Genomic DNA, 144,179 nt, shown 5'->3' with positions numbered 1-144,179 from the left:
ACCTGGGAGGTAGCTATTTAGATGTTCAGTTTACTGTCAAAACAAACAGTTCATCATCCCAAAGGCAATACAGTCCCCTGAAGAAAATTAGAACACATAGCTCCACAAAGACAAATGAAACTAAAGAAAGGACCGGGGATGAGGTTTGGTGGTGGAGTGAGGGAGCCCGTGCCTAGCATGCAGAGGCCCTGGTTTCAGTTCCCAGCACACATATGTGCACACATATGCACACACAGAAAAAAGAAAAAGAAAAGAGAAACTAAATATTATTGTGTCTTGGAGAGAGGGGGAGAGCCTTGCTTTTCAGAACCTCACCTGTGTAGAGTGAGTAGTCAGGAATGTTGAAAATATTAAAATAGACAAGAAGGCTGAAAAGTCTAAAACGTTAAATCTCTATCAAGAAATATTATTATGCCTGTAATTCCAGTGTCTTGGGCGACTGAGGTAGGAAGATTGCGAGTTCAAAGCCAGCCTCAGCAACTTAGCAAGGCCCTAATCAACTCAGAGACACCCTACCTCTAAAAAGAATATCAAAAAAGGGCTGGGGATGTGGCTCAGTGGTTAAGTGCCCCTGGGTTCAACCCCTTGTCCCTGCCCCACCACCAAAATATTTTTTTGAAGTAGATTTCAAATGCAATGGGAATCTAGATCCTGAGAGATCAGATACTTTAAAGACTGCTTTATAATACTTAATCATTTCCATAAGAAAAATACTTTTATTTTGGTAGTTCATGGGTTATTTTTGTGAATAATTTGTTTTTAGAAAAGCAGTATTTGGGAAATGCATGGAAATGTGAGAATATAAAAATCACTCCAACTCCCACAATTGAATCACTTTAGTACATTTGCTATTGAGTGTGTGTGTGTGTGTGTGTGTGTGTATGTATGTTTTAAAACAAATGTTGATCTTGTGGCTTTGGAAAAATAGAGGACCTGAATAAAATTGGCATCTCAATCACCAAGGGAGTCCTTCCATCTTTAATCATCTCACTTTTTTTTTTTTTTTTTTTTTGGTATGAGGGATTGAACCCAGGGGCATTTAACCACTGAGCCACATCCCCAGCCCTTTTAAAATACTTTATTTAGAGATGGGGTCTTGCTTAGTTGCTTAGGGCCTCACTAAATTGCTAAGAGTAGCTTTGAACTCACAGTCCTCCTGCCTCAGCCTCCAGAGCTGCTGGATTATAGGCGTGCACCACTGTGGCCAATCCTTCTTGCTTTTTTATAAGCTTCTATCTAACCTGAGCAAGGCAGCTGTAGCTGCACATTTCAGATGAGGAGCAGAGAAGCAGAAAAGCTGGGAAATCAAACAGGGTCGCCCTCACCCTGTCAACTAAGGCAGCCAGAGCCACATAATGCAGGTCTGCAGTGCACATATAATTAAGGGGTACATACGGTGGTCAATGTATCATGAGCAAAGAAAAGTAACAGGATCTAAGGAGCCAAGCATGAGGGATGGATTCAGAGCAGGTTGCTTAGGAGGCAGGTCTAAAGCATGTTAGAATCACTAGGAGAAAATCAGATTGCTGACAAGCCAAGGGCTATATTTGCATGTATACATACATTAAAAACCCCTTGGTTTGGACATCTGATTTGCATTACCCTCTTGTAGTTTCAGAATTTCCGTCTGGAATGTTCCCTCACCAAATCAAATGACCCTAAGTCCAGTTAATTTGAAGACTAATTTTTTTTTCCATTACCAGAAGGCAATTGTGGACTGAAACCTTTAAAAATATTATAGTCGGAGATCCAACATGGCGGCGGGCGCGGAGAGATCAAGTCTCTGACCTCTTTACCTGTGCAGGCATAGGGAGTCGTAAACAGTCTAAATTCTGTTTGCTCAGAATCACTAGGCAATGCTGAGCTGACGTGGATCTGGGGCGAACAGTCTGGGCCTCTCAGAACACACACTGAGCCCAGATAGGCTGAATTCAAGCTCCCGTTCGCCTGCTTCCCGCAGACAAACAGCTGTGACTCAGCACTAATCCATCCGGCTGAAACAACTGGTCAGCCCTTCTGATCCTACGGAGGTAAATGCCAACCGAGCCTTCATAGGTAGTGGCCACAGGTTTGAAACGGGGCTTGGGAGAGACAGTAAGGACCCACCCGTTGCATTGGTCACCCGGCAAAGGGAAACAAACTGTCGCCATTTGCAAGAGATACCACCATGGCAGAGAACTGACGTCACCAGACTGCGGCGGAGGAGATAACTTCATTGAAACCTGCGGCTACAGGTGTGTAATTCCCTAACCTTCCCTCTCCACACATCGGGGAAACCTTAAGGGCCCCTCCCAGCTCTCCCGTAAGGGCCCCTCCCAGCTCTCCGTGAGCGCGATAGCCAGACCGAGGGAATCAGACGTGGCGCGGGACCCGCAGCCCGGAACTCCGGGCTACCGCTCCCACCAGTGCTGACAACTGAGGTCTCTTGCACCAGCTACTGGGGGCGTGGCTACCGGAGGGCAAGTAAAATTTGCTGAGGATTCTCAGCCCCAAGCTCTACAAACTTAGGGTTTGAGGGAATGGCAAACAGGGAGAGTGTTCCCAGTCGTTCATGAAAACAGGGCTCCCGGGAGCAGCAGACCTGGCGTGTAGCCAGTATTGTGGTGAGCTGCACCCATGAGAGGGGCCTGGCTAGAGGAAAAGTGGGGAAGTGACTAGACACAAGAGGAGGCCCTAGGCACTCAGGATTGGAGACTCGCCCAGTCTGGGAGGAGGAACTGCTGGACAGTGATTGGTTCCCACCTATTGACAGGAGAAGCTTGGCCTGGTGGGCACAGCTCCACCTACTGGAAGAGAAGTTAATCAAACTCTAAGACTGCATTTATTCGTTTTTTTTTTCTTTATTTTTTGATTTGAGTTTTTTTTTAAATTTTCATTTTTCTTTCTTGTTGTTTTTTAAATTTTTAAAAATTTTTAAAAATATTTTTCTTCTAATTTTAATTTATTTTTATTTTTATTATTTTTAAATTTTTTTTCTTTTTTTCTTTCCTATTTTTTTCTTCTTTTGTCTTTTCATTTCTTTTCAATTTTCTTATTTCACCTTCCTTGAATTCTACCTGCTTACTCTCATTTTCTTTAGTGACTTCTTCCCTTCCCTTCTAATACCTTTCCTCCCAAGTATCAAATAAATTTATAGGAGTAAACAGTAACTCAGCAGTCAAACAGAACAAGAAGTAACATGAGCAGCTTCAAGAAGCAAGGAAGAAAAGGAGTACAAACAATGCAGGACAGCCTAAATATTCAGGAGGACCTAGAGTCATCAGAAAAATGGTCATATAAAGAACTCAAGGAACACCTTAGACAGATGGAATGGAACCTTAAAGAGGATATGAGACAGCAAATTCAAGCAGCGAAAGAACACATTGAAAATGAATTACATAAACAGATAAAAGAAGAAGTTAAGCATCTTTATCAGGAGATAGAGATTATAAAAAAATCAAACAATAATTCTAGAAATGAAGGAAACGATAAATCAAATTAAAAACTCAAGTGAGAGTATCACTAACAGAGTGGAGCAAGTAGAAGCCAGAACGTCAGATAATGAAGACAAAATATATCATCTTGAAAAGAGTCTAGCCAACTCAGAAAGGCTGGTAAAAAATCATGAGAAAAACATCCAAGAGTTATGGGATAACATAAAAAAACCAAACTTACGAGTCATCGGGATAGAAGAAGGTACAGAGATTCAAACCAAGGGAATGAGTAACCTGCTGAAAGAAATAATTACAGAAAACTTTCGAGAAATAAAAAAGGAAACAGATATACAAATTGTAGATGCATACAGGACACCGAGAACACAAAATCACAGTAGACCAATGCCAAGACACATTGTTATGAAGATATCCAATATACAGAACAAAGAGAAAATATTAAAAGCTACAAGAGAATGGAGGCAGATTACATTCAGGGGTAAACCAATAAGGTTAACACGGATTTTTCATCACAGACGCTGAAAGCAAGAAGGTCATGGAACAATGTATTTCAAACACTGAAAGACAATGGATGCCAACCAAGAATTCTGTATCCAGCAAAATTAAGCTTCAGGTATGACAACGAAATAAAAATCTCTCATGATAAACAAAAGTTAAAAGAATTTGCAGCCAGAAAACCAGCATTGCAAAGCATCTTGAGCAAAACACTACACGAGGAAGAAATGAAAAACAATAACCAAAACCATCAGTGGGAAGTGCCTCGGTAAAGACAGAGGGCGGGGGGAAAGATAATCATGGAGAAACAAACTAAATTTAAAAAAAAAGGATAAATAATCAAACATGGCTGGAAGTACAAACCATATATCAATAGTAACTCTAAATGTTAATGGCTTAAACTCTCCAATAAAGCGACATAGGCTGGTATCATGGATTAAAAAAACAAATCCAACAATATGCTGCCTCCAGAAGACACATCTGATTGGAAAAGACATACACAGGCTGAAGGTGAAAGGATGGGAAAAAATATACCATGCACACGGTCCTCGTAAGCAAGCAGGGGTGGCCATCCTCATATCGAATAAAATCGACTTCAAGACTAAGTTAATCAAAAGGGATAAGGAAGGACATTATATACTGTTAAAAGGAACCATTCACCAACAAGACATAAAAATTATCAATATGTATGCACCAAATAATGGTGCTGCAACATTCATAAAACAAATTCTCCTCAAGTTCAAGAATCAAATAGACCACAACACAATAATTATGGGTGACTTCAACACACCTCTCTCACCATTGGACAGATCCTCCAAACAAAAGTTGAATAAAGAAACTATAGAACTCAATACCACAATCAATAACCTAGACTTAACTGACATATATAGAATATATCAACCATCATCAAATGGATATACTTTTTTCTCAGCAGCACATGGATCCTTCTCAAAAATAGACCATATATTATGCCATAGGGCAACCCTCAGTAAATATAAAGGGGTGGAGATAATACCATGCATTTTATCTGATCATAATGGAATGAAACTGGAAATCAATGATAAAAGAAGGAAGGAAAAATCCTACATCACATGGAAAATGAACAATATGTTACTGAATGATCAATGGGTTACAGAAGACATAAAGGAGGAAATCAAAAAATTCTTAGAGATAAATGAAAATACAGACACAACATATCGGAATCTATGGGACTCAATGAAAGCAGTTTTAAGAGGGAAATTCATCACCTGGTGGTCATTCCTCAAAAAAGAAAAAACCAACAAATAAATGAGCTCACACTTCATCTCAAAGCCCTAGAAAAGGAAGAGCAAAACAACAGCAAATGTAGCAGAAGGCAAGAAATAATTAAAATCAGAGCAGAAATCAATGAAATTGAAACAAAAGAAACTATTGAAAAAATTAACAAAACTAAAAGTTGGTTCTTCGAAAAAATAAATAAGATCCACAGACCTTTAGCCATGCTAACGAAGAGAAGAAGAGAGAGAACTCAAATTACTAACATACGGGATGAAAAAGGCAATATCACAACAGATGCTACAGAAATACAGAAGACAATTAGAAATTATTTTGAAAACCTATATTCCAATAAAATAGAAGACAGTGAAGACATCGATAAATTTCTTAAGTCATATGATTTGCCCAGACTGAGTCAGGAGGATACACACAATTTGAACCGTCCAATATCAATGGATGAAATAGAAGAAGCAATCAAAAGACTACCAACCAAGAAAAGCCCAGGACTGGATGGGTATACAGCGGAGTTTTACAAAACCTTTAAAGAAGAATTAATACCAATACTTTTCAAGTTATTTCAGGAAATAGAAAAAGAGGGAGCTCTTTCAAATTCATTCTATGAGGCCAACATCACACTGATTCCGAAACCAAACAAAGACACCTCAAAGAAAGAAAACTATAGACCAATATCTCTAATGAACCTAGATGCAAAAATCCTCAATAAAATTCTGGCGAATCGAATACAAAAACACATCAAAAAAATTGTGCACCATGATCAAGTAGGATTCATCCCTGGGAAGCAAGGATGGTTCAATATATGGAAATCAATAAATTTATTCACCACATCAATAGACTTAAAGATAAGAACCATATGATCATCTCAATAGACGCAGAAAAAGCATTCGACAAAGTACAGCATCGCTTTATGTTCAAAACATTAGAAAAACTAGGGATAACAGGAACTTACCTTGACATTGTAAAAGCTATCTATGCTAAGCCTCAGGCTAGCATCATTCTGAATGGACAAAAGTTAAAGGCATTCCCTCTAAAATCTGGAACAAGACAGGGATGCCCTCTATCACCACTTCTATTCAATATAGTTCTTGAAACACTGGCCAGAGCAATTAGACAGACGAAAGAAATTAAAGGCATAAAAATAGGAAAAGAAGAACTTAAATTATCACTATTTGCAGATGACATGATTCTATACCTAGAAGACCCAAAAGGGTCTACAAAGAAACTACTAGAACTAATAAATGAATTCAGCAAAGTGGCAGGATATAAAATCAACATGCATAAATCAAAGGCATTTCTGTATATCAGCGACAAAACTTCTGAAACGGAAATGACGAAAAACACTCCATTCACAATATCCTCAAAAAAAATAAAATACTTGGGAATCAACCTAACAAAAGAGGTGAAAGATTTATACAATGAAAACTACAGAACCCTAAAGAGAGAAGTAGAAGAAGATCTTAGAAGATGGAAAAAATACCCTGTTCATGGATAGGCAGAACTAACATTATCAAAATGGCGATATTACCAAAAGTTCTCTATAGGTTTAATGCGATACCAATCAAAATCCCAACGGCATTTCTTGTAGAAATAGATAAAGCAATCATGAAATTCATATGGAAAAAATAAAAGACCCAGAATAGCAAAAGCAATTCTAAGCAGGAAGTGTGAATCAGGTGGTATAGCGATACCAGATTTCAAACTATATTACAGAGCAATAGTGACAAAAACAGCATGGTACTGGTACCAAAACAGGCGGGTGGACCAATGGTATAGAATAGAGGACACAGAGACTAATCCACAAAGTTACAACTATCTTATATTTGATAAAGGGGCTAAAAGCTTGCAATGGAGGAAGGATAGCATCTTCAACAAATGGTGTTGGGAAAACTGGAAATCCATATGCAACAAAATGAAACTGAATCCCTTTCTCTCGCCATGCACAAAAGTTAACTCAAAATGGATCAAGGAGCTTGATATCAAATCAGAGACTCTGCGTCTGATAGAAGAAAAAGTTGGCTCCGATCTACATATTGTTGGGTCGGGCTACAAATTCCTTAATAGGACACCCATAGAACAAGAGTTAATAACAAGAATCAACAAATGGGACTTACTTAAACTAAAAAGTTTTTTCTCAGCAAGAGAAACAATAAGAGAGGTAAATAGGGAGCCTACATCCTGGGAACAAATTTTTACTCCTCACACTTCAGATAGAGCCCTAATATCCAGAGTATACAAAGAACTCAAAAAATTAGACAATAAGATAACAAATAACCCAATCAACAAATGGGCCAAGGACCTGAACAGACACTTCTCAGAGGAGGATATACAATCAATCAACAAGTACATGAAAAAATGCTCTCCATCTCTAGCAGTCAGAGAAATGCAAATCAAAACCACCCTAAGATATCATCTCACTCCAGTAAGATTGGCAGCCACTATGAAGTCAAACAACAACAAGTGCTGGCGAGGATGTGGAGAAAAGGGTACACTTGTACATTGCTGGTGGGACTGCAAATTGCTGTGGCCAATTTGGAAAGCAGTATGGAGATTCCTGGGAAATCTGGGAATAGAACCACCATTTGACCCAGCTATTGCCCTTCTCGGACTATTCCCTGAAGACGTTAAAAGAGCATACTACAGGGATACTGCCACATCGATGTTCATAGCAGCACAATTCACAATAGCTAGACTGTGGAACCAACCTAGATGCCTTTCAATAGATGAATGGATAAGAAAAATGTGGCATCTATACACAATGGAGTACTATGCAGCAATAAAAAATGACAAAATCATAGAATTTGCAGGGAAATGGATGGCACTAGAGCAGATTATGCTTAGTGAAGCTAGCCAATCCCTAAAAAACAAATACCAAATGTCTTCTTTGATATAATGAGAGTAACTATGAACAGAGCAGGGAGGAAGAGCAGGAAGAAAAGATTAACATTAAACATTGACATGAGATGGGAGGGAAAGGGAGAGAAAAGGGAAATTGCATGGAAATGAAGGGAGACCCTCATTGCTATATAAAATTACATATAAGGGGTTGTGAGAGGAATGGGAAAATAAACAAGGAGAGAAATGAATTACAGTAGATGGGGTAGAGAGAGAAGATGGGAGGGAAGGGGAGGGGGGATAGTAGGGGATAGGAAAGGTAGCAGAATACAAGAGTTACTAATAGGGCATTATGTAAAATTGTGGATGTGTAACCGACGTGATTCTGCAATCTGCATTTGGGGTAAAAATTGGGAATTCATAACCCACTTCAATCTAATGTATGAAATATGATATGTCAAGAGCTTTGTAATGTTGTGAACAACCAATAAAGAACAGACTAAAAAAAAAGCAGGAACAGTAAAAAAAATAAATAAATAAAAATAAAAATATTATAGTCTGCAGACATACTTATCTCATTCCATCAAAACAACATACTAGAGTTTATGACAAATTCTTTCAAATTTTTGAAAAACATTTTGAAAAAAATTTCAAAATCCTTAAGATTTTGAAATTCAAAATTCTATCATTCTGTTTAGGTATTCCATGGACAATATCCTAGGCTAAGTTACATAGGAGATGGAATTTTTCTCCAGGTCTATGAAACTGTGGTTGTGTTCATGATTTATCAAAACAGAGAAATGAAAAGTAAAAATTAAATTAAACCTGAGTGTTTTACCATCATGAGAGAGATACATAAAAATAGTAACTTCGTGCTCACTTTGGCAGCACATAGACTAAAATTGGAAATGATCCAGAGAAGATTAGCATGGATCCTGTGCCAGGATGACATGCAAATTTATAAGTGTTCCATATTTTTGTGGTGGAATGAGATGGACATCATTATCCTAAGTACATGTATGAAGACACAAATGATGTGAATATATTTTGTATACAACCAGAGATATGAAAAATTGTGCTCTATGTGTGTAATATGAAGTGTAATGCATTTTACTCTCATATATAACAAATTAGAATAAGAAAAAAAGAAAACTCAGAAGAAGAATAGAGTAGGACACATAGGCTTCTCTGTCTAGGTACAACTTCACAAGACACATTTGTTAACAGCTTTTCTCAGGCATAAAATTCTGTCTGAAATGTGACAATAATCTATCAAGTAAAGATATCATACTATTTTGCTAGTTAGCTATTTCACTTATTGTCTAGCTTCCCCTTCTCTGTACATTCTATGAAGGTAGAGACATTTTCTTTTTTGTTCAAAGCTATATCCTCATGCACCTAGATTGGTACCCGGCATATACCAGACATTCAATGAGTATGTATTGAATGATGAATGAACCAATAAAGAATAGAGTCATATTTTGTGTTTAGTAAATCTTATTCATTAAAATAAAAAGATGTTTCCTTACAACCTCATAAATTCATTTTATTTTCATTAAAGTGTTGAAAATATGATATTAAAAATGTTTGAAAGTAAAAAAAAATAGTAACTTCAATGTCTCCATAAAAAATAATCCAAAGATATAAACAAAAGATGCAGATGAAGACTGTAACTTGGATTGTCACCTCTCACTCACTTGCTTGGGTGTTGTATAGGACAGTGGGTACCCTGAATTAAAGCAGAAATTGGAGGCAGAAAAACAGCAAGGAATCCTCCAAGCAGGTCTATGACAAATTCTCTCCTATTTATTCACTTATGGCTCTGAGGATGAAACTCGGGACCTTGCACATGCTAGGCCACAGCAGAGAATCCTCAAGAGAGTCCCTGGAGCTTGTGTTCAAAATGCTTGTTGAGGGCTGGGGTTGTAGCTCAGTGGCAGAGCACTTGCCTAGCATGTGTGAGGCACTGGGTTCCATCCTCAGCAACACATAAAAATGAAATAAAGATATTGTGTCCACCTAAAATTAAAACTAAAAATAAAAAAGTTTGTTGACTGACTGAATGAATGAGTGTGAGCATGTGGACTTACAGCTTGTACTTTGTAGATTGTGTGTTGCCAACCTTTTGTGCTGAGTCAATGATTTTATGACTATTGGCGCTTGTGGAAAAAAAGAGATATTTTGCAATAAAAATCAAAATAAAACAGTAAATGAACAATTTGACTCATGACTCTCTCATAGTTATCATGAACACACAGATGGGTAAAGGCTCATCTGCAGGATATGTTGGGATGAGATTAATAAGCAAACATTAAAGCATTTGTGAATATCAAGAGCTGCGGAAACCCAATAGCTCTTCACTGAGAGTTGACCTACCGTACTGCACACCAAAATTAACAACAGCTTCAAATTGCTATTATTTTGACATGGTCTTTTCTGTGTCTTTTCCCCAATGCCACCAAAGTCAAACATTTCTGCCTGATGAGAATACACTGGGCTCAGGCTGACCTGAACCTCTGGATGAGATGTGACCCAGAACTGGAGACATGATATCTACCCTCATCACGTGGGTTAGACAAACTGGAGTAGGTTATGCGTGTGTGTCCCCAGTTCCTTATGGGGACCCACAGGCATAGCCTGCATGGCTAAGTCTCACTTGTAGTGGGCTTCTGTGAAAAGCTCTCATTCTAGGCCAACAGGACTTTGAAGTTATCAATGAACTTGATAATTAGAACTAAAGCCAGAAGGATCTTTATGATTAGGTGATACTGGTGGCTGTCTGGATCCAAATGTCTCTCTACATCCTCATACATCCATGGCCAAACCATAAAATCACCAAGAAGTTCCAATAAAATGACCCATGCCTTCAGGATAACTAGTGGACAGAGAATACCACTGATCTTAAATCACCTATAAATAGAGAAATAAATGCCAAATGCCAGGAGATCCCCCAACCACTGCAAGTCTGTGGATACTGATCATTGGAGAGAGATAAGCTTAAAATACCTATGAAATTAAAAAGAGGAGTGGAGGATACAAAGGCCACATAGGCAACTCACCCCAGCAAAAGCCCAACGAGAAGTGTCAGAATGCTGGGTGCACGTCTAGGCCCTAGCAGTTCAGAGCACCAGCTGCAGCAGAAGGACTTAAGACAAGCATCAGCCTTGAAGAAGCATGCTCTGGGGAGTGGTCAGGTCAGAGAAGTGGTTGTGTCCTTGAAGATGTCACCATGAGTGACAAGAAGAAAATGAGTTGGTTAGTGGAAGGTCAAGCAAAAAGACAAGAGCAGAGACTTGTGGAACACAAAATGACCTGTGGGAGCTGAGCACTAGCATCTTTCCCCAACTCTGGGTTCAGGGATATCTTTTCACAACTTAAAATAAGCGATGGTGGAAGAATAAATCCTATAGAAATCAACAAATTTTACAAATCAGGCTGCTTTTCCCCCTGGAGATCAGCATGTCATTGCATGATTCAATTTCCCTTCTCCGCCATTACCACCCAAACTGCCAGTGCTTGCACTTCAATAAACATGGCACTTTAGTTAGGAATCTTACCAAGAAAATACTGAAATAGGGAAAAATTTAAACTGACTGTAAAGAAATTATATGAAGAAATGAGAATGTTATCATAATGTTTGATTAATGAAAATTCTTCCCAAAAATAAAACAGAAGAAAGCACAGCACCTCAGACTATATTAAGTGTCCTAAAACAAATATGTGGCATAGATTTTTCAAATCCTAGAATCAATTTTTAAGAAATTAACAATAGAAATGGACATGAAACTGAGGCAAATGTAATGTGCGTTGATTAAACTCAAGGAAGACAATGAAGAAAAAGAATACATTATAGCCCCAATGGAGGATAGAGTTTAATGAAAATTTAATGAGAGACACTAATAAGGCAAAACAACCAAAAGAATTAAACTAAATACTATATAATTCAAGGTAGATTAAAGAGAGGACTTTGGATTTTCTTATCATAAAGACATCATAAATGTTTGAGAAGATGGATAACTAATATTCTGAGTTGATCGATACAAACTGTATAAACATATTGAAATGTCACACGGTAACTCGTAACAATCACTATTTGTCAATAAAAAGGGAGTTAGGAAGAAGAGCTGAGAACGACCCCAGAACAACCAAAGCTGCTCACCACCCATCCCCATCAGTCCTGCCGAGGGTTCCACCCTGCCCAGGAGAAAGGTTGAAGAGGCTGCTGAGGGAGGTAAAGCTAAGGTGAAGGACAAGGCACAGAGAACACCTGCAAGGTCATATGCTAACCCTGCTCTGCACAGTCAGAGCCCAGGCTTAAAAAGGCCCTGAAAAGAAGAGAGTGAGGTACCAATGGAAAAAGGGGGATGCTGACTCTGGCAAGGGTGGGAATAACATGGCAGAAAGTGGAGATGCCAAAACAGAGCAGGTGCAGAAAGCTAATGGTGTTGTAGACACAAAGACATTGGCCCCTCTATTGTTGGTAACTGTGTATCTTGAGTTGAGTTTGAAATACTATTTTTATCAAGTTTGATTAAAAAATAAAAGGGAATTAAAATGAAAAAGAAGTTACAAAGGTTAAAGAGACAGTGGCCAAAATGAAAGACAAACAGAGAAGGTTCAACATATGAAAAATTGGGTTCCCTAAAGAAGCAAACAAAATATTGGAATGGAACTAATATTTAAATTTATATTCCAGAATTTCTGGAAATAAAAATAAATGTTAATCCACATATAGAACAGGTCTAGTGTACAACTGGGAAAATCAAAAGAGACACTATCTCCAAGGCACATTCTAGTAAAACTAACTACTAGACTTTAAAGGCAAAGGAAAGAAATCCTCAGAGCCTCCAGGCAAAAAGATCCAGCTATTTATAGATAGTAAAACCAGACCTGGCCTCAGGTTTCTCATGCGCTGCATGAAAAGTAAGCCACACAAAAAGTTGGGCAAGAGTGAAACTACAAGAAAGAAAGCTCTGGTCAAGGATTTTATACCCACCTAAACTATCCAGACCTTGGCAGACTGTACTAATGCCCTTCCTGGGGGATTTGCTAGAGAATGAAGTTCCCCCAACAAAGTGATAAAAGAGCAAACTTCAACCAACTAACCAATTTATATTGTGTGTTCTGACAAAGTAGAAAGACGACAACTAGAAATGACAGGAGACAAAAGAAAGGGGAAAGCAGAGTAAGATGGCTGCCTATGGTGGGAGTCAGAAGTTACCCCCGAAGGAATACATAGTAAATGATGAAGCACAAAAAATAATTGTGGGTGGGGGTATAAAACACATAAATTCAGAGGTAAGAGCTAGAACAGAAACGTTTTTAGATACCAAAGAAACACGAGAAATTAATAGATGGTGTACTAGTAAGAAGCACAGTAAATGCAATAGAAGATACAGTGTAATTGTAAAATGATATAAGAGCCCAGACCAAGCATACACTACATTATTAAATGTGAATAGGCTTAACTCATTTATGAGAAGATTTTCAAATTGACTCACATAACAAAACCCATCTATAATGTGATCAAAAGATACATCTAAACACAGTGATTCAAATGAATAAAAAGAAGATGGATGAAAATAGATCAGACAAATGGAAAGAAGAATTTAGGGACTGTTATCATGATATAGGGCAGAGTAGGATTTCAACCAAAAAGGAAGACACTTAGTAAGCTAAAACCATAATTCACAAGGGACTGGAAGCTGTATTGGAGAGGAAAATGCTATAAGAAAAATTATTGCTACAGTTTTCCAAACTGAGATAACACTGGAGTTTAAATAAAAGTGTTATATCAAATCAAATTCCCTGAATAAGAGATTAGCCTTTTTCTTGGGAAATACAAACAGAACAACTCACAAAGAAAAATACAGGATATATGCAACTTAAAACTGGTAGAAAAGAAATGAATTTGGGTTAAAGGCAAATGAGGGATCTTTGTATTATTCTTGAAACTTTTTGTAAGTTTGAAATCATTTCAAAATAAAAATAAAAAAAATCAAATTGTCTGGGTTTTTAAAAAGTCATCAAAGGTTTACTTAAGATTGGAGTATTTCACTGTATTATAATTTTATTTTATTTTGTTTTTTGAAACAGGGTCTTGCTGTTGCTCCTGCTGGCCTCAAACTTGGGCTCCTCCTGCCCCGACCTCCTGTGTAGCTGGGATTACAGATGGACACCACTCAACCCGGCTTCATTACGTGAAAATTTTGCCTTCAAAAATCCATACGCCATAAACAAATATTACACTATAGTAAATGCATGGGTGCTGAAGTGTTTAAGAATGAAAAACACTTGTGCCAGCAACTTAAAAATGCTTCCAAAGTAAAATGACTTGATGGACAGGTATGAGGGATGGCTAGGTGACTGCATTGGCAATTTGAGCAATTATAGCAAAGTGTTCATTACAGAATCTAGGCAGTGGGTATGGGGTGTTAATTGCATGATTCTCTCAACTTTTTCTGCACGTTTGAAAGTTTTCATTGTACTATGTTGGGGAAGGAAAAAGTCAGTGAGTGATTCCATGCTGTGTAGGCTTCAGAAATAACCACATAGTTGATGAGAATTTCTACCTTCCAGTGCCTTCTCTCTGCACTTTTGGTTAGACTTGAACAACCAGTACTGGTGCATCAGGTCGGGAGGACCCCCTCCTGGATCTCACCCTGCTCCCCAGACTCTGTAGATGAGCACATTTGTTAATAGAGACTATGGGTCCCCAGAACCTAGCCACATTGTCCTCTCTCTCTGTCAGAAGAAATCAGACCACGGCTGTTCAGACTTTGAATGTGCTTCCTCTTACAGGCATGTGCTTGGTGAATGCACACACATGCGCGCGCACACACACACACACAGACACCCACCTGTGTCCCTTGGGAGAGCAGAGCCAGCTCATTGTCATGGAGGTCTGCTATTGGTTTATTTTTTTGAGTATGAAAAGGGCCATTAAAATTCTCTCTGCTGGTTGAGTCAGGACTTGGGGAGGGAGGGAGGGGAGGGATGGAGAGCAGGGAAGAGGTTTCCTGGTAAGGAAAGCCCCACTTAAAAATTTTCCCTTTCTTTCTTTTTGTTTCTCCTTTTTCCTCCCTTGAAGCGGCTCTCCCCAGAGTCAAAGCATTTTACAAAAACAAACCACTCCAAAGCTTTCAAGTCGAGGGAAAGCTGAAGCAAAGTTAATTAACATGAAGGTTCTCACAAAAGTTAATTAACATGAAGGACTCACAAAAGCTGTCTGTTGGCATCTGCTCGCCTGCCATGTGCAGCCGGCCCTTTGTATGGGGGCGACGCCAGCCCGGCCCTGCCTCGCCGAGGCATCTCGTGGGGCTGCTGGAGACTCGGTTTCTCACGGGGGCGAGCTCAAGGGCTGGGCAGGTTGCAGGAGGTCCCCGGCTGGCAGGGCACCTTGCCTCTGCCAGGATTCCAGGCTGAGGGCAGGCGTCCTAAAGAAAGGCTGCTTGAGGTGCCGTACCACTAGAAAAAGAGGCAAGGACAGAGGGACTGGTGGGGACAGGGGGCAGGAGGACTGCAGATCATCTTGTGAGCCAAGACTGTTTGAGGCAGAGGGACTCAAAAACACTCCTGGGCACAAAATATAAACCACTCCAAACACTAACAAAATATAATAACATAACGAATAATTTACCACATTTAATAATAGATAATAGTTATTCGGCATTAAATGAATAATCATTCATACATTATTTATTAACTTAAATAATATTAAATATTATTATTTCACAAATAAATATTAATGTTAAATGCAGCTGTGTGCATAACATAATGTAATGAAAATGTACACCTTTCTGACTCTTGCCTTTGCTTTTTTATTACTCTCTCTATATATGTTTTTAGAAACAAGATTACAATGTACTGTACCCACTTTTTTTGTTTGGCAATTTGCTTTTCAGTGGCTCCATAAAACATTTTTGGATGCCAGTAAACATACAGTCTGTGCCAGCCTAAGTGGATTTTTCTGATCTTCCAGATAATCAAATTGCTCCAAATAAATGTGTTGCTAGGTTTTGCTCTGCTGTCCTTAGACATATGCAGCTAGATGCACACGTGCTCTTAAACAAAAGTTTCCTGGGTGCTTCTTCCCTAGAAAGAAGCCGTACAGTTGTGTCAGAAAAACCCATTTGCTTGGCATGATAAATATTGGAATTCCATGTCATTTACCTAGAACTTTGATGTTGGGGACATTTGCTAGGAAATGCTTGGGTGGCTCCCTGTAGAGACTTTAAAGTGTTTACTTCCAGGTTCCCAGTGGTGATGACTCCAGGTTGACTCGTCTCTCCCTGTGAGCTGCCCACTCAGTGACCACAGTGGTTCCCCAGAGAGCCCTGCCACTGTACCCAGTGCGTCGGTGCACAACCGTGCCGTCTGCTCTCTGGGATTTATTTAGGAACTTTGGGGTGTGGGGCTGATGTTAACTAGGACACAAGGAAAAGACTGGAGGCAGACTGGATTCTCACTGCAAATAATTCCAGGGATTATTGCCAGAAGTTTGTTTTTCAAATGCTTCTTACATTTCCAAGCATCCCTTAGACAACTGGGTTTAAGTGCCCAGAAACTGCTTTGCTAATGCCTACAGACAGAAGCGTTTTGACACGATTGGCTCAGGAAAGAAGGTGCAGCCTTCCCAAAGTCTGTGGAGATGGAGATCCGCAGGCTGGAAACCCAGTTGACTGTGTCTGGTTCCTCATGTACAGACTGTATCAGAACAATGGACCATTGGGGACAAGAAAGGAAACCGTGGATAAAACATTGTCCCCTGGTGAGAGCTGGAGATGAGGCTCCGTGGTAGAGTTCTTACCTAGCATGCCTAAGGTCCTGGGTTCAATCCCCACCACTGTAAAAGGGGAAAAAAATTGTTCCTCGGTTTCCTTGGGCAATGGGTTTCAAGGGTCCCTGCAGATGCCTATATCTGAGGATGCATAGGTTTCTTACACAACATGGCATTGTATTTTCGTATAACCTATGTGATCTTCCCATGTAAACGGTCTCTAGATCACCAGTATGCTATAGTCTGTGTTTTAGGTGCCCCTCCTGAAGGCCTGTGTGTTAGAGGCTTGTCCCCAACTTGGTGCTACTGGGAGGTTGGGGGACTTTCAGAGGCAGAGCATAGTGAGAAGTCTGGGTCACCGGCAGTGTGCCCGTGAAGGGGATAGTGGAGACTCCCCCTTTCTCTCCTTTACTCTCCAGTCATGAGGGGAGTGGCTTTGTCCCCCCCCCCCCAGTATCACCAGATGCTTAGGCCATGATGTGTTGTCTCACCATAGGCCCAAGGCAATGTGGCCAGTTACTCATGGACTGGGACCCAGAACTGAGAGCCAAAACAGACCTTTTCTCTTCATAAGTTGATTTATTTCAGGTATCTGTTATACTGACAGAAAGCTGACTATATAACCTGATATAATGTAAATGCTACATAGAGTTGCTATACTGCATTGTTTAGGAAATCATGATAAAAAAAGGTCTGTACATGTTCAGATGCAGCTATCATAGGTCTAACGATGTAGTACGTGTCAGTGGCAATCTGACATTTTTTTTTCCCAAATATTTTTGATCCAATGTTGGTTGAATGGACAGATACGGAGCCCACATTATAGAGGGCTAATTATGATAGGTAAATGTGAACTTTGATAGTAGAGACCAGTAATATTTCTTTTTAAGTTGTGAACAGGGAATGATGTGAATGTGTGTGTCTCTCCTGCCCCACACCAAATTCATACCAGTGAGATGGTAGGCAGAGGCCTGACCTTTGAGTGGTACTTAGATTATGAGGACGGAGTCCCTATGAATTGGAGTCCTTTATAAAAGAGGCCTCAGAAAACTTCCTTGCCTTTTCCACCATGTGAGACCACAGCACCTACGAACCAGGAAGACAGAGGGTCCTCACCACACAACATGCTGGCACCTTGACCGTGGACCTCCAGCCTCCAGAACCTTGAAGAATATATGTGTGTTGTTCACAAGCTTAAGGTATTTGTTATAGCAACTATATATACCCAGCTTAAGGTATTTGTTATAGCAACTATATATACCCAGCTTAAGGTATTTGTTATAGCAACTATATATACCCAGCTTAAGGTATTTGTTATAGCATCCCAAACAAACTAAGGCAAGCCCCAAACCTGGAGAGGTAAGGAAGACCCTTCCGAATCACAGGAGGCAGTTACTGTGAGATCAAGAGTAGGACCCGAGTTTGGCTCTTGACTCTCTTCTTTCCGACTGAAGGACCTTGAGCATCTTCCTGTGTTGGATTGGTGCCCAGTGTCCATTTGTCTTGCACCTCAGAGATGAGGAGCAAAAACCATTTCCCAGACTCCCTTGCAGCTGGGTCTCTGCACCCTACTTATTGGTGCAGAGAAAGCGGAACGTGGAGATGAGTACTGGGCTGGTTTTGGTGTTGTTTCTGGTCTCTCTAGGGATCATTTTAATGGCCTGGCTCAGGAACTGTTGGGAACGTTCCAGCTTGACTGGTGGTGTTTCCAAGAGGCAGAAACCCTCCTGGAGTCTGCTTTTGTGGCCTCGCTTTGCTCCTGAACGCTGAGCCTGCAGTGTTTCCTCCAGCCTGCTTGATAATCCTGCAACCCACTCATTACCTTCTAAAGTATCTTTTTGCTTAAACCAGCTAGAGTGGGTTCTGTTCTTGGAATGGCACCCTGGCCAGCCAGAGGGTGACTTTACTTCCCTGTGACAGCCTGGGATGTTTTGCCTTGGCTGGGGCCAGCGGCAGACTCAGCTTTCTCTTTCCCGTGTGCTACTGGTTAGGGTGGGCTGGGAGGAATATTTACGTTCAAGAACTGGAGGGAAGAAGGGAAGCAGTGGCCATTCCATCAGGACATAGAGAAATCAGAGCCTTCATACAATATGAATGGAGCCGCCACTCTGGAAAACAGTTTGGTGGTTGCTTAAAAAGTTAACCTCAGATTACCAGGTGACTCAACAATTCTACTCCTGGGAATACATATCCAAGAAAATGGTAAACAAGTGTTCAAACAAAAACTTGTGCACCAACTTTCATGGTACAATTATTCAGAATAGTTGAAAGGCAGAAGCAATCTCCCTGTCCATCAACAGATGAGTGACAAATAAAATGTGGAAGAGCTATGCAAAGGAATATTATTTGGCCATAAAAAGGAATGAAATGCCGATTTGTGTTACACCATGGATGAACCTTAAAATGCAGGCTAAGTAAAAGAAACCAGACACCAAAGACCACATGCTCTGTGTGCCGATTACTATGAAATATCTAGAACGGGCCAGAAAGTAGACAGGTGGGAGAGTATGGGAGTGAGCGAGAAAAGGTGTGGGCTTCTCTTTGAAGTGAAGGAGTTGTCCTAACATTGGCTGTGATGATGGTCACACCACTCTGTGTGGGCAGGGAAAACCTTTGAGGTTTTCTTTCTAGATCAGGATGGCTGACTAGCGGAGCCTGGGGAGCAGTCTTCCCTGACTGACAGCCAGAATGAGGGAAGCAGCAAAGGTCTGAACCGCTTAGGGCGGAGCTTTGGGAGGCTGTGGGGATGAGGTAGTGTTGTGGCAGAACGTGGAGATACGATGGCCGTGTAGAGGAGAGACTCAACACACAGCACGAAGTGATCCATTTTCTGAGTCCACCCTGAGCCAAGAGGGGTTCTTCTCAGGAGGGAAGAGGTGGGCAGGAGGCCCAGCTATCCCCACGTACACCACAGAGACCTGGGTACCTGCTGCTGGAGAACATGGCTGATCTCAAAGGACAGTGATCTCACAAGGCCGGGCCCAGTGTTGGTATCTGCCAAGTGACTGCCTGGTTATGGTGCCAGGAAAGAGCTCCACCCGGGCTCTTGATGTACAGAGTCATTTTGAGACCACACTCACCCAGCAGCAGCCCACCCTGAGCATCCCCAGAAAGTAGCCAGGTGACCCTGCCCACCCTCCTGCTGCCCAGAAGAAGGGTGGCAGCCCTGGAAGCATCCAGGACACTTCCCTAGTGATTGGGCCCACAGAGGCCAACGAAGCAGACAAACACCGCCCCCCCCACCCCGCCCCCAAACACACACTCATCCATGACCTTGGTAAGCATTGGAGTAGCCTTTCCTGATTGGCTCATCTGCCAAGGCCGCCAGGAAGCAATTAGGTGGCCCTCTCCATCCTCCTGTGGCTCCCAGAAGCAGTTGAGCAGTCTGTTCTCAGAAGTGAGGCCCATGGAGGCCATGAGAAGCAGATTCTCAGACTTACCCACCCAATTTAGCACCAGGAAGCAGCTGGGCAGATTTCTTTGAGCAGGTTGGCACCCTGCTCAGAAGCATTGCAAAGTCACCTACGCAGTCCTCAGACACTGAGAGGTGCCTCTTCTGGACCCACCTGTGTGGCCCAGCCTCCATGCAGACCTGAAGCCTCCATGTAGACACTGAAGGCACCCCACCCTGTTACTGGGCACACTGGGTGGCCTTACCCTCACACAACTGGAGAAACTGACGGTGTCCTATGCCCACAGCCAGCTGCAGCATTCCCAAAGCTGCCAGCACACCTGTATCTCAAGGGAGATGTGTCCTGGTCACCAAGCAATGGCATAGCCCTTGCATCCCAGACCTCCACATCTGCCACCGACATCACAGTAAGTACAGCTGAAGAAGCTTCGCAGATGTCACGCTAAAGAGCCCACCTGGAGCCAAGGCCAACATGGCATAGCCCACTAACTACCCAGGAGCATGAGCAGAAAATCCTCAACTGAAAAAGCCACTGTATAAAATTTGTAGGGGCAACAGTTCCATCAGACCCACAAATAACAATATAGGAATAAGAAGCACGAGAAAATAAAGTACCATGATTCCTCCAAAGGAGCACAATAACAGGCCTCTGGCAACAGACCCCCGAGAAAAGTAAACTGGTAAATTGCCTGACAAAGAATTTAAAAGAAAGATTTTTAAGGACTCTTAATGAGTTACGAAAGAATACAGACAGATGACTTAGTGAAATTAAGAACAAGAAATTCATAGAGATAGGGATCATAGAAAAGAACCAATCAGAATTCCTGACGCTAAAGAACTCAATAAATTAAATTAAAAACAATGTGATTGAGAACCTCAACAGATGAGTTGATGAGGAAAAGGAATTCCTGAGCTTGAAAACAGATCTTTTGAAATAATACAGTGAGATTTAAAAAAAGAAAAGAAACTATAAAAAAAAAAGGAGGGGCTGGGGCTCAGTGGTAGAGAACTTGCCTAGCATGAGTGAGGCACTGGGTTTGATCCTCAGCCCGACATAAAAGTAAACAAATAAAATAAAAGCATTCTGTCCATCTACAACTACAAAAATATTTTAAAGAAAGAAAAAGAAAAAGAAAGGCTTGGAGACTTATGGAATATCACTAAGTGGGCAAATATTCACATTATGGATGTTCCTGAAAGAACCAACAAGGCTTGTTGTTGGAGCAAATGCTCGTTTATTGAGGAACAGCTCTGCATATTTATAGAGCCTGGGGTGGTTTGACAGTTGGCATGGGGTGCTTTTTTATTGGTGGGTAAGGATCAGGTGAGCAGCAGGGCTAGTCTGATTGGTGGGTATTGGTGGGTAAGCCCTGCTGGCTTACCACTGGATGGCTCTTCTTGGGGGATGGGGAAGTTAGTCTTTGGAGCTGGGCCAACTCCCAACAGTTCCAGAAAGAAAAGAAAAGGGAATAGGTGTAGAAAAACCTATTCAATGAATAAAATGCTGAACACTTCAGATCATGGGAAAGATACAGACATTCCAGTCCAGGAAGTGCAAGGACTCCAAATAGATTCACTCAAAAAGGTTATCATCTAAGATTACTATAATCAAATAGTCAAAAGTACAAGAGAAAATTCTACAAAAAAAAAGAAAGCATCAAAACAACTATCACAGAGTCTCCATTAGACTAACAACAGACTTCTTAATAGGAACTTATAGGTGAGGAGAGATGGAATGATGTATTCAAAATCCTAAATGAAAAAAATTACCAATAAAGAATAGTGTACCCAGCAAAGTTGTCCTTCAGGAATTAGAGAAAAACTTTCTGAGTAAAAATTGGGAGAATTGGGGCTGGGGGTTGTGGCTCAGTGGTAGAGTGCTTGCCTTGCATGTGTGTGAGGCCCTGGGATCGATCCTCAGAACCACATAAAAATAAATAAATAAAAATATTTTTTAAAAATTGGGAGAATTCATCACCATACTGGCCTGAAAATAAGTGCTTATGGGAGTTCTAAACTAAAAATGGAAGGATGCTAACTACCACCATGAAAAGGGGCTGGGGTTGTGGCTCAGGGGTTGTAGCACTTGCCTGGCATGCATGAGGCACTGGGTTCAATCCTATGTACCACATAAAAATAAGTAAATAAAATAAAGGTATGGTGTTGTCCATCTAAAAATATTTTTTTAAAGAAGAAAACACATGAAACTGAAATATCACATGGTGCCTCATAAATATGTAAAAATTTTATGCTTTTATATAAATATAAAAATAGGTTTAAATTTTAAAAACACATGAAGTACAAAGCACAACCGTAGAGCAGATATGCAAAAGAGAATCAAGCCATATCAATACAGAAAACCATCAAACCACAAAGAAAAATAAGAAAGGAAGAAAGGAACAAAGGATATCCAAACAACCAGGGGAAAAAAGTAGCAGAATGTACAGGAGTAGTCTCTACTTTTCAACAGTAACCTTGAATGTAAGTGGATGAAATTCCCCAATTAAAAGAGAGACTGGCGAGTGGATAAGAAACCAAAACAATGATACGCATCCTTTAAGAAATTCATCCTATCAGGAAAGACACACAGACTGAAAGTGACGAGGCAGAAAAATATAACATAAACAGAAACCAAAGCTAGGGGGAGGAGCTCCACTCACATCTGATAAAATAGACTTTAAATAAAAAATTGTAAGAAGAAACAAGAAAGTATCTCAATATAATGATAAAGGGATCAATCCAACAAGAGTAAATAAGGATTCTAAATATATGTGCACCCAAGGCAGAAAACTTATATAAAGCAAACATTATAGCTAAAAAGAGAGAGACATTAATACAAAATTAATTGGGGACTTCAGTACTCCACTTTCATCAATAGAAGGATCATCTAGGTAAAAATTCAACCAAGAAACATCAGAGTTTAACTTTAACACAGACCAAATGGACCCCACAGACATTTACAGGACATTCATCCAATAGCTACAGGAAACACTTTCTTTGTATCAGTCACTGGGACATTATACAGGTCAGAACATATGTTAGGTCAAAAACAAATCTCAAAAAACTAAAAAAACTGAAATCAGAGCACCTAGTTTCTTTGATCACAATGGAATAAGACTAAAAATCAACAAGAGGAATTTTAGAAATTATACAATTACATGGAAATTAATGGTATTCTTCTGAATGACTCTGGATCAGTGAATAAATCAAAAGGGAATTTAAAAAATTCTTGAAACAAATGAAAATGAAAACATAATATACCCATATCTATGGGAGACAGCAAAAAGAGTATTGGGGAGGAAGTTTTCGTAAAAAGTGCCTACATCAAAAAATAGAGCTGGGTGCAGTGGTGCACGCCTGTAATCCCAGTGGCTCAGGAGGCTGAGACAGGAGGATTGTGATTTCAAAGCCATCCTCAGCAACAGCAAGGTGCTAAGCAACTCAGTGAGATCCTGTGTTAAATAAAATACAAAATAGGTCTGGGGATGTGGCTCAGTGGTTGAGTGCCCCTGAGTTCAATCCCTGCTAGAAAAAAAAAAAAAAAAAAAAAAATATATATATATATATATATATATATATATATATTTTTTTTTTTTTCCAAATAAATGACCCAATGATGCAACTTAAGGGATAAACCAAAGTGAGAACAAACCAAACACAAAATTAGAAGGAAAGAAAGAACAATGATCAGAATAGAAATACATGAAATAGAGGCAAAAAAGAAAGAAAGAAAGAAAGGTAAATCAACAAAACATAACAAAGAGTTGTTTTTTTGAAAAGACAGTCCAACTTGACAAACCTTGATCTAAACTAACCAAAAGAAAAAGAGGACTCAAGTAAATAAAATCAAAGATAAAACAGGAGACATTACAACTTATAGCACAGAAATACAAAAAAAAAATATTTGGGAATATTATGAACAACTATGTGCCAACAATCCAAAAACACTAGAAGGAATAGATAAATTTCTTTACACAAAAACCCACCAAAATTCAACCACAAGGATGCAGAGGACCTGAATAGACCAATAACAAGTCGTGAGATTAAATTAGTGATAAGAAAATCCACCCCCCCCCGAAATAGAAAGAACAAGGCTGATGGCTGTGCTGCTGATTTTTATGAAACTTCTGAAGAACCAACGTTGATTCTTCTCAAATGATTCCAGAGTTGAAAGGAAGGAATTCTTCCTATTTCATTCTATGTGGCCAGCTTTGTCTAACACCGAAACAAGACAGGGATACAACCATTTAAAAAATGAAAATTGGGAACCAATATTCTGGATTCACATAGATGCAAAAAATACTGGTGCACTCAAGTACTGGTGAACTCAATGCAACAGCAAATCTAAAAGAGTGTGATGAAGTGGGATTAATCATGATCAAGTGGGATTTATCCCAGGAAACAAGGATGATTCAACATACACAAACTGATAATACAATTGAGTCAACACATTGAAGTCAACACATTGAAGGTTGAAAAATATGATCATCTCAATAGAGGCATAAAAAGCATTTGATAAAATTGAACACCCTTTCATCACGAAAACACTCAAAAAATTAGATGTAGAAGGAATATACCTAAAACAATAAAGATTATATATGACAAATGTACAGCCTTCATCATGCTGAATGGGGAAAGCTGAAATAATTTCCTCTAAGTTCAGAAATAGTATAAGAATGTCTATTTCACCACTCTTATTCAACAGAGTATTAGAAATCTTAACAAGAGCAATAAGACAAGAAAGAGAAATAAAGAACATCCAAATAGGAAAGGAGGGCATCAAATTATCCCTGTTTGTCCGGGCACAGGGACACATGCCTCTAAACCCAGAGGCTTGGGAGGCTGAGGCAGAAGGGTCGCACATTCAAAGCCAGCCTCAGCAACAGTGAGGTGCTAAGTAACTCTGTGAGACCCTGTCTCTAAATAAAATTTTAAAAAATTATCCCTGTTTGCAGATGACATGATTTTATATATAGAAAACCCTAAAATAGCATTAGCACTGATAAATGAATTCAGTAAGTTTGCAAGATTAAAAGAAAACAAACAAAAAAATCAGTAACTTTTCTATGTACCAATAACAAAATTGCTGAGAGAGAAATCAAGAAAATAATCTCATTCTCAATTGCTGCAAAACCAAAATGAGACAAAACACTTAGGAATAAATTTAACTAAGGAAGAATGATTCCTCAATTAAAATTAAAACAATACAAAACAAAATAGTGATTAAAGAAATTGAAGAGGACACCCCCCCCCCCGCCACACACACACAATGGAAAGACATTCCATGTTCATGGATTAGAAGAAATAATATTGTTAGAATGTCCAGACTACCCAACAATGTACAGATTCAATGCAATTCCTATCAAAATATCAATGACATTCTTTATAGAAATAGAAAAAAACACTCCTAAAATTTGTATAGGAGCATAAAAGATCCTGAATAGCTAAAGCAATCATGATCTAAAAGAACAAAGCTGGAGGTGTTGAAGACACAGGAAAAATGCTTCAGGACATTGGCCTGGGCAAAGATATTTTGCACATGACCCCCTCCCCCACAAACAGTGTGAAAATTCCTGAAAAAAAGTAGAAATAGAGCTACACATATCCAGCAATCCCATTCCTGGATTTTTATTCAAAAGCACAGGCAACAAAAGCAAAACAAATAAAATTACATCAAACTAAAAAGCTTCGATATGGCAAAGGAAACAATCCAACAGGATGAAGAGACAACCTTCAGAATTGAAGGAAATTATTGCAAACTTTTCATCTTCCAACGGATGAATTTCTAGAAAATATAAAGAAGTCCAACAACTTAACACTAAAAAAAAAAAAAGAAAGAAAAGAAAGAATCTAATTTTAAAAGGGCAGATGAACCAAATGGAAGACAACACTTGAAAGAGTATATACAAATTTTGGTGAACAAGTGTATGAAAAAATATTCAGTATCACTAATCAGAGAAAGGCAAATCAAAACCATAATAAGATATTTCACCTCAGCTAGACTGGCTGTTATCAAAAAGACAAAAAAAATATCTAATGCTGGTGAGGATCATGTTTTTTCATAGTTTCAGTTCTTACACATAAATCTTTGATCCATTCTGAATTGATTGTGGGAAATGGTGAGAGAGGGGTCTAGTTTCTTTTTTCACATATAGATTTCCAGTTTACCCAATGCCATTTGTTGAAGTCTTGCTTTTCTCCAACATATGTTCTTGCTGGAGGTCATATCATACATTATAGGAATGTGGATTTGGAAAGTAATTATGGAAAACAGGATGGAGATTCCTCAAAAAAGTAGAAATGGAGCCACACATGACCCAGAATTGCACTACTGGGTATTTATCCAAAGGAAAATAAATTGATATGTCAAGGAAACGTCTGTGCTCATGTTCATTGCAACATCATCCACAATAGGCAAGATAGAGAATCAACTGATAGGTCCCCTGATGGATGAATGGATAAAGAAAATGTGGTCTATATGTGCACAACAAAATACTCTTCAATCATTGAAAGAATGAAATTCTGCTATTTGTAGCAACATGGATGGAAATGGAGGACGTTATGTTACGTGAAATAAATCAGGCACAGAAAGACAAATACACATGTTCTCACTTAAATGTGGAAGTTAAAAAGCTGATCTCAAAGATGTACACAACAGAATAGTTGGCACTTAGTGATTATCAGAGTAGGGCTTGGGGGAGGAGAAATAGACCTAGGATGGTTAATGAGTATGGGGGTGTGGGTGAATAAGAGGAAGAACTTCTAATGTTTGATAGCATGGCACCATAACTCTGGGTGCAACAATTAGTTGAACATTTCAAAATAGCTGGTTGAGTGGATTTTGCATGTTCCCAACACAGACATGTTGCACATCTGACGTGATAGATACGCTAATCAAGTCAGGATTTTATCATCACCGTGTGGACAAGTATCTAAATGTCACACTGTGCCATAAATATGTGTAAGTACTATGATGTGATCAAAAATTAAAATATGCGGAAAAATTTAGAAAACTCACCAAATTTTATACCTTCAATGGGCGAATGGTACGGTATGTGAATTATACTCCAATAAAGCTATTAAAAGAATAGAAACAGAGTGGGGTTACACACTGATTGATGACTTACATTTTAGTCACCAAATCCATGTTCTTCAAACGGATCTGTCTTATGCCCAGGTTCTAGACTCTTCCCCTAATTGAACCGCCCATCAACTGATTACCCCCACCAGACCCCCTGACTGTCACTTGAAGGCCCCTCTCCAGAAATAATTTTATTTCAGTTAAGAACACAGAACAGCGTTCACCTTCAGCAGTCGGGTCAGTCTTGCTATTCAAATTGTCATCTTTTGCAACCCTGCCTAGTCCTGCGGCCCTCAGCTGTGTCCATGGCTGCTCCCTGTCCCATGCTCCTCGTCACCCTCTGGCAGGAGCTCATCAGCTGCGGCCTCTGTTTGGGTGGTTTCCAGATCCACGTCTTTCTGGAACTCTCTAAGTATTTTCTCAAGTGTTTCAATGCCAAGGTTCAAGACCAAATGCGTCCTCTCCCTGATTCTGTCTCCTTCTCCCCACTCCCTCCTTTCCACTGCAGGCCTGGGTCCTCCCAGCTGCTCAGCAGGCTGGGACCCCAGCTGCAGGGAGTGCTGTGCTGCTCTAGCCACACCCTAATTCAGGGCCCTTCTCCCCAGCTGCGGGGGGGGGGGTGGGGGGGGTGGGGGGTGGGGGGTAGGGGGGTGGGGGTGGGGGTTGGTGGCTGTGGCTTATTTGAGCCATCTTTGGAACTGTACTTAATGGAAGAGAGACACCTGGTCCAGTATCTTGTCTCCTGGAGGCCACCTGCATCCAGGGACAGTCCATGTGAGAGAGAAGCTCTGCTGTCCCTGTCCTGATGGAGCCGACTCTGCAAGGCGTCTTTACCCTCCCGCATGGGATCCGTTGCCTCTCAGTTCAATGCCCTGGCAGTGCCCTTGTTTTCTCCTGGGTATTGACCCTGGCAACTGTCCCCAGTAAACTTCTGCACCTGAGTTTCTTTCCCAGAATCTGTTTCTCATGGGAGAAGCCAAAAGTCCAACACCTTTGACTTCCCCAATCTCCTCTCTTCTCAGGGACAGTCCAAAGCCTGCCAATGGTCCTGATTCTGTGACTCTCCTCATCAGGTCCCGTGCTGTGGCTGAGCTTAGGCCAATTAAGAGAAAAGGAAAAGGAAACAAAAAACTGAACGAATTTTCAAAAGGCCTGACCACAAAGGCCTCTGAGGACTGACACTTTCAGGAATAGATTGAGCATTAGGTCCAGCTTGGTCCAGCACTCAAATGATGTACACAGGCTTGATTTCTCCCTCTTCTTCCTTCTTTCTTTTTTCTACTGTGTTAGCTCCTAGTTTTCTACCCTAGATGTACAAGATGATGGCAAATTGCACCTCTGCTAAGTTTCAGACAAAGGCTTACGGGTTCTGATTGGCTCCTGCCCCACCCTTGAACCAATCACTGTGGTTGGAAGAATTCGATGCTCTTATTGGACAATCCAAGGAACATGAGCCACCCTGGAGTCAGCCCTGGGATGAAGGTAGCTCTACCCCAAACAAATATCCTGAGGATGCGGAAAGGGATGGTTTTTCTAGAAGAAAATTAGGTTTGGGGACCTGAACAGTGATGCATGTTGGGAAACATGTTGATGGAAAGAAGAGTTCGCCTCTGGCTCCATTTTGCAACTCCTGAAGAGCTTTCTGTGACCCTCCTGTGTTCCGGTTCTTCCTGCACCTTTTATCCCTCCTTCAGAGCTCGGGAACACAGGACAACAGGGGTCTATGTGTTCAACAGTCCCCCGAGGCTTCGCTGTTCTGCAGACAGATAAAGGGCACTGACTTTCACCTGACATTCGAGGTGCCCATGCATCCCACATCCCACATGACCCTCTCAGAGGGCTGTTACAGCACGGGTTCCTGGCCTGCAAACCAGGAGATCCCAGCTCTATGGGGATGGGCTGGGGCCTGCAAGTTTGCATTTCTGGCAATTTCTCAGTTGACCCTAAAGCTGCCAGCCCCAGATCCCACTCTGAGAACCACAGCCCCTGGGTGGCATCTGCTCCCGCAAAGCAGCCCCTCACGGCTCACCCTGGGACTTAACTCAGGCTCCTCCTTCAACTCCCAGTGTCCTTCCTACAATCGCATCTTCTGGGATCCCGCCCTTCAAGACCAAATCCAAATGCCATCTCCTTCCTTTGTCTGATGTATTCATTCCTTTGAGTCCTGTTTTGCTTCACTCTCCCCCCTTTTTGAAATGATACATTGTATTCTATAATAGTTAATTGAACCTTTACCTTAATATACCTAATCCATTCTTTAAGATCTCTATAAAATGATTTTATTATTTTTTGCTTCAAAATGAAGCAAAATATGTTCATGACAGAACTATTTGCTTTGAAAAATAGAATAAAATAAAAGCAAACATGCAAAGACATCTTTGGGACCGCTGAGGGGGACCTGAGTATGAATTAGATACCGTGTGATAGGAAGGAATTGATGTTTTGTTGGATGGACTATTAACAGGGTGCCTAGGTGTTTAAGAAACCCCTCTCAGACGTACGGACGGTAGCCCCCTTACCTACAGTCTCATTTTCTGCTACTGCTGTTACTCCTGGTGAACCATGAGCAGAAAGTAGTACATGGAAAAGTCCAGAAATCAACATCACACAAGTTTTAAAATCACTTTTTTTGGTAGTCTATTTATATACTTGTCCCATTTTATTACGGAACGTGTCCACCTATGACATGGGAGGCCCCACAGCACCAGAGTGTGGGCAGGTGACGTGACATGACACCTGGGATGGACATTAAAATATTCCAGCAAACAACCAGAAATTAAAGGAGGACCAACGAAATGAAATTAGGAAAACGTGAATGGTCACAACTTGGAGGAGGACTTGAGTGGTCATTATTCTACTCTAGGTTTGTGCGCTTAAAGTTTTTTCATAATGAAGAGGAAAAAACTAACACAAATGCACACATTCTTATTTTTTATCATTTATATATAACATAGGTACAGACAGAGAGAGGTTGGCTTTACAGTTCTTCCTGCTGGGGACATTATAGCTCTTTTCATCTGACATGGGACTAGTACGCTGCCTGGATCTCAAGGGGCACTCAGCTGCATGGGCAGCTGCTGCATGAGTGACCACAGAAGCCATCAGTAATAATGGAGGCTTCCTGTTACTGGGTGGATGTGAAGTGCCCGCCCCCCGTGCCCCGCTCTCAGAGCGCCTGTGTTGATGCAGAAATATGCAGAGGTGATATGACTGGATTGTGAGAGCTGAGACCCACTCAGTGCATCCTAGTTTGAATGGACTGACTGGTGCTAACTAAAGGCAGGTGGGGTGAGGCTGGAGGAGGTGGGTCACTGGGGGAGCACTGGAGGGGTGCATCTCCCCTGCAGCCCTTTCCCCTCTCTCTCTGCTTCCTGGCTTTCATGAATGGATCTGTGCCCATCTGTTAATGTTTTCAGGGGCTCTTGGAACGTATCCGCTCTGGTCTTGCCGCCATGATGTTATGCCTCACTTTGGGCCCAGAGTAAAGGAATCGGCCCACCATGGACCAAACTCAAACTCTTCCTCCCCTAAGTTGTTCTGTCAGGTATTTTGGTCTCAGTGATAAAAAGTTGACTAACACACTTCCCATCAGTAGCACTTTCAGAATAGGGTGGTAAAAAGAAAAAAAAACCCTCCCTTTGAAGATTGACATCCTTCTAGTAGAGTAAGAAAGACCATAAACGGTGAAGGTGGCCAAATGCAGAGGATATTAGGTAATACCAGATGCTCTGGAGAGAACTAAATAGAAAAGGAAGATAGGCTGTGTGGGTCAAGGTAGCAGTTGGATTTGCAATTTTAAACTGGGAGTCAGCAGGGTCCTCTGAGAAGTTGACGTTTAACACAGACCTGGGTTCAATGAGGGCATGACCCAGGTGACTAACTGGGAGATACACTTTGCAGATGGAGGCAGAACAGGCCTTGTATGTGAGGACGGAGATGCCTCCACGGTGCCTGAAGGAGAGCACCCCTGGGCCTGGAGGCAGGGCTGGCAAACTTTCTGTAGAGTAACCTTGGGGAAATGCTGGGGGCTTTGTAGGCCACATGGCTTCTGTCACAGCTTCTCGGCTCTGCCATGGTAGCACAACAGCAGCCCCAGAGGACACCCAGATGAGCAGGTGTGTCTGCACTCATGCAACCTGTTGACAAATACAAGGGCCGGTCTGTCTGGATTTGGCCTGTGGACTGCAACTCGCTGACCCTCTAAATACATTGGTCACTCTATGAATTTAGAAAATAAGAAGCACAGGATGGTGAATAAAAGCACAAATGAAATCAGAAGCAAAACACAGAAAATGAAGGTGCTGCTTTTTCATCCTCTTCTCCCCACTGAAATTTCCGACCACCACCATCTTCCCAAAATTCCCCAAATTCCCCGGCGTGTGCTGGGGGGGAATTTCTGTCAAGGCCTCACCTCTGCCAAGGCCTCCTTCGAACTCCGGTTCGGCCTTTCTCTAGGAGACTTCTGACTTTACCTTCCCGATCCCTTCTTGCCCACCTGATTTTTCCTCTTCTTCACAGCCCTGCCTCTGCCACTCTTGGTCTTTGCTGTCTCCTCCTGCCTGTTCCTGCTGGCTCCTGCTCATCCTGAGTCTCTGCAGGTGTGTGGTTTATCAGGTTCCCTCAGGGAGATGACCTATGGCCAGCACATGCTGAGCAAGAAATGACCATAGTACTGTTACTACTGCTGCCCAGAATGGGGCTTGACCATCACATTTTATTATGCATGAGTTTCTGCTGGCATCATGCTGGGGGTGACTTGATGGAGGAAGAGAGAGACTCAGCCTTGGGAGAAAGGGAATGAGGGAACACCTGGTTCTTCAGGTTGAAAATATTTGGGCAAAAAAATTGCATGTGCCAGGTGCAGTGGTGCACACCTATCATCCCAGCTTGGGAGGCTGAGGCAGGAGGATCGTGAGTTTAAAGCCAGCCTCAGCAACTTAGTGAGGCCCTAAGCACCTCAGTGAGATGCTGTCTCTAAATAAAATACAAAAAAAGGGCTGGGGATGTGGCTGAGTGGTTAAGCAACCCTAGGTTCGATGCACAGAATGTGTCCTGAACAAGTACAGATTTTTTTTTCTTGTCATTATTTCCTGAACAATACAATATGACGATTTACATAGCTTTGGTATTGCACTGGGCTTTATAAGTAATCTAGGGACAATTGCAGTGGATGGGAGGATGTGCATAGGTTTTGTGCAGGTGCTGTGCCATTTTATAGAAGGGACTTGGGTTATCTGAGGGACACAGAGGGAGGATTGTAGGTAGTAGGACATGCAGAAGGGGCCAAAGGTGACAGGTCAAGACTTCTTGGGCATGTGGGTGTGTCAGGCAGCGTGGGATGTGCACTTGTGCTTTCCCAGCCCAAGGAAGGTACTGGCTTTGCTCTCGCAGTGCAAGACGAGTTCCTAAAGCCAGACATCCTTCGTTCCTCGCACTTTGAAAACCCCACCTGAGTTGTGTGTGCCTTATGATCACAGACCATTCATTAGACACCATTTGCGCGTGAGCGACGAGATCTCAATCGTGAAGTGCAAGCTCTCTTGTGAAATGCAGACCTAGTTTCACATATTAATTGCTTCTAATTAAGGAGGAACATTTCAGCCAATTAGCTCTTGGAATTTAGGTGTAATCAGGAGGAGAATCCAGAGGTTTGCTAATTGCTTCCCCTGTGGCTGCCGTTGGCCTTCAGCACCGACATACACGGTGCCCACACGAGGGTGCATGTGACAGGCTGAGAAGCTGTAGTGGCCGTGCAGACAGCAGCCACCCTGCCTTAGAAACTAACGCATAAAACAAATGGTGGGGGTGGGGTGGGGCTGAGGATGATAAGAGAAAATAAGAACATCCACAGCTCCAGGCCCAGGTCCTGGGCTGACTCAGGTGGCTGAGGGCGTTGACGGATGCTGAGCACGTCCTGTCACTTCTCTGGCTCACAAGACAGCAGAGATCTCTCACAGCTTTCACTTCCCAAGACTCATCACCAACTTTCATGGGGGGCCTCCCTTGACGTCAAGGCAGGAGCACGGGTCAGGGTTCAAGGAGGAAGTGTGGCCGATGGCTCCTGCAGCCCTGGGTTTGGTGAAGGAGAAGGTCTTTGGCCATCTGGACACCATTCTGCTTTCCCATGGCTGTCCCTCCGCCAGTGGCCTTCTTTGGTATAGGTGTGAGCCAGTCCCCTGCACGGTACCAGCCTCTCTTCTGACCGGGACCCTGTTGGGATGTCGTTCCTCCTCCACTGCAGAGGGCCTCTGCTTTCTCCATTCCTGCCCCGTAGGGCTCCTCCCCGGCTGCGAGAAGCTCCCACCCGAGTCCACCTACCACTGCTGTTGCCTGAACTCTGTCATTACAAAGATGATGCTTTTGGCAACTTGACTCGGGCTTAATGCTGCAATCCTCATTTTTATATGATAACTCACCAGTCAGAACTCGCTCGTCCTCTCCACCCCCGTCCACATGGGTGTTTTTCCTTTATAAAAATAAAACAGGTTATTATCCACCACCACCCCTTTCCACGAGGATCCAAACGGTTGTATGTGGAGACGGTGCTGCTGATAGAGGTATTCCCTGTGCTTGCTTTCTTAGGGACAACTTATTTGACTTTCTTGTTGGTGACTTACATCACACTCCTGGACCCTTAGTTGCAAGTCCTATGGATAGGAGGCATATACATCAAGATAACACTCTCCAGGAAAATGGAAGGGGCCCAGGGCTGTGGTGGCTTCTCCCCGGGGAGGTTGCCACTTGCTGAGGTCTGACTCAGTCTCATGATGAGTACCATCTCCACCTTGGTCCTTGGTCCTTCTGGCCAAAGGACCTTGTTCCCTTTGCCCTGGGAAAGAGCATCCCTACAGAGAAGGCAAGAATCAATCATAATCAAAAGTAACCTGCCATGTAGAAAGAAGTCCATGCTGAGGCTGTGCCAAGCATGATTTGGGTCATCTGTACTGTTCTCATTTTTTTTTTTTTTTTGGTACTAGGGATTGAACTCAGGGGCACTTGACCACTGAGCCACATTCCCAGCCCTATTTTGTATTTTATTTAGAGTCAGGGTCTCACTGAGTTGCTTAGTGCCTTGCTTTTACTGAGGCTGGCTTGGAACTCTCTATCCTCCTATCTCAGCCTCTGAAGTCACTGGGATGACAGGTGTGTGCCCCTGTGCCTGGCTTCTCTGTTTCCTTGAGTTCCACCATATTCTTAACAGGCCTGAGTATTCCTTCAAGGTCCCTGTGACGGCAACTGTTGTAATTTCCTGGCAAGAAACGTACACAGAGAATGGGGCCCCACTCCCCCTCTATCCCGGCAACGGGAACCAATCTGGGTTCGTGGGTGCGGCGTGTTCTCATTGTGTGCAGCCTTCATTAAAAGTAATTAAAACTTGGCAAATATATTTTTCAGGTGATTAAGAGACCCATTTCCACTTCTCCTTTTAGGAGGTCAGTTACTAGTTACCAAAACAAAACACCTGCCTTCACATCAACCAGACTGTGGCCTGGAACGGGGTTGAAGGCAGCTTGCCCAAAGTTGGGACGAATGTCTGTCGTGCCCGAAACACGGGGCCTTGATTTACCTAGGTCCTGACTGAATATGGCAGATCTTAGAACTCAAATCCAATTAAAAACTTTCCCCAGGCCAACGTGATTAAAGACTCAGTTCTTACATTACTAAGTTAGCCATATGTCACTTATACAAAATATAAAACTGGGCTGAGGTTGTGGCTCAGTGGTAGAGCGCTTGCCTAGCACGCGGGAGGCATTGGGAGGAATCCTCAGCACCCCATAAAAATAAATAAATAAAAAAAATAAAGGCATCGGGTCTATATGCAACTGAAAAACCTTCTTAAAAATCTCTTTTTAAAAATTCATATAAAACTGATGGTGACAGGTGATTGATCATCTTGATGACATAAAGCACATCTCAAAGAAACCCATTCAATGAATGCAATTCCAATGAATGCAATTCCAATGAATGCAGTCGGTATTTTCCATACTCAAATTCTGGGAGTACATGACCCCGTGATTCTGATGAACCAAGTCAGCATTATGTATGAATTCACCCTTCAAGGGCTCAAGAACAGGTGGACAATTACATCAGGAGGCAGGAAGAGGAATCTATTATTTATTTATCAATTTATTGCTATTTTTTCCCCCAGGTAAACGGTCCTTCGAGGACCTTTCGTCAGCCAAACCTGATTCCTCGGGCAGTTTACTGTGATGACTTCAAATGCTTCCGCAGAGGGGTGCAAGTATAAAATCTACCCTCAGCAACCCTCGTGCTTCTGTTCGAGGGCCCTTGTCACCTTAGAGATGGGGACTCAGGGCCAAGAAATCCAGAGGAGGTGCCCAGAGGGGAACCCATGTGGCATCTCTGGGTGAGGCTGCCCCCATCCTCGCTTAGCCTTGTGCTCCCCACCTGCAGAATCAGCAGGGACATTCATGCGCTTACAGAGGACACAGGCTCCTGCAGTTTCCAGTGTCAGAGCTGGCCAGCTGGATGTTGGGAAGCCCTCTGGCAGGAAGGGCGGAGCAGGGCCTGGCCGGGTGGACCTCCTAGCCCTGCCTGCAAGGTGGGGAGCCCGCAGCCTCTCCTGAGGTCCTTCCTCTCAGCTGCGGCAGAGCTCTAAAAAGGGAATTGCTTTCCCCGGACTCCCAGCCATAAACGCAGAGTTCACAGGTCCCGACTCTTTCCCACAGAGGAACATGTGTTTTTGTGGAGAGACCACACAGAGGAGTCAGGATCTCTGTTGTTTCCAGAATCTGGCCTGCGTTGGCCGTGGAGCCTGAGTCAAATTAGAGACCCGTGGCCTCACTAGGCTGGAAGGAATTTAGGGATGGCCTCCGCTGGAACATCAGAACCACTGGGACTGCTTGTTAAAGCGCAGACTGGGCCTCACTCCCAGAGACTCTGAATTTAGTAGGTCTGGGGTGGCTTAGAGATTTTGGCTTTTCTGCAACCTTCCAAGGCGTGCTGATTCATGGACCACACTGGAGCAGCCTGGCCTATGCTACCTTGCCTTAAGATGGACTGGCAAGCTGCTTCTTCAGGGCCTCAGAGTACATACTTGAGGGTCTGGAGGCCAGGCAGCCGGGTCCTGCCGTCGTGGCATGAGAGCAGCCATGGCCACGGGGACCTAACTGGACGTGGCTATCTGCTGACAATCTGTGCACAAATGACAGGCAACTCTGGGGGCTGTAGGCTGGCCCCTCCCTCCAGCCTCAGTACAGGCCAGAGCAGCTTGGGCCTTGTGTTCTTCCTGGCCATTCCCTGGGTCCACCTGGGCAGTGGGAGGCACTTCTGGCCCTATCCCCCCACCTTGCCTCTGATGCAAACCTGTCAATAAGCACTCAGAGAAGACACTCGGCACCAGGTCCCCCCAGTCCCACGTTACCAGCTGGACTGCTTTGAAGTATGACACAGAAGGGATAATTCTTCGGAAGGGTCATTTAGGAACTTTGTTGGTGTCAGAGGATAAAAGCAGCACTGTCCCCACGATGTGGAACAAAAAATAAGTATCTGAGGAGGTTAGCAAGACGGAGCCACAATAATCCAGGAGGGCCCCAGACACGGACTGCTTGGTGAAGTGTTTCAGGGAAAGAACATTCTCTAAACAAAGACATAACCAACAAGTTATATTATTTTTTATTCATGTTAGAATTTCTATCAGTGTTTGAACATTAATATTTAGAGAGTTTGTACATTTTCACCTTCCGAGGTGAGAACCACCTAGGTCACAAGGGTAACTAACACGTGTGTCACGATCGCGGGAAAATCCACTCACCCTCACTCTCTTAACACTGTTAAAACATTTTCTTTTGCCTGGCCGCAATTTACAATGAAAAGTGTCCCCACTCATGTCTCAGCAAAGTTCCAGACATCTTGGATTCATCACATATAAATTCTTTAAAAATATACTTCTGTCAAAAGACTCGATGACTACTATGTACACTACAAAAATAAATTTTCATATAAATAAATTATATGGCATACTTTTATCTTTGTAATTGAAATGACACAAACTCATTTCCGCCCAAATCGGCAGACAACGAGACCCAGTTTGAATATTAATTTCCTTTAAACTCCTTACACTAAAACCTACCATGAGTCCTTAATGTAAATGTTATATACTCTGAACTATTTAACATTAGTAAGCACTCTATACAAATAAAAATTCTGTTCAAAAGTAAAACATAGCTGTAATAGTGTTTCCAATAGAAATAAAATCCCTGCATTTTTTTTTTTGTTATAAACTGGCATGACAAACACTGTAGGAAAACATTCTTATGATACAAAATTATAAATATCAGCAAAGATTTTCTTTAAAAAAAAAAATTAAAACATCCAAATGAACAAACAAGACAGACAAGAAAGAGAGACAGAAAGAGAGAGAGAGAGAGAAAGAGAGAGAGAGAGAAAGAGAGAAATTCGCTTCCTGCCAGCCCTGAGTCCTGCTGTGGCCAGTGTGACCCTGGAGAAGGTCCTATGTTGTACAGAAACCGAGTGCTGCTCGGTTCACCTGCTCCACACAAGCCGGGATCGGGAGAGGAGGGAGCAGCGCACCAGAGCATAGGGGTGGAGTTTTCTGGCAGAGCCGGTGCCAGGAGGGCAGACTGCGTGGCTGACGAACAGGCACCCGCAAGTGCAGGGGGTGGCTGGGCCCTTGGTGGCTTCCTATTAGTACCTTACAGTTTTTGTGGCAAGTTCCAGGGTCTGAGGTCACTGTGCTGCTGTGCCCCGGGGCCTGTTGCCTTTCTCTGAAGGTTTTCCATGTGGGACGGGGGATAATGGGAGCTGTCACTTTTTGGGGGGGTAACCTGCCTCCGTCCACACCTGCAGGTCCCCTCAGTCCCACGTTACCAGGTGTGTAATCACACCTTCCTGCTCTTCGGTAAATGTCACACCGAAAAGACAGTGACCACAGAGCAGAGGGACACGGCGTTTTGACTGGTTTAGGAAGCCTGCCCCCAACGTGGACATGGAGAGAAGGACCCCTGAGAGCCCCCACCCCACAGGACTTCCGGCTCTTGTCACCAGATGGCACGCTCACTGTTTAGTTTTACAGAAGACCAAGGAAGCCCCAGCCAGCTGTTCCATTTTAGAAAGAGGGGGACTGTAAACTTAATCACAGTGTTAATTTACATCATAGGGACTCAAAGTGTCACCTCTGGGTTTACTGTGGGCAGAAGAAACCCAACGGGTTTTCTACCTGTACCAGGGCCGTGGGGGAACTGTGTGTGTGTGTGTGTGTGTGTGTGTGTGTGTGTACATGTGCGGTGTGTGCTGATCACGAGGGCACAGTGCTACATGCTTTTCTAGAGTTCATGGAGGCTGGGCAAGGACCCACCATGAGGCCTGCTTCCTCACTCCTGACCAAGGGAGAGCATTGGGTCTACACCCTGAGGTTCCAGCGTCCATCACCAGGATCAAGGTGAAGGCGCTTACTCCCTCTGAAGCACGAGGTGGGGCATCTGGAGGGCAACGTGATGGTAAGAGAGCCCGGCTTCTCCTGGACCATCCCTGGAGAGTGCGGCGAAGGTCAAGGCCAGCCCTCCACCAACACAGAGCCACAACGACAGCATGACCCCTCCAGCCTGACTGGGCAGAGCCCACTAAGCATTACAGACAGCGTTAGAAACAGACAAAAAAAACCCCCCAAAATCATAGTACAGTACATTGGGAAATCACACACGTGTTCACACACATGACCAAACAGAGAACCGCATACAACTACCCCTAGAGAAGCCACCAAGATTAACCTGCTTTCTTCATATCTGCTCATTAAACAACAAACATTATCACGCATAGCGTGTTTGAAAGTTAACAGTAACATTCCATACTACCACAGGGTCGTGATATGCAAATTTAAAATATTTTAAAACAGGAACCTTTACAAAATAATCCTATTACATAAGCAATATTTGCATAGAATTATACAGGTAAATTATACAATATTGAAGCAGCAGCAACATATGCTGAACCTTTAAGACTAAATTAAGCTTGGTTGTGGCACGGAGACCAATGTACAGAAAGGGAGGGGCCCCGAAGACCCCCACCGTGGGGCAGGAGCGGGGAAGCCCCAGGCCACATTACTTTACACCATTCCCTCTATATTACACATGTGTACACCTCTTAAATATTTATAGAAATATTGAACAAAATAATACAGTGGGTTACAGTGATGGCGAGCTGCTCTCCGGGTGGGGTGCGTCTCCACGACTCCCAGCAGCTGTCTTCAGGCAGTGCTGGAAGGGGCGGGGGCGGGGTCCAATCTTTGGCCTCTTTGCTTCAGATTTTAATCACCCTTTAAAAGAAAACCAAAAAGGGCCGTCAAGGTGGGTAACAGGTGGCTGCATATAGAGGGTGAGGGGACAGCAAGCGGCTGGGGAAGGGGCCCAGGGGGCCGCAGGCTGGTCCCCATCCTTCCTTCATCCAGTGGCAGAACACAGGGACGTTTGCTCATGGAGCTGCGTATTCACGGCACACAGAGGACGGTCTGCCCAGATGATTAAGGATGGATGTATCGGGACATTAAACGCACCTCCCACGAGAATTTGGCATTTGTGATGGGACCCCATCTAAGCTTGGGCCACTGAGCACCTGCTAGGGCACCGTAATACCCACTGGCAAAAGGTAGAAGGCGGCTTCAGGGCCCTTGTCGAGCTGTGCTCATCCTTAACAGGTTTGGGGAAGGACCCAGGGTGGAACTGGACTCTCTCCCCAGAGACGACAAACTTGTACACACTGGCCTTGCCTTGGGGTCGACAGGTCCCTGGGGTCCAGCTCGGGATATGCCAATGGTCAGGGGCCCCCGGAAGAGACAGCATGAGATTCCAGGTGCTTCTCTGCACCCCAGGCCCATGGCCAGTGTGCAAGGCCCAGCCACCTGTGTTGGCAGCACGCACCTCAGTTGGAGCTGCCTCCCCAGGGCCTCTCCTCACATTCCACGTCCTGCAGCTCAATGACTTCCACCTTCGAGTCCCTCCTTTCGCACCGGACGTGAAAAGGCACGTGGGGGTCCTCAAACAGCCCAGGGTCAGTCTCGGGGTAGCCCTCGTAGCCTGGGTAGAGACCCCCTCGGGGGTTCCGCCCAGGCCCAGGCCCAGGTACGGGCGGGGGATGCACGGCAACAGTCACGGAAGCAGAAGCCGTCACAGTGGTGATGGGCTGGCAGTAGCCGGGCACGGAGCTGCCCAAGGCAGTGGACGCTGGGTTCCGAGGGTTGTGAGAACGGGCCCCCCGGGGGCCGGAGCGGTCCCTATTGCTAGGGCCAGAATGCCCTTCAGTAGGAATTTCAAAAGCGTCTCTGCGCGGTCTGTAGGGGGGTGGCCGCAAGCCTTCTCTGGCAGGGTCCCTGCGGGTCTGCTGGCTTTGCTGTCCGGGGGGCAGGGAGCCCGAGTCCAGGTGAGGCTGCTGTCGAGGGTTCGAGGGTGGGTGATGCCTTGATTCAGGATGGACCACCTGCAGAGGGTGAGGACAGGTCAACATAGGCGGCAGGTACCAACCCCAGGTTGGGCACTGCTCCCTCCAGACCCCCAACCCCGTCAGCCCCAGGGAGCCAATGGGGACCTTCTGCCTATGAGGGAAGCTCTCCACGCCCCTCCGGGATGTGGCAGGGGACGCACTCTGAAATCCTGTTTCCAGGCTTGCCCTGACACAGCTGGCTGGACACAAGTGCAGGCTGCTCATAAATGCAGGGCTCCGGCAGGAGGCCGTCCCAGCTGCTTCCTCCAGCCCACCTGCCACCCTGCCCTGCTCAGTCCAGCCAGGCCCTGGGCTCCTCTCTTCTAAAAACTGCAAAGTATCGTCCAGCCCTGCCGGCCACAACATGGGCTGTGGGCAGGACTGTCCACTCCGCACTGCTGGGTGTCGTAGCCATCGGAGACACGTGGTTATTTAAGTTTAAACGAACAGAAATGCAAAGTGCATTTCCTCGGTTACATGAGCCACATTTCAAGTGTCCCTCAGTCACGTGTGGCCACCGGCTACGATGCTGGAGAGCAGGGAGAGAGCACGTCCACCATCGCAGAAAGTTCTCTCGGGCAGGGCGGCTCTGTCCGCTTGTTAGGAGTCTGGTTTCTGGGTCTCTATACAAAGCACGGAGCAACACAGTGGCCACATCAATCAAAAGGACCGTGACCAACTTCAAAGTCCTTCAGCTTGTACCTATTTTTAGGCTCCTGCTGAACAAAACCAGATTCACACTGCAGCTCAGCAGGCACCGTCACGGGGGGCGAGGGCAGGACAATCGAGGTTATTGGGTTGGCCCCTCTCTCTTTCATGCAAGGGCTGCTCTGGCCTGGGACTGGAATACCCATTTCCTGGCAGGATGGCAGGGGGCCTTGGTGGAGCAACACGAGTCTTGGAACCTTCCTGGGCTTCTGGAAGCTGAGCTCTGGGCCTGGGGCGGGGGCAAGGCCATCCTTGGGAGCACAGGGTGGGCCGAGAAACACAGGAGCTTGGGGCCTCGGAGACAGGGTTCCGGCGGCAACTTACGGTGGAACGGGCGAAGACTGGGTTTTCTGTGGCTTCCACGATCACTCGGTGGGGACGACCCCCGGTGCCCTGCTGGGCCTCGTACTGCCGCAGCTCCTCACTGAGGCCGGACACCGTGGTCTGAGAGCTGTACTCCGAGTCGGAGGAATCAGACCCGTTGTTCGTGTGGCTGGGAGGCACTGCAAACCGGACAACACTCGGGGGTGGCTCAGGGGAGGGGGTGGGCAGCCGGTCCAGGCCGTGGGCAGGAGACACCTGTTTATGGGGATTCCACATGAAACGTGTGACTGTCTGTCTAATGCTGTGTGGTCTCAGAGCTCAAAGCATCGTGCGGGTGTCTGTCCCCTGCCCCGTGACCCACCCACCTCTCTGCCACCTGGAGGACATTCAGGTCCCACAACTGCAGCAAGGGAACAACTGCCCTCTGGTTTTTGACACCGGAAAGGTGACATGTGCACCCTTTACCGCCATTATGCCCCAACATCCACCTTGTGGATGGTCTTCATTTATACAGGGTCCTAAGCTGCCGGTGACTGATCAGCTGGCTTAAAACAAGGCCAGTCCTACACCCCCCACCCCCAGGCTATCACAATGGAAGAGGGGAAAGGCCATTGCTATTAGATATTTACTGAAAAGGTAAACAATCTGCAAATGCAGTTGTATCTAAATATCTAAATTAACAGTGGAACGACCCGTGCTCAGGTGACCTGTGGGTTGGACACTGCGCTTGGCATAATTACTGACCTCGGGATATGGTCCAAAGAAAGACAAAAGAACTGGAAGCAAAACCAGTCCATTGAGAACACCCAGGATGGTCAGGATCGCCAGGACTGCAAAGAAATACCTGGAAGACAGAGAGAAACAGCAACCTTCAGCGTGACACAGGTAAGTCAGGCTACCCCTCCTGTCCCCAAATACCGCAGCACGCCAACACCCCAAATTAATAAACCCACCCCACTGAAATGCGGCTACAAAAACCAGAGTTCAAATGCAACAGGAGATCTGTTTTTCGTTTCTTTTCTTTTCTTTCTTTTTACCTTATGACTTTGAGGACTACATTCCACAACCCAAAGTGTTAGTTCGTGAAGGGAAGGAAAAAAAAATTAGTTTGTTAATTTGCTGAAATCTCAGGCATGTAATGTTATTTATGAATGTGTTACACAAACACAAAAATATGGCGTGTGAGCTGAATGGCTGAGCAAACTGAAAGCACAAACAATGCCGAGGGGCCCTGTGCGCGAAAACCCAGCAGAAGCAAACAAATGAAGCGAAGGGTGTAGAATTTAAACAATTTGGCCCGGGAGGAGAGGCAGCCGCTGCTGCAGGCGGCTAATCCACTGTGAAATGCTTCTGCCTCTTACGGCAGAATCTCTAATTAAGTCTCCAGTGGATCAGGTGAGGCTTTGCCTGGGCTTTCATTAATCAGAACTTTCTGCCTAGGATCCTGCGAGTTCCAGTTTTTACCAAATGGCTCCCAATGGCACCCTCTTTAGAACACAGGAACCAGCTCTCCGCAAAGAAAACGCCGCCCATTCCGTGGGAGCGGGCATTGTGCTGGGTGAGGGCGCTCCACAATGGTGGGCCTGCGCTGCCGGCCAACCTTTTGTTGGACAATTTAGCATCTTTGAATACTCTTGTTTTGCGTCAGCCAATGCAAACATAAAGGCCACAGCACCATGGCTGAAGAGGAGCACGCACAAGCAGTTCTGCTTTCCCACCATTGAGGGCTAAGGTCTAGGGTCCTCTGCCGCACCCAGGTGGACCTGCCAGCAGGAAAGGTTCCGAGGACGGACGGACGCTGGGCACAGCCCGAGGGCGCACACTCAGCAAGGATGCATTTCTGGAACTAATGATTTCTAGGGCTTTGATGGAAGTGGGCTGGGGGTGGGGGAGAGTGGGTCAGGATGTTCTGGGCAGAGGGAGGGCAAGGTATGGAGCTGTTAATGGTCCGCTGGATCATAAAACGGGACAGGACCCCCCAACTCTGCCATGCCGATGCGTGTTTCAAAACTAGATGAAAGGGGAGAGGATCCCTATAAAAATACAAATACCTCACAGCTATTGTAAACACCAGAAACTTCTGAGCTGCATTAGTAAGAGGCCAAGCCGCCCATGCCTCGCTCTAATGTAAACTGCGGGACGTTAGGCGGAGGCAGATATCAGTGGCGGGCATTAAGACATTTACATCCCATCCATTTAGCTGTAGCATAAACGGACCAATTAGATTCCTGACGGCTTCATGTATACAATGTCTGCTCACTTATTCGACCTCAGAGAGGGCTCTATCAGGCTAATCCATCCTGTGATGGGAAATGGGAAGCCCTCTTAAGTGTTTGAAACAGGAATCGGGAGGTCTCTGGACAGGAACAAGCAGCCCCTGAGATTCCACCCTTTAGGTCCCTCCCAACCCCACTCCTGGGGTTTCAGGCTTGGTTCCTTCCTGGGGCTCACTTAGCACCCTGGCTGACTGTGATGCTCACAGGAACCCACTGCACCCTGCACATCTCCCTGCTCCTCCTGGTCTTGAACCACCTGGGAATTGTTCTCTCTCCTCGAAGGCCCTAAGCCACACAGAAGGCTGTGGGTGGGGCCCGTGGCGCGCTCGCTTAGGCAAAATGGCACTTGGGGGTTTTCATTGCCTTTGTGCTCAATGAGAAAGTAATTACGCAAAAGAAACTATTTGGCACGGGGCTTTTAGACCTTAAAGAGACAATGCTAATGTCTGAGTAAATGTATACTGAAGAAATGAAAGTCAAAGTCAAATTAACTGCTTAAAACAAAATAGGCCCAAACCTTTATCTAAGTTAGGCAACTATCTAGTTGGTATTGGCAAACACACATTTGCTAATTGGCTTGCCGAGGCTGTGTTGAGAAGGCCGGCGCGCATGGGCCTTGCCTAGGAGCTGGCCGGGAATGCAGATTCCACCCTTCCCTGCCCCCAAAGATCTCGTTGGCATTTCAAGAACCTCAGATGACTTAGAAGTGTACTTATGGTTCCAGAAAAGTGCTGGTCTACACGGAAACAGCTCTTGCCCCTCTGCTCACTCCAGTGTGAAACCAGAGTGAGCAAACAGTGGCTCATTCCAGGTGGGCTTTAGCTAAAACTCCTTGTTATACACACACACACACACACACACACACACACACGGAGGCCCGATCTGCCTCCCTCTGCAGACTGAGGCAGACTGAGGTACCCTGAGCCAGTCAGTTCTCATATTGGGTTCTGCTTGTCCTTGTTCTGCACCTCTGTTCTCCTGGCTTTGCTACCTGACACTGTAGTTGTGTTAGATCGAAGAGGAGCCACCTCACCAAGCTGCAATGGCGCTCTTGCTATCTCGAGAACAGAGCTTCTTTCCCTGCAGATCTCTAGTTCCTCTCAGAGGGAAAACTCGCTCTACTTTCATGTCACATTCATACTTCAGTCAACCAGAAAGAAAAAGCCTGCCTCCAGACCCCCAAGAGAAGCACTCAAACCAGGCTTGGATGTCCACAGGGTGACACCCAAGTCACATGCTCACTGCTTCCTAAAGCTCAGTGGGGACTTGTATATGAGATCTGGGCACATTGTCTTCACCTCTTAAAAGAACAAAGTCTGGATGACCATTCTAAGTATCTGTAAGTTTTCCTTTCAACAGTTTTGAAGGAGATGAAGTAAATTAAATGTGGTCAATCAATGGGAACCTCGGTCACCTGTGCAAACAGCCTCAACCTGGAGCTGCCCCTGCTGCTAGGCCCCTCCCCTCCCACGGGCTCTAGAGGAGAGCTTGTCTTTACACCCTTCACCATCAAGGCGGCTGGGCCCGGGGGCAGATGCTGCAGCCCCCAGGTGCAGGAAGGCAGGGCAACGAACAGCACGGAGCTAAGCTTGGTGGTTTTCAAGGTGAGGCTCCCCTCGCACTCTCCCTTACCTGACGATGAAATCAAACTCAGACCCTGCAAGCATCAGGACTCCGAGCAGAGTGGACACGGCACCATCCAGAACGGGCGCGAACATGTGCTCCAGGGCAAGCACGGCCCTGCGGTTCTTATCGCCAATCGCTGTCAGAAAGGCCTGTGGGACGAGAAGGGTTCAGAGGGTCAGGTCCCCAGACCACAGGTGGCAGATGCTTTGCTTTGAAATGCTGTGAGCTGCCTTTGGCCATCCCTGACACTCCCTCCTCCGAGTTTACTGTTTAGCTCCAGGAATGTTTAACCAGGGTGGCTCAAGCCTAGCCTTGATGGAGGCTCACACGACAATGTCCTGGTTCCGGGGGGATTGGGGCACATTCGCGTCTGTAAGTGTTTGTCCCCCTGAAGAAGCTCACTGTTCACACGGAGGCCTCCAGTTTGAAAGCACCAGTGTTCTGGAGGATGTTTTAGATGGTCAAGATCTTGTTTCCCCAAGGGCTCAGCTCAGTGTCACAGGCAACTGGGTGCTGAATACATGTCCTCTAGTGATCATGCCAAGAGAAGAACTGTCACTGTTTCAAACGGAGCGCCACAAAGGCATGACAAAGAGGGACCAGACCTCCAGTTGGCCCGAGCCTGCCCCTGTGTACAGGGACACGCCCCTGCCGCCTGCGTGCGCCTTGAGCTTCTCCAAGTCAGGACTGCTTGACCTGTACCAAGTGGGACTGGGTAGAGGAGGTGTGATGTTAATCAGGTGGTTGGGGAACGCGACCCAGGACCCTCTGAATGTGACTTAGGGATTATTCTTCCCTGCCTGCTCCCATAGCGGGACTCCAGCAGGGAGCCCTGTGCCTGGGACAAGTTTTCTCTCTGCTCAATGGTTTGGGCTGCTCTGGGATGTTCCAAAAGAGAGCTCAGAGAGGGCCGGGAACCCTGTGGGGCATCCCCGTCACTCAAATGCCCTGTGCAAGGACAAGGAGAGTCATTTTTCTTAACAGATGAAGAAACACAAGTATATACACTCATTCTATGAGTCGTATTTTCCCTAAAATGGGTTCTACTCTTTCCAGAGTTGGGAAAGACAGTGCGGTCAACACAGCTGCCTTCTGCTCTTGGGAGGAAAGGGGGTTGGCGTCCTTTTGCTCTGTGTCATATCTGGACCATGACACCATTGCCATGTGTCTCCCGTGGCTTACAGTGAAATGCAGCAAAGTGACAGGAACCGCCTACTCTCGGGGAAGAAGCATCTTTGTTAAGTCTATTCTGTCATGTTATAAACCTTGTAAGAGCAGTAACTGTCTAAACAGTTTCACGTATAAGAACACCGTGTCCTGCCTGTAGACAGTGCTCTTGGAAAGGCTTTTGAGGAGGAGCAAAACAGTTTGAAGCCTGCAGTTTGCATTTCCAGGATAAAAATCAGTTCTGATTTTTCTAGCACTCCTGTTTGCAATGCTAGCTCAAAGGCCGGGTCTTTCATTCCCAGCAGAATAAACGAATTACATGTCGATCTGTAACTCGTGTGCAAATGTTTCTCCTTTTTGAAAGAAAAGGGATTAGAATTACGTGTTTTTTAAATTCTGGGCTGGCAGACTATCATTTAAAAAAAAGAGAAAAGCTGGGCACTGTGGCACAGGCCTGTAATCCCAGTGGCTCTGGAGGCTGAGGCAGGAGGATGGCAAGTTCAAAGCCAGCCGCAGCAAAAAGCGAGGTGCTAAGCAACTCAGTGAGACCCTGTCTCTAAAGAAAACACAAAATAGGGCTGGGGATGTGGCTCAGTGGCCGAGTGCCCCTGAGTTCAATCCCTGGTACCCTCCCCCCCCCCAAAAAAAAAACTCTCTTTCCTCCAAGCTTCAAGAAAAAATGGTAATTTTATGTAGGTTCCAAATTCAGAGAATATCATTTTTATATTAGGAACTTTTAATCAATAATTTCAACCAAACATTCCTTTTAAATACCAAAGTTAATAATCTCTGGGCTGCATAATAAAGGCCTGGAAAGACCAGAGATAGCACAGGTGGGAGACTTTGTGTGGACACGCGCAGGCTGTGGGCCACGGTGCCACGGGACGCCTGCCACAGAACTGCAAAAGCAAAGCAAGAAGTGACGTGGTCCAAGTCCAGCACTAGGCTTCCTGGCTGGGGCATTCCAAGCCCACATCCTCACTCAGTAAACACCCACCAACAGCACCAGAGGCCCAGGCTCTCATCACTTCTGCATGCTGCTACGAGCCTTCTGAACGGTGTTCTCTGACCTGTCTACACCATGGGCTTGTCTCTTGAACCAAACCAAAGACCCCTCTAAAATTTGATTTCCTCCAACAAAACATTCACAAGCATCGGATGCATAGGGGCGGGATTTCCTGTTGACACCAAGGCTGGTTCTCTTACTTTGTGCCATCATGGATTTGAAGGCTGGGGGTCAGGAAGCGGGGTGCACACGGGTGGAAGAGCCAGCGCCTGAGTGTGGGGCACCGAGGCCTCTGCTCACAGGTCGAGGGTGGCTCCCTGGGTGCCAGCTCATCTCGCCCTCCATCAGGCGGTCCCCACCAAGCGGCTGGTGTGGTCTTGTTTCATCTCCACTTTATGACTGTTTTAAAATTGGGTGCCGGCATGCCCACGCACACACTCGCACACACACACTCCGTCCTGGGAACAAAACTGGCAGCTCCGAGACCCAAGGTGATACTATGACAGTCGACCACATCAAAAGAGCAGACTCCGCGGGGCTGGCTCTGACGCCAGCTTAGGGCTCAGGTCCTCTGTGGTTGCCCTTGTCCTCAGACTCCCCCAGAGGGAAAGGGCTCCAACGTTTCAGCCCTGAGCCTGTCATGTGATGCAGTGGGGAAACATAAAGGACCCCACTTGGCCAGTAAAGGGGCTGGAGGAAACGATCCCTCTCATCAAATTGTTGCTTAAACTTTCTCCCTTACCAAAGCCACGTGAACGGTGAACTCCACCCCGATGCCGACGGAGGCGATCAGGATGACCACGGGCACAGCGCTCAGCTTGATTCCGATGAGGCCCATCATGCCGAAGAGCTCCACCGTCATCAAAGCCAGGACCATCACCTTGGAGAAGGCACACAGTGAGCGATTAGTGTGGGGCACAGCACACACAGGTGTCCAACAGGGAGGGCGCAGAACTGAGGTGACCTCACTTCCCTGCAAGAGTAGGAAGACGCCTGTGGCCCACATGCCATCAAAGGACTGACTTGCTGTGACCTTGGACAAGGTCCTCCCTTCCTATCACTCTGCTCTGCTGGGAAGGGAGACCTTGGTACAGTCCCTTTGTAAGAAGGAGCATAATCGGCCCCGTTCAGTATGGTCATGCAAGTTGCTTTTCCAATATAGCTGTCGTACTGTGGTGTAAGGCAAAAAACTATCAAAACGACTCCACTAGAGCCATCTGTGAAGAACTAGAGCTGCACATTTTACATATATTGGCTCTCTGTTTCTGGTCTTCCTCATCTGTGGATTTGAACGATCATGGATTGAAAATACTCTGGGGGGAAAACCCTGCACCTGTACTGAGAAGGCACGGAGGTTTCTCCTGGTCCTTATGCCCTAAGTAAGACACTGGAATAACTACAGTCAGGATTTACCTTGTATTAGGTACTAGATGTCATGTAAACGTGATTGACCTAAGGCTTACAGAAAGTGCACAAAGGTTCTGTGTAAACAATATGCCATTTTATAAGACATATAGGTATCAATGGATTTGGGTGTCTGGGGGCGGGGTTCTGGAATCATCCCCAGGTAATGACTGTAGTTTACAACAAGGTCTTTTCTTCTGCTTTGATTTGTTTTTTAGTACCAGGGATAGAATCCAGGGGTACTTAAAAACTGAGCCACATCCCAGACCCCCCCACCACCTTTTAAAAAAATTTTATTTAGAGACAGGGTCTTGCCAAGTTGTTTAGGGCCTCACTGAGTTGCTGAGGCTGGCTTTGAACTTGGGATGCTCCTGCCTCAGCCTCCCAAGCTGCTGGGATTGCAGGCCACTGCGCCCAGCTTTCTGCTTTGATCTTAAGCATGGAAACCATCCATCATCTTTCCGCCATTTCCCCCCCATATCCTAGAGCCATGGCTTCACTTTCTATCCTCCCCCTGTGTGAAAGAGACAAGAAACTTCTACGTGTTGCTAGGTCTGGAATGGCACGGGTGACACTTCTGAGTGACTGAGTTGAAACAGAGTTTGGAGTTGCCTCACCCTCCATCCTAAAGGGAGCTCATGGGATGAGAAGGATAAAAATCCTGGAGGGTCAAAGCAGTCTGGCTTGGTTGGAGGACGCCCAGGCGAAGTGAAGATGCCTTGGCCTAGGTCGGGGGAAGCCGGCAGCGGCGGGTGTGGGTCACGTCATGGGGCGGCTGCACTTTGAAGAGATGAGGAGCAACTGGGGTGGACCAGCAGACCCTCGAGTCCAAAGGAGCGGCTTCTAGCAGCCTTTTATCTCTCTTGTAAAAATGTGGGGGGGAATGGAAAGAGCCGCGAGGCAGGTGCTGGAGTTTCTTGGGCCAAGGGGAAGAAAATACAAGTAAAACTCTCCCTGTATACAGAGGGCAGAGGGGGGAGGGCAGGCTCTTTCTTCTTGTGGGTGGGGTGGCGGGCAGAGGGGAAGGTCGGGGAAGAATAATGGAAGATGGACAACGTCCATGGCCTGAGTACTGTGAAAAACATCTGCAGACTAAACATTTACCTTTTAACGTACCTGCTGCTGCCCAAACTTGTGCAGAAACAAAACCTGGTCTCTGTTTCCATAATTTTGGCATTTTAAAGGTTCTACTACACTCTGTGGAATTTTTAAAGGCTGCCATGATTTTATTGGACTCTACATGAAACTCACTTCAAATCACAAAGTACTTTGGAGAATGGCTGTCCTAAAAACAGGGTAGCAGTGGTGATGATCACTTCCCTGGGAGCTAAAACATACAGAAGTGCTTCAAACGGCATCTTCCCTTGTTGGAACCGTGGCCCTGACCTCTTTATGTCTCCCTTTCATGTCAAACACAGAGGAGGAACTTCTGTGCACCTTTAAGTTGGGGGTCACAAAAGGACACTGGTAGAATGAAGAAGAAAGAAAAATTTCTACTTCACAAATGCTCAGAGCTGAAACCAAAGGTGTGCTTAAAAAAGTCCCCCATCTCGTATGCCCACGTTTTCAGACTGCAATGCAGGGGACACAAGATTACGGCCATTAGAGGCTGTACCTCCACCATGAACCTCGCCACCTAGAGTCGAATAAATATATTCTGGATGATGCAATCGATACCCCCCCTCCAAAGGGCCAGACATAAACACAACTTCCCGGCTGCAGAACGAGCTATGAGGAAAGGAATTTGACAGCCACAAAGACCCTTGTAATGAACTCACAATGATCCCAGCTGTCCAGGGGTTCAGCAGGAAGACCGCGCACACGAAGAACGTGCAGGCCAGCACCACGCTGATGGCCAGCAGCAGCCAGTGACGCAGGCTGATGTACTGCTCCCAGAAGAGAAAGGGGTAGCCGTTGGGGTAGCTGGCGAGCCCCAGGCTCGTGAAGTTGTTGCAGATGGTTCTCACTTTTTCAATGGCTTCCACAAAGTCCGAGGTGTCTCGCAAGCCGTTGAGGTAGAAAGGAAACTGGGCATATTCGATGGGCTCTGCAGCGGGGACTGGAGAGAGAGGGCACCCGGTGAGGAAGGGCTGTGGTGAAGCGCCTGCCACACCACTGCATAGATGTGATGCAAGGAGAGAGGAGCTTTGCAGAAAACCATGCTCACGGCCCCTCTTTTTAACATAAAGGAGAAACAACATTTATCTTGGGCTCTTTATAATGCTCATATTTGGTTTAAAAAAAAATTTTTTTTTTAAATTTTTTTCCTTTTTTGCAGTGCTGGGGACTATACCCAAGGCCTCTTGCATGCTAGGCAAGTGCTCCATCATGGAGATGCTTTTTAACCAACAATTAACCTTCTTTTTTTTTGGCAGGTAGGACGGGCAAGGAGCCCATGATATGAGCATTCTTCAGCCCCCCATTTTAATCTTCCGGAAGCACTCAATCACTGTTTGTGAGGGGCCCAACACCTCAGGACTTCAATTTTGGGAATGCTTTTTGTCATACCAACACTCTTGAAGTCACCAAGTACAGACTGGTTTCCTCGATCGCTATGAGCACAAAATGATTCCAGGGTCATGCTTTACTGAGAAAAATGCTCTGCTTTCTTACCCTTTAGCAATCCTACCAACTTACACCTCCCTTGCATCTTTGCTAATGCAATGCTAAGTCTTGGGCGACTGGGGAGAAACCCTCTTGCAACAAGCCTTTGGTTCCTGCCGCTGTGCCCTGCAGACCCTCTGGGGTCATTCAGCTGACTTGCTGAACATGATTTGCCCTATTATAATCTCAACTATAAATTTTCATTAAGACAAGCCTTGGCTGCTTGCCACGAGACTCTGGGGTTCAGATACGGGGAAGCACAACCCGCTGGCTTCCCGGCCCTGCGAGCAGAGGACTCGTCTTCTTTCTCACATCCTCTCTTGGCCCGATATCCGAAACGCACACTGCTACTAATATCTCAAACGTAAATGCAAATCGAATCCACCAGAACCACCTTTCAAACTCTGGGCTGAGAGGTGAAAGGAAGAGGACACTGTTGTATACACTTCTCCGCTCTGGTTTAAACAGCTTTGACAGAGCACAGGTGCTTGGTGGCTTATAGGAATGACCCAACGTGCCAAAAATCCCTTCAACACCAGAGTTGACAAAGTTAAGATAAACATATAATCCCCGGCGATAAAACTCTGCAATAGTAAAATAACACTCAACCTGGAGGCGTCCCTGACGTTCACGGGAACAGCTGGCACTCAAGACCAAAGCCTGAGGAGTGTCTGAGAGTTAAGCTACAAAAGGAGATTAGAGACTCGTTTCCCAGCGTGAGCGAGCGTGGGTTGTATCCCATTACACATCCTCATCCGTCTCCCAGAGTTTTAAACTATAAGAAATATATTGTTCTATTTACACTTTTGAACCCTGGGTAGTGTCAACCGAGGGGGCTGCTGCCGGGCTTTGGGGAACGGGGCGAGGCACCTCCGTGAGCTCCCAGGCCCCGCGGACAGCGTGCTACTTACTTCTCAGCCGTGTTTCTGGCATGTAGTCGGCTTTGTCGTGGACCCACTCGGGTCGGTGAGGCCGGATGTTGGCCTGGGAGGCGGCGTAGGCCACGGGGTCATTGCTGACCCACGCGGTCAGGTAGATGTAGAAAGCGTTGGGGTTGATGATGCCGTCCGCATCCACCAGGCGCTGCGTGGGCAACTGCAAGACAAGAATAGAGGCCTTCAGAGACGGGTGCGGGGTGGACGCGCTCCTGCCCGGAAACCCACGGGGCACCACAGTGCATTTCCAACAAAAAACATGGCACCCAAGGAGACAAAGTGTTTGGGTCCCACGGGAGCACGTGGGTTTCTCTCCGAACCCACTTATTGGAGAAGGCAATCCTCAGTTGTTTATAACACACACGGTCCTGCAGATGGCTCAGGAACCGGCTGAACCAATTAAATCTGAATGCTAAAAGGCTGTCTGCAGCCAAGGCGGGGAATGAACAATCTGGAGAAACATATTTATAGGAGGGGAAGGGGGGGAACCCTGGCAAGGATCCCCAAGCACGTCTGTGTGCAGTTAACCTCTGCTGTTAACACTGAAGGAAATGCCACCCAGTAAATGGAGGAGAGCTATAAAAATAAAACAACATCTGTATAAATTTTGCTAACACTAGCCTCCTATGACCCACGTATGCAAAAAAATGCCCGTCACCAGGGAGTGGAAGACCTGACACAGAGCCTCGGCTTTCTCGCTAATCTTATTTCTGAGACGTGGTCAGACCTAAGTGAGCCAGATCCCTGGGCCCAGCCAAGTCGCTCCCTCTACAGTGGATCTCGCCGGCTCTGCTCAGGTCAAGGTGCTGCGAGACCCGTGTGTGTGTGTGTGTGTGTGTGTGTGTGTGTGTGTGTTAGACACAGTGAAAAAAAAATTTTTTTCCTGTTTATTTTAGATTTCAGGCCTCGTTCCAATACTTTTGGTCTTTTTTAACAAAAATGAAAAAACCCCAGTGACAGTAGTTCCTAGAGAAAGAGGGAAGGGAGAGAGTGTGGAGCAGAGGGAGAGAACTAGACTTCGGGGATCTGGATTCAATTAATCCACAGGATACGTAACAACTGCATGTCTTCAAACCGTCTCTGGAATTACACAGCACAGCTCCTGGCCGCCCTGCCTGAGGCATGTTTTCCTCCCTCCCAGGCAGAGGAAGTGATATCTGGAGGCCTGGCCCTGCCACATTTGTCCAACGGTGTCTCGGTGTCTGGGTCCCTAGCTCCTCCCCAGCTTCCTGGGCACGTCCCTGCTATTGTCCCTCGGGCAGGCTCCTCTGCCCACACCCTTGTCAAGCCTGACAGCTCGCTGCACGCTGCTCTAGAGCGCCGACTTTCACACTCCATAATAACTCGGAACAATGTACTTTGTAAATCTGTCACCTTTCATGCCAGTAGAAAAGGAGAGACAATAAACAGAGCTGCTAAGATCATTAGCATGACGATTTCTGCCTGAAGGTGAAGCCAGCAAACTCCAAAGAGAAGAGGGAAGAGGCTCTGTGGATGGCAGGAGTGGTCCTGACCCACCTGGACACACTCCGCTGCATGCCTGAGGAGTCAGAAGGGATGTGCTGGGACCCAAGAGTCACCGAGAGGATGCAAATGCACTGGGAGGGAGCAGCAGCTCACATGAGGGGCGGGCAGCAACCACAATGGCAAGTCCACGCGGATCCTGAGGAACTGCCCTCTGGAGGCCGCCATGCGTCTGTGCTCAGTGTCCAAGGGCGTGGGTCCGGGTGACCCGAATGAATGAGGTCGAAATCCTCCAGTCCTTCCAGCAACCTCTCCAATCCTCTAAGCCATCCAGCCAACCCGAATTCTGCTCATTGCAATGACTGCTACCCAACAAACCCATCTGTCCAGGTCTGAATACCATCAAGACCCCCGTGGTCACAGGTACTAGAAGGGGGAGGGACACGTGACCCAGCACTTCTAACCTGCACTGTCTCCTGCTCTTTATTTTGCCAATTATAACTGTGCTGGGGGTCAACACCTGTCCCCACCTGACGGAGGAGGAAAATGAGATTCCCTGACCTGCTGGAGGCCACACATTGAGCTGGTGGGATGAGGTAAGAATCAGAGCCCACTCGAGATGCTTCCTGCCAGTCCTTACGCCTCAGGTCCCCAGAGGGCACAGGCTGGGACCAGGGACTACCAACCCATCTTCCCTCTGGCAGCTGCCCCAGAGCTCCACTGAGCCATGCCTGCAGAGACTCCCTGGGAGGCCCCGAGGGCCGAAGTACCTGACTGACGTCCACGGGCTTATCGCGGCTGCCGGTCTGCACGAGGAGCTTATAGGCCAGGACCCCATCGTCGGATCCGTTTTTGTAATTGTTTGGCATGATTTTCCCAGTTTCCCAGTCACTGTCGAATGCATCCTGAAGTCCTAGAAAAGGCCAATGTGTGGAATGCATTACAACTCTTAGCCAGAAGCCCCCTGGTCCCAAGGGGGTGGGCCAAGGACAGCCAGCAGGACGGGGGACTCCACAGTCTGCCTTCTACTTCCGCTCAGACTACTGGGTGTTCATGAATGGACTGCAGGTGGCTTAGCTCATTCATTGGTCAGAAGGGGGGCAGAAAACACACGTTGTACCTTTAGAAAAACATAACTCTGCTTCTTCTCCCCGGTGACTATCCCAGAAAGCAAGAGAGGAGAGAAAGACACGGGGCTCATTAGCTGGAGGTGAGCCAGGGTTCTTCAATGCCACCAGAAATTCTACGCAGAGGGGCAGAAACACATGCAAGTCCCAGCCTCAAACAGCAACTCAGCGGCTCCTGGAGCCCAGGGTGAGTGGACAGGACTGTCAATTCGATCCATCTGTTCGACTTGTGGAGCTAATACAAGCTGTGGGATCCGCTGCCAGGTTGTGTAAAGATCACAGCCAACACCTATTCCCTCCCCAACGCTCTTCCTCTCTGCCACCCTTCCTTCCCAGGGGGTGTGGGGGACGGGGAACGGAGGGGTCTCCTGCACACAGGGAAATACCTCACAGGGTGAATTTGGATCAGATGGAGAACAGGAAGCCACAGGCCAGCACAAGGAGGCTCTGTGAGAACAGATGACAAACCGCAAGCCCGAGGGGAGGGGGAAGGAGAGCGCTCTCGGGGCTTGGGGGGATGGGTGAGCCCAGCAGCCCACCACACACAGCTGGGCTTGGCCTCCATAATCAAAACCATCATTACAGACCTGACGGTCTGGCTACAGCTGTAAAGAGATAAGCATGTTGGAAGAGAAAACAGGGCCCTAGTGACCTGGCCTTAGGGTCTGAGCGTTGGCTGGCATACAAGCTCTCCCCAATGACCTCCCAAGTAGAGCCAGGCCCCAGCAGCTCAGGAAACCTCGGCTTTTGAACGAGCCCTGGTGTATGGGTTAGGCGGAGATGGGGAGCAGGCAGAGGGTTTACTTCATTTCAGGACACGCCTTGGGTGGCTTCAAAGACCAAAAAAAAAAAAAAAAAAAAATCTGGTTATGTGAGTGCTAGGAATGGTTGTGCTCTTGGGGTTTGAAGTTTGGGGGGGGGCGTGGTTTATAGATTCCTTTTCCTCTGTTTTTAAAAACCAAACCCTCTTCCTGACCTGCTCTATGCACTGTTTTTATTTGAACAATTTGGGGATGAGGATAGGGGCTCCACAGGGAAAGGAGGCCCTGTTATAATGGGGTGGGCGTAGAGGATGCAGGCAGGACAGACCACCGGGAGGGGATGGCCACGCTCCCCACCTCCAGACAGACCGTCTCTCACAGGGAGGTGTGCACGCAAGTGGTACTGAACAGATGTCATTTTATGACCTAGAGGTTTTATTTTTGAAAAAATAAACAGGAGAGGAAAAACAACTGCTCCCCTCTCCCCCACCGCTTGACGCCCTACCCCAAATAGGCAGGGTCTGTTTGCTGGGCCACAGTAGGATTTTCATCCCTTCCTGACTTGGGTGGCATTTAACCCTGTCCCTGTTGACCTGTGACTCCTGGGAACCTGGGCCACCCCAGGTGTTCTACACCATCGCTCCTCCCTGTTCAAGTCCAGTGACCTCCCTGGAGACAGCCCCCTGGGTTTCATCATCCCCACTTTATAGATAAGGAAACTGAGGCTTGGAAAGGTGGAAAACCCCACAAGAGCCAATAGGGAGAAAGTGCCAGAGCTATTCTTTGACCCTGAGGGAGTCAGCTTGATCCACTCAGGGCAGAAACTACCCTGAACACACAGTGGTGCCCAGAAGTGTCTGGTGAAGGCGCGTCTGGCCGAGACGGGCAGAGCCAACTCCAGTACCAATGGCATCTGGTGGGGAATTTGGAAAGGCGGGACCCAAAACTGGGAGCACATTTGTTAGATATATTTACACAGTCTTTTGAGGTCCCTTAGAGCAAAACCAAGAAGAAACACAGATCTGGGGAGGTCAACCCTGCTGGCCAGTTAGCTGAACTTGTTTCCACAGTGCGGATCCCTGGGGTGCTGTGCTCATCAGTAGACTGGAGGTTCTAAGGGACAAGAGGTCAGCAACTGTACAGCACTGTTAACTCCTTTCATGATTAGTTTGATATTTTCTTTTTCTTTTTTCTTTTGGTACCAGGGATTGAACTCAGGGGCACTTGACCACTGAGCCACATCCCCAGCCCTATTTTGTATTTTATTTAGAGACAAGGTCTCACTAAGTTGCTTATCGCCTCGCTTTTGCTGAGGCTGGCTTTGAACTCACCATCCTCCTGCCTCAGCCTCCTGAGCCACTGGGATTACAGGCATGGTGTACCATGCCCGGCTCAAAAATATTTTCTAGTATAAAGTTCAATATATGGGACCTTAAATCATTAACCTAAACTTCACTTGTGGAATGAAAACAAATGCAATTTGGTTTTTATCTCCAATTCTACACCACTTACACGTGTATTATGACACGAGAGATGATTTCCACATGGGCCATTTTGTATTTTTAGGAGTAAAATCAAAGAACTATTGGAATGTTGATAGATAGAGACTAATGAGTGATATGGTTTGATTGGCAATTCCATAAAAAATCCAAGGCGGCACCCTCCCATCACTTAAAAACTACACAAAAATGTTCGTAAGGAAAACTGACTCAAAGCTTTGGGGAAGGGAATGTTCAAAGACCCCAATCAGCCTCTCAACAGGTCCTCAAATCATCTCAGCAGCCAATGGACTCAGGCTCTGGTCATTTTGCTGCTGGGCCTCAGGAGGGTCAGACAGAGTTCCAGGGTGGCTGAGACCCTAACTGTGACCATGAATGGATCTCACCGGGCCTAGCTGGGAGCTGTCCACCCAGCAACCAAAACATGATTCACATGTACCTTCAAGAAAAAGGATTCCAAGTTGGAAAGCGTTAGGTCTCTCACAGGATGGAAGTAACGAGATCACCTGCAGGTTCTGAGATGGAGGGCCAGCCTCTGTGCTGCCCAGCGACTAGCGGGGCCTAGCACACCACAGTGAGCCCCGAAGCCATGGTGGAGGACCCTGGGACACCTTCCTCTGTCCAGAGCCTGGCAGCACACAGCAGATGTCTTTTGTCATTTGTGGCAACGTATTTGCAGGTCTTTGGTTGATGAGGGGAAAAAATGAAGAGCAGGGAATTTCAACTGCCTGGTTCTCCTCTCACTCACTGCCCGAAAACCATCGCTTTCAGGACTCAATGTTAAAAAAATAATCATAATTAAAAAATAAGACTTGGAACAAATTAAAGTTCATCCCATGTGCGCGCTAAGAAGTGATCATCATGCCACGGTGGTCTCTTCACCCCCCTCCACAACAAAAGTCAAATCTGGTATCAATGTATGAACGAAATTCTAGTAACATAAGTTAAGGCCAGAAACTGTACCGAACCAATTTCCATCAAGTTCAAGTTCAATCAAATTCAAGCTGTTTCCCATCTTGTGCAACACTCAGGGAAACTGCTGTCTAATCTTTACATAAGACCCAAAAGGACACTTAAATCTGTGTTTAAACAAGCCTAATTAAGTGGGAAATTAAGACAATCATTTGGATAATCTAAGCCAAAAAATGTTGGGGCTATAATTATTTGGGTATTCCAGTAAAAGCATTTTTGCTTGAATTGTGTGGATAATGATGCTGATTCTCTACTTCACATTGCAGTGTGTCAACACAGAATAAATGAACAGATGTTCTTGGAATCACTGAGTACATTTATATTCAGTCAGTTAGCAGGAACAAATTTAGACAATTTTTTTTCCCCCTCTAGTTGACTAATATTTCCTAGAAATGTTTCTGAGAGCAAGGTAAGAAGCCAAGAAAGGCATTTTAAAGGATTTGATTATTTATGAAATAGTATGAAATGTGATTGTGCATTAATAAATTGACTTCGTTTGCCAAATCAGAAGACGGTCAAAATGGACCTGAATACCAGCTAAGGACTGTGAGTGACGGTGCTGTCACGCAGGCCCATCAACTATAACAGATGCACTGCTCTGGTGGAGGCAGTGTGTGTTGGGGAAGGAGGGACGTGAGAAACTGTGCCTTCCACTGAGTTTGCTGAACACTCAAAACTACTCAAAAAATTAAGTCCATTAAAAACAGTTTTTTAAAGATGATCAAAAGATGGAATCTTGATTTTACTTGGTACCCAAACTAGCCACCAACCCAAGACACAACCACGAAAGCCACGGGGCTCCATATTGTACCACGTGCTTTCCCTTCTGCTAAACCTGGACTCGTAAATTCTTACAGAAGTTTCTGCGCCACCCGCTTGGGTCATCTGCCTTGTTTGACAGGTCAAAGCCCGTGGGGGGAGGCAGGTGCAGGAGCAGGCTACCTACGCATTCGAAGCAACGCTTTGAAGTTGATGGAACATAATGTCAGCGCTGTGTTGCGATCTACGGCCTGAACCAAGGGACAGAGGAGAACCGTCCAGGGGAGCAGGCGGCTGGCGGAGGAGCACGGCCCCGTGTGCTCACCTTGCAGCCAGTCTCTGAAGTGGTGCAGCCACATCTTGGGGAGCTGCTTGTCCTCCTCCAGCATGACGTACTTGACGTCGCTGAAGCTCCTGTGGAGGTCATACAGCAGGTGCTGGACGTGCGGGTAGTCGGCCTTCTGCGTGACGATATACATGTTGTAGAAAGAAAAATACTTGAACTGCGCGGCGATGAAGTCATACTCCCTGGTTTCCCGAGGGACAATGTCGGTAAGGTCCAGCCCGTCTCTCACTCGGGTGGTCCCGTAAAGGCTGACCCCCAGCAAGCCCAGGAAGAGGAAGATCACCACGACCTGCAAGACAAGAGGCAGGGGATCAGCCTGGAGGGACCCTGCGGGCTCTGCAGGACAAGCTTGGAGGGCCTGTCCCGTCCTATGGCCCCGCTGGGGCATGGAGCACTTATTCTCCCAGAGGGGGAAACATAAAATCCTAGGCAGCACATTCCTAAATAACCTCATGAAGAATAAAAATGATGACAGCATTAAGGAGTCAATCTACACTCACGGGAACACTGGCTACAAGGGCTTCACTCTACAGAAGGTGAGCTCAGAGCCTCAAGCTCTGTGGAATCGACTCCACTGACATCAACGTGGCCAAATAAGAAAAGCAGCAGCACTCTGATGAACCCCCAAGGAGCTGCCTCCCTTCCACGCCGAGGGAAGGGAGAATGTGACGTGGCAGTAGATTACCTTGGCTTTGGGTTTCAGGAGGAAAGGCGCATAGTGCTTCTCTGCGAAAGACGAGAGTGTCCATTTGGTACAGGGGGGCTCGAGGCAGTGGAGGCTGGAGTCGGAGAACTGGGAGAGAAGGTCCCTGGTGGAGCTGGCGCTCTCGGGGCTCTGGCAGCTGAGGGTGTCCTGGGTGACGGTGACAGGCTGCACGGAGATCTCGGAGCGCGGCTCGGCGGTGGTGTAGTAGGCGTGCGTGTGGGGGTCGTACTCCGTGCGCAGCTGCACGGTGGACTGCATGGTGATGTGCGTCTCGTGGGCAAAGCTGTGGCTGCTGTAGGGGGGCGGGGGGCTGTAGCGGGCGTTCCCACGAGGCTCCGTGTAGGCCTGGGGTTCGACCTGAATCACTCTGCTGACACAGGGGCTGAAGGAAGGGCAAATGCGTTGCAGGTTACGCGGTGACATGGTGACAGAGAAAGGCTGCACTCGTTTTCCCTGATGACGGATGCCACCCATTCAAAGAGCTGAGATTTTGGACTCCTGCAATGTCATGTGACCGACTTGGATGTGGGCCTGATGGAGTCCATGGAGGCCAAATGAATGGCTGATCCTAAATACAGTCCATGTGACGATGCACCCCTTCTGGCATTCCCCAACACCCCATGGTTTTTCTAGGTGGGTGTGTTTCAACCTTGCTCTGCTCTAACCCAGAGAGCTATGAGACACTCCCACCCTTCAGCAAATGTGGGTCACAGCCACCAGAACCCCAGGGGTTTTGAGAACATTCTGTTGAGGGAGGGAGAAGCCTTGGGGCTGGGATGCCCTCCCAGGCAAGCATCCAGGGTCCATCTGGCCCTACCTCTGCCCCCTGCCAAGTCCAAATCCTGCTGACAACCATGTTCCCTTACGAGACTGGAGGGGTTCCCTCAACAGCGCCCCTCTGGACCCCGCCAAGAAGGGCCACAGCAGCCTGAAAATGTACCTTGTAAAACAGCAGAAAATATCCAATCTCCTGTCCTCGCGCCGATACAAGTCCATGCTGAGGATGGCAGGGAAGATGAGCAGCACCATGGCAAAGTTGAATACCACCACCACCGCAGCCTAGGAGAGAGGGACCCGGTCACCCACACGCCACCCCGGCCGGCCAGAGCATCCCTCTGAAATAAGATGCTTCAATAACATCCGCTGCCGTGGAAAGTGGGGGAGATGGTGGAGTTTCTTGCCACTTTTCTCGTCTCCGTCATCAAGAGACCATGTGGGTACAAGAGGTCCCCTCCTGCAGACCCTTTCTACCTCCAATAACTCCACGACCCCAGAAGGTATAACGTGGGACTAAACAGACCACCGCTCCGGTCTTTCTGGAACCCCGACCACACCAAAGGTAGAACCGAGAACGTCCTTGAGACGCTTTGTTTCAAAACAGAGAAACGTTATTTCCCTTGCAGGCGTTTCCAAGAGTTCACGCAGCCCCGATTTTACACTTAGGAATCTGTACATAAAGCGGGTTGAGTGTATAAAAATGTCACCTTTAAAACACAGAATTTCACACTTGTCCCCTGAGGTTTTTAGTAGGCACATTCCAAGTAGCCTCAGGAGTGGCCTGTGGGGTGTGTGATCGAGGAGAGAGGAGGTCAGGGAGTGAAGCAGAGGGACATTCCTGTGTGTGATTATACTACACAGAATAAATAAGTACGGATTCAAAAGTCACACCGTCACCTAGAATAAACACAGGGCTGGACTCCGCAGAGCTTTGGCAAATCTCCTGCTGACCTAGTAAAAATTACAAAATCCGGGCTGTTAATAGGCAAAGTTGACGGAGGACAGTCCCCTTCAGAAAAGCAGGGGAAGAGGCAGAAAAGAAAAATGGACCTGGAATGCTAAGTAGCCAGGAAATCATCAGAAATTTGCTTAAAAATTAAAAACCTAGTAGGTCTCTAAAGGAGACCTTTTCAAATTAGGTAAACAGTTCAGACAGAGGGAAGAAAGTGTGGCTATAACTGGTACCTAACAAATCAAGGGGGACCTCGCAAGAGGCCTTTGAAAGGAATTGTGAATGTGGGCTCCAGGTGAAGGAGGAGCCCTGAGCCCTGCCTTTCAGCAACGAATCCCCATCAAGTCTAGGAAACCGTAAGCAGCCAGGCGCCACATCTGAAGATTACTGAAGAGGTTCTATCTTGAAAATTCCTCATCGATTAAAAATCACGGAGCATGTTACCTTACCAGTCTAACGTATGCAAGGCATGTTATCGACTTGATAGGCAGGCCTACACGAAGCAGCACCTCACTATCATGACCAGGGAGGTCAGCTAATAAACAGACACTTTTCTGTTTAAACTTTAGTACTGTGCTGGGTGGTGGAGATGCAAAGATCTCTACGACTGCTCAGAGACAGTCAGCTACAAATTACAATCTGGGCGGATGCATATAATGTGTACATTATATGATAAAAGCAGATACCACCCAGGTTCCAGAGGAGCTCAGAGGGAGAGTATGGGGGTGGGGTGGGGAGAGCTGTCTGTCAAGGAAGGCCTCCTAGTATATGGTTCTGCAGGGCTCAGGCAGGAGCAGGGAAGGCCTATATGCTCCATGTAGAGGAGATAGGACTGGGAGAGTCCTCCTGGGTCCAGGCACTCAGGACCACAAGGAGAAGGAATGGGAGACTGGCAGCTACTACATGATTCAATTCCCACAGCAACCAGGAGGTGGACACTCTTATTGCTACTGACAGAAACCATCACCCAAACTGCAGAAGAGCCCATCGGCCTGACATTTCCCAGTGAACTGGATTCACATGCAGCCTCGACGCAAAGCCCTCAGCCCAGCTGAGAATGGGGAGTTCTTACTCCCCAGACTGGTTGCTGAGAGGGTGAACTCGGACTGGGTTGGACCCCTGACCCATTAAACAGGGAATGCTAGGCAAGCAGGTGGGACACCGAGGATGATTTCCAGGAAGACGTCCAGGGGACTGAATCCTTTCCACTTTTTAAACTACAGTCATTTACAACTCATGAGTGAGATGTAGAGAATAAACTGTGCACCTCACTTTGGGCCAAAGTCCCCAGGATGAGGAAAGAGCCTCTGGTGGGCACAGCCACCCAAGCCAAGACACGCAGCCCAGGCACAAACCAGAGCAGAACAGTGAGGCTGTGCGTGGTGGCCGGGGAGTGCTGATCCTCATCAGCCAGAGAAATCCAACAGGCACTTGCTCCGTCTCCTGAGGTGGAAATGGAGGGGTGAAAGAAGAACCCCAAAGCCAAATCTCATCGGACTCATTTTTTTTTTTAAATGGAATATTATACACGTAGGGAGAGAGAGATTCTGCAAAGAAAACAGCAGAACTTCAATGTCCCCAGAAGTGCACTAAAATAGCAGATGTGAACAGCAAGGATTCCTTGGGAAGAGAAGGCTAAATGCAGAGGCAGAAGGGCCTTTGAGAAATTCTGAGAGAATCAGAACCATGGATGGCAATGATCTTGCACTGTCCAACCACTGTGCTTAAAGAAAATGTCCCTAATCCCAGAGCGTCTACTGTGACCTTGCTGAGTCACCTGTAGGGGGACCTATCTAAATCCTTGTACCACTGCAACAAGCAGGGCTTCTCATCTGGAAGGATTCACTGAAGACCCCAAACCACTGGGTGACAGCACAGACCTGGGGAGGACATTGGTCCCAAAGAACTGCAGATGGGGCCAAAGCTTTCTGCCACACTGGTGGCATCTGGAAGGAGGGATCAAGGAGGCATATGACAATTTCTCCAGGTGGGGAAAATCTGTTTTGCTCATGCTACAAAATCCAAAGGTCATGTGGATTTATTATTGGACAGACCCTCCTTTGGGTCTCCTGTTAACCTATAGCATGCTGCAGACACAAAACACAAATACCCAGAGTCACAGCTTACTACAGGCATCTTAAGGAAAGAGAAGCCACATCAGGGTCAATTCTGAATGTCAATGCATTTGAAAGGGAACAAGGGTAAAATTTCTGATGACCATGCAAAAATCTTGCCACATTTTTATTTTCTTTCTTCTTCTTCTTTTTTTTTTCCTTTTACATTGCCCTCCCCGTCATTTCTTATTTTTGAGAGAGGGAATGAGCTGAAGAGTCATGGGAAGCCATTGGTCTAATAGAGGACTTTCGGAAGCTCCAGATGCCATTTTCTAAGGCCAATATGGTGACTGAGAACAGAGGCCCAGGACCCCCAGTACTCATCTGGTCTCCATGAGGTGCTTACCTTGGGAGAACCCAGCGCACTGGTTTGTGAAAGGCTACTGCTCACAAGGGGACTCAGGTAGCTTTTCAGAACACCACACCACAGGATGTCACCAAAGCAGAGTGTGCCTTGATGAACCATCGTATGTACTAAGAGAGGAGAGGAGAGAACGAGAGAGGAGAAAGAAGAAGAGAAGGTGTGTGAGCAGCTGAGAATCGAGAGGCCCAAGGACAGTGAGGCAGGAGGGGTGGAGGAGAGAGCGAGGAGAGAGGGCCCACTGCTCAGAGGCTCCAGGACAATTTCAATGCAACAAGAACAAGGACCAAGAACGAGGTGGGCCAGTGGGTGTGGGGCAGATGCACGCCTGTGTAGAGGGCCCCTGGAACTCCAGCTGCACCCCGGGTTTTACAGGCATCCTTCACTTCTCTGTCTCATTACTGAGCACCCAGATATGGTCACTTCCTGTGTGCGGCTCCTACTTTCAGATGCCATTTCAGCCCTTTATTCACACACTGTTTCTATATACTTAAGACAATCTCAATAAATAAATAAAATGCTCCTTTTCAATATTCTCTTGGGACTGGCATTACGGTGACTGGCACAAGATCTCCTCTCATCTCTATCTGACCCTGAAGGTCGGGGAACCTCGGACTGCAAACACAGCAGGACGACCCACGGCTGGGGCCTCCATCAGCCATTAGTGAAATGACATTCAAGCACGTACTGACTGGTTCTCACGTGACACATGTGAAGACCAGGAAAACGCTCAATGTGTTGACCCAAGTTTCAGCAAGAACTGAATTCATGATCTGTCAGCTTCTCTCTCTGGTCACCATGCTGGACCTTCTGGCGAGCCGCACAGCTTGGGCGAGCTGCATGAAGAAGCAGATGAACAGGAGACACCCAACGTGGCTTCCTTTTGGGAATTGCCCACCACGATGCGGGCCAACGCTCCTTGACCCTTTCCTCGAAAACAGCTAGAGCCTTAAAAATTGAGATTAACCTCCAATGACATCTTGTGGTACCCAAGTCCTAGGCTACCCGGGTCAAGCATCTGCTTCACCTGCTGCCGGGACCACTTTTGGGAGTCCTGTGATTTTCAAGTAACCTGAAGCCAACACCTGTGACTGATATCCAGCGTGATCCAGGGATCTCCCCTCCTGTGATCCACATACACTAGCTCTTTGGTAGTGAAGGGACTCGGTTGGAGACAGGAGGACAGAATACTGAGAGCAGATGTGCTCTGTAGAAAAATGGGAGGCACCCGAGTTTGCTGAAAAGAGACCAGAAGAAAAGAGAATAAGGGACAGGAGAGAATATAGAGGCCGGCTCAGGAGAGGGAGATGGGGAGCAAGGGCCCCTGAGGGACATACGCTGCAGGAACTCCTCCAAGGCAGGGGACGGCAAACATACCCTCATCCTGTGCTTTCTGATATTCGATTTTAAGTTACTGTCTAGCTACCTCGTCTTTGTACATCACTAAAATCTGCCTGGGGTCCTGGGGTCCTAGGGTCCTGGGGTCGTGGTCTACTTCAAGTGCAGCTCCCTGAGGCCACAGGCAATGGGTGTAAGGCTGAAGGGAAGGAAGAAGCCCTGCAACTTTTGCAGGAAGGTTGTGTCAAGGTTTAGGTAGAAGTAGCACCTATTCCACCGACCAGAGCCCCCCGTGCTGGCGGGCTACGCTCACAGCAGTGGAGATGCCGAGTGCCAGGGCACCGCTGAGCAGCCCCAGGCCTCACAGCCCTGGCAACCCACCTGGAGGGAGAATGCCCGCAGAGCAGGGATGGGGATGAGTGCAGCCATGAAGAAGGCGGTGACGTTGCTGATGGAGGTGAGGGCCACGCTGGCGCCCGTCCGCTTGAGGCACTCCCCGGTCCTGTCCTGAGGATGACAAAGCAGAGCTCAGAGCTGCACTGGGCACCGCCTGCCTCCTGGCGCTCAGACCCCATGAGCAATGCAGACACACTGGCCTGGGGACAGGAGGGGTACTGCTGCCTTATGCCCCACCCAACTCTACTCGAGACCACCCGACGGTCAGGTGTGGTGGTCAGGTGTGGTGGTCAGGTGTGGTGGTCAGGCGTGGTTCACGAATACCGCCACCCAAGCCGGAAGCCGCACGATGGCGACTTAAGTGTACATTTTAAATATGATTTAAAACCGAAGAGGCAAAGGGACAGAGAATCCCAGAGAAGAAACAAGGGCTTTGGAGAGGGGATGGCAATTAGTAGGAAATGGCACACGAGGACACCTGTTAGGGTTTGGCTCTGGAATGTGCCCCCCAGGCTCAGGTCAAGACTTGGTCCCCAAGGCAGCAGGGTTCAGAAGGGGGGCTTCTGGGAGTGGCTGGCCCCAGAGGGCGTGACCTCATCAGCAGCTGCCTCCCCTGAGGGCTTTTGCAGCTGATGGCACCAAGGAGGCGCAGCAGCCCAGCCCGGAGGAGGAAGTGGGCCACCGGGCAGGCCAAGGCCCTGGCAGGGTGTTTCTGGCCACTCCTCCTTCCCTCCCTCTGTCTCTGTTTTCCAGCTGCCACCAGGTGAGCAGCATGGATCCACGGCATCCTTGATGCTCTGCCTCCCCTCAGGCCCAGAGCCATGGAGCCAGCCAACCACAGACTGCGACCTCTGAAACCATGAGCCCAAACAAGGCTTTCCTCCTTGAAGTTGTTTTTGTCAGGTATTTTGTCACAGTGACAATAAGCTAAGCCAAAACCCTTATTTCCAAAGGCACCCCAAATGGATCTCTTGGGACTTCTCACAGCTAATACACATCTGTCCTTGTGATTCCTCCAGCGGATTTTATTATTTAGAGCTAGTAACATGTCCTCTGCCTGGGACAAGAATATTTACTAGGCCACATGGAGAAAAACTAAAGGACAAATACTCAAGAACAGGAGAGACCTGGGGTGTCCCCCCCCGCGTTCCTTCCTTCGTTTTGCGATTACCTCAAAGGGGATCCTTTTATTCTGTCCCGTTTCACTAAATGCATGTGCCAGTAGGAAAACATCGTCCACGCCAACGCCGAGAGCGAGAAATGGCAAGACCTGTGGCGAAAGCAGAGCACAGTGGCATCAGAAGTGGGCCATGCGAAGAACCCTGACCCTGCTCACAACATCGTCCCCGGTGCCCTAAGGTACCCAGAGGGGAGCTTAGAACTCACTGCGGAGTAGTTTACACCCCCAAAACTGAGCAGTTTACACCCCCAAAACTGAGCAGTTTCAACTCCCGTTACCTCTTGCATACTAAGGCCCAGGTATAATAATTTCTTAAAGTTAATAGATGAGGAGGAATCTAACTCTGGAGCACTGGGTTCCAGACCCCTGGACAGCACCTTGGGAGCTGAGGAGACGGGCAAATGCTCAGCCGGAGGCCCTGGGGATGGGCCCTGCACCCTGGGCTTTCACAAGCCTGGGTGACTCTAACTCCCACCTGGGTTGGAGAATCTCTGGGATTCTAGTGAGTGACATAAACTGCCCTCAGTACAGCGTCTCTACTAATGACCCACCTGGCCCAGCTTTGCCTACTGCCTTGAGTGGCGGGTGGTCCATTCCCAGACGGCCCTCCCCTGGTTTGAGCGGCATCCCAGCAGAAAGCCCAGAAGACCCTCTACGTGACACGAATGTGTGGGGCAGGCCTAGGGAGGGGCTCATCAGGGGACAGTGGGCAGGTGGCTCCTTTAGTACCTGAGTTGTTGCAGCGTTAAAGGAAATCCCGATCAAGGAGCACAGGCCCAGTCCCGCTGCCACCGACAGGGCGACCAGGAGGACGCCAGCCAGCCCCACGGCACCCTGGGACTTGGAGCAGTCCCAGCGCAGCATGGTCAAGCAGGCATAGGCAAGCTGCAAGCGGAAGGACGGGGCGGGGGACACAGAACAAGGACCAAACGTTAGAATGGGTTGCGATTCTAATGCTTTCCCAACCCCTCACCCGGACCCAGAGGTAGAACTCATCAAACCCAACAAGAACGTGACTTTATAGATGCCACATGAAATGAGGGGGGGACTCCCAGACAGGAAAACTGCAAATGGGGGGACAGGGTGGGGGACGCTTTACACAACCACTGTCCACGCCGTGACGAAGTGGAGCTCTCTCTTTCCCGGGGCACATGTTTGTTAAGAGCAGTTAAGAAGCAGGTGCGGTCACGGGGAGATGCAAATGAATCCAAAACCAAACCAAATCCAAAAAACAACCTGACCCAACCAACACCACCCCCAGCATCCCGCAACTGATCGTTACCATCAGTAAGTAGCCACTGGCCACACGGATGACGCTGACATCAGAAAAGGATTTCAGGATGTCATCCAGGGTGGTGGTGGTGAAGGAGAGCACCTTTTGGGTGGAATTCTGGGCGACGCTTTGATGAACCACCTGTGGTCACAACACAAGGCTAAATTCCCAAATGGAATTAAAGCTTCCACAAGCGTCCACAGCACAGGTCTTGGGGGCCACATCTCCCTAGCCCTACACTTCTTTCCGGTACCTTAACATCACAAAGTTCTGTGATTCGGGTGGACAACCCGTGCCATGGCTAACGATCAAGGGAAAACGGGGGCCACAGTGAGCCGGTGTCCCTGGACTCCCTCGGGGCACTGTATTTACGCCAGGGCAAAGCCCCCTACTCTGTCCCCCATGGCCCTATCCATTTCCCCCTAATCCAGAACAGCTCATTCTCACAGGCACTCCCCCACCCCTTCATTTGCTGGCCACTTTTAAAAGGTCACATGCAGCTCAGTAGAGGTCACTGCTTGGGAAACAAAGGCCAGCCCCTGTCACATGACCTGACCCAGGGGCCTGCAGCTGTGGACAGATCCTGTGCCTTCTAATGTTTTCCACACACCTCTCCTTGTTCACTTAAAAAAACACTTATGGCTGAGCTCAGGAGCTCACAACTGGTTACCACACTTGTTTTGGGGTACCCCGATTAGAATTAGCATCTCTTGGATAACGCCCTAAGACTTTTGCTATGAGGGAAAAGGAAAGCTTGCACCCCATCAAGTTCCCAGAATTTTAATCCACGTTGGAGTGTGCCCCCAACTCAGAGATGGGTTTACCTCCACATAAGTCCTCTGCCAAGCCTCCAGGATGGCTGCCGCTTTGTCCTCGTTCCAGTTGATGTGTGACACGTACTCGTAGCCCTTGAAGTGTTCGTACATCTGCTTGGGAGTCATCAGCTGGAACATGGTCTGCAGGGCGTGGGCGCTGAGCAGGGGAAGTCAGTAGGAAGGCACATCAGCATCCCCAGAAAGCAGTCTCCCGGGGTGACCCCCGGCCGCAGCCCCCCACTGGCCCCCAGCAGCTCTTCCCTCCCAAAGGAGCACACGTCTCCCTTCAAACAGGACTTGGCTGGTGATTTTGTTTAATAGATGGATGTACCATACTAAAGGTGTAACCTTACAAACCTTTTACAGATAGACCCCAAAATTAAATTAATAGGCAATTTCCTTTCTCAGTTTCTATTCCATGCAACAGGAAGGGGAGAGGAGTAGATAGCTTGACCAGACCCGCTGGGTCCTGCAACGCACGCACTCCACCGCGAAGTCCCCCCAGATGGCGGCTTTCCCAAGGGAGAAATCTCAGCGCCACACCTGACACTCAACTGCCCAGAGCCAAGAAGGACCAGGGGGCAGCTCTTGCTTAGCTTTTAGTTCTTGGTCTTTTGTTTAACAGTGTGCGACCCTGCCCGGCTCACATCTGCCAACACTGCCCGCTAGGACTGGTGTTCCTGGCCTGCTTTACGCATGCCCGATCTCTACATAATAGGCAGATCTTCTAAAACCCTCCAGTCAACAACCACAGTTCATGCAGACTACAAATCCCTTCTAGAGAGATTCCTGCAAGCTGCTTTTTCACACTGGTACGGTCTGCTAATATTTCCTAATACTCGAGGCCACCGTATGGCAAGCCAGGGTAACAGTGAGGTATGAATACAAATACACTTGCAGATGTGTGTGTGTGGGGGGGTGGTTTTCAAGGAAAGGAGGAGACAAGAGTCGGCTCGCATTTTACTCTGTGTGCCGGGTTACCTGACGAGCTTCCCAGTGCTGTTCTTGACTGTACCACCCACAATCAGTTCTTCCTGCCAGTGCATGTATTTTCGGGATAATCCATGGCATCCACCATTCAAAACAAGGGCCATATCAAGAGGCTAAAATAAAAAGACAGCCACATAATTACAGGAATTAGTAGGCAGGTCACATGCCTTGTTAAAATCCAGTACATTAAGGGCTTGTTTGTTTCAGAGAGAACATTAATAACTAGGCTAATGAGAGGCGTATGGCAAATCTTACAGCAAAATCTAGCTCTATAAACAGACTTAGTTCTGTAGGTGGAAAAAAAAGAGAGATCATGGAGAATGAGGTATTAAATATGAAAATAATAAAGAGAAGAATAAACGGAAATAAGAGCAGCTTTTCTCTCTGGCCCTTCTAAGAAGGCTCACGGCTGCACTCACTCGGGTTGAGTTCTTGTTGGGGGCTGTTGCAGGGCAGTCAGGATCGGCGGGGTTGAGGCAGGGGCGGTCCATGTACCCATGCCCCACTTCAGCCTTATTCAGCATCTCCTCCCAGCTGTCTACTTGATAATTTATTTTCTTTAACTCTTCTAGGAATTCCAAAGGGTCAAAGTTGGTCCACCGCAAAGGAGGTTTACCTCTGCGAAAGAAATCAGGAGGGGAGACCATGAGAAACAACTCTCAAACTCAGGAAAAAAGTCTGCATGTCTTGTATCCACATTGCAAGAGGCTTTTTGGTAATGCTGGGACTCGGGCATAAAAATATGCATGGTCCTTTCCTGTAGGTCTGTATGCAAACTTAAGTCAGGGAAATAATTCATGATTGAAAATGGCAAGCACAGGGCTTATGAGTTAAAGAATGCACCCCCCCCCCCCAAAAAAAAAATCTTAATTGACAGTATATTGTATTTTATATCTAAAAAAAAAATTAGCCAATGGACACTTCTCTAAGCAGAGGAGTAGAATCCAAAACTTAAGGGGCGGGGGAAGGAGGGGGATCACATTGTCAAATTAGCACTTGCTGGCCTACTAAATACTTTGTAAATGTCATCGATCAAAATATTTGATCTCTGTTCCCTTTAACAATTCCATACTTGTGAGCTCTCTCTGACAGCCTGGCGATCAGGCGGGGGGGCCCCCTGTGGCCTCTGCCATCACCACCATCACAGCCACTTCCCCCCACACTCACTTTTGAATTTGTGCTGTTGACAGACCAGAAAGGCTTTTGGCTGCCTGTTATGTGGTTCAAACCACTGTAGCTGCTTAACCAGGCTGAAGTCATTATTCAGAATCTCCCAACCAGAAAACACAAAACCCCTTATTTCCCATCTAAAACTGTACACTGAAGGTCAGGGGATGGCCACTGCAAATTGCTTTTGCAGATATGTGCAAGCCAGCACAGAAACAATAACCCAAGCATCAACTCTTGCATAATTAACCGAAAATGTCTACACTGATTAACAATCATTCTTTAAAAGACGCGGTATATATAATATCCAACTGCTAGACTGTGACGCGTCCCCAACCCGGGCCTTCAAAGACAGGGCACTTCCTCCTTAAATGTCATTAATATGATCCAAAGAAAGGTTCGTATTTTACTCCCCAGGAAGATCTCGAACTTTCAGTTGAAGGATTTTGTTCTGATCCACACCCACTAAAAAAAAAAAAAACCTTCTTCTTAAAAAAATAAGTTAAAGGTCTAAGTGCCTGGTCTGCAAAAACCACATTTTATAAAGAGTTAAAACAAAATCGCACATACTCTGCAATAATTTGCATTTTATTTGCATATAAATAGGTTGGTAAAAGTGAATGAAATTTAATGATGCCTACAGAACTTTTTTTTGAAAAGGGGAAAGCCATTCTGCTGGAATCCCCTCTTCCCCAACTATTCACTCAAAAAAATGCACATGGAATTTCAATGTTTTTATTTCTTGTTCAAAACTGAAAAAGAATCAACAAGGATGAGCAACGTCCGAACCCTGCATCTGAAGAGTTCAGAAGTCAGATATCAGAAGACGGAGGACACTTACAGGAGGTACGCAGTCCCTGACTGTAACTTCGCCCCTTCCCAGAAGCAGTCCAAAGGTGTAATGATTAAACAAGGGTAAAGATATTCTATGATCTGTCAAGGTGAAAAAGAACAGGCCATGCATTAGGTGAACACATACCACTGGAGTGTTTTTGAGACTTTTTTTTTTTTTTTTGCAAGACAAGAAAATGTACCTGATCCATGTAACCGGTTTCTGTGATAAGTTCTCCTGATTTGTAACACAAATGTTCCAATTTCCACTGCCTATTGGAATGAAAAGCAGAGACAAAAATTTCTCATAGTGATGAAGAAAATTAGTGCAAAATCAGAACAATAGAACATATAAAAAGAATTGCAATTTCTATCACTTTTAAGCATCTGTCAAAACCAGCAGAGCTTTTGCCAAGTGGAGACCAGAAAGCTTGCTCTAATGAATAGATAATACTTGATTGTAATTAACATGTGGGGTGTTTATGTAAATGAATGCTACCAAAGTCCTTGAAAAGTCTTGTTTTCTTAAGTGTTTTCCCAATAATCTTATTTACACCATTAATCTGCTTTTCCACATACATTAATCAACTTGAGGCAGCCCAGCTGAATCATCACAAATTCAAAACAAGCGAGGGCTAAATCAGCGAGGCTTATGACGTACCCATGCAGAATACAGTATGCATTGTAACACATCATAGATACTGTATGCTGACTTTTTTATTCATAAGCAGTGTTTGAGACAAACTTTCTTGTTCTTAACCAAGAACGTAATAAACAACATTTGCGGGGCTGACCACACACTCGTGGAAATCACACCACCTACACAGATCAAGAATTAACTTGAAGTTTTATTATCTCTAGAAGAGTATTATATAAACCGTGCTTTCTGAATGTGTTAGAGAGATAAGCCCAATTTGATGAAAAACAGGAAATATGGAAGAGGAATTCAAGAGAAGCAAAAAAAAAAAAAAAAAAAAAAAAACCCACAAAAAAACAAAATAAACCTCCCCCTAAACTGCTCGTATCGGTCTCCAAAGGGAGGCCTGTCTTCATCTAATGGAGCTCTCTAGACTTTAGCCTCTTCCCTGTGCCTCCTGCTGGACCTTCTTAAATGGCACCTTTCTGCTGATAAGCTTTGACCAGTGCTGATGGAAACAGCCACCTTCTCTAGAGCATCAGCCCGTACTGGACAACTGTAGTGGGCACTGCCCAAGCATGGCTTTGTCCCTGCCTATCTGTATGGATGTCTCTCCTCTCCCCAAGAGCAGGACTGATATCACCCACCCATCCATCCGTCCATCCATCTACCCCTTTACCCACCCATCCAACTCTTTCAAGTATGTATGTGTCTATAAATGTATGTACTCTCTCACACACACACACATGCATGTGTAACACACATGTATAAATATACATACATGTAAAACACACACATAAATACACACATTTTAACTCTGTATAGCATCAACACAGAACCGCCAACACTAGTAGGTTCTCAGTATCACCTGACTTCTTGTGCTTGTTTTAGAAGACGTGGCTGTGCATTCACTGGCCTTAGAACCCGAAGACAAGGGGTTAGAACCTGGCTCCACCATTTAATGGTCCTATGAGCTTAGATGAAGGCTCTCAAGTCCCAGTTTTTTCACCAAAAAGGAGGAGAGCTCAACTACACGTGCATTCGTAAAGTCCATTCCAATGCATAAAATTGTCCAGTATCCATCTTAGCTTAAAGGTGTAATTTCAGTTTACAGACCCTCAAATCTTCTCCTGAGGGACATAACTGACAAACCCTCTCAGGGCAGGGGCTCTTATCTTAACCATGTCCTGGGCACACACACAGTGATCCTGACCATCTACTTTCAGAGTGTTCGCTAGGCTTCCCTTGCAAATCTGCACTGGGCATCCGCTATCTACAGGTTTTTTTGGTTTTGTTTTTTAAATATAGACTTGGAGGTGAGCTGGCCCAACTCAGTGCTGAAATACCCCCTCTTGTTTCCTAAGGTCCTTTCACACACACACACACACACACACACACACACACACACACACACACACCTGATCTGGGAACCACCTGAGGATGAGACAGATAGCTGACAGATGACTTTCCCAGATGTGGTGGTCCCTGGGGTCCTATCTACAGCTGGAATGGGTCCCGAAGCCAATCCAGGTGTACCCATAGGAGTAAAGTCAGAGCAGGGAAAAGCACACGTCCTAATCACGTTCTCTTCTCTAGATCTCCCTGGTTACTGAATTGCAATTGTCTGTGTTGCAATTTCTTCACTTCTATTGTGAAAAAAATAGTTATCTGTCACCCCCTTAGAGTTCAACAGTGCTGGAAAGCCTACGAGAGCGGGGTGAAGTTGGATGAAGCCCACTCAAGGTCCTCTAGAAATGGAGTTTAGTGATGGCCATCTGAACAGGCTGTCAGTCAATCAAAAACGGACCGCCTGGCCTGCACAATGGACCACATGTGTGGTTCCTGTCCTGAAGTGACCGACAGTTTACATACATTAGAACAAGGATTGTTCTGTTCTAGAACTCTTCCTAAACTTTTACTTGACTCACAGCATTGTTAAGTCAGCCATGAAACTAAAAGATGCCTTTTTTAAAAAAGATGTGAATCTACTTGAGGTAGGAAGGATTCCCAAGGAGGCTCCAGCCCACCCATTTGCTTTGTGATGTGCCAACTATGGATTAAAAAGAAGTAACTATTTCCTAGTCCCTCTGTTTGCTCTTTTCTTCTTAGCATTATTTATAAGGTAAAGAAAGGCAATTTAAAATATAGCTGCTCTGAAAATAGCTTAAGCAATAATGACAATTTACTATGTTACCAATACAATCAATTTTGGAAAAAAAATGCCCTTAGGCAATGAAACATTTAATAGCCCAGATATACAATCACCCAAATGGATCAGAATCATTCTCACTGGGGGGTGGGACCAAGATACTTCCAAAAATACATTATCAAGCACTGGTTGAACATTTCTAATATGAAAATCTGAAATGCTTCAAAATCCAAAACTTTTTGAGTGTCAATGTGATTTCACCAAGTGGGAAATTCCACACCATGAAACTCTGTTTCATGCATGAATTGCTAAAAACATTATATAAATTATCTTTAGGCTACGCTTATAAACTGTATTTGAAACACAAATGAATTCTGTGTTCAGAATTTGGTCCTATCCCCAGAACAGATATCTTATTAGGTATATGCAAATTTTACTCCAAAACCTAAAATAAAAATAAAACAAAACAAAAAAAGAAACACTTCTGGTCCCAAGTATTTTGCATAAGGAATACTCAACCTTACAATGTCCTTGCTTTGTTACCAAACTCTGAAAACCAAACAAGATGGGGGGGGGGGGAGTGGAGAAGACTTCAGTGACAGAGGTTCAATCCCCAGTATGGCAAAAAAAGTTTTCCTAGAACAGTGGGACACAGCAGTTGAACTGACACTCAAGGTACATTTTCCAGGCAACTTTGCTAAGCAGGGACCTATGCCAGCAGCATCTTCCCGCCGCCTTACCCAGGTGGCCTTACCTGTTGTACATGTACACGTGGACCCGGCTGGCCTGGAGCGCAGAGTCCAGGTGTTGCAGGAGCGCTTCTGTGGTCAAGACATTAGCACCTTCTTCTTTTGGGGTCTGTATCATGAGCTGAGGATTAAACATGGCCTCTTCTCCAATCTTCTGGCGAGTATAATTTAATTCACGACTTACTCGCCCACCAACTGACAAACATGGACAGGTTTCAGTGAGAACAGGAAAAAAAAAAAAACCCAAAAAATAAAAAAAAAAAAAACCCAACAAAACAAACAACAACAACAACAACAACAACAACAAAAAACCCACATCACCACAGATTCCTGTCGTTACCTCACCAACGGAGGCAGGTTCCTACAGAATGAACACACTCTGGCCATGCAGTGGTCTGTCTGAGGAGCAACACTCATTTCATTAATGGTAAGGTTAACCTTGCACACGATAAATATGTAAAAAATACTCTCTGACCTGCATGTCACTTCCGCAGACCTACTGGATGTGTGCTTTGTGTACATTCTAACTAATTTGCCATGTGTCTGAAGGGAGAGGGGGGAAGGAAAACTCAGACACCTTTTCCTTGTAGACTAGACCAAATAACCCTGTTACAATTTCTTTCACTTGTATAAACAATGTGCCCCTGCAGCACATTTCAAGATAAATGGCTTCAATTTACACTCTTCTCCTAAGTAATCTGGCAAAGGTAACAAGGAAATGTTTCTCCTCGTGGAAAAAGAAACAAGGAAAGGTGGCAAGTGTATGTTGGGCACCCCAACTTGCCAGGAGAAGATAAATAAAGTGATTCAAATCAGATGCACCCGGGGAAACCCCACGGAGGGGGAGCAGGCTCTATCAGCTGGGCCATCATAGGCAGTCCCTGGAACATGGTTCTATCCGAATCATCCAGAAAACACAGGTGCAGGTTCTGAGTCACCTAGGGGTGGGTGGCCTGCATTCAGGAAGCTTCCCAGGTGATCCTGCACCAACCCAGCCCTTGGGCAGGTTGGTCAGAGCTGGGCACAGGTGGCCAAACCGTTGGCACTGATTCTGCTAATGCCTTTTTTCTCATCCTCTCCCTTTCACACCCTGAGGCCCAGGCTTTATATTCTATCCTAGTTTTGAACCAGGGAAACTTTGGAAAGTAGCACCTGGCCTGGAAAGCACCTTGGGAGGATGGTACAGAGAGAGGACCCTAGAGTGTCTCCCCAGGCCATGCACTTGAGGGTGAAGGGGGCTGGTCTGAGGAGTTCCTAAAGTCGCTGGTAAGTTGAATTTTTGCTGAAAAGCAGGTCTCCTGCTAGAGTTTAGGAAAAAAAAAAACTCAGTGATTTTAGCTTTCCCACGAGGAGGAATCCTTTTTCTTCAAGTTTAGTATTCAAGGACATAAACATTTGGTTTGGGCAAGTAAATAAGTACTGGGAACAGCGGGGCGTTTAGTTCTTTTGGCATATTTTATAAACAAGGGGGCAGGCTAAAAAGCAAATAATGCCCTCATTAGGAAAACTAGCGCAGAATTTCGGGCTGGCAGGACCCTCTGTGCAGGTTCACGCAGACGCCAAGGCCGCCTGGAGCTCCAGGGTGAGGCTTGGGCAGGAGTGTGTATGCAGCAGTTGGTACCTTCAAAGTATCAAGACTCCTGCGTGGCCGTGGGGAGTGGCTGAGGACCTTGCAATCAATTTTCAATTAAAAACACCCCCGGGGCTGGAGGTACAGCACACTGTAAAGTAGTGCTGGCCTGGCATGCCCAAGGCCCTGGGCTCCAGGGTGGAGGGGGTTCTGGGAAACTACTTGCCACACAGGCTCATTTGCATAATGTTGCTGATGGTATCTTCCCTGAAACCCTACTACATACAGCTGCCTGAAGGCGGCCGTTCATCCAGCAGGAATCACGATATATTCTACAAGGAGGACTCAATCCACATCTTGCTGGTAGGAGGTTAAGTGATGCCCAGGGAGGAGGTGCCCAGTGGAGATGGCCTGGACTTGGCAGGATCCTCCCTCTGGCCTTATCAAAGCAGCTGCTGCAACTATGTAACCCTCGGGGCCACAACCCAGGAGTGCACACAAAATAACAAAATCAAGTGGGAGGGGCCTGCACTGAGAGTGGCCTCTTACTACACTCTTCCAGACCAGCTGCACAATGGGTCCATGATTTTAATCACAGGGATTTTCAGAAAGATTGCTGTTTCCATAATATCAAATGGAGATCAGCCAGGTCAGGGGGCCACATCTGTAGTCCCGACTACTCAGGAGGCTGAGGCAGGAGGGTAGCTATTGCTAGGCCAGCTGGGGTTACTTAGCCTGACCCTGTCTCAAAGTGAAAAATAAAAAGGGTCGGAGATGTCGCTCAGTGACCGAGCATCCCGGGATTCAACCCCCATTACCAAAAAACAAAACAAAACAAAACAAAACAAAACAAAACAAAACAAAAACAACGAAACAACTTCATGGTCTCCATTATATTTTCACAATGTTTATTAAAACAAACATTTTAATAAAGACGTACATTTGCCATGACTCTGGAATTAGAAATCCTTTTGCTCTTCTACCTCTTTGCTCAAGTGATCACTACAAATATCTTGGCAAGGTGACGAGCAACTTCAGCCAAGACAAGACTAACACCATAGGATGACCAAGCAAGTAGAGGTCAGACCTGAATTCTAACGTCTGCTCAGCCCCCTGTGCTTGATCCTACTTATGAGTACTGTTAAGTTAATTTTTACATATTACATGGCTCATTCCTTGCCTAACATTTCAAATATGAACATTCTTGTGAGTTGCCATTCGTTTTATGGTCAGCCGTGGTCAGGGCAAGTCCTCAATTGGCAAGCATTTGTGAAGGCGCATCCTGTGTGCCAAGGGGTAGGAATGGTTTAATGGATGAGATCTGTGTACTCCGCTGCTATGTTCCAAGAGACTCACTGGCCAGTGACAGGAACAGGCAATACACCAGCAAGTCAGTAAGGACATTTTTATAGCATGACAAGTGCCAGGAAGAAGTAAAGATGGCAGTGCCAGCTTGGGTGGTGGAGAAGGGGGAAGGCTACTTCCAGTAGGACAGCTGGGAAGACCCAAAGGGAAGTGACGTTCAAGGTGACTGAAGAGCTGGGTGGAAATGTTCTAGGAGAGGAACAGCAAGCAGAGCCTCAGGTTTGGCTCACTGCCAGGAGAGAAAGGAATACATGTGCCTGGAGCTTGGTGAGGCCATGATGATGTCACTCACTGCTTGTGTGGGTAGACTTAGCTCCTTCTCCAGTATACCTGTCATCAACTGCATGACATTCAGATGGTCTTACATCAGTGTTCACCCAAGGCCCCGTGGTACAAGCTACAAAATCCAAACTCCTCTAGACAGCAACTTGACTGACCTGCCCGTTGCAAGCAAAAGCCGATCCCAAACCCTGGCTGAATGCCAGCCCAGAGATGTCCTCCTTATCACCCGCAGCGCGAAGCCTTGAGCTCAGGACATCGCCCAGAACCATTCCAGGTGACAAAAATTACAGTCAGGGCCTGAGAGAAAATGGTTTTCTCCTTTCTCTTTTCCATTTCCAAGGTCAAAATCTTTATATATTCTGAAAATAATCTAATGTTCATGAAATACTGCAGAAAAAAATAACCATAGAGAACAGAACAAACTGCCAAATCCAGTATTTATTAGGCAAACGAAGGCATAGAGAACCAGGTTAATAGCCATGATATGATGGCTGGGTGGTGTTCTATGAGTAATTTTTATCTGCTTTCCTTTTGGGGGGAGGGGTTCTCTCTATTTTTAAGATTTTCTTCAAGAAACATGTATAGTTAAAGGCTTCTATGTGAAAAAAAAAAAAGGACAAGGAAAAAGAAGAAAAGTGTATTCAAAACAAGATCTGAGTTTAAAACAAGCTCAGTGCAAAAATAAAATGCATCTCTACCTCAACCTTTCTCTCTAGCTTTCTCTCTTCATCCTGCAAGCAACTACTTAAACAAAGTAACAACCAGCTTCTTTGAATAAGACACAAAATAACATTTTATGCTGGTGGGGGCTTTCCATTTGCCAAGCCCTTTAACTCACTTGTTGACTTAGAAATCAAGGGGGGGGGGGGCTGCCTTGGACAGGTAGTAAGAATGGGGATCAGAGCACCCTGGTTACCAGTGCTACCTTTTGAGGCAGGGAGATTTGGGATAAGTCCCTAAATAGATGAGCCCCAGTAAGATTCTCTGCAACATGGGGACAAAAATGCTAAAACCCACGTCACAGGATGATGTAAGGATTCACCGACACTGGTTGTAAAGCTGCCCAAGTCCTCACCTGGGGACCGGTCAGGTAGCCATTCTTTTCCTCTTTTATGAAGAGCATTTGTCATTGCCCTTACTTGGAGGAGTCAGGTGACTTGCCCAAGGTCCCCTACTAGTAAGGGGCAGAACTGAAGACACTAATCTCAAGGCAAACTGCCCTGCCAGCCACAATGCTTTTGAGCACCATCTGAGAACCTGAGTGCAACAGAGGAGCTGGTCTAGAACCAAGATTCCCATGCCAGACTATGTGAAGCTCACACCTAGAACTTTCAGAAAGCATTAAAAAAAAAAAAAAAGGCATTTTTATTTAAAGGATAATGATGCTGCCTCCAGATTTTTGAGTCATGAGGGCACATAAAAGCCATCTTCCGCTGTGAATTCTGCATGGTATTCTCCAAGAACTCAAGGCTTAGATCAATTATTTGAAAGAGGCAGGTACAGGGCATCACTTCTGCAAAGAGTTCCTTTGATCAAGCTCTGCTTATTCTCTCCTCCCCAAACCAACCCAAGCTAGGTTTTGCAAAGCAAAGCTAGTGCAAATGTACTATTCTTTGCTTTGCAGCACAGGTAAGAAACCATTCTGCAAAAAGGTCCCCACCTCCAGACAGTCCTATTCCACTGCACTGCAGGTGTTCCCTGCTGTGTCACGGCCTTTCACACAGAACTGAAGCCATGTGTGTCATATTCACACAAAAACTCTTTTAACAAACTCTTATTGTGGTGATCTAGGTTAAGATGACCAGAGATAGACCAGCAGACTTTTTTTTTTTTAACCCTATGAAATTCCAAGCCCCTTAAAGGAGGTGCTTCTCCTGTACCCTCACCTCTGTGTGCAGAGGACACAGAAGCATACCAGGGCACAGCACACAAAATATTGCATGAATAGACTAATGAATGGTCTCGGTCCTGGGAACAGGCAGTCATCTGTACAAGATATTAATTCCCCCCAAAGCCTCAAAAAGTCAATCAGTCAAAACAAATGGCCCTTTCAGCCTGAAAAGTGTCCACTCAGAGTCCAATTAGGAAAATAGGCCTGTGTGTAGTCAAGTGCAGTATTTGCATTTGATTAATCCTGAGAGTTATCTAACTGCCTCTAGAGACCCCCCCACCGCGGTTATTGTGAGGATGGAATGGTACAAATTTCTAAAGGGCTGTAACTGCAAAATTATTAGCACTGGCTCATTTTCTAAACTGAAATAAATGAAGACACAGTAATCTGGGCTACTGGCTGAACACCCATGGCTGTTGAGTTTCAGTCCCTCTTCCCCCTCCTCTTTTCTTATTCTGGAGGAGGAGCCAACTGCTCCTGAAGGTTCTTCTGGGCGGTCAGAGTATGCCCTTGGGTGTTGCCATGGGAAAATGTGGGAAACACACGGCCCAAGGAATATTTGCTTTAAGAAGAGTCCAGACCCGGACACAGCCACTCTTGCGCCCAGCGACCTCTCCCGACAGCGCAGAGCGCTGAGCCTAGGTGGCACGCAGCCGTGTGTAGGGTTCTGGACGCGCGCATGTGCGCGTGCGCGCCACGGTAAGCACTGCCCCCAACCCACAGGCCAGCAGCTTGCGGTGCCATCTGTCACCAGCCTCGCCCGGGCTGCTCCCTCTGAATGGCTTTCCCTAAGGCCAACCCGCTCGCCCTGTCGGACGCAATCAGGTCAGTACAACCCTCTGCCAATGCTAGACCTGCTGCCTGTCGCGGCACCCAGGGCCACCAACTCCAGAGCAGACCCTGCATCTGTTGGGAGGCCCTCTTCTCCGTAGGTCACCCACTGCAGGACGCAGCCAGAAGTGCCCTCTATTCCCAAACAGCACCGGTTCCAAGCTGTGAGCTGTCCTGGGTTCCCCCTGACGGCGCGCGCTCCACCAGGTCCAGGAACTCAGGACCCGGGCCAGCATCTTTTTAGCAAGTTCTAAGTTCTCAGGTAAGGCCTGGTGACTTCATTAAAAAAAAATAATAATAATAATAAAAGCAGAAAGCAACCCAACCACAATAGGAGTCGATCCGCAGGCTCGGCACCGCAGCACTCGAACCCAGCTCCTTCTCCCGCGTCTGTGGGCTGACATCACAGCTCAGCCCTGGGCCTCTGCCCGCTCCAGCCTGGGCCTCTTCCCTGGCCTCCAACATGGGGAGGAGGCAGTGGATCCCACCTTTGCAGGCAGGCCTCCTGGCCTCGCCTGAACCCCAAGCTGGCCTGACTTATCTCCCGTGCTGTTCCTTTCCTCTGCATCTGTGCGGGGGGGTCCAGTCACTGGGGGCCACTTTCATGATTTTGTTGCCATCAGGATTAGCTGGATTAGGGGCCGGTACATAAGGACCCCCTGGTGCCCTGAGGAAGTTTCATCACGGGGTCAGCATGGTGTGAACTATATTCTGTCAACACCACCACTTCTTACAGCCACCAACCAAAAAAACAAAACAAAACAAAACAAAACAAAAAAAACAAAAACAAAAAGGGGGGGGGAGGAGTGTAAAATGTATCAACTCATCATAGCAATAAATCCCCCTACTGGGCATTTCAAAGCGTGTGAGCCATTCAGGACTGTCCTTTCAGACAAGAAACTTCAGTGATTTTAAAAAAAAATCTATTAAGAACGACATCGTGGGTCTGACAGTGGTGGTACCGGGCAAGGGGAGGAAGTACAGCTGCCCATGGGGGAGGGGGAAGCCCACAAAAAAACTAGCTCTTTTTCAAAACCAGTCAAGCAGTTTGGGAACAGTCCCACCAAGGAGAGCTTATATTTTGTTCCAAGGTTCTTGCCATCAAGATAAGATGGTTCCTTTTTTTCTAAAACAAAATTTCCATCACTGCCCATCCAGCAGCCCCCCCCCCCCGCCTATATGAAGGACAGCAACACCCACTGGTAGGACAGGAGCAGAGAGAGCGGTGTGGGGGGTAAGAGCACAGGGAAAAACTAAAACAGATCCTATAAAACTCCAGTGACTGCCATTTTTCCTCCGAGGGGATCATTTGGCCCATTGACCGACCCAAATGCCCAACCATGGGCCCCACTGGGTCTGGACCCTGTGCGAAGTAAACACAATTTGCAGAGAAAGTCATGGGATTTCTGCAAGTGTGTGCAAGTGTGTGTGTGACAGAGCAGTCCCTCGTGCACAGAACCGGCTGTCCCATCAAAGCCGTATCTGTTATATTTCTGTCCTACTCTTCTGTTTGGAGTATTCACCCACAAGAGAAAAGGAGGTAAGCTCTCGCGGCCCTGACCTGCAGCTGGAACACAATACTTTCGCACAGCCCTGCCGACCCCTGACATAAATTTTACACCGCAGCTGGCATTTACACACTCAGCATTACCATATGTATAGCTACTCGGTGCTAATTATGCTAATCACCTGTCTAACTCGCTGCTGCGAAAAATGGTTGTATTTAGCAGTCCAGTGCGTACCAATGCAGCTTACTGTGTGGCTGAAATGTACATTCAGACGGCCCTGAATGGCAAGATTTTTCCACGTTGCTGGCTACATTCAGGCCTCAGAAAAATTTATTCAAGTCAACTGGTTTCGGTCCGCAACAAAAAAGTTACGAGAAAAAAGTGAGTGTGTTCTTGCCCTAACATTCTGGATCTGCTTGCAAGCAAAATGATAAATCAATTGGTGTGGGAAACAAAAAGGAAGAGGGATTTCTTTTGGGAGCCATGTGAAACTGTAGCCTATTTAAAAAAAAAAAAAAAAGAAGAAGAAGAAGAAGAAGAAAAAGAAAGAAAAAGAAAAAAAGAGAGAAAGAAAAAAAAGGGGTCATCCTATTCCTCAAATCTCTAGAAAGAGCAGTTAATAGATATTTAGCCCTAATCCCAATTCTCTTAAATTGCAAGCTTTGTTTGCAATTAAGCAAAGTGTTAAACATGTACAATTCCCCACCCCATCATGCACAGACTAAAACAACGGTATCATATTTATCAGTTTTACTCATTACAGCAGTGTGTGAACTCATGGGGGGAGACAATCAGCTAAAAGTAAAGAAATAATTTCTTAGGCAGCTAGGGAAAATTCTTTTGTTATTTTCTTGCTTAGAAAGCCTCTATTTAAAAAGGGGCTGTGTGTGATGTTTAAGTCTTATTTTGTGAAGGTTTCTGGTTTCCCACCAAAGGAGCAAAGGAAATCAGGGAGCAGGGGTGGGGGGAGATGGGAGAATTCAAAAAAGAAAAAAGTGGTGGGGGAGGGAGAGGGAGGAGTGGTCTCAAAACTCCTGTTTTCACCACTGCTGATTTGTAAAGCAGTTTTCTCAAATCACTGTATAGGATGGATTTCTTAAATGCGGGTGATATTAGTGCAGCTATTTTAATAATGCCCTAAATTCAAAATGAAATCCGATTTCCTCCTAACTCACAAAATATGTACCTATTAATTTAAAAACCCTGGAGTTGGGCCCCTGCAAGGCTGTGCAGGCTGCAGGGGTGATGCCCAGGCAAACCCACCCCCTTTCACTGCCAGCTGCACGTGAAACACATCTGACCCAAGGGTAGCCCCAAGTGCCCGTTCCGTTCTCACCTTCAGTGATCTCCATTAGCAGAATCCTTACTTAAATCCAGAAAGCAGGAACAAACCGGAAGACCCTTTATTTTGCACCATACCTTGGGCCACCCCCCAGTGTGATATAACACCCCTGGGGATAAATCTCAGCTTTATGCACAGGTGAACCCGCCCAGCAGGCCTTCCCTCACGCTGTAGGGGGTCCTGAAGGAAGCAGAGCCTCTCCTGGCTTGGCTTCCCTCACCTTTCAATTTAACCAGGAGCAGATGACAGAGATGAGGCTCACAGAAACTTGAGGATGCTGCCAGGAAGACTACAACTTTCTTCCTGCCCCTCCCCACCCCAAGAATGAAGCTCAGAGTAACTTGAGGATGCTGCTAGGAGGACTGCCAGCCTCATTCGTGTGTATGTGTGTGTATGTGTGTGTGTGTGTGTGTGTGTGTGTGTGTGTGGTGTGCTGGGGCTTGAACTTAGGGCCTCATAACACGAGGCAAGCGCCCTACCACTGTACTACATCCCCAGCCCCAATCCAGCATTTTATAAATTGATCTGACCTAATGAGGCAACATTATCCAAGCCACATCTTGCTCTCTTGCACCCCAATCCCACATGCTATTCTTTGCCATTCACTCCAAAGGGTTCATTTATCTGGGTTCTGGAGTTCTAGATCTTGACCCTGCAGCCCAAAACACAGGGACCACTACTGTGCTGGCTCCCTGCAAAGCCAAGGGCCCACCCTGCTCCCCCCCCCCTCAATCCCTCACTCTTCTTAAATAGGAGATGGACCACCCTGCCTCGTGGCACACAGCAGTGTTTACATTGCAATACTCGGCTGTGTAATACATCTGGCATTTTTGGGCAAGATTCCTGAGCTAGGGGCCAGAAGCCCTTAAGCAATGATTTAAGGAGAAAAAAAAAAAAAAATCATGCACACTGACTTAACAAAGCCTACTTCCAGTTTCTTCTGCTCCCTTCTCTCCAAGTTACATCAGTAACTGCAAACTACCTTGGTTGCTAAACTGAGTAAATCTGCTTCTTCTTTTCATGGATCCTAATAATAATAAACAAACTCTGTGCTGTGATATGGGGACTTGCTTCTCTCTGGCCTCCCCCCTTTCATAGCCAGTGGTGTTATGGGACCCACATACAGTGTGCACTATTTGGGCCAACTTACACCTGGGTTTCTGGATCAGAAATAAGGTCCTGCTTCCACATTGTAAATCTCTCCAACAACAAACTTGTTATTCATCAGCAGGTACATGACTGTCTACCACGGATACAGTTTCCTGAACTGTTTTCCCAACTATGTTCTAAGCCCCCCCAAACCACAATAGTCCTGTCTCTGCTGAAAGGGCTGAGGATGCATCATTTTACATGCAAAATTCCTGAATACTTCCCCAATAGTCAAGCAGTTCCTCAATGATAGCCTTCTACTGTTTGGGAAGGCTAATTATCTCTATCAAACCTAGTTAAAGAGTACATATGTAGACAAAATTAGGCAATGCAGTGTAAAGGGGTGGGAACATCCTAAATCCAACTAAAGAGAGGAAAAAATATTTTAAAAAAACTATGAAGTATTATCATAAAGCACCCCAAATGAGGGACTGACTGCAAAGAACAACAGGAGAGTTTATATTTTGATTCTGTATCTTTAAAGAATGTTCCCATGGAGAAGACTCCAAAGAGCTTCCTCCTCCAGAGCAGGCAAGGTGCATCCACTAGCAAAGCCTTTGATCTCTTTGATGTCAACCAAGACCTTGCACAAGGACTGAAGAGCCAAGGCTTCAGAGTCAGCCAAAATTTGGATAAGAACATCCATCTTCTTTGATCTCTACCCAACTCCATATTCCCACTGGCTTGGGTAGGGGTTCTATCCAGGGAAGGCCTGAAGGAGGGCACCTGGGTGCCAATGTCCTAGTTTATTTTACTCAGCAGTTCAAGAATGCTACAGGACCCTCCTGTTCCCTGTTTCATGGGCCACAGGAAGGACAGGGGACCGAGACACATTTCTCATGCTCTCTGGTGGTTTGGTATACACTGAGAGAACATAATGGGTTCTAAAGTGACCTCCAAAGTCCACAAAGATGTCAGGCATCTTCAGCAGGAGACACACATCTGCCCAAAATAACCCACCCAAGAAGCAACTCTCTGGGCTGGTCTTGAAACCAACATGAGAAACTCAAGGATGCAAGGTCAGCTCTCCATCTAGTGTCTCCCACAGCCAGTTTCAAACTCCCTCCTGTCCATCTCTGACTAACCAGACGTAGGGCCATTGCAGATTCCACACGGCGAACTCCAGGATTCCTCATAGGAGGGAATGGCTGGGGCAGCTTAGGTCTGGCTGGGAAAGTGGAAGGAAGGGTGGGATGAAGAGAAGGAAGGAAGGGACCAGGAGAGGTTTGGGGAGCCCCCAGGGGCACAGGGAATAACAGTACTACAGGAGCAAACCCACCCAGGTGGGCCAATTGTTAGGGATGTCCTAACTCCCTCTACTTTTGCTCCCCACCAAGAGCATCCAAATAGTGCCAAAATACTATCCTGCAAAACTGCTTCTATTAAACCGGATCCCCTTTAAAATCATTTTAAAATCTCCCTGTGTTTGTTTTAAAAGTGAATAGAACTTTTCGAGCTGAACACACGCCCTAAGCCCGTGGGCATACTCTTCAGGGTTCAACCTGGGCAGAGGGCTGGCATGGACCACGTGGAGGGCAGCCCCATGAGAAGCCCCTTTCCCTGCAGCACTGTGGCCCCCTGCCTCCCCCCCCCACACACACAATATGAGAAGCACAGCAAGGACAGACATGTTCCAGCTCGCCCTGAGTGGACAGGGCGCTGGGGGTCACGGGCAGGTCAGCTTTGAGGGAGAAATCCAAACGAAACATAAACACCGCCCCGTGCAGACCAGACAACTCTCCGCCATCCAGCCAGCATTAATCCAGCATCAGCTTCGGCGCATAATCCAAACAAGCGGCCCCGCCGGCTGGTACATCTGGAAGTTGTCATCTTTTGGAACTTCCAAGCAGCATTTGTATGCATCAGAGACACCCCACTACCCAACCTCCAGGAGGGTCAACAACAGGTAGCAGGGAGACAGGGTGGCTTCCCAGGGCCAATCAACTGCCCTGTGCACCTGAGGCTACTTGTTATTGATGTATTTATTTATGCATTTGCCATTTGATATTTTTTAAAGTTAATTATTGGGTTTTCAAGTTTTGACTCTTAAGTATGAAAGGAATACCACAATTGCTTCTACCTGTGGTGTGCATCTGCTCCTTGAACCTAATAAATCCCTATCTACATGGTCTTCATTAAAAAAAAAAAAAAGTGCAGGGGTCCAGGGAACACAAGAAAGTTGCATTTCAATGTCTTTCTGTCCCTGTGAAATGTCCTCAAAGGAACAGCCCACTCAGCAGAAATGGGTGTAACTTTAGGAGGGCAGTAGTGACAGGGCCCATTCTGCCCTTCTGGTAGAGTCCCTCTTTGCTATCAGTCCCTCGCCTGCCTTGGTCCTGCTCCAGAAGGCACCCTGGCAAAAGCCGGGTGCAAGAATGACACCAGAGCTAACCATGGCTCCAGCAGTGTGCTGTGTTCCATGAACGCTTTCTAGGAAGTCCCCTTCGTCAAAGCCTTTAGCCCACTGAGACCAAGTGGAACAGGTCTTGATGCAAAATTAGTCACACACACCCCCACCAAGCACTCAAAGATGAAGTTTTCTTTTTTCCATGGCTTTTTCCCTCTCTCCTCATGGCAGTTAAAATTTTTATACTTAACATCATTCTAATTAAAGAAAAATTAAAAACTTAAGTTAGTAGTGTGACATGGAAGGAATGACCAGGGTAAGCATAGGGATAGCATGGCAGGTTTACCTTCAAGACCAAAAACACTTCTGCATCCACAGCAGCACAGTTACAGCCCTAAGGCTACCATGTTTTCCGTCTGCACAACTCTTGGAGTTATTTATCATCTAAACCACTGGTTCTCAATTGGGGTCATTTTGTGAACCACGCCCCAACTTCCCCCCTGGATATCAGGCAACCAATGGAAACATTTTAGTTGATCTAGCAGGTGTTCCTGGCCTCCAGTGAGTAGAGGCCAAGGATGCTGCTGGAGGTTCAAGGACAGCCACTCACAGCAGAGGGTCAGGGGAGAAGGGGGGGGGCGGGTCTCAATGGTCTCCTATAACCAAGCACCCAACTTCATTTCAAGAACACCAGGGCACGGTGCCATCAAGGGCAAACTGGGGTAGCCCCTACAGACATCCACATGTATTTTTTTTTCATAAGAAGATTCCTATTTCTCATTTTTTAAAAAAATGAACACCTCTCACCCTCTCCCTCGATGCTGGCCTCAGAGCCCTCAACAGCCAAACACCAAGGCAAGGTGGATTCCCGCCAGGCTGTCACCCTCTGCAGAGGGGAGGCCAGGGGCTGGGCGAGCTTTCAGGAAAAACATGAATGAACCTTCACTCTGTCACCACAGAGTCTCACTACAAACTTGTGACAGAGAGGGGGCTGGCACGGGAGGCTGACATGAAGGGAAATAGGTATGAAGGGGGCCGGCCAGGAGGACAAAACCGCTAAACTAAAAGGAAATGCCAACAGAGAAAAGAGCAAGAGTGAGATATATCCGTTGCCATCTGTGTCCTGAGATCTAATGGTACCAGGGGAGGACACCAGAGGCCAAATACAATGGCACAAATCATGAGACAAGCCACGAGTGGCCCAAGGAAGAGCTCCCAGCACACACCTCACATAGGAGGCCCCGCAGACCTTCCAAGCCTCCAGGCTCCCACCTCCACCTCAAAGACCCTGCAGAGGGCATGAGGCCACACCCTTTTTCTGAGCCTTTGCTCATGCTGTTCCTTCTAAAGGACATCCCCACACTCCCCACCCCACCCCATCCTCCAGCCCCAGGTCTCCTCCCCAGGGCCATTCTAGAAGGCATCCCTGGTTTCTGTGCCATCTTGGCACCACTGCCCTGCATGCCAACTGCCCACAATGTTTCTGTGGGCCTGCTGGGCAGAGGTCCCCCTGAGGGCGGGGTCTGTGGCTTTTCACCAAGCCTCCTCTGGACTGGCAGGGGCTAGTGCAGAGCAGGCACAGGGAACATGTGCAGAAAGAGTGTTTCTTTCTAGTTTTAAGTGACAGTCCACCTCGTCCCACCTTGCTGCCATCGTCATGTGACTCTTTCAGGGTAGGTGTCCACAACACATTCCACCAATTCTATTTACCATTACTCCACTCCTAGGTGAGCTGGGTTTGACATTAATGACTTGCAAATAATATAACCCCAAGACCTAAGCTGGCACCTGACATAACTGACAGTTTCTTAAAAGGCGATCATTATAGGAATACTTTAACAGAACCAGAAAGTTCTTCTACCTGTGCACATGTGGGTGTGCAGGTGTGGTATATACTGGTCTGCACATTGTGCCTAATGCATTCAGACTGTCTTTATCTTCCCCAGCACATTCAAGTACAAAAAGTGAAATTAAAGACATTCCTATCAAGTGGGTTGCTCAACTTGCTGGCTTTTTTAAAACATATACTTGGGCAGATTTGAGAATGCAGTAGGGAGCCCATGTGCACATACACACACAGAAACACAAAGACAACTGGATGTCATATATGTGCCATTTCTTTAATCACAGGAAGAGTAATCATCTTTTCCAAACTGTCTTAGCATCCCTCTTCCCTTTAAATCTTACCCTTTCCTATCTTGGGTTGCTTTTTAACTAGGGGAATATGCAACCTCTATTCATTTGGCTTATATGTGGAGCAAATATCTAGTTCATGTAAGATTTCATGCCTGGAAACTTTCCTGTTTTGATTAAGAAAGCATCTTGTAACAGACTTCTTTGCTCATAGTGATAAAGTTTATCCAAGAGACTGATACCTAAAGGGAACCTAAATTTGGCAGTGGTACTAAATTTAATTCACTGATCTCTGCTGACATATGTACAGGGCAGTAGGAAATTCTCACTCCTGAGAGAAAATGCTCAAACTATTCCACTGAGTGCTGACGCCACCCCCAGCTCACTTGATCACAAACAAGGTCTTCCACAGTTACCTCCACTTTATATAGCAAGTAAAGCTGTTGACTAGTGTGGCAATCTCTCTGGCTGAGTTCACCTGCATTTATGAAACTTGCTTCTTCTACAGGGGAAGAAGTGAGCATGGGATACACACATGCATGAATGGACGCACCGACGACAGATGAAGGCCGAGGCCATAGGGGGTTAAGTGACTTCAGTCACTAGTAGGCAAAGTGGACAGAGACAGGGAGTGACCCATAGCTTCTCATCTATAAGATGGGCAATAACTGTTAAAAACAAAACACAGAAACTGTCATGTTATCAAAATAAAGATAATAAGAGCTACTGTATTCAGTTGTACAGCATGTGATGAAAACATATGGCGCTGCTCAGTAGGTATTGAATATTTGTCCCAAGAACCACAGAACCACACTGAAACTGCCTGTGCAGAAAGGGAGTAAGAGCTCAGAGGATGGGGACCCTAGCTCAATGGTAGAGCAACTGCCCAGCATGCCCAAGGCCCAGGCTCCATCCCCAGCACTGCAAAAACAAAACAACAACAAAACCCCAAAGAAGACGGCACCTCCAGTGCCCACTTACTACAGCAGTTGGAGCCCCTGCCCTTGGAATGAGCTGGACAACCCAGAAACACTTCCTCCTGGAAATAACACTAGGTTAAGAAACTCACAGAACCTCTTTAATTATTAAAGGTCTGCTGGAAATAATTGCTCAAACAACACAAAACCATTTTTTGTCATCATCATCATCAATTGGCAACACATAGGTTAGTCCCTCTTAGTTCAGCCAATCACAGGCCTTCTACACTACAGCCCCGCCTCAGGAGTTACTGGGCTGGATGCCCCTTTACACTCAGGGTTGGCATCAGAGAGCCCCACTCAGATGGGGCCATCCCTAGGCCCTTCTTGCAGGCCCTGCTGAGGGTGGTGTGCTGCCTTCTAGAATACTCTCCTCTCTCTCTAGGTATCCCCAGGTCTTCCTCACCACCTCCATAGAAGCTTTTTTTAATCTCCATTTAACTTCTATGGCCCATTTCAACTATCCACCCAAATTCAGTGCAAGTGCCCTCAGTAAACTCCTTGCTAGGGACATAATAAGTGCTCAATGAAACCCTTCTTTCATCTTCCAAGGACAAGCACCAAACTGAGGGAAATGGCCCAACGGAGTCAATCCAAAGTACACTTGTATTAATTACCAAGCTACTTCAGGAAGGAATGTTTTCTGATCTTAATTATTGGATTTTATTTTAATTGTCAGTTCTCAACTAAATACTCTACCATATCCTTGCAAGAACGCTGCAAGGTTAAAATACTCTTCGAGGTTAGTCTCCAACACCACCCAGAAAGGGATCACTGAAGCAATTTATGCATAATAACTCCTCTCTTCCAAGTCTTGAGTTTCTACGAGGGCACCAGATATTTCTGGTCTGAAATATCTGAATAACTACTTCAATCCTCCACACCTACTCCCTTGGTAGAGATACCCAGAGCAATATATAAGGGGTTAAAATGTTTCCAAACAGTGTGATTCTTTTCTTTTCAAAAAGATCATTGAGAAGCAACCAACAAGAAAAGGGGGGAGAGGGGATAAGGAAAAAAAATTTTTTAAAAGAAACTCTTACCACCAAAAGAATATACACGGTTTCCGTGGTGGGTGGTGGTGGTGGTGTCTATTTTAAATTTACAATTCATTTTCTAAGGCCGGCTTCAAGAACCCCCAAATTGAGGAACATGCATAAAAGCCTGGCAGAACCCCTTGGAGAGCTCCTGGGGCCCCTCCCTTCCAGCCAGCGTTCTTAAAACACATTTCTTTTTTCTGCCTGCAAAAACAGCTTTCGCGCAGAATAATTCCATTTAAAAAGCCCCCACCCGCGAGGAAACATTAATCTACTTTGCAAACATGCGTTCCAGTCTGTGCTTTACTATTTTTTTTAACTCCTTCCCCCCACCCCACCCCCTTTTTTTGTACCTTGAGACAAATGTTTTTTTCCCCCAGAGTTGAAAGCTGTCCAAAAACAGGACCACACACGCCGCCGCCTCCGCAGGCCCGCGCTGCGCCCGCCCCCCGCCCTCCCCAGCGCGACGGCCGCGGCCGCCGGGGCCGCGCACACTCCCAGCAGCCGGAGGGGTGGCCTCTCTCTCCACCCCCCACTCCTTTCTCTTTGGACGCGGTGGGTGGGGGTGGGGGAGGGAAGGAAGCCGAGCGGGGGAGCCGAGACCGCGGAGGCCTGCCCCTGGCCGCGTCTCGGGGCGAGGCGGCGGCGGGCGGCCGCGGTGGCCAGCCCCGGACCCCCGGCCGTGCCGAGTGGTCCGCCCCGCGGAGGGGCCCGCGCCCCCGCCGGCCCGCCCTCGCCACTGTCTCCCACAACACCTAGCAGAGCGCAGCGCCCCGAGTAGATTACAGCGCGGCCTTTGTCGGCGGGCCTGGCTCCTGGCCAGGCGCCCAAACAATAAACAATTCCCCCTGGTGCGGGCAGGGGGTTTTCGCTGGCCACAGCCAGGCTCTAGGTGTGTGCTGGCAAATATCTTCATCAGTTGGAGGGAAGGGAAGGGACGGGGCCCGGGGAGGGCGCGAGGGGCCCCGCGGCGTGCGCTGCTCTCTTACCTTCCACCCACAGCTCCTCCACGTTGGTCTCGAGATTAGCTGCCTTTAATCCCACAGCGAAGGCCCCAAATATGAGGAGGCCCACAACCAAGAACTTGCCGCAGTTTTTTTGAATGTAACAACCCAGTTTAAATAAGAGTCTCTGAAACTTCGCTCTCAGCCACAGCGGCGCTTTCCGGCCAGTAGCCTTCCCCTGGGAATGAAGCAGAAGGGAGGAGTGAAGGCCGGGTAGTCACGGTCCGCGCGCCCACGCCCGCTCGCGCGTACCCGCCTGAGAATCCCCCGACAGCCGCGGGGGGCCCCGCGCAGATGGGGCGCAGGAACTCGCCCTCCGGGCTGGAACCCAGGCTGGAGGGAACGCGAGAGGCGTGTGTGTGTGTGTGTGTGTGTGTGTGTCTGTGGGGGGGTGGCGGGTCATAAATCAAAGTCAGGCTGCAGCGTGGGAGATGCACCTTGGGGACTGCAGGGGCGCCCCCACGCGTGGCCTGCACAGCATCCTGGAGTGTGACTTGGGGAGCTGGGGATAGGGCGGGCGACACAGAAGGGCAGGCCAAAGCAGAGAGACAACCACTCTGCACAGGCGATTTTCACCCAGGACCCGGGAAGGGAGGGGCTGCGTAATCCCTGCGACCCAGCCCAGCACTTCAGCAGCAAACCACGTCCCGCTTTCCCATAAATCCTGCACCACCCATCACCCTTCTCTGGGTGCTCCGGAGAGGACCGGTGCAGGGGCCGAACGCTCTTTTGGAACAATATATTTCGAGTTCCCCCGTCTGGAGTGGCATCTAGTGGGCATCCACGTGGTGAGCGCGGCCGCGGGTGCTCACTCCCAACGCTTCCATAGCTTTGGAAGACGCCGTGTGAGCCGAATTAGGAAGTGGGGCAGCCATCTGCAACTTACGACAATATTTGTGATCGGAAGAGGGCAGCCACAGGGATCTTTCCCTCCTCTCCCTTCCCTTCGGGTTAAACGTAACAAAACAGCCGACTGCACGGGGGAAGGGCCCAGGCCGGCGCAGGCGGGGGTCCGGGCTGGGTACAGGCTGCTCCCGGCGGCGGCGCTGCCCCGGTGCTGGCCGCGGCCCCGGTGGGCCCCCGTCTGGGTGCTCGCCTTCCCCGGATTCCACACATTTCATCCAGCCTCGTAAACACAATGAACCCGACCGCTCAGCAGACCCGCACCGCGGATTTAAGGTGGCAATTTGTTTACAACTTTCCCTCTCCCCATCAGGTTCTGAGAAGAAGCGGCTCAAAAAATGTGAAAGAAGAGGGGGGGGATGTCGTCTTCCGAGGATAATTTTTAAGGGAGCAGAGATTTCATGCTCAACAAAAGTAAAACCGGCTGCCAAAAAAGGAAACCACCTTTATTTCGGCTCCCTCCCCCCTTCCTCTCTCCGCCTCTCTCCACTCCGCCTCCCCCTCCAAGATGTTAAGAAATGTGGCAGCGTTACAGGGGTTTAGCTGCAAATAGGGGCAGGGGCGCAGAAGGAGGGAGCTCCTAGCCAGGGGCACGGGGCCGGGCAGTGCTGCGGGCGCCCTCGAGGTGGTCCACTGTGGACAGCTTTCCAATGCTCCGGAAAAGGCACGCCAGGGAGGGCGTGCACACACACACACACACACACACACACACACACCTCCACCCCCTGCGGACCTCAGACAGCCCTTTCCTCCCAGGACCGGAGGGAGGGTTTGAATTTTTCAATCCCCACTTGTCTGCCTCTTTTCCTGGAGGGGTGTGTGTGTGTGTGTGTGTGTGTGTGTGTGTGTGGTGGGGCTATCCCAAAGAGGAAGAGGAGGGAGGAAAGAGTGGGAGGAGAAGAGAGGAAAGAGTCTGAAATGCACCTTGGAAATCTGCTCCAGAGCGAAGGCGGCGTCGCAGTAGCTGGGCCGGTGCAGATAGTCCCGGTCCGGCGCGGCCGTGCGGCGCAGCCCCCCGGTCCGTCTGCGCCTCCCGCCGCCGGCCGTCCGGCCCAGGGCCCCGCTGCAGCCGCCGCCGCCGTCCTGGGTCTCGGCGGTGTTACCAGCCGAGGCCATGTTGCCGTTGCCGCCGCCGCCACGGGGACCGAGGCTTCCCGGGCGGCCCGGCACGCTGCTGCTGCTGCCGCTGCGAACTCCCGGCGCGCCTGGGCGCTCGGCTCGCGAGGACGCTGCTGGCTGCCGGCTGCTCGGGCTCGGGCTCCGGTTGACAGACCTGCTGCTGCTGCTGCCGCTGCTCCTGCTCACACGGCGGGCGCTGCAGGCGCTGCGGCCGCGGCCGCTGCCGGGGAGTCAGACCCTGCGCCTTCCATTGCCACATTGCGCGGGGGTCCCGAGGTCTCTGCGGCCGCTGCTGCCCACATCCAGTTCGCGGGAGGGCAAGAGCCGGCGCGCGGAGCGAGCCTGTCCTTCGGACGCTTTCACCGCGCTCTTCGCGGTCCCCAACTCCCCTTACCCGCCCCCCGCCCCGCGCCGCGACCCCTTCACTGCAGAAAGCGCCAGCAAATCCCTGCAGCTCCCGCCGGCTGCGCTGGCTCCCTCGGCGCCTCGCGAGTCGCCCGAGCGGCCGCGGAGGGCAAGCGCAGAGCCGCCGCCTCCGCGGGGTCGGAGGGTGCCCGGCGGGTCTCAGCGCTGCCGGGCCCGGGCAGCCGCCGTTGCCGCTGCTCCCGCGGCTGCTGCTGCTGCTGGCGGTGGCGGCTCCTGAAGTTGCTGCTCGGGTTCTGGCTGCTGGGTTCGCGGTGGCTGCTCGGTCCCGGACTTTGCTTTCTTGTGCTCCACGCCGACCCGCTGGACCATTCTGCCCCCGCGCAGCGCGCCTCTCTCACTCCCGGGACCTGGGGACTCCGCTCTGTGTGTGTGCAGCGGGCAGCGGCCGCAGCAGCTCCTTGATTCAATAGATGAGATGGAAGAAGAAAAAAAAGAACTCTCTCCATTTGGAGAAAGAGGAGGAGGAGGGGAGGGGGTGGAGGGGGAGAGAGCGAGCGAAAGAGAAAAAGGCTGGAGCTCCCGCCCCCGGGGCTGTCAGATGGCTTGGGTTTCTGCGACGCGATTGGCTCGCGGAGGGCAGAAATTACTCAGCAAACATGACTATTATTAGCTGCTTAGCAACAGCTCACCAAAGTAGAGAGACCACCCAGGTAGGCAACCCCAGTGTGTGCATCCCCGGCTTCGGGGGGAGCCTCCGAGAGCGCCAACCTTCTCGCATGCAATACTTCCATTAAGGAATGCTCCCCCCTCCTTTCTTTCTTATTCCTTTTCTTTTCAACAGTGTCTTCTTTTTGTGAGTCGCCTTTTGCGCGCACACACGCGCGCGCGCGCACACACACGAGCATTTGCCTCGCGATAGACACGGGGGGATATGTAATATTTTTTTAAGCGCTTAAACAATTTCTGAAATTCCTCAAAGAAAACCCTTTCAGAGGCACCTTGGCCTCAAGCTGTAGAAAATACTGGGAGGTCCGGCTTGAATTCCCAGGCCTGCACCAATAATGACAGGGTGGTGGATAGTGCGCCAGTGTGTGCCAGATTTTTTTTTTTCTCTCCTCTCTTTTATAACTAAAGGCAAGACTTAGGCTCTCGCAGGGAACAACGCCTCGCATTAAGATAAACAAAATGGAAAGTTAAAGAAGAAAGTAAGAACGTTGAGAAAAGCCACCCTTTTAAAAAAGAAAATCCGTCTCACCGCCCCCCCCAGCCCCCCAGAAAAACCCCACGACAACACAGTGCTAGTTTGAAGGAGTCAGTGTTCTATAAACGTGGAATCCAGACACTGAAACAGTCTTAGGGAAGCAGAAGAGTTTTAACTTGAATCTTTAATGTGATATTAGTAAAAGAAACAACAGAAACTTTTTTTAACAACCCTGATAAATGGAATGTTTCCTTGACAAACAAACCAAAAAAAAAAGTCCTGATTATTTTGGATAAGTCTGAGCCCATTATATTAACTGCGTCCTTATAAAAAGTCAGTTTTAAGCTTTTTTTAAAAAAAAAATCGGTATGCATCCTGTTACATTTAATAGTAGCGTGACGTAGGAGAGAATAAAGGCTTTGATGTCAGATTCATTCGAAACAAATTGTGCGCAGATAGCAAGAATTTGTCCAGAAACCGCGTCTACTGTCACCAAGATATCCCGGGGACTCATTTTCCGTTGAGGAAAAAAAACTCGCGCGGCCTCTTGGATTGGGTCCTGGGGTCAAAGACAAATTAAACTATCTACACAGCTACGCTCTTTATTTCAGGGGAAAAAATTATAGTGGAATGTGTTTTCTTATGTTTCCAAATTAAGTTCCTCCCTGAAGTAGGCACCAGATTCACAAGCCCAGGATTCTGTCTCATTTTAGTATTTTTCTTTCTTTCTTTCTTTCTTTTTTTTTTTTTTCCTTTACGGAGTTGAACTGTAGAGGGAATCGCGGTAGCGAGAAGCCGCCTGAAGCCGTGAAATGGGGCAGTGTGGCTTTAAGATGCACACGGTCTGTGTTCATTGAAAAAAAAAGAAGAAAGAAAGGAAAGAAAGAAACCCAGATGGAGGGAAAGGGGGAGGAGCGGGGAGAAGGCGGAGCCCAGGCGGCCACGTGACCTCGGGCCAAGCTTCCCGTGCGCGCGCGCGTGTTCGGGTGCATCCGCATGCGCGCGCCGGGTTCGGGGACTCGCTGCGCCCGCGCGGCCCGGGCCAAGCAGGTAGGAAGGTCGGTGCGCTGGGCCCGCGGCGGGCGGGCTCCTAGCTTTCTGCGCGGCCTCCGGGAGCCCCAGCGAGGCGCGCGCCCTGCCGGCACGGACGGACGTGCCGGACGCGCCGTAGTACATTCCTGAAGGCGGACCGGCCCCCTTACGTTGCCCAATGCCCGCGCGGCCTCCCGCCGCCGGCCAATGACTGCGCGCACGGGGCCTTCCCATTCAGCCGGCCCGCGTCGCCGCTGCGGCCCGCTAGGGGCTGCGGCTGGGCGCGCCGGCCACCGGGGCGGTGCACGCGGCTGCCGCAGGGGGCCGGTCCGCCAGTCTTCCCTGCCGCCTCCTTCCTCTCCGGCGGTTCCCGGATCCCCGCTTCCTTCCCCTCGCTCCTGCTGCTCGCTTTCCACTGCTTTCTCTTCCTCCTCCACCTCTTCCCTCCCTGCCTAGCCTCGCCACTTTCCCTCTGGCTTTTCCCTCTTCCTGGTTTTATTGGGAGGCCCTGCTCCCCGAATTCTGAGCCGGCAAAACGTGTGTGGTACCGGGAGAAGAGGGACAAAGAGGGCAGAAGCATTTGGGGGTGTTCACGGGATCAGGAGGAGGACCCTAGTACCCGGCCAGCGCGGAAATTCAAAACTCACAACTCCCAAGCAGCACGTGATTTTTGTGAGTGGCTCTGGTAAGAGCTGCTAAAAATCCATAAGAAAAGTCAAGCACGGTGCAAGGAAAATGGCACTACTTTAATAAATAATAGCGCAGGAAAACTGGGCTCGAGACATAGCTAGTTTAATTTTGGAGTAAAACCCTGGTCTAAATAGCATAAAACAGGAAAAATGGTTTGTTAGCTTTTGCTGAGCAGACATTTCAAGTCAAACCATTTCGTACTTGCTGCTGGAAGTTGTTTAGACTGGGGTGGGGGGAGCGGTTATCCCTAGTTTTACGTGTCAGCCTGTTTTTATTTTTTTGAGGCTTGCTGACCATAAACACGTTGTTCTGGTTCTTTTTTAAGTTTCAGTATTAGCTCCTCTCCACTCAATCATTTACTTACAGGAGTTTCACGATAACTGCTTGGATTATGGAATTCTGGAGTAAAATTATAGACTATGTACACGTAATGGCTCCGTATCACTGTGCACGCAGCTGCAGAGCCTCTGGATCTGGCCGCCTGTGCACCATTTCAATGGCAAAGGCTCTTCCACTCGGGCTCATTTCCCTCAGTTTGACTTAATTCCTAAATGTTTTGAACATTGATCCCTGAGGTTTTCAGCGCCCTGAGCCCCTCGCCTGCTGTTTGATAGGTTAACTTTTCAGCATCTCAGACAGTGGTCTCGGCCTGTAAACTCTACCCATTGGTTCCAGGACGCAATCCCCAGCCTCGCTCTAACAAGCGCTATCTTAATCTCCCCACCCCCCACCCGCCGCTTCCCCTGTGGTCTGCTTTTTTCATACACAGAGATGAATTACTTTGAGGATCTAATTGGCCTTGTTTCTGTAACGTTTTAAGAAAGGGAAGAGGAGCCAGTGTAAAAGCCTGCTCGACTTGGGTGGTCAGGGCTGAGGCTGCCCCCAATTTGCCTCATTGCTGATGCATGCGAGTGCCACATTCCCAGCGATAATGTTGTTCCTAATCAATCTGCCCTTATTTACATTTGTAAGCATTGTCGGCTTTAATATGCATGCCCTGTGCAGGGGACTGCTGCGCCACACCGGGTTTGTTAACTTCCAGCTAACCACAAGGATTCCACAGACCTGAGATGAGGCTGATTGGAGGAGCCAGGCCTGCTAAGGTGTCTGCTGGGAGTACAGTCCCTTTAATGGCCCTTCTGCCTGGAGGCTCCCCTTGTGAGAGTTACCAAATAAGTGAGAGCTTAGGGCCTTATCAAGCAGCAGGGTTGCCAGCCTCTGAGAAGCAAGAGCCACGTGTTCCAGCTCCCTTTTCAAGTAAAGTTCATGTCAATGAATAAACTGACATTTTTTTTTCTCCCCATCAGGGCCCAGGATTTCTCATTGGTGTCTGTAGATTTCAAAACAGATTCCTTCAACTCACTCTCTGAATTCTCACATCCCCACCCTTCTCTCTTCCAATGCTTCCAATAGCCATGGCCATGCCACACACATCTCAAAAATGACATCAGATCATCCAAATGAGAAGATGACCCTGAAATAAAACATCTGCCCTTTGTGTGGGGATGTTCCGACGATAAGCATCATGAGAGCCAGACTTGGTGGAGTTGAGAAGCCACAGTGAGATTTAACTTCCCACTGGTTTCTCAGATCAAACCAAATGAGTCTTTAAAATCCAATGTAATTTAGCTAATTTTTACAGAATATAAATAAATGAAGAGGTAAATTATTCCAGTAATTTATATTCACCTCTTTATACTCAAAGGCCATTTATAATTTTATCCACTGAGTTGAAAACTCTATTCCAGAAATCTAAAGAATCACAACGGGATTACACTCTACAGTATTCTTGAGAGGGTAGGATGGAGAGAGGAATTAGGGACTTGATGTAGTATTCTATCTATGGATGGGGAGCCCAGGATATGGGATTGAGTGATGGGCCAGGGCCTGAGCAGTTTAAAGCAGGTATCTGGGATAAGAGTTGAGTCTTGACTCAATTCAAGCCAATATGCCACCATCCACCACACTTTCTTGGCTCCCTAAGAATGCCTTGTTATGTTTTCACTGGCAGCTTTTGTATTTATTTAAAAGGGGCTGGTTAAAAAATGAGTCTAAAAGATTTCAGGGAGGAGGGGGAAAGAAATCCAGCGGCCACAAAATGTAAAACCACTGGCTGGCCTCCCCTCCCTCCTCCCTTCCACCTCCAGCTTCCTGCTCTTATTCCTCTCCCCTCCCCAGGCTGGAGGAAGGGGAGCAGCCCTAGCCAACTTGTCAAAATAATGCTGCTAATTACCCCTGATCTCCTTTAATGGGAAGCTGCTCCCAACTCCACAAAGGAGTAAATGAGAGGTCTACAACACAAACCAGGAGCACTGGCATTTTTTGAGCTTACAGTGAGCTGGGGGGTAGGGAGGGCAGCAGAGGGAAGATATCCTGAGAAGGTCTCAGAAATATCTATGCTCATTACTCCCGGTTTAAACACTAGCCTGAAAAGGGAATTAGACTTTACTCAATGCCAGAAGCGACTGGTATTCTCTTGCTAAGAATGTCACCAATTGCACAGAGAATATTCAAAGCTTTCAATAAGCTTGAAAGAAAACATGACATTGATGCTCCTATTGATTCCCGCCCCCCAAATATCTTCTTAGCTATGTTGCCTTACTCTAATGGATAAAGATGTAGTCTTGAAAGGACCAGACTATGAACATTTTCCCCATCCCCCGCCTCATCTCTGTTTTTCTCTATATCTGTATCAAGCTTTGCGTTTGGCAGAAGGCACACCATTCATTTCAGTGATCTCTACCATTGGGTCTTGCATGAAAAAGAAGCTAAGCAACATGATCCCTTTGACCCACTTCTGGAGCAACAAATTTATTAGAGATATAGGCATGAGAAATGAAAGGGAAGTAAAACAATTCCAGCTTATTGTGTGTCTTTCTTTCATACTGCTAATCCGGTTTACACATCACGCCTACATGTCTCAATAGGGCATTATACACTGTGGCAGAGGCTGGAGAAAATAAAAGGTGTGTGTGTGTGTGTGTAAGAGAGATATGAACATAAAAACAGGGAAGACGTTTTAATCCATATTTACCTCTTCAATTTTTATATCTGTAGAAAATTGAAGATAATTTGTAAAATAGTCTTTTTCATAAAAATAATTTCAAATAATGCTAACCCCTGTTCAAAGAGCTTGTCAGATTATGACTAGATTATAACCAGAAATTACACCTCTCACAGTGAGTTTGAAATGAATCTAATAGCCCAAACTGAAAATGGGCAGATTGAGATGGTGGGGCCTGTTGGGTGTCCACCTTAATTCAACATTTTAATTTTAAAAGTCATGGACTCAAAGATATTTTATAGCCTGGTGCAAGGACTATGGGTGACAACTGGAAGACACAAACACAATTGAAAGCCCCTGGTTTTCCAACATAGGGACAGGATCACCTGAGGCAACAATTTATCCTGAGGTACCACCCAGAAATAATAAGTTATAGTAACAAAAGATGACACCAAAAAGCATTGTCTTTCTTTGTGGAGGCAATTAATTGCATGTTGAACTAGTAAAGAAAAAAAAAATCCGAACACACACAGAATGCTGAAAAAAGACTATTGTAGTAGTTCAAGACCTCAACGATCCAATTATTAAATGTTTAGAGCTGCCTATTGTGGGACTTTATTATTGATGGCTAGTTCTTTTGTATTTCTCCTCCCCAGGGAGGAAGGAAGGAGAAAAAGAGGAAGATGGTGGTCTCTTCCAGGTCCAGAAAAACAGAGGTCTCTGTTCCATATCATCTTCCATATGGTTCTTCTTGGGTGACAGAAAATGAAATCAGAAAACTTTGGACTTAACGTTCATCCACACACTACACGTCATTTTAAACGTGAGCTTAAATGCGTTGAGATATGGCACATGTCACCCAGAGGCACAGTCTCTGGGCTCTGGGGGTCCTGGTGTTCGGACCAAGTCTGTGAGGACTTGGGCTCCTCTGAGGCCGCATTCAGTTCTGGGATACCCGCCCACCTCTTTAATGGGTGGCAAGCACCGGATAGCCGGAATCCCTGGGCGCAGGAGTCAACACAGACCTCTTCTCCACCCGTGGCCCCTTGTGAACTCAAAGCGCCTTTTGGGACCCTTTTCCCACCAACGGCGGCAGGGAGGTGGATGTTGGAACCCTAGAATTTAGGTAGGGTGCTTCTGTCCAGCCCTGAGTGTGCCACTCAACCAGGGGTCCGTGCGGGGCGCCGAGAGCCCCGGGTGTGGGTGCGAGAGCGTGCGCCGTCCCTCCAGCTGCTCTCGGCAAAGCTCCACCGAGCGGACAGAAGTGGCTTCCGCGCGCGCTCCCTCTGCGCCCCGGCTCTCCCCCCGGCGCTGTCACTCTCCGCACCGGCCCTTCCATCACCAGCTCTGCCTCCACTTGCGAGTCAGTAGCCACCACCAGACTGATGAGCGGAAGCCAAGGTGGCGACCCTTTCAAGCGTGAAAATGGGATCCCGGGCGACCCCCTCCGTGGGAATTTTCCCCGGAGCCGTTCCCCGGCTGGGCCCTCGGCAGCCAGCCCCCTCCCGCCCCGCAGGGCTGGCCTCGGGGGCGGGGGCCCGGCGCGCGAGCGAGCGTGGACGCGGGACAGGCGCTCCCCGCGCCCCGGCGGCGCAGCCCACCCAGCCCCACATCCGCGGCGCCGCGAGCGGCCCGCCCCTCCCGCCCGGCGCTCGGGGCTCGCTCCGCTGTCCGCTGCGCCGGACGCCCCGCGTCGCGTCGCTGCGTCCCCGCGCCGCCCGGGGCACAGGACGCGCGAGGGCGCGGGCGGGGTGGCGGCGGCGGTCGCCGCGCCGGCTGCACTCACCATAGCCGGCCGTCAACCCTGCCCGGAGCGCGGGTGCCGGTGGCGCGGACCTGGGCTTGGATTTCACATCAATTCCTTTTTTCCGGGCCCCGCTTTCCTCGTCCTCCGCGCCTCCGTCTTCTCCCCGTCTTCCTTCCTTTCCCCCTGGCTTTGTCGCCGCGGGTCTCTTTGTCTCCCCTGTCGTCGTCGGTTTCTTCTTCGTGGTCTTCGTCTTCTCCTCCTCCTCCTCCTCCGTCTTTACAAAAGGAACGGAAAGTGTAAAATCCCCGGCGCGCAGGGCCGCCGGAGGCTCTCGGCGGAGTGCAGCGCGGACTCACAATTACAAGCCTGTTTCTATTAAGCAGTTCCATGGCCCTCGGCGTGGGTGGTCTGCCGCGCCATAGGCAGGACCTGTCAGGGTCACGTGACGGATCCGAAAACTTTACCCCTTTACAATAAACTCAAGGAAAGCAAAGTAAACTCGAGGAACGTGCTATCAGCACAGCCCTCCTGGGTAAACAGGCGCTCCCCTCCCCGCCTTCCTGGGAGGCGCCCGGCCCGCGAGCTCCGGCGAGCCCCGGCCGCCCCCTCCCGCCCCTCGCGGCCCGGCCTGCGGGGGCCCGTGGGCTGGGGGTCTCCCTCGCCTTCCCCACCTTGCGCCCCTCGCCGCCACATTATTTGCTAACATTCGATTGTCTCGCCGGGACCCCGGCGGGGAGGAGGTGCTGGGGGAGCGTGGAAGCTCAGCTCAGCAACCCCAGCAGGCCGGGAAGTGGGGGGCGCCCAGAGGACTGCAGAAGAACACCAGCTTTCATGGGCTCCATTCGCAAAGCCCTGGCCTGCGCGCATTCCCACGGAAGCGCGGAGAAGCTGGGAGCCTTCTAGTTGACAGGCCCACAGGGAGCCGGGGAAGCCGGGCACAGAACCAGAGGTTTCCCGGGGATATGTTCACTAGGACAAGATGTATGTGGATTCGTGTCATTTCTGTCGGACGTCCCTGGGAAGTCGCTACTTCTGAAGGGACTAAGGTGGAGTCGCTTGGAAACCAAGATTGGTAGCTGGCTGAGGAATCCCTAATTGATATTTGCCTCCTTTCCCTTCCAATTACTGTGGTTTTTGGGGTATGCCACCCAAATGCTCCCACCCACGCTGCTTTCCCATACGAAGAGAGCCTGGGTGCTTGGGTTAGAGGGGCTGGAGGATCCTGCTGAGAACGTTCTGGGCCTGTCGCCCTGCCCTATTCAGGAAAGACCTGAATTTTATCTGCTCAACCCTGGCAGGGGAGACTCACACACAGCTGAGATGTGCTGTTTCAAAAGGACCACATTATGAATAAAGATGAATTCCAGTTACAAGGGCAAGGGGGGAAAGGTGTGAAAATTTGCTGTGACTGTCAAGAGTTAACTACCTGGTCCTCCAACAAAGCCAGCCCCCACCCCAGCCCAGGGCCTTGTACAGGCCAACACTTTACTCACCTCATTCTAGGCTGACACTGTGATTAGGTGTGTGTGGGAGCATGCCCAAGCCCATGTGTTATTAAATAATAATAATTCTAGGAGTTACAATTTATCCCCTCCCCCAAGATGATGTACCATTCTTTAATAGGGTCATTTGAGTTTCCAGAATGTGTGCTTGAGATGCATTAAGTAATTAAACATTGGAATGCTGGGCAGACCTGTGAATTAGGCTGGTCTAGAAAGCGTTTCCTACCAACTGACTTCAGTCAAAAATGGACACAAATGAGTATTGACTGAGTGTGGATCCCAAGAGTCAGGCAAGCAAGCAAGCAAGCATGCAAGCAAACAAAACCCAAGGGCCCTATTTTTTGTTTTGTTTTGTTTACGGTATTGGGGATTGAACCCAGGGCCTCATACTCAAGCATGCTCTACTACTAAGCTACATCCTCAGCTCTCCCCACTCTTTTTAAATCTTATTTTGAGACAGGGTCGCCCTAAGTTGCCCTGGCTGGCCTCTAACTTCCAGTCCTCCTGTCTCAGCCTCTCAATTAGCTGAAATTATAAGCCTGCACCACTACACTGGGACCTATTCATCTTTAATGTGGGTAGGTGAAGACCTCTGTCTCCAAATAGAGTGGCCTAGAATATGAGAGAGAAAGGGGATAAGAAAAAGGAAAACGCGAGCACAGGCATTCGTGGGGGCCCACAATATGAAGTCATCGGGTCTACCCGCTTTGTGGAAAAATTCCAGTAAAGCTTGTGGAGTTGACTTTCTGTAGTGAAAATGAAGAACCTTGTGCAATCATCCAGAATGGACATTGGTTTAGGAGGACCTGAGGCGTTAGCAATTTGTGGGGTGACGGGGGCTTCTTTGGGAACTCAAAATTACAAATACAGAATTAGGTGCAAGCACTTGGAAGAGGCTGGACAGTGAGGGAAGCTTCAGGAGCTTTCTACAGTCCCCTGCCTGGAGAGTGCATGGAGGGAGAGGGACTACCCAGACCAGGGTCGAGGTGCACTGTTCATCTAGCAGCCCAAAGCTTTACAATGGGGACCAGTTGGTCTGAGAGTTAAATACTCTCAGAATTGAGAGAGGCCTGCTAGTGAGGCAGGGAGCATTAAGCCTTAGGTGTTAGAACCTAAAGGTTTGAGAAGGAGGGACCACACTGGAGATGCTTTCTCCCAGAAGCCGCCTGTCCCCCATCTTCTTTTGAAATCCGTCTTTGCAAATGATGTCAGTGCCTCTCTTCTCTCCACTCTGGGCCGCTTGAGGTGTGAAATCCTCAAGTTGGTGACACGCATTCTGGTGTTACTCTGTGTTACCCTGTTGTTTCTCTAGGCCTCCCCACCAGGGTGGTCTCACTCATCAAATGGCTGCTTCTATCCTCTCATGTTGCTTAGGCCTCATCCCTTCTTGCAGAGGGAGCTCTGCAGCTGCCTAATCTAACAGCCCATTTGGCATGGAGGTGCTAATGACGGACAGGGCTACCAGACAGCTCCAGCTCAACTCTCCCCTGGGGCCTGTCCCAACTGATAAGCCAATTGGCTTCTGTGCATTAATAATGGCTAATGAGGCTACTAGACAACACTTTTGCCAGTTAACTGGGACCTTTAAAGCCATACTCAAAGGAATAATTCCTATGTTGGAGATTTCAGGGTAAAACCAGATGGAGATTTGGGAGGCATTGAAGGAGGGGTCAAAAGAAAGACTCAAACCAGTCCCAGAGCACACCTCATAGGCATGAGCAAAGCCTATGAGGCAAGATCACCCTGGCTCTGCTTGTCTTTCTGACCACTGTTGCTATTTGAGATAGTGTTTCCCTTGTAACATCCACACTCTTTACACGCACACTTTCACGCACCTCTGTGCTCCCCCAGTGTTCAGCTTAAGCTTCCCTCTTCTCCAGCTCCCACTTTAGTGGGTGCCTGAGCATAGTCACTCATTCCCTCGCCCTTCCCAACCTCCAGCAACTGGAAGGCTTTCAGATGAATAGTTGAGGGCTCTGAAGAAACCTTTGCCCAGATTTAAGAAGCTCTCCACCTCAGGATGAATGCCACTCTTGCACACAGTCAGTGGCCACACCGTACTTTGATTCTGGATCAGACGGCTCCTCACAAACTTCCATAAAAGTGATCTTGTTCCATGCAGGGATTCCATCCTAAAATGCCTAGCCCCAGCACCCCCTCCGTGTTCCCCTTTGCCTCTTCCCTATTAGGAAGATATTCCCAAACGAAGCCAATTTGTAATATTTGGGCTTTTAGGAATGGAGGGAAAGGATTATTTAAAGGTGCTTGGTTGTTAATGACATGAAATAAGATGACATGAACAAATGAATTATAATAAGATGCATCGAAATAGTCAAAGGAATTATTTACACAGCAAGAACAAAAAGAAGGAGGACAGGGTCACAGTGCAGAAAAGACATAACGTGGTATGAATTAGAAGAACATTAATAGAACAAACAGTTTGGAAATGAGGGAGTGGGGTGAAACCTGAAATATAAACCAGAGGAACCCTAAGGAGGACGGAGACAAGTGGAAGTATTTGTAGTGTTCAAAAGATCAGATGATAATTTCAGAACAAGAGGAAATAGGTAGAGAGATACCTGCGGGACCCCCACCTCCAAAAAAATGAAACTCAAGTTGTTCTTCCTGCAACCAAGTATTATGGTTTGGATCTGGAATGTACCCCAAAACTCATGTGTTGAAGGCTTGGTCCCCAAAGTAGTGATGTCCGGAGGTGGGGCTTTTAGAAAGTGATTGGATCATGAAGGCTCTGACCTTATCAGTGGATTAACCCACTTGATGGATAATAATTTGAATGGACTCCTAGAGGAGATGGAAACTGTAAGTAGGTGGGGATCATTGGAGGAAGAAGGTCATTGGGGGCATGCTCTTAGAGACCAGATCTTGTCCCTGGCTCTGCCCCCTCACCTCTGCTTCCTGGCCACCATGGGCTGATCAACTTTCCTCTGCCACACCCATCTGCCATAATGTTCTGCCTCCTCTCAGGCCCACGGCAACGGAGCCCACTGACCTTTGACTAGGACCTCTGAAAACTGCAAACCCTGAGCCAAAATAAAATCCTTCTTCATCTACGTTACTGTCAGGCATTTTGGTCACAGTGACGAAAACCTGACGAACGCACTGAGGTACACGAATGTCCACGTATGTCCACATGTGATGAGTGTTGACGTGTTGATCCATTGACGAGCATGTGGAAGAGTGCAGGGCAGCCTGGCGCATGAAGAATGTGCGCAGACAAGGCCCAGGGGATGGTAAACTATGAGGATAGGTGTGGCCAGGGGCCTGACGGTGTTGGGGGCCCGTGCCAGGAGGAATAATGGCCCACTGCCCTCAAGCAGGCCAGGCAGGTCATCGCAAGGTCCCAATTGTACCTAATTGGACTGAATAAGATATTTGACGCATTCATTTTCCTGTGCTCGGTGGCCACTGGGCTGGCTGTGAGCTGGTGGCTCTGAGGACGCTGCTGCTGAAGAGCAGGGCCTAGAAGGGACTCCCGTTTCTGTTTCCCATTAGCCCCCAGGCGGGCACCAGGGGCAGTCACCTTCCTCTGTGCACAGAGGTCTGTTTTGGTCGGAGGGAGTGGTCAGGGGAGGTGGGGCTGCCTGCCCGTCCTGGTCTGCCCTCCGCACCCCAGCGCCCTCCCTTCCAACTTGGGTTAGTTTGCCAGGGCTGCCATAACAAAGCAGGACAGACGGAGGGACCTCAACGACAGGAATTTACTTTCTCCCAGTTCTAAAGACTAGAAGTGGAGACAAAGGTGCCGGCTGAGTTGGTGTCATCTGAGGCCTCTCTCCTTGGCTCGTCCATGGCCCTCTTTTCTTGTGTCTTCGCAAGATCTTCCCTCTGTGTGTGTCTCTGTCCAAATATCCTCATCTGAAAAGGACACCTGTCACACTGGATTAGGGTCCAATGGAATGACCCCATTTTAACTTCATTACCTGTTTCAAGATCCTGTCTCCAAATATAGTCATGTTCTGAGGTATCTGAGGACCTCAGAACGTGACTGTGTTCAGTTTGGAGTAGGGACACAATGCAGTTCATAACAGCACCCACATGTTGAAAGAAGCTGGCTTGGATCTGAAGGGCAAGTTCATCTCTCAATATGGCGCAGGGAGGGCAGAATTAGGGCCGTCTGGAGTCAGGCCCCTCTTGGTATTTAATCACCTGTCCACACCTCCACGAAACTGACACAGGCTGGCACAATTTCCTAGGAATGCTAGTGGTCTAAGAAAATGACTTTAGGCATCCAGCACTATGTTACCCTCCGCCAAAGAATGAGCACTGCTAAGCTAATTGCAAATCTGTCTTCTTTATTTATCTCCAAGGGTCCCTTAAGGCAGCAGTTTCCAAGGCAGGCTGCTCATCAGAAGCAACAGGGGAGTCGAAAAATTGAAGAAGCAAAATTAGATTCCTTGCCCCCATCCCAGAGCTATAGAATCAGAACCTCAGCCTTGAGGAATCAATAGTTTTACAAAGAATCTGCCTAAAACAGGTATAGAGAACTGCTAATGGTAGGACCTTGGGGTGGGCACAGTGCATGTTCATTGTAAAGAGCTTCCAAATGTACTGTACATTTAAAGTTTTTCATAATAAAACGGCCGTGTGGAAATAAAGGGACACCCAGGCCATTCTGCTCTGCGACTGGATTTGAAGACTGGAGAGACATTTGGACAATTTATGAGTATGTTCTTTATGCTCTTCTGTATTATGGTATTTGTCACATTTCATTATTGCTGTTCATTCATCAAATGAAAGTTTTGCGGGCTTCCGATGGACGCATAGTCCTCTCTAGGGGCTGGGGATTTGGAGGATGAAAAAGCTATTTTCCTCAAAGGCATCATGAAGGCCCATTTTATTATCATCAGATTGGCGAAATGGAGAGGGTTCACCAGGGCAAGCGGAGCAAGACTAGGAAACAGCAGAATTGGGGAGCGCCGCGGGTGGTACTTGTGGAAGGCTATTTGGTATTATCTAGAAACACTGAATCCCACTCCCAGGGATCCCTGCAGGAGAAGCCCTTTGATAGGTGACCCAGGACATGCCCCCAAGAGTGTTTCCGGCAGCGTTGTTTGTAACAGTGTCAAACTGGACATAACCAAAATGTCCATCACAGTTTGTAGAGAGGTCCTAGGATGGAATTCTACCAAGAGCTCAAGAGAAAGAAGCAAGTCTCAGATGGTAACAGGAATGAATCTCACAATCTCGGGTGGAAAACCCAGGTGGGAGGCGTGTCTCCTGCGTGGATAGCTCCCACCCTAGAAAAGCAACACTTATAAAGAAAAGCAGAGGAAGGAGAACCTCCTTCAGGGAAGCCGTGCCTTGGAGGGGTGCAAGAGGGGAAGAGATCAGGAAACTTCCAGAATAATTCCTTGTGTTATTACTCTTTACCTGTGATGATAGCATTTTCGATGGTGTGAGTGATCATAATAAAATGGGCTTTTTAAAAAAGACACCACCCTAGTCCTGGATCAACTCATGATCTACCGGGGAGTCACTGGGAACAAAAGCTGTAGAGTACTGTGTGACACGCAGGACAATGACATGTAGCTGGAGAGAGCAGTCAAGCCCTATCGCTCGCGATGACCTGGAGGGGAAGAGGAAATGGGACCTAGGGAGAGAGAAAGGGCGTTCCCTGGGGGAAGGAGGGGAGAGCCAGGAGACCCCAAAGCAAATCCTGCCCTTGGAACCCAGGCTGATGCCAGGGGACCCCAGTGGCTCAAGATCTGAGCTGGTCTCTGACTCAGCGCCATCTCTGGTGCAGACATGAAGGCCATCGAAGCTTTTCCAAGGGTTCACAGTTATATAGAGCTCAAAGTCAGGAAATGTGTGAATGCAGTGGCACTGGATGGACCCAAACCTGAGTTTTTTTTTTTAAAAAAAAACTTCATTTTATAAGTCAATCTTTCAGTGTGGCCGTATTAGAGTGACACTTCTGTGGTCCTTGGTGGATAAGTGGATTCAGAGTTATAAATATGCGGAATGGTAAAAATCCATAAAAGGATGACCATAAATCTCTTCCCCTGTGCATTTACAGGTTGAGAGGATGTTTCATGACCAAGTCACTCCGCTATGGGTGAAGTGACAGCAAATTTGCTTCAGTTTCAAATAAGAATTGGCCTGGGGTGGCGGGGAAGGAAGTGAAGGAGAAGGTGGCTTACAAATTGCTGTTCATTGTTTGCAAACAGGTGACCGCTTCTGGGGTAAGCTTCCTGATTTAGTGCCCCCCAACCTCCCACCCTCACTGCAGGACCACTCTTCCCACCACTTCCCTGGTAGATGCACAGTTCTATCTGGCTCACTCCTCACTATTTTTTTTTTAACTCCTCACGTTTGGATACCTTCTTTTTAAATGTTTCTGGGGCTTTCCAATTTTTTATGTCATGCTACACACGGAACGAATGTGCTGCAGCACACTGGAAGACACTGGAGCAGATTTTTTTTTTTTTTTTTTTTTGGCACTGGGTCTGCTGACTTCAGCAGCTTCTCTACACTGGGAAGGCTCTCTGGTCCCCTCTCCCCCAGTAGTCTTGCTTTCTCACTGTTGCTCATGCTACTTCCTTCTTCCAGAGCATCCTATCTCCTCAGTTCCAACCCTGCCACTGAGTTCAGATGTCACTCGGCTCCAAGAGACTTCCTTGGTCCCCCAGTTGAAATAACTCTTATCTCTGAACTCCCGTGATGCTTCTCTAATTCTCTACTCTCTTTTATACCAGATGCGGTAGACAGCTGTTGTTTTCAGTACCCGGAATCCATGCACCTTTCTTCTGTTCACAATATTCTTTCCTCCTGGTGGATCCCTCATTCCCATCTGCTTTAGTCTGTTTGCACTGCTATAACAATATGCCATAGAATGTGTAATTTGTAAACAATAGACATTATTTTTTATTGATCAGAAGGCCAGGAAGCCCAAGATCAAGGCAGGTTCAGTGCCTGGTGAGGGCTACTCTCTGCTTCCAAGATGGCGCCTCACCGTGACTTCCGTTGGAGAGAAGGAATGCTGAATCCTCATATGGCAGAAGGGACTAAAGGGCGAGCCTTTGACCCTCAAGCCCTCTTACAATGTGCTAGTCCCATCCATAAGGACTCTGCCTCCATAACTTAGTCACCTCCTAAGGTGACGGCTGCCTCAGGCTCCTGAGTGACTTCTTCCTGGCCTGGCAAGGCCCCACCTCTTCACCATTAAGTCTCAACATAAAGAGTCGTGGAGGACAGAGTCACGCCACAGCCCTACCTAAAGGCTTCAGGATGAGTGGACTTTACCCTGCGGTTGGTGTACAGGTCATGAGCCTGTCCTATGCCCTTCCTCTGGTCACAGGGACGGGTTAGGAAATGGGTACCTGGGCCAATCAGAGATAATGAAACAAGAAGACCCTTGCTGGGGTCATCGAGAAAGAAGTATTCCTCCTTCTCCACTGAGATTCCCCGACTGTAAAGATTCCTAGGTGTGGAGCTGCTGGGGACATCAGCTGTAGCCTGATAATAAATTAAAGTCAACATTATGAAAGACAGAGATCCTGCCTGACTGCAGTCAGTCCCTGAATTGAGCATTGACTTTCTACTTGAATGGCCCTGTGTGTTCCCATTTCTGTTTAGGTCAGTTTGAAGTGGGCGTTCTGGCATTGACAATCTGAAATATATATTTGAAACCATCTCTTCTCTTAGCCTGAGTTCCTTGAAGATAGGGACTGTCTTGCTTATTTTTATATCAATAATTATAAATTAGATTGCTCAAAAGGGTTCTCAATACATAGTTCTGACTGAATCAACCTACTACTGACATATCTTTCCTGAGCCTCTCTCTTTCTCTGTCTACTTTTCTTGGCCTCATTTCACCTGCATTTAACACACCTACTGCAGAGGGACACAGAAGCCAATGGTCACTTTGGGTATAGCACCAAAGCTCAGACATTTAAAAACTCCAGGGCTTCCGGGGACTTGCTGGGCTTCCTCCTGAAGTGTGGCAGGTCAGAGCCATTAGGTCCATCTGTACTGCTCTGTCGCTGTCTCTGCTGTCCGCCCCCAGGGCTCTTTTTATCTTGCAAAATCAAAATCCTATACTGACCGAACAACCACTCCCCACCCGTCCCCAGGTCTCAGGCCCAAACCACCATCCTGCTTTCTGTCTCTACAAACTTAGCTCCTCTAGTTCTTTCGTCTAAGTTTGTCGTGCAATATTTGTATGACTGGCCAATTTCACTGAGCCCGACTTTGAGGTCCATCTATATTGTAGCATGTGTCAGAATTTCCTTCCTTTTTAGGGTTGAATAATATTCCATGCCATGTATATACCACATTTTGTGTATCCACTCATTCATCCATCCATGGACACTTGAGTTACTTCCACATATAATGAAATGCTGCTGTGAACACAGGGCAAAATATGCCTTTTTCAGAGCAAAAGATATCATATGCACTCACCCATGCTGTTTGGGTCAGGCAGCTTTTGCTGGTGTTGGCCCCTCCAGATGAAATCTAATTTTGGAAGCTAGATTCCCACCCAGATTCCATAATCAAGGGAGCTCTGCCTACTAGAATACTTAGCTGGCTGGAAGTACACCCTTTACCAGTGGGATGAGTCCTCACAACCAAACCTTCAGCATAGTTCTGCTTAATCACCCAGAACAGCTTTGGTAGAACTTTCATGCCACTTTGTGAACGTGTTTGCAATTGGGATTTTAGAAATGTAAGTGGAGGTGCAGGATAGGTGAGGTGCAGGACAGGTGAGGTCCAGCACAGATGAGGTGCAGGACAGGTGAGGTGCAAGACAGGTGAGGTCCAGGACAGGTGAGGTCCAGCACAGGTGAGGTGCAGGACAGGTGATGTCCAGGACAGGTGATGTCCAGGACAGGTGAGGTGCAGGACAGGTGAGGTGCAAGACAGGTGAGGTCCAGGACAGGTGAGGTCCAGCACAGATGAGGTGCAGGACAGGTGAGGTGCAAGACAGGTGAGGTCCAGGACAGGTGAGGTGCAGGACAGGTGAGGTGCAGGACAGGTGATGTCCAGGACAGGTGAGGTGCAGGACAGGTGAGGTGCAGGACAGGTGAGGAGCAGGACAGGTGAGGTGCAGGACAGGTGAGGTGCAAGACAGGTGAGGTCCAGGACAGGTGAAGTCCAGCACAGATGAGGTGCAGGACAGGTGAGGTGCAAGACAGGTGAGGTCCAGGACAGGTGAGGTCCAGCACAGGTGAGGTGCAGGACAGGTAAGGTGCAAGACAGGTGAGGTCCAGGACAGGTGAGGTCCAGCACAGGTGAGGTGCAGGACAGGTGATGTCCAGGACAGGTGAGGTGTAGGACAGGTGAGGTGCAAGACAGGTGAGGTCCAGGACAGGTGAGGTCCAGCACAGATGAGGTGCAGGACAGGTGAGGTGCAAGACAGTGAGGTCCAGGACAGGTGAGGTGCAGCACAGATGAGGTGCAGGACAGGTGAGGTGCAAGACAGGTGAGGTCCAGGACAGGTGAGGAGCAGGACAGGTGATGTCCAGGACAGGTGAGGTGCAGGACAGGTGAGGTGCAGGATAGGTGAGGTGCAAGACAGGTGAGGTCCAGGACAGGTGAGGTCCAGCACAGATGAGGTGCAGGACAGGTGAGGTGCAAGACAGTGAGGTCCAGGACAGGTGAGGTGCAGCACAGATGAGGTGCAGGACAGGTGAGGTGCAAGACAGGTGAGGTCCAGGACAGGTGAGGAGCAGGACAGGTGATGTCCAGGACAGGTGAGGTGCAGGACAGGTGAGGTGCAGGATAGGTGAGGTGCAGGACAGGTGAAGTCCAGCACAGATGAGGTGCAGGACAGGTGAGGTGCAGGACAGGTGATGTCCAGGACAGGTGAGGTGCAGGACAGGTGAGGTGCAAGACAGGTGAGGTCCAGGCCAGGTGAGTTCCAGCACAGGTGAGGTGCAGGACAGGTGAAGCAGAATGTACTCTGGTGTACTCGAGCAGAGAGAGAAAACTGCTCAATAAGGTGAGTTGCCTACGTTCAAATGCTCAAAAACATTGTTTGGTTTGAATCATCTAAATAAACTCTATTTATTTGGGATAACATGGTACTGGCTTTCATTGTTTCTTTTAGATGCTTTTCCTGATTATTATCACATCAATTATTTAGAGAACATACAATTTGGCATGGGTCTGGGTGTTTAGCTTTCTGAGTCCTTAGATGCTCAGTGGAGGTGGGCTAAAGGAAAGAACCAAAGGGAAATGATGTGAGACTTCAAAATAAACCATAGAATTATTGGGTATTAACTCTTCAAACTAGTGTTTGTTTAGGGGATGCTTGTGGGATAGATGGTTCTATGGGGGCTCTGGTCTTTGATTTCATTGAGTTATTTTACAACTCTGTAAGTAGCAGAGAATGGATAGTAATCAAATAAGTCTTGTCTATGGAAATAAAAATATTCTGGTGAAATACAATTGATTATTGCCCTGTAGAGAACGACTACTTTTGCTAGTTTTTGCACCTACTTGTAAATTCATTTAGATACTTCTTCTTGGACTATCTCCATAGTGTCTCAATTGTCTCTTGGCACATTTGTAACACATTACTGGGTCTCTCTTGATTTACTAAGTGAAATAAAATCTTTGAAAGGTGTTTCTTTGATATCTATATGAAAGTCACAATCATACCTTTTAAAATAATTTCTTTTAACCAAATGAGAATTAAAAAATACATATGAAAAACTTCCTATCAATAATACCCAAAATATTTATTGGAATTCTTATAGTATTTTCACATTTTTGTGACTATAGAATTTGGAAATAGGTGGATATGGAGAGAGAAAAGTATTAATTTATCAAGTCAATTTTTCAAAAATGTTTTTAAATATCCTTTTTTAGCTGTAGATGGACACAATACCTTTACTTTATTTTATTTATTTATTTTTATGTGGTGCTGAGAATTGAACCCAGTGCCTCACATATGCCAGGCAAATACTCTATCATTGAGACACAACCCCAGGCCCCCAGGTCAATTTTTATTGGGAGTTATTAAATTGAAATCTTGCTGAGAGAATATTGCTCTTTGGTCTAAAATCCACAATTTGATATGTAACACAAAGTAATAAGTTAAGAACCATATATCTTGGAATAAAATAGGAAACAAGGTAGAAAATTTAAAACACAATGTATATGAAATCAGAATCTTGGAGAACATTTATATGTTTCTGGGATTTAAGAGTTTGAATTACTAATTCTAAAGATAATGACTGAATGGTTATTTGAGAGAATTCAAGCTATTGCTTGGTCTATCCTTTCCTCATTAGATTAAAAACATTCATTGCCGCAGTCTGGCTGGGCGCAAAATCACGAGCTACTCAAACAGGAACAAACTTTATTTCTGAAACTCCCTCCAATGTTATGTGCGCTCCTGGGAAATATGCCGAACCACCCACGAGGTGTTCTCCCAGGCCACACTACCAACAGACAAATCCCTCCTCCGGAAATCCCTCCTACCGCACTTCCCCAACCAATGGGAACTCTCCGGGAGTCCCGCTAGAGGGCCCCCCCCAAGTCGAACAGCAGGGGTCTAATATCCATTTGAATGCAGATCTTAACATAATCATATCATCTCAATGGCTTGCTGGCGTCACCTTTCAACCAAAAATGCCATGCATCATTCCTACTTGGCTATGGCTCTTAGCATCTCCCCCCTTCTGTTTAATTAAGCAACAAGCAATGTGGCTTAGGGACGTGCCTGTTAGGTTGCCCAATACAACATATGGTTCTTAACCGTCATCGGATGAGCTGACCTTTGGCATTTTGTATCCTCCCCTTCTGCTTGTAGTAGATTATTTGTGGTGTTTGTGTAAAAACTATGATGGTCGTTATTTAAATTAAACAAAAGGGGGAAATGTTAGGGTCTGTAAACAAGTCAGGATGGCGCCTGGCAAATGTTAGAGTCTGTAAACAAGTCAAGATGGCGCCTGGCATTTTGCAGAGGGAGTGGTTTGTGAAGTAACGCCAGCGAGCCATTAAGTGTGGAGATTCCTTATTGGTTGACTGCTGTATCTAGTTTATGTTAATTAAGATAAGCTGTGTGGAATGTATATATATACCTCCTGCCCTACAATAAATGGCTTCCACTCCTGCTGTATCAATGTACACAAGTTGCTCCCCCCCCCTCGTTATTTTGCTGCAGCCGGACTGCGGCAATTCATATACAGACCATCCTAATTTACAATGGTTCCACTTACACTTTTTTGACTTTATGATGGGGTGAAAACTATACCCATTCAGGGGAAACCATACTTTGGATTTTGCATTTGGATCTTTCCCTAGGCTAGTGGAACATGGCAGGACCCTCTCTGGTGACGTGGGGCAGACACTACTCATCCAGTCAAGGGGCACCACCAACACTCCAGTGTACGGGGCTGCTAAGCGGTGACGATGCTTGGTGGCTTCGGTGTAGCCCAAGCACTTCCAATTTTCAACTTGCTACGGATTATCAGGACCTAACCCATCATAAATTGTGGAGCATCGGTAACCAGACTCTTCCCTGAACCTGTCCTTTGTTGATGTGGCCTGCGTCAGCTAGGATTGCTTCCACAGCCTGCACAGAGCCCTGACTGGAGTGGCTAACTCATGTAAGGGGTTCTTTCTCTGTCACAAGAAGTCTGTTGATAGATGTTCCAGGGCAGATGCAGTGGCTGTGTGACGGTGTCACAGTCTCTCTGTACCTTCCTTTTCTGCCATCCTTAGCATGTATTGTCTTCATGCTTCAATGATCACAGCACTTGGTCATCATATTTATGCTCCACGGGGGAGAAGGGTTGATCTGGATTGTCAGCTTGATGGGACTGAGAGATGTCTCTGAAGAAGTGACTTCTAGGTGTGCATATGTGGCTGTTTCCCGAGATGACTGACCTGTGAGACAGGTAAACCCAGGAGACAGACCTGTCCAACTGGGTGGCACAGTCCAATTGGCCGAGGTTCAGCTGCAACAAAAGGCAGAAGAAGGCAAAAACCACAAGCTTGATTCTTCTAGAGTAGGTGCATCTATAGTGCCAACATTGCCCTGAATATCAGATTCCAGCTTCTTTTCATCAGCTATTCTCCAGGAAGTTTCCAGACCTCCAATCTAGTACTGGGTCTGCATCACTGATCCCTCTTGTTCTGAGGCTCCATCTTCTTGGATGGAGCAGCTATGGGTTCCTCCAACTCTCCAGCCTGCAGATGGCCATTGTGGGACTATCCAGCTTCTGATGGGATGACAAGTGGCCATTCAACATCAACTCGAGGACAAAGTCTTGAAAATGCTTCTGTATCACTGGAAATAATTTTCCATTCATTGCAAAATGATAAGGAGTCAATTAAAGATCTCCCAAGCTATCATGAGCCAATTTAATTGAACAGCCTCCTACTCAATTGCTGATGAATTACAGCACTGGGTTAGGGAGTCTGCATAATGCCAGTTTGTGTTGGCAATTTTCCATCCTTTAGAGGCAATGCTTCAGCAACAATAACTTTATTTGGAAGTAGAGTCATTCTATCGTCAGGCCACAAAGAGACAGTAGTTTAGCATGTTGTCACCTGTGGCTGTGACAGTGCAAATACTCGCTTTATGAAAACCTTCCAATCCTGACATACATGCCTGGCCTCCCAGGCCTTCCTTTGAAATCTTGGTGGAAGCCTCTGCAGACCTACAACTCTAGCATTTCACAATCCTTCAAAGTCAACACCAAGTGGACACCAAGGTCTGCCATTAGCAGAAGCCGTAGCTGGGCCCACTTGGACTTTGACTGCAGTGACCTCTGAGTGCCTGGGCAGCTGGGCACAATGAAAAAAATTAGGAGTAGTTATGGATCTAACTAGCTCAGTTTTCCAAGATGGGAGGTAGGTATGGATTTGGGGACCATTCTAGCCACTAGATGTGGGCAAACCACTTTCTAGGTGGGCCCATGTGAGTAGGAAGCACTGGTATTCTTTTCTTCCCTCAAAGTCTTTCAAATGAGTTTACACTTTAACACCCTCGAACCTGCAATTGGGGAGGGTTTCTAGGCAATTCCTGAGACACCCCCAAGACACATTTCTCTATTGTCTGCATGCAAAATATTGGGTTTCTATTGAATGGTGCTAATTTCTTTGGCAGTCACGTCTTCCTTGGCTCAAATTTTATGGGTGCTTTTTTGGTCAAACTAAGTTTTTCAAATCTTTTTGCCATACTCTTTCTCCCAATTTTCACCATAAACCTGGCTAAAAGCAGCCAGCAATTCTATCACCTGAGTGCTGAGCTGCATTTAAATTTCCTCCACCAGATTTATTAGTCCACTGCCTTTAAATTTGGCCTCTCGTAAAATCTCAGGCACCAGCAAAATGTAGACAAATTCTTTGCCGGAATGCAACATATGCCAAGGGAGTTCTCATTTCCAACTGAAACCTCATAAGCATAGTCTTTACTGTCTGTATTCTTTTTTTAAACTATTTTTATTATCTTTATTTTATTTTTATGCTGTGCTGAGGATTGAACCCAGTGCCTCATGCATAATTGGCAAGTATTCTATCTCTGAGCCACAATCCCAGCCCCCAATTGTCTGTCTTCTTATTGACATTCTGGCCTTCTGAACTCACACCAAAATTGCCCAGTAAGCTCCACTTACAACAATCTCAGCCTTTTCCATCCTGAATCTCTAAACTTTCCCAAACTCCTCCTGCAGACCAGTTCCAAAAGGGCTCCTGAACCACATAGTCAGGTATGTCACCACAAGAACCCATTCCTGGGACCAGTTTCAGACTGTTAGTCAGCTTTTCATAGCCATGTGACCAAAATACCTGACAGGAACCATTTAGAGAAGGAGGTACTTATTTTGGCTCATGGTTGGTGCTCATGGAAGCATGAGACTTGGGGTGGGGGGGCGTGCAGGGTGCAGTCCAGATCTAAACCATAACATTGTGCTTGCTCATTAATTTGATCTTTTGGGTAAGAAAGCAATGACTTTCCCAGAATCCATCCCAGCATACTTCCAGTTACATCTAGTGACTAGAATGTTTCCCAAATCCATACCTACCTCCCATCTTGGGAAACTGAGCTAGTTAGATCCATAACTACTCCTAATAAATTGTTTCTGTTGGTAAGGAAGAAGAGATACAAAGATGTGGGAGATTATTCTGGATCATTTGGGAAGGCTCAGTGTAACCAGAAGGGGTCTTAAAAGCGAGGGAGATGGGTACAGTGACATGTGCCTGTAATCCCAGTGACTCAGGAGGTCAAGGCAGGCCGATCACAACTCCAAGGCCGGTCTTGGCAACTCAGCAAGACCCTGTCCCCAAATAAACATAAAAGAGGGATGGGGTATGGCTTAGTGGTAGAGCACCCCTGGGTTAAATTTCCAGTACCAAGAAGAAAAAAAAGTAAAAGGAGAAAGGGGGCCGGGATTGTGGCTCAGTGGTTGAACGCTTGCATCACATGCGTGAGGCACTGGGTTTGATCCTCAGCACCACATAAAAATAAAATAAAGATATTGCGTCCACCTATAACTAAAAAATAAATATTAAAAAAAAAGGAGTCAGAAGAGGAGGTGGGAGTCATGGTGTGAAAAGCACTCGGCCCATTGCTGTCTGGGTTTGAAGATGAGGAGCAGGACACAAGCTTGGGGGTCCCAGCAACTCTTAGAAACTGGAAAAAGGAAGAAAACGGATTTTCCCTGAAGTCTACAGAAAAGAACGAGGCCCTCCTGCTTCCTTGATTTTAGTTCAGTAAGACACACATCAGGCTTCTGAACTATAAGACGATCAATCCATGTGGCTTTAAGCTACCAAGTTGGTGGTCTTTTGTGTCAGCAACAACAGGAAAGTCAGCCAGGGATTCTCTTTCTTACCTACCTTCCCCCTGTGTTCTTCAAGGTCACACACCAAAGCTTAAAAAGAAGACGTATTTTAAAATGTTATTAATATTCCTCAGTCTGATTAAATCATTTGCGACTTCTAGTGAAGAGATGACCCATCGTCCGCATTTCCAGAGCTAATTTTGACAGGTTGAAAGCAAACGCTAATCATCGGAAGTTGAGCAATTCAGATCCAGTCAGGTCAGGGGAGAGAGCGTGGTGACCGGGTGGTGGTGTCCATGTGAACAGACGATCACAGGTGGCACTTGTATTTGCTGCTTCTGCTCAAGGCTCCTTGCTCACCGTCTTCTCTAACCCTTTTATTGACTCCTTCGCTTTCTGCAGAGTTTTCTATTATGTCTCATAAAAGCATAAGCAAAGTTCCGCCTGACCAGTCTCGTAGCCCAAGGATGTTAGGAACTGTTCCCAGGATCAGAGACACCCAGAGACTGTTGGTGGGTCACTACGTCCTGGTACTCATCTCTTGGGGATGCAGAGTGCCCTGTTGACCCCTCAGACTCTCAGATGTGCTCTGCAGGTTTCCAGTTGTATCTGCATAATCTGCCCCTCCCCACAGCCCAAATCACACTACCTTGAAGTGCCCAGGAATCAAAAACCCTTGTTCACCAGCTCTCAGTGGAGTCTAATGGTTGCCGAAGTGGACTTTCAGAAGTTGGCACATAAATACTGCCACCCTCTCAGCCAGGGCTGGGGTAGCACTGAGGACTGGTCTGCTCCTTACCCCTTGCATTCTAAACATACCACACATTTCCAACTCTTTAGTACTTAAAAAGAAGGAGGACATGTCCACAGTAAAAGGGAAACAGTGCAAAAGATACAGACTGAAGGGGAAATCCTACTCACACTCTCGATTTCAAATTCTCTGTCATGTTCTCCAAAGATGGCAGTCATTTTGGAATTTTGCTTATTTATTAAGGTCATTTTCTATTGAGTTAGGCCATTATGTGCCTGCTGCTCTTCCTTTACATAAAAGGCAACATATCCAACTATTGCTCTTATCATCAGCTTTTTCAACTTTCAAAAATATCTTTGCATATCTGTATATGTTTTGCTATTTTTTTTCAATATTCTTTATCAATGGGGATTAAAGATAGGAAATTCCCTTTTTTTTGAGGGGGGTGGGTACTGGAGTTTGAACCCAGGGGTGCTTAACCACTGAGCCACATCCTCAGCCCTTTTTAATTGTTTATTTTGAAACAGGGTCTCTCTAAGTTGTTAGGCCCTCACTAAATTGCTGAGGCTGGCTTTGAACTTGTGATCCTCCTGCCTCAGCCTCCTGAGGCACTGGGATTACAGGCACGTGCTGCCACAACTGGCTTCTTTTTCTTTTATGTCTGAAATAAACCACAGCTTAACTCCCACCCATTTACTTTTAAACACCAAGTCTCTTATTTCTTAGGGTCTTTTTAGCACAGCTCTGTGCCACTGGGTTGATTTGAGCAGGAGAAGTAATTCAGTAGGTACCATCCATAAGCAAGTTTGCGGCACTGACCATGTTGACGATTCGCCTCACCCCACAAGCTTCCCATGCATATTCATTTATTCTGGCGGAGTCTTCATGACACACAGATATTGCTTAACTTTTCTTTCTTTCTTCCTCTCTTTCTTGTGGTGCTGGGGATTGAACCCAGGGCCTTTTGCATGCTAGGCAAGCTCTCTACCACTGAGCTACATCCCCAGCCTGATAATTTAATATTAATTCTTATCTAGTTAATCTCACCATTATAGCTGTTCCTTTGCTTTATTGGTGGAGCATAGTTTTACTGGACAGAGAACACGCTGTGAAAAGGAGCACAGTATCCTTGCACATGAGTCAGTTTTCAGAAAAGCATGTCTACACATTTCTCTGCTGCTATCTGTAGAAAAGGAGGTGTTTGTCATCTAAATGGGAAGGATACTGCAGAAGCCTCAGAAGTCCCCCAAACCCTTCATTTCCAGGGCTACTTTTTTGTGGTTTCTTCTCAGTGGTACTTCAAGTGTCCTTTCATCCTACTATAAATTGACCTTTTACAATGTTTATGTTTAAAGGCACAAGAAACCAAATTCCCTCTGGAAGAGGCGATCTCTGTCTGCTGGGATACAGAAGATCCTAAGTTTTCCTGGTTTAATTTCCAAGTTGCTCTAGATGTGCATCTGCAGCAATATTCCTTTTAATTAGTTGGTGCACATGGTGGAGTCTGTTCACACAACTGATCTCCTGCCCCAGCTGAGAATGCAAATCCTGCTGGGTAACTTGCATGGCAGAGATGGTAACTGGTATCAGGCAGAAACCGTGTACTTATGTTTGTTCAACATATTCCTGTTTTTTTTTTTCTCCAAAATATTTGATCCTGCATTGGGAAGGTCTCTTGAATATCTTTTAATAGTTTAAAAAAAGGTTAAATTATTTATTCCCTTTGCAGTTGGCTTCGCATAGACTCAAAGAACTAGGGAGATTCTTTGGACAATTATAAAAGAAAAAAAAATGAGGACTCTGAGAAGTTAGCACTCCAAAGGATTCAGATTTTTTCCCCCCAAAATAAAATTAAAAGGTTGTGACTTAAATGTCTGAATTCACAGGAGGTCATTACTATCCTTTCTCAGAAGAATGAGCATTTGGTTGGTCCAAATCTGCCTGGAGAATATGCAGCAAGTTCCATAAGAGCAAGCCCTTTATTACTGCAGTGGTCTATACAGAGAGGTAATTCTAGGTAGGTGAGTTTTTCTCTGTGGGAGGGAAAGTCTCTGAAAATCATTTCATGGTCTAGATCAATACCCCCACTGCTCCAATTTTGCTTTAGAGCTCGGGGTCGAGGGTGGAAGGAATTGAGAGCTTTTATGATGTGCTTCATTGTACAATTACCAGCTATTTCAGAAAATTCTTTTCCAACTTCAGATAACAGTTATTTGTGTCCCAAAGCACTGGGACGAGCCCCTCATAATTGTATTCAAGCTCGGGTGGTTCAGGCCTGTCTTTAGCCACGCACCATGGAGATTCATTAAACCTTCTTTCTCACCGAGCCCGGGCCACATGGAATGTTCATTTGGAAGTTTCAGTCAAAGGCTCACAGAGCTCCGCTCCCCTGCACAAAGTTGTCCTGTATTTGGTCAACTGACTGTTGAATAATTGGCACAGCTTTCCATGCCAATGCAGAAGAACCAGCAAAGGCCGGGTGCAGAGCCCCACGTCAGGAAGGGCGCCAGGGCCTGTGTGAGCTCCGCTGTGTGGAACGGGGGTCCGTGTGTGTTGACGGAGGGCTGGGGGAGCCCTTCTGGGACAGGGTCATGGTTCAAACCTGAGACTTTGGTGCCAGATTCATCATGCTGTGAACTAGTGCATGACCTCGAAGAAGCTGACTAGCTTCACGTTTGGGTTGTAAAATCCCAATCCTAATGCCTCTCTCAGAGGCTTGTTTTGAGCTGCAAAATGAAATTATAAATGTAAAGGACCCTGCACCCAGCAGGAACTCAATAAATGAGAATTGTTTGGTATAGCTCATCCTTGTGACAGATGCTCTGGGGGCCTGGGCCCAGACCCTCTCCTCTAACTCTTCAGAACACACAGGCCCAGCTTCTGGCGGTCAGCAGCTGCATTCTGTGGCCAGAGGGCTTTCTCTGACCTTAACCTACCAGGCTGGAAGAGCTTGGAAATGTTCCACTTTGGAAGCAGCCTTCCAAGAAAGACCACCTGTACAAAAAGCCGTGGCTCCCCTGCCTCTCAACTGGGGTACCGGATCCTGCGCTTCACACTGACTCCCAGGGGTCCACCCTGGGAATGAGCTCGGGTTCTCACCAAGGATGGCTTTGGTGGTAACACACCTTTATGAGTGCTTTTCCTTTCCTTTCTCCCATCTCCACTTCCCTACTATGTTTCCTACTTGCCCTGTCTCCCCCACTACAAAAAGAAACTACTGCACTAAAATCCTTCCCCAGGGTCAGTTCTAGAGAAACCTAAGTTAAGATCATCTCCTTAAACAGGGGGAGGAATTTTTATTATGAACACTGGACTTAGATATGCCTGTTTATTTGGATTTGATTTCCGAAATCCCTATAAGAAATCTTCTTGTAAGCAAGGTGTGAGGTCTTTTAACCGAGTCACAAATGGATTTGTCCTTCGTTGACACAGTGGGTCCGAAAGCCTTTTGCTCAGGAGCTGCTGCAGGAAAACCAGTGAGCATCTTTCACGTGGATTTCTTCAGCAGCTGGAGTCCCAGGTACTCTGTTTCCCATTCTTCTCACCTGTCGACAGAGGACTCTGTTGTTAGCAGATGGAATCTTGGAAGGTTGCGTGAAAACATCAGAATTCTCTCTTTCAATGTCAGAATCTTTTTTTTAAGTAACAAAGGAACAATATTTTTTACAAATGTGGGAGATTCAATCTCTGAGCATTGTGTTCAACTAGATGCCTCTTATTTATTTTTGAAAAAAAGGAAACATTTAATGAAAAATTTGAGACTGGCAATTATTTATTTGAGGAACACTAATTACTCTTGGGCAAGCAAGTGGGCTTGTGCATTAGCAATGAGAACATCAATTAGATCTTCTCCTTATGTATGACTGAGGAAACAGCCAGGTAAAATACTCAAGTATAGTTACAAGTTACTTAAAAGACATCACAAAACTATGTCTATTAGAATACATATGGTAGGGCTGGGGATGTGGCTCAAGTGGTAGCACGCTCGCCTGGCATGCGTGCGACCCGGGGTTAGATCCTCAGCACCACATACAAAGAAAGATGTTGTGTCCGCCGATAACTAAAAAATAAATTAAAAAAAATTCTCTCTCTCTCTCTCTCTCTCTCTCTCTCTCTCTCTCTCTCTCTTAAAAAAAAATACATATAGTAAAGTTCCAAAAGGCAATACGTGTATGTATGTGTATGCATCCACATCCTATAGTATTTAATCAGAAATATTTTAAATAACTTTGCATAACATATGAATGCTCAAAGTAATTTTTAGAACCTTTTGCTCTAGTTGCATAGTGTCTACATTATGTCCTGTGGTAAAGGATAGAATAAAACAGCCTCTGACTTGCCCTTTCTCATTGATTCCTTCTTTTTAGTAGAAGTGAATCTGAAGGAAGAGACTTGATGAAATTTTTACATGAGAATTTTTTTTTTTTTTAGTACAGTTTGAAAAGCTAGATGAATGTGCAACTTTGTTAAGTAGTGTTTATGGGCACATGCTGTTCAATCTTGTGTGATAACTGAGGGGCAGGAGCAAAAGCATGTAGTATTTATGTCCGGGGAGATCTTCTTGGGCTGATAATTGTAAAGCCTTTAGAAATAAACACTTTAGGGGGAAATGCACACGCAGATTCATTCATCATGTCAACAAATATTTACAGAATCCCCACCTGCACTGGGCACAGGGTTGGGGCTTACAGATCCAACAACAATCAAAAGCTGGATGTGGTGTGTATCGACCTGCGGGAAACACACCTGAGTGTCAAATGGCACAGAAAAGAATGTAAGTGAGATCGTGCACTCTGAGGGACAGCAGTGTGGCCTGTGAGATCACCTAACAGCCCAGCAGAATCTGCATGGGCTGGTGAAGAAATGTCAAGCTGACACATGTAGGGTGAGGGGAACTGTCTAAGGCAAATGGGGTGGCGTGGACTTGGGAGACTGACCACAAGTGTGTTCTCTGCAGAGAGGACAGGGAGTGCCAAGATCCTGGGAGGGAATGACCCTAAGGAAGATGGCCAGGGAAGGTGAGCTGGATAAAACTCGAGAGAGACATCTCCTGTGAAGCCATTTAAGGAGATCCATCTTTCTCCTGATGGACACAGGAAACCAATGAAATGTGACCAGGTTTGCATTTTGAAAACAAAAATAACAATAACAACAAAAAAACCTGACTGGCATCTGCACCTGGGGGACCAGAGAGGATAAGCCTGGGTTGGTAGTTGGCAGGCTATCCCAGAAGCCCAGGGGAGAGGTGGCTGTTCCTTGGACCAGGGTGGGGTGATGGGGGAGAAAGGGACTCAATTCCAGTGGAATGCAGGTGAAGGCGTTCCTGATGACAGGACTCAGGGTCGGTGTAGTGTTGAGGGGCAAGGGAGAAGAATTGTGCGTCCTCTGTCTGCTCCTCTTTCTCTCTCTATGCATCTGCCTGGACAATTTCTCTCAATCCCAAGAGTTTCACTACTTCATCTAATAGATATTTATGATGTGTGCTGTTCAAAATGTTGGATATATAGCAGTAAATAAAACACAAGAAAATAAACAAGAGCCCACACTTTTATAGTGCCCAAATGTGTGAATTACTCCCAAGTCTGTGTTTAGTCTAGACCTCTCTCCAGAGATTCACACTCACACGTTTATATTTAACTATTCTTTGGGTCCTTCAAACTCCACATATTTAAAGTCAAATTCCTTATTCTTTCCTTCTGTTCTTTTGAAATCAGTTTGTCCAACTATCTGGGCATCCATCCATACACCCATCCATATATCTAACTATCCATTCACCTATCCATATATCCATGGATCCATTAATCCATCTATCCATCTATCCTTCCATCCATCCACCCATATATCCATATATCCATCCACCCACCCATATATCCATCTATCCACTCACCCATATATCTACCCATACATTAACCCATCCACCTATCCATGCATCCATCCATGCATCTATCCATCCATCCATCCATCCATCTATCCATCCACCCACCCATTGATCCACCCATCCCTCCACCCATCCATTCAGTTGCCCAATGCAGAAACCCTGGAACCATTTCCCTCACTCCTAAGTCCTTTCTATTGCTTCTAAAATAATTCTCACATTTGTCCCCTCCCCGGTGCTCAAATGTTCCTACCTAATGAGGATGGGTCTCATTCTTTCTTGCCTGTGCTACATTAAGAATATCTTCCTGGTCCCCCTGATTCTGTATCATCTCCTTTAAATCCTTCCTCTACAGAGTTGCCAGAACAGCTGTTCTCAAATATGAATCTGGCCATGTTACCCTGTGACGACTCCAAGCTCCTGATGTGCCATTCAGAATCCTTTGCTGTGGTTTGAGTCCGGATGGTCTCCCAAAGTCCCCATGTATTAAAGGCTTGGTCCCGGCTATTAGGACGTGGTAGAAACTTTAAGAAGTGAGGACTAGTGGGAGGTCTTCAGGTCACTGGGGCATGCTCTTGAGGTGGATTGTAGGGTCATAGCCCCTTTCTCTTCCTCTTTCTTTTACTTCCCAGGCAGGAGGTGAGGAGTTTTGCTCCTTCACATGCTCCCCATCATGATGGGCCACCACACCACAGGTCCAAAGCAACAGGGGGCAATCCATCCTAGACTGAAACCTCCAAAACTGTCAGCCCCATAAACCTTTTCTCTTTTTAAGTTCATTATCTCAGGCATTTATTACAGTGATGGAAAGCTGACTAAGGCACCTTCCAGGATTTTCTTCTATTTCCTCTCTCCCACCCTGTCTTTCTTTCATATACCACAACAAACTGGCCTTCCATTACAGTTCCCCATGCCAGGAAAGTCTCTCCCAGGGTTTTGGGCCCATCTAACTCCTCCTAATTCTATAAGATGAAGCTCATGAGCTGTCACTCCATTCTGCTTCTCTGACTCCAATCACAGGAGTGGGCAGGTGGTTTTGAAAGCATTGCATGATCACTCCTTTTACATGCTGCCTTGGGATTTCCTGCTTAGCATAGGAATTATCAGTCTTCTTCACACTTTGAAAGAAAAAAACTGTTTTACTCACAGGAGAATCCACAATATCTGGCACACAAAAGGCCAACAATCGATATGTGTGGAACTGAGGTTCTGAATACATGCTACTTTAGAAATACTTATCTGTTGGGGGACATTTCTGGAATTAGTATATGGTTAACGCACTAGGAAACACCAGGATAATGTAGCAGGAGTCCTTTAACTTATACTTGAAATGGAATAAGAGAGAAAGGGACATAGGAGTTTTTTTGCAGAGAGAGGCTACATATGAGACTCAGTATGAAAATATTTGGTATTTTTAAGTCAACACAATATGCTGAAGAACTCTTTAAAAAGAAAGTTGTCTTTGACTAATGTCTCCAGTATCATCACCAGAAGCCGTCCCAAGTGAAGTGGTCACCAATGTCTTAAGCTCTAGGAGTTCACAGACGGGCAGAGCGGAGTCTGGCGTCGTTCTTTGACAATGACAGGTACACACTCGATTCTATCACCTTGTTCTTTCCTGTCTTCAACTCATTTTCCCCCAACAAAGGATGGAAAATATTCATAACTCGGAACACACGTATATTTGGAAGAGTGAGTTCTTTCTGTGTTTTTTTTTTCCTACTTTGAAAAATGGACTTTGATTTTCAATGCACATAACCACATGAACATCCTTTGAATGCAGTACCTATTGGGGAAAATAAATAAGCCCAAAGCTGCTGTAACCCAAGATGTTTGCCCTGAGAAGCATTGGTTTTTCTACCCGTCTGTCAGCGGGCTGGTCTATGTGTGTGAGATTCTCCATTTTGAATGCCAGTGTTTTGTGTAAGTGCCTTAGAGGTTTTTGTTTTCGTATCTAAACACTAGCTTCTCAGTGTTCTTGCCAATTGCTGCAGAATTCTTTCATCACTTAGTGAGGGCAATTTTTCTTCTTTTGTTTCTTATTTAGCTCTGCTTGCTAAAGCTCTTAAACGGCTAAGGAAGACCTCCCCACAGACCAAAGAGGATGATTTGGTCTCTTGATTGATTTAGTAAAAAATCGCCCCAATTTCCAGTTTATTTGGAGAAGCATGGAAGGTGTAGTGGATGTTGCGCTGTGTGGCCCAGATCCCCAGGGTGCACACCAAGTTTCCAGGATGTGGGCTGCTGAGGGTTCAGCCTAGTCCCTCCTGGAGACCTGGGCTCAGCTGAGAAAGCAGCCTGGCACACACAGGCTCCTTCCTGGGTCCCTGTGAGATGGGATGGTTTACAAGAACCTAGTACACTAGATTAAATTTGGGACAAGTCTGAAGGGTTGACACATAAAATTAAACATCACAAGTGGTCTTTTTAGCAAAGAATGCTGGGACAACTGGATATCTGCCTACCAAAGAATGATTTAGACATATGCCATATATGAAAATAAACTAAAGCTGATTCATAGTCCTCAACAGGAGTCAAGAGTGTAAAAATCCTTAAGGAAAATAGTAGTTTGTGAACTTTGTTTAGACAATGTCAATGTTCCTTAATATATTTTTCGGTTACGTTCTGATAAATCCATTGCAAGTCAAAAATGCATTTAGCACCCTGATACACCCATCATAAAGCTGAAAAATTGTAAGTGCAACCATCATAAATCCAGAGGCTCCTCATTTGCAGTGGGGTTGTGGCCTGATAAACCCATTGTAAAATAAAAAAAAATTTGAAGTTGCACCGTGGTAAGTTGGCGAGCATCTGTAGTTGGTGAAAGATGACACAGAAAGCAATAAAGGGAAATAGAGAAAACTGGACTTCATTAAAATTAATCAAGCATATCGGACACATCAGTAAAGTGAGAAGACAATCCATGGAACAAGAGATCTGCACGTCGTATGTCTGATAAGGAATTTAAATCAGGCATGCACAAAAAAAAACTGTTAAAACTCAACAATGAATGACAAATAACCCAACTGGCAGAGGATTTCAATAGGTGATTCTCCGAAGAAAATACACAAATGGTCCAGAAATACATGCAAAGATACTGAACATCATTAGTCACTAGGGAAATGCAAATCAAACCTCAAGATACCACTTCGTACCCACCAGGAGGCCCGAACTCAGAAGACTCTTAAGAAGTATTGGCCAGGATGTGAAGGAGTTGAAACCCTCAGACATTGCAGGCAGGATTTTCAATTTGTGCCTCCAATATGGAGAACAGTTTGAGAGTAATTAAAAATGCTGAACATAGAGTTGCCATATGACCTCGCAATTCCACTCCTTGGTATAATCCCCAGAGAAATGAAAATATATGACCTCATATACACACAAACAAATAAAAAAAAAACACTTATATCTAACTGTTCACACAGCAACATTATTCATAAGCAAAAAGTGGAAACAACCCAAATTTCATCAATCAATAGATAGAAATAGATAGAAATGTGGTATATCATATATATGGATATGGATATGGATATGCTATATATCCATATGGATATATATGGATATGGCCATATATGGATATATGGCAATATCACACACATAAAAAGGAGTTAAGGACTATGACATGCTGTATCATGAATGAATCTTGAAAATATTATGCTAAATAAAAGAAGCTAGATAGCAAAGGCCACATGTTGAATAACTCCCTTTACGTGGCATGTCCAGAACAGGCAAATCCATCGAAGGAAAAAGTACCTTAGTGGTTTTCTGGGGCTGGAGAAAGGGATGCCTTCACAGGAATTAGGAAGACTACTAATGTCTGCAGAGCTTCTTTTGGGACCTTGGAAATGCTCTCAATTTCTGGTATAATTCAGTGTGTCTTTGAATGAGTTTCCTCTACTAGTTTAGGATCTTCGAAGGCCAACATTCTTTGCAGATCATCTGATAGCTTTCTGGCTGCAAGGCTGGGCTGAGAGTTGCCTGCTCTGTTCAGTTCAGCGGCTGGGAAGATCAGGACGGAGAGGGACTGGAGAGGGAAGAGGTCTCAGTGTCCAGGTTGCTCACACACATGACTGCTGTCAGTTCTGAATTTCCTCCAGCTCCTTCACCTCTCTGCGTACAGAGTGGAGGTAGATGCAGCCTTTCAAAGAGAGCAGCCATTTTAGTGAGGAGCACACAGTCTGTTGGTGTGATAGGAATATGCTGTTTTTACTTCAATTCCCAATATCCTTGCAGATAAAATCATTGAGTTTGGTCCTTTTAGAGGTAGGAACATATTGGATTCATATGTTCAGGGAATAATTTATCATAACAAATACCCATTGAACCCTTATCTTCTGCCAGGTTCTACACTAGGAGCTATGGATTTATGAACTGTTTTGATAATGAATCTTAATTAACTAAATAATTAATTGCATTAGAATGCATACACTTATGTTATGCACCATTATGGTTTGATATACTTACCTTGCTACACAGTGAAGTGATTACCATCATCAAGCAAATTAACATACACACCATCTCATAGAGTTACCTTACGTAATGAATTTTAGATTCAGCAATCACTTATCTAAAAAACATATGTTGAACCCACACTTCTTCTGGTGCATGGTGCTAGGTTCCAACTAATGATGAAAACCCATAGTTGAGATTGCAAATGTGGAGGAATTATCCTATCATGAATGATACAGTCAGACAGAAGTATTGCCTTCCCTCTTTTAGTTGTGTGACTCTGGGAAAAATTCTTTAACTCAAGAAGTGTCAGTTTTCTCCACTGTAAAATGTGGGAAGAAGCTACCTATGTGTTGTTATATGGTGTGAAAATTTATTGTAATCACATATCTCTATTTAAACTCCCAACTAGACATCAGGGATATGTATTCGTTCCTAATTTTCAGCTCATTCTCATGGATGTAGATGGTGAGTTGTATAGAACAACATCATAGGACCTTGTTCTCCATCTTCTTCATTTATAGATGAGAAGACTTGAGCCCTGAAAATGGTACTTGTTTTACCCAACATTGTATGTCTGGTTTAATGGTGAAGTTAGCACTGAAAGCCAGTCATTCCAATTCCCGGTTCAATGTTTTTCTACAAAACACAGCAACTTATGAAATTATTTTCTGTCTCGGTAACTTGCATTCCGTTGGAAGGATTAGCATTATTTTTAAACCTGGATATTTTATGATAGGGCCTCAGAATGTTGTCTTAAATGTTATCCAAACCTTAGGCCAATATCAATCCCAGGAAATCCCTACATCTACCACTTCTCTATTCCAAGAATTACTCATTTATTCTTTGTATGTTAGTCAGCTTTCTGACACTGTAACAAATATTTGAGATAACCAACTTAAAAAGAGAAAAGCTTATTTTGATTTACAGTTCTGGGGGTTTTAGTCTATGGTCAATCAGCCCCATTTTGCTCTGGGGCCTATGGTGTGGTAGAGCAGAACCACTCACCTTACAGCCAGGAAGGAAAGGAAAAAGAGGAAGGAGCTGGGGTCCCACTATTCGTTTCAGGGACACACTCCCAATGACCTGAAGACTTCTGTTAGGTCTCATTTCTTAAAGGTTCAACCATCTCCCAATAGAGTCAGAGAAAATGAACCTTTAACACATGGACCTTTGGAGGCATTTAATATGCAAACGAGAGCTCTTTATCTTCTGTTTTCAGTTAATTCTCAATCCTGGACAGATTATCAATCTTATTCCCAAAGTACCCCAGTTTTCTAGTTAAGGTTCAGTGTTCAGATTGTCCAAGTCAGACAGCCGGCCCATTTGCATAGAAGACCTCCTTGGCCACTCTTGACCGGTTTGCCCTTGAGCATTATGCTTGCTTCTGGTGGGGGACAGGGCACTCCAGAGACTGCACCCTCCTGGAGTCCCGGTCTGTGGAACCCTGCTCCTGGCCCAGGGGCCCTGGCTCCACGGTTCTGCCTGGCCACTCTTTGGTAGCTGCTGGGCATGCCTGTGGCAATGAGCACAGAAGAGGCTTCTTTGTTTGAATGGGGAAAAAGAAAAGGGTAAAAGAGCCGATTTAAAGATGCACTTCAAGTTATTACACAGCCACCCTGAACACTTTCAGGTAGGTAAGAAAACTCTAAGGCCCGGGAGGGACAGCTTTGCCACCCAGGGCCTGCTGTCGAGTGTGTGCCATCTTCCATAAAAAAAATCTGGAAGAGAATCAAAGAGTTTCTCTCACCTCAGCAGAGTTCAGGCACCAGAAAAAAGTGCCCAGAGAAGAGGGATAAATGAGAAAACCCTCGTTGGCCGAGCAGTGGTCCTTAAAATAACTGGCAAACATTTGGAGAATGCTGGAAACAAACCACGCGTCTCCTGAAACACGAACAGGGAACGGCCCCCTGGCTCTGCTGAGGACCCAGGACAAGGGTCTTGAATTGTCAGGACCTTGTAATGATTTGGACAACTCATTTATGGGTCCCGAAGCACAGCACCATCGTTCAGGTGCTGTGGAAACAGAGGAAATGCCAAGTCAGAGCAGAATGTATTCTCAGGAGCTTTCCTGGCTGGTCTGGCAGCTGGGAAGACTAGGGGGATCTCGTGAAGGAGGTGCTCAGACCAGCACTGAAACAACCTGGGCTGTCACGTGTGGTCCCCTACCACTGCCACTGCACGCGCGCGCGCACACACACACGTGGGCATTCACTTGTCCATCGTGAGCATCCGAGCCTGGAGGAGACCCCAGTGCTCTGACTCCTGTCCTCAGTCCTTCTCCAGCTCCCAAGTTTCTCCCACTCAGCTGCAGGTTAGAATCCCAGGGAGACCTTCAAACAGTACTAATGCACTGGCTCCTCCCCAACTCCGTCAGATCGGAGCCTCTAAGGGAGGGGTCTAGAACTTTTAAAGAAGTTCCCGGGTGACTTGAACATGCAGCCCTGTCACCTTCCCTCTGCAAGCCACGTCCTTGACCTGTGCTCATGCCGCACCTGCTCCTGAGGCTTCCTGAGCCCCCAGTGGTTGGTTGGCTGCTTTCTGGTCTGGTGCCTGTGCGGATTCTCAATGGCTGCGTCCTTGCTTCTCCTCGTAGTGGGTGTCACAACACCCACTATGTATCGTGGGAGCTATTGTGTCCAAAGGGGTCCTTTAGGTACTATAGTGGGTTGAATGCTGGCACCCCCAAGACATATCCATGTTACAGAACTGTGAGTGTGGCCTTATTCATAAAGAGGATCTTCGTACATTTATGGATGAAATAAAGTGAAGTATTTTTGGTTTTATTTTTATTTTTTTTTGTATCGGGGATGGAACCCAGGGGTGCTCTACCACTAAGCTACATCCCCAAGCTTTAAATTTTATTTATTTTTTTATTTTTTAAATTTTGAGACAGTCTCACTAAGTTGCTGAGGCTGGCTTTAAACCTGTGATCCTCCTGCCTCAGCCTCCCGAGTCGCTGGGATTTCAAGTGTGTGCCTCTGTGCCTGCCCCAAGTGGAGCTTCTCTATAGATCATCCTAGAGTTAGGATGGGCTCTAACGCCAATGACAAGTGTCTTTGATAAAAGGCACAGGGAGAAGTTTGAGAGGCCATGGGATCATGGAGGCAGGGACTGGAATCACACACCAAGGAGTGGCTCCCTGAAGTTGGGGGAGGCAGGGAAGGAGCCTATGGAGGCCAACACCTTGATTGGACCTCTGGCCTCCAGAACTGTAAGAGGAAAAAAATTCCTATTGTTTTAATCCACCAGGTTTGTGGTGATTTGTTTTGACAGCCTAGGAAGCTGGCGGAGATGCCCTCTCCATATTGTGCTTTCTTCAGGGTTTGACAGCAAGTTCTCTAGCTCAGCACACTTGGACTTCTGTAACGGACTCACCATGGCTGGTCTTTCCTGATTTGTCCATGTGGAAAGCTTTGAGGTGTCCACTAGAGAAAAGCACCTTTTTCTTTTCTTTCTAGTTGCTTCTATTTATACTGAACAACAACCATCCCCCCCCCCCAAAAAAAAATACCTCAGAATGGCCACATACTAGGTCTAAAAATAATTTTACAGATTTAGCTCTTATTCAGTCATATTTCTTTGAAAATCAGCGAAATGTATGCCTTGTTATTGTGCACCTCAAAACACTTCTGGGGAATCAATTCTGCCTTTGCCTTCTGCTCCCATCCCACTTCCTGTGCCCGAGGCAGTCTCAGTTCACCCTGGTGAATGTCCTTCCAGTCTTCTTCTCCAGGTAGACACTTCTCAAGGGATAACCGTCTCAAATGGGAAGGAAAGAGCAGCTGGAGTAGAAACAGAACTACTCTTGTTGAAATGGCCGGGGACCGGGAAGTTAGAACCCACCAGCCATTTCCACCAAGATCTCCCTGAGGAATCCACAGTCAGCAAGGAACAGAGACAAATTGAAAACAGGTGTCTTAGCCCTCTTGAGGTTCTGGCCTTGGGGCCCAGGTCAGTCTACTTAGTTTGTATGTTTTTGAACCCTCTAAAATTCTTGTTGGAACAATCACCGACCCAGCAGTAGTAAGGGGTAGACCTTTAGGAGGTGATCAGGCTGAGGGTTCTGCCCTGATGCATTGGACTGAGGTCTCATGAAAGTGTTGGAGGGAACTAACTTAGTCTTTTTGGCCTTCTGCTTCCTGCCTTGTGAAGACCCAGCCATGAGGCGCCATCTTGAAAGCAGAAATTGGTCCTGTCCAGGCATCGAATCCGCTGGCATTGTAATCATGGACTTCCTAGTCTCCAGAACTGTAAGAAATGAATTTCTCTTCTTCGTAAATTACCTAATGGGTGGCATTTTGTTATAGCAGCCCCAATGGACAAAGACAGTGGAGGCTAAGTTGAGGAAATCTTGGCAAAATTTAAGGAGGTGCTTGTTCCTGGGTTTGTGCTCACCTTAAGAATCTTCATGTTGGATGGTGAAGACCCCAACAATGGCTGGGGAAGGATCATGACTTTCTTGCCTTGTGGTCTCTGGGTATTTCAGAGAGGGAAGCTGCAGTGGTCGTTTCTAGCTATCTACATCAGAAACCCAGATCAAGGCATGCTCTGTTCAAAAGCCGCCAATCTCTTCCAGCTCACCTACGGGGGAATCCAAAGTCCTGGCTGGCCACAATCCACGCACCCCGCACCCTGGCACTATATTATCCCTCTCTGGTCCCATTTCTACCTCACTATTTCTTTCACCTGCCCTACTCCCGTCACCCTGACCGCTTCCTTTTCCTCAAACACACCAAGCTCTCTCAGGGCCTTTGCATTGGCCTTTGGATTGCTCTTCCTCAGGCATCCATGATGCTCAGGCCCTTCCTTCCTCCAGATCTCTACTCAGATGCCACCCACCTAGAGACTTCCCAGCCACCCTATGGAAACAGCACACATGCCCAGCCCCACCGCCCGCCGTCCCTCTTGCTCTGCTTCCCTTCCTCTCTAGCACTGTTGCCTGACTTTCTAGCCACAGATAGACAGTCTGTATCACAGGTCTTTGTGACAAATGGCACTAAAATAAGCCAGATGCTCTTTCCCTCTGGCTGTCCTGGAAATGTTGTTGGATGCGTGGTCTGCTGTCATTTCTTGTCCCCAGGGGAAGAGATCCTTTAAACACATCTTTTGGAGATTGGGCACAGGGAATCTGCATGTCCCCTCAGCTCTGGTTTGTGTCTATGAAGTTTCCCTTCCAAGGTCCTAATGGTGTGTTTACGGGGCTTGGTTCTCTCTGGCATCTAGGAAGTTTGGAGCTAAATTTGAGGCTGAACAATAACCACTTTATGGCCTGTCTTTCTTCCTGGTTGTCATTTTTCCAGGCCCGTCTTCATGTCCCCAGCCCAAACTGTCTGTGCCTGTCATGCTCTTACGATGTGAAGCGTGCCGCGTTAGTCACCCAGGGATGAAGTGGGACGGGAGTCACCAATTACTGAGGGTGTAAGTGAGTCTGCCCCACTGAGGGCCCTGCTGGGTGGCAAGTGGAAAAGTCAACCCAACCGGGGACAGAGAGGAAAACGGTGGGCAGAGTCCGGAGGCCAAGTGTCAGCTCACACAGTCTTCACACACAAGATAACATGGATGATAACATGGCTCCATAGGTTTAGAGAATTTTTGAGCCAGAATCTATTGTTGCTAAATCCAAATGCTTCCTCACAGAACCGAGGAAAACTGAACACCAAGCAATTTGCCTAAGGCCCAGAACAATTTATTGGCAGGGACAATGGGCTGAGAATCTCTTTCTCTCTCCTCCCAGCCCAGAGCTTTTTCCATGATACCACCCACAGAGTTGCTTCTTGCTTTGTGTATTAAAACTTTTTCATTGGAGATCCTTGGAAAGTGTGTTGGGAGGAGATGCCTGCCCCGCAGACGTTCCAAATTCAATAAGCCTGGGGGAGCAAAGTGCCCCCTGATCATTTCCTCAAAGCCCACCCTGGTTTTAATGCTCTGGCTTAGGATCCTGCTGGTGTGGCAGCCTCCTGTGCCTCAGAGGTGGGGGGACGCCAGGCACAGAAGGCGTTTGTCAGAAACAACAGGACTGGGGAGGCTGGGGGCGGGGTACTGGCGGGCCGAGAGGGCCAGGTGGCAGGTGGGATCCTCAGAGCAGGGGTGTGTGTGGGGGGGAAGCTGCCTGCTGAGCCCAGGAGAGGGCAGATAGGGATTCCAGATGTTTTGAAAAGACCCCCAAACCCTCAAATCCCCCGTCCAAAAGAACTAGTGTCACACTGGCTGCAAAAGCAAGAGGCAAGTTTATTAATACACAGGCGCCTGCGGGTGCACAGCAAAACCTCAGCCGAAGCTTTGGTGAACTGGCACACCGGGCTTTGGGGTATAGATCTTTTATAGGGAAAAAGGAGTTGTTTTCCACCTAGCACAATAACAGGTGTTTTTGAATCCAGCATATCACTTAAAGGGTAAACTTGTTTTTCACTATGATAAACTTGTTTTTCACTATGATAAACTTATTTTTCACTATAGGTTCCCGAAAAACTCATTAATCTCATAGGTTTACATTTTGTTTCCTCCCTGTTCCCGCTTATGATCCCAGTTTGCTCAAGCATGTCCTGTGATGTGGGCAGGGTGCCCTTTCTAACAGGTCATGTGGTGAGCTCACCTGTTTACTGCATACTTTCTACTTTTCATAATCAAGCCTTAGGTTATGGGGCTGGGGTCTTTCAGTTTCCCAGTCGCGCCTGCTTTCCGTCAACACTGGAGGAGTCCTGAGCACAGGTTCTTAAAGGTTCGTAAAGTTCGACGGGGAGAGAAGACTGAAAGGAGGAGGTAAAGACCCCTGTTGCACATAAATAACAAACACCGGGTGGGGGTGTTAGACGCAACACAACTCAACACAACACAACAGTCCACAGGCTTCTTCGGAGACCAGGGTGAGGGATTAGGACGTAACTTGAGGATGCAAGTTGTTCTGCTCAATGGGTATATTTGGCCAGTTCTGGCTGAGTGGTTTTCAATGGGGACTTCAGCCCGGGTCCTGCACAGCTCAGCGGCACCCCTGGTAGCCCCTCTGTTTTGTTTTGTTTTTTAACCAGTCAGCCTAGTGGGGGAAGGACTGCTCACAGAAGTCTGGGGCTCTCTGAGCCATGGCCCAGAGAAAAGCTTGTCAGTTTACTGTCAGAAATGCAAGGAAATATCGGTTCTGGGTGTCCCATTCTCTTGTGTTTGGGGGGTGTGTTTTCCCAGGCAACCAGAACCTTTTCAGCGGGGGCTTTAGTTGTGTGTGCTGGACACGAGCCCTTGGGGATTTCACGCCCATGTTGGGGCTGGGCCTGGTTTTCTATATTGCAAAAGATGGCCCTTGGCTCAGGACAGACAGATCACCAGCAAGAATCCCAGTGATGGGCAGACGGCTGCTCTTGTGAAAGCTTTTCTTAGCAGCCAAACAGAACTAAGAAAATCTGCAGCTGCCTATTTTCTTACGACACATGCGGCTCTGACCTCGGTGACCCTGGGACGCAATCCTGTACTTCACCCTCAGGATGATGCAGAGTTGATTTGAAATCTCGCTGAGTTAGAGATGTTACAAACATCTGGGTGCCCTTGGTATCTCTGTCTCCTACCGATGGGTACCTCGCTGGATCCAAGGACTGAGACCAAGGATTTGTACTGATCGGGCCAGGGAAAGAAAGGGGGAATCAGGGTGAACTTTCTGGCGATCCCTTAAAATTCGCTCAGCTGCATCCGACCTGGGCCTGAATTCATGCCCACCCTATCCCTATCTGGGATGTGAGCCCAAGAACTGGTATTTTCAATGCATGATTGTTATGTGCACTTAGTTTTTCAAAAGACAGATATTTGCTACAAAATGAGCACTCATGTAACTATTACCCTTGACAAGAAACGGAACTTCATCAACAGCAGGGACCCTCAGAGGTTCCGCTGCCCAAAGGCAACTACTATCCTGATTTTATGTCATCTCTTCCTTACGGCAGATGTATTTGGTTAAGGGTCCCATTTAAACACATATCCCTAAAACCACAGCAGAGATCCCCTTACCTGTAGGGGACATGTCCCAAGACCCCCCGTGAATGCCAGACGCCACCCACAGGACTGAACCTTATATGTAGATTTATGTTTTTCCCTGTACAGACATTTCTATGATAAGAGTTTAAGTAGGCACAGCAAGAGATTAACCAAGTGCCTCGCAATAAAATAGAGTGATTATAGCATTGCATTCCAATAATAATTATGAACATGATTTCTCAAAATCTTATATATGAACATTATATCTCAGGCCAGGGCCAACCATGGGTGACAGACACAGGGGACAGAGCGAGGACTAGACAGCTTTGTGTTTTCTTGAGTTCGACAAAAGTGAGATCACGCGGCGAGTACCGTGGCCCTGGGCTCTGGCTTTGTCTCCTAGACACTGTGTTTGTGGGATTCACCCCTGTGGCTGTGTCTCTCCGCCATGACGAGTTTGTCTCTTTTACTGCTGGTGGAAGCTGGGTCTCTTCCAACTTGGGGCTGTGCCGCAACAGGGTGCTCCGGACACTCTTGCCCGTGTTTCTGCTGGTCTCCCAGGAAGAGTGCAGCAGCCGGACAGCTTTCTCTTCAACACTAGGGGATAATGCAAACTGTCCTACAAGCTTTCACTACAGGTCCAATTGGAAGAACCTCTATCTATATTTTTACAGATCCATAATGGAAACAATCAAAGAGTGACTTTTTAAAATATCCCAACCCAACCCCAAATTGATGGAGGAATTGGGCCAGATTAGAGTTTTGGTTGCTAAACTTATTCCCTTTTTGTTGGTTATGGCTAAATCCTCCTAATTTAATGCCTTAAGTGACTTCTTGATCTGTCCAGAAACTAAAGCTGATATGCTCAGGAATGTGCTACGTGCCAGGCACAGTGTCAGGCATGAGGAGCATGGGGTGAGGTGCCTGTCATTTACTGACAGAGGGAAATCTTTTCTATGCACACTAAATTCTTTCATGACACACAGAATAAACAGGAAAAATCTTGGCCTTTGTGAAGCTTAGAGCTTCGTGGAAGAGGCACATAAGCCAGAGAACACACACACACACACACACACACACACACAGAGTTGTACCTCGGTTTTCCTTGTGGGTTTTGTTTCCAGGACCCCCTGTGGATACCGAGATCTGCAGCCCACTCGGGTCCTTTCTGTAACATGGTGCAGTACTTGCCTAGAACTTATGCACATCCACCCAAATACTTTAAACCAACTCCAGATCACTTACGCTACCTAATACAATGTAAGTGTTCTGTAAATAGTTGTTAAACTGAATTATTTCAGGGAATAATGACCAGGAAAAGGGAGTCTGTTCATGTTCAAGACAGATGGGGTATTTTTTTTTTTTTTCATCTGAGAATGGCTGAAGCCACAGATGTGGAGTCTGTGGACGGGCAGGGCTGGCTGGTGGAACTGTGTGTCTGCGACATCCTGTAGGAAAAGTGTAGAATGTTAGGGGAGAGTGAAGGGCTGTGAGGAGAGATGGAACTTTCTAGATAGGAGGCTGCAGGGAGGCATTAGAAGAGAGGTTTGTCAGAAATGAGACAGTTTATTCAGACCCCAGCAAATCCTGTGAAGGGCCAGCAAAGGGTGCTGCAGGCAGGCCGGGTGTCGTCTCGTGGGTGCTCTGAGGCAGAGAGGACCTGGTGGACAGAGGAGGAGGATGGCCTGAGGTGAAGCTGGTGAGGCCACAGGATCCAGGCAGGGTCTGGCTGGCTGTGGTGCGGGCATGGGGTCATGGATACTATCTGATGTGGGAGGAGGCAGAGAGGCTGGTGGGAAGGCTGCTGCAGTCATGCCTGCAAATGGTGGTGTTCAGGTGGACCAGAAGGCTGCCAGTGGACTTGGAAAGGCAGGTGAATTGGGAAATGTGTTGGAGCTGGAGCCCAGCAGCCACAATGACTGAGATACGAGGATCGAGGGAGGGATCAGCATGGAAGACGATTCCCAGGTCCCCAGCTGGGATAATGGGGGAAGGTAGCTGTCACTTACTAATATGGGGACCTCTTTTCTATGGGCCTCAAATCCTTTCAAGGCACTTAAAGCCCACCTCACCCCCCCATCCTCCTATGATTCTAACACCCCTCTGCATCCAATCTCAAGATTAAAGTAACTTCCTGGTTTTGTGAAAGCATTATAACTTCCTCATTGAGCGACTATTTGACTGCTTGTTGTGACTGTGTCGTGGTTTTAGTGTGTAAATTGGTGAAGGAGCTCTTCTCATATAAACCTATACAGACTGAGGTCAATCTCAAGATTTTAAATAAGGAGAGATTCCTCTGATACAGAAGGTAGCATGTCTAGATATGCTGCTCAGAACAAATGCAATTGTTTAAAAATGATCTTCTGGAGCTGTAGCTCAGTGGTAGAGTGCTCAGCATGCACAAGACCCTAGGTTTCCCAACACACACTCACGCATGCACGCACACACACGAAAATAAAGGAAAAAGCTAACAAAAAAGATTTTCTGAGGAGAACATTTGTGAAACATTGAAACGTCATGTTAAAACGTAACAAGAACGCTAATTTAGAAATGTAAAAGAAGGTACAGGGAAACAAGAATTTGCCCAAACACTTCATTCATGGACCACACGACATTCTCTTTTCAAATTTCTTTTGCTTAAGAGAATTTTAATTGTTTTTCCTACTTAAAATTACAGGATGTGATCAATTTCTTGCAGAAAAAAAAAAATATCTGAAGTGTTTTCAGGATTGAGTTTATGAGGAAATGTAACTTTTCAGATTGCTCAATCTAGTGCATTTTAAAAATGAGGTGTTAGGTCTCTCTCAGTGAGTCCATCGGAGTCATTTCCCAGTACCCTGGAAGCTCATCAGTTGAGAGCAACAGAGAAGAGAGAAAGGTATGTACTGCCTGGTTCATGTGGCCGACCACTTGCCATCTCATTCATTTCCTGAAAGAAGGGAAGAAGTCAGGTATTCTTAGTTGCAGACAACAGAATCCACTAGTTTAAGCAGAATTAGTATAGAAATTCCAGGAGGACCGGGGGACTAAGAGTGGACACTCAGTTCCTATATATGTAAAGGTAATGTAGAATGCGCGATGCTGTTTACTTTCTGGTTTCATGGGATAGTAGGGAAGATAAAAGGGGTTGTTTAAAGAAAGGCTTGGATCTAGGATGGTAGAGGAGTCACAGTTTGCCCTTTCAGAGATCCTGGGGCTGCAGCTCCAGAGTACTACCATCCCCTCACCTGATACAGAGAGAACATGATGTGGAAAGCACTTGGTTTCACCTGGAGTCCAACCAGGAAGATCTTGGAGGTGAAAAATGCCAATAATTCTGTGGCTTCCTCAGGTAGGAGTTTGACAATCTTACTACATGTCTCCATATTGCACCAGAAACTGGATTCCCTGAGGTAGACGAGAAGACAGCAACAGTATTATCAGTGTCTAATTAATCACTTCATGTCTTTGTGGACCAGGAATATGCTCAAGTTTGTATTGGCTCACTTCATGGTGCTGGGACTGGGTCCAGGGCTGGCAGAGGAACCCTGGATCTGGTTTAGGAGGGGTGGTGCCGCATGAAGCGCAGAGAAACCAGAGGAGATCCCAGCCCTGGAGACGGTAGAGGGAGACCGCACCGCGGGAGTTCAGGCCCAAGGTCAGCTTCCAATGGGACCTGCGCTCTGCAAACTCCCTCCCACCCTAGAGGAGTTCTAGCAAGGAACTGCAATGGGCATTGTTATGGTTCAGATGTGTGAGACAACGCAGGAAGGTTAGAGGTGAAATGGTCGGTGATGAGAGCCTTAACCTAAGAAGTGCATTAATCCTCTGATGGGGATTAACTAGGTGGCAAGTGTAGGCAGGTGGGTGTGGCTGGAGGAGGTGGTGGTGTGTGTGGGGGGGTGTGCCTTTGTCTGTGGTGAGCGGAGTTCTCTCTCTGCTTCCTGGTGTGATGTCCCCAGCTGCTTCCCCATGCCGCACCCTTCCGCCATGATGCTCTGCTCACCTGAGGCCCAGAGCCGTGGAGTGGGCCATCCAAGGACTGAGACCTCTGAAACCATGGCCCCAAATAAAACCTTTGGTCACCACGTTCAAAAAGCTGACTAAAACAGGCAAAACCAGAATCACTCCTGGGTTTCACAGCTGGGATGCCCTCAGGGCTGGAGCCTGGGGCAGGGCCCCACTGAAACAATAAGGTTACTGGCAGCCTCTCCCTCCTGGGAGAAAGGGGGATTCCAAGG

General features: G+C 46.8%; 1 protein-coding gene across 4 annotated transcripts; it reads right to left on the bottom strand.

Annotated features, from left to right (window-relative positions):
* Window positions 1-38,106: 38,106 nt before the first annotated feature.
* PTCH1 (patched 1) lies at window positions 38,107-103,869 on the bottom strand. 4 transcript variants are annotated; one of them, XM_081262678.1, is made up of 24 exons: window positions 103,708-103,869; window positions 93,592-93,784; window positions 76,176-76,365; window positions 72,839-72,908; window positions 72,646-72,737; window positions 71,057-71,255; window positions 70,629-70,750; window positions 69,657-69,804; window positions 68,842-68,973; window positions 68,289-68,444; window positions 67,551-67,649; window positions 66,365-66,490; window positions 61,382-61,500; window positions 60,421-60,823; window positions 59,715-60,024; window positions 55,042-55,184; window positions 52,784-52,967; window positions 51,047-51,327; window positions 48,607-48,744; window positions 45,698-45,840; window positions 42,534-42,633; window positions 41,790-42,044; window positions 40,199-40,754; window positions 38,107-39,597 (listed from the first exon to the last, which is right to left on the bottom strand). In XM_081262678.1, exons 1-23 carry the CDS (start codon window positions 103,708-103,710, stop codon window positions 40,200-40,202), a joined length of 4,161 nt encoding a protein of 1,386 aa, XP_081118804.1. In that variant the 5' UTR covers window positions 103,711-103,869; the 3' UTR covers window positions 38,107-39,597; window position 40,199. The 4 variants fall into 4 exon arrangements, with proteins under 4 accessions (XP_081118804.1, XP_081118803.1, XP_081118806.1 ...); XM_081262677.1 differs by lacking the exon at window positions 103,708-103,869 and adding an exon at window positions 95,434-95,641; XM_081262680.1 differs by lacking the exon at window positions 103,708-103,869 and adding an exon at window positions 94,493-94,720.
* Window positions 103,870-144,179: the final 40,310 nt, after the last annotated feature.

The sequence above is a fragment of the Spermophilus citellus genome (genome assembly GCF_964194105.1).
Source record: "Spermophilus citellus genome assembly, chromosome: 12".
NCBI lineage: Eukaryota > Metazoa > Chordata > Mammalia > Rodentia > Sciuridae > Spermophilus > Spermophilus citellus.
This window is presented reverse-complemented; position numbering and strand designations above follow the sequence as displayed.

Bases quoted from the DNA above. Each gene is read 5' to 3' on its own strand.
- PTCH1 (XM_081262677.1), bottom strand. From the start codon at position 95,625: ATGGCCTCGGCTGGTAACACCGCCGAGACCCAGGACGGCGGCGGCGGC. The intron at 69,805-70,628 runs GTAACCCGGCAC...TCCCCTGCTCAG, and splicing joins AGCACTGGGAAGCTCGTCAG to CGCCCACGCCCTGCAGACCA. The intron at 55,185-59,714 runs GTGAGCACACGG...GGCCTTTTCTAG, and splicing joins CTTCAGAGACTGGCTGCAAG to GACTTCAGGATGCATTCGAC.